Here is a 121,896-nt window from a genome sequence, read left to right on the forward strand (position 1 = left end):
CTTTTATACTGAGGTATCTCTAAACCAACAATAGTCTTTCTTCCATATATATATACATATTTTTTTTTTTTTTTTTTTTTTTAATATTATTTTCTTTTTTTTTTTTTTGCTGTTTTCAATCACACTGTTAAACCTAATTAATCACAGGTATGCACACTAATATGAAATAGAACACAGGCATATGGATTTCTCCTTGAGCATATGTACCAAAAATGTAAAATTACATTAACACACATTATATTTTTTAAACAAATATCACCTAAGAAAATGAAAAAAACCCTGAAATATTTTCTTAGCATAAATAAGGTCACAAACGCCTTCAAATTAATACATAAATAATTAATTAAACAAAATTAATTTCTACTTATGAAACCTTTGACAGTTTCTGTTTAAAGGTCATTGGCCAGGCTATGAGTCAGAAGTAAAAGTTGAAGAAACAACTTCAGAGTTCTGCAAGAAGGAAGGTACTGGTGATCAGATAAAGATAAACTAATGCAAGTAACATTCAGGTGTTATGGATCTTTCTCACTGAGCTCTGTTGTATCAAATCGGGAAGTAGAAACTGTATCATGCCACCCAGACATGGATAGGTGATGTCCATGGCATGGTGTAGGAAACAGTTCCAAGGTTCCTGCTGTCGACTCTCGGCTCAACTTGGCCCGAATGCACGGTGTAAATAACTGAACACATGGCCGTCTATCAGAGTGGGGGCAGGTCTAAATGAACGCCTGACCCTCTTGTTGACGATAAGAGATGTTGGGCCCACATGATCCCAAGTTGTCCTGTGGTTGAACTGGTCAGACATTCATGTAGACTTGCTAAGGCCAGATTCTTTCAGCAAGTCTGTCAAATGGTACATGTGGATGTGTCCTTTTGTACTGAAGCTCCTAGTAATCGCTAACAGAATTTGGCAAAGTGCTTTAATGACTTTATAGTCTTGAACTCCAATGCTGCTTGAGCCTTGTGCTCCTCTGTGCACTTCTGATCCTTTATTTATTTACTTATTTACTTACTTATATATTCATTCATTCATTTGCTCTCTTTTAAATGCAGACTTAGACCATTAAGTGACAACACCTGCAGCAGCAGTGATGGTGTAGTGCTAAAATAAAGGCCTATGGGATGATGTCTAAGTCAGTGAGATGGTAGTTTAAAGGCCTTGACTTTACAACAGCAGGTCTTGATACTCTTCTAGGAAGCTGATGGTTTGCACAGTGCATGTAGGAAAAAACAGTCTTTGCATGCAGGAGACCTGTAGGTCCAGGATCTTGCTGCAATAATCAGGGTAACAAGAATGCTTGTTTTATATAGTCTATCCTATTTCTATAGGTTTGGGCTGAAAGCAGATGGTGCCTTGTAGTCTTTTTCTTCAGGCAGGTTGTGCAGCCAGGCAGCTAGTCAACTGAGATGGTCCAAGGAGAGGGAGTCATCTCTGCAGGCAAGCTCTGTCTCTATCTCTTTTTGCAATCTTCGGTGAAAAAGGTGAAGGCCTATTGACAGATAAGCCTGCCTTATGTTTAGAAATTGTTCTCTGGACTTACTACCCTCCATAGCATAGAACTGACTGTACAGATGTGTTAGTATAAGGGTTGGTATACAATTAAGTAATGTCCCTTAAGAATTGCAGCAAGTTTGTGGAGTGCTGAATGCTTGCTGCAGTTGCTGGAGAATATGTGGTAGTTGCAGTAGTCCTTGAGGTTCAAACTGTGGTTGTTGATTTTGAATGACCTTGTCATCTGGGCTGGTAATCTATTCATCATATGTTAGGAATAGTCTAAACTTGTAGTCAAGACAGGGCCTACAAACGCATGACACGGTTTGTCACAATGCAAGGACATGACCAAAAAAAAACTCAAAGTAGTTATATGAGCAATAATGAAAGAGATGATTGGCAACAGGTGCCAATACTCTGGTGTCAACATGCTGGTGAATGTCAGAATCTTTGTGAAAACTGGGTAAGTGGGTCTTTTAAGAACGGTTGGTGAATGAGGCCCAATATTCCCTTAAATGCAGATGCAGAACATTAATTGTGCCTTTTTTGTGAAGCCACCCCCCCCCCCTCCTTAGACCTAAAGCTTCTTCAACGAACATCAGTATTCTACTATTGGCAACTGTACAAGTACAGCAAAAATGACCTTGAATGAAGGAATGAGGAAAACAGGCACATTCGGGTTTGCTGGTGTTTGTTGGAGATCTCTGAGTCAGTGTTCTCTGTGCCTAAGAGGCATGTGGCAAGCGTGTCTAAAGTATGGTGTAGGGAGGATGAATGGGGACAGTGTGTGTGTGCGAGAGGGTATCAGTGAGTGCACTGTATATGTCAAGCGCAGTAGCAGCCAAACGTACAGCTGACGCTGTGACGGCACTGAGTGAAAAGTTGATCCGGTGTGTATGGATTTCCACATTTCTCTCCCAACTCGGGTCACAGCTTCTTAACTTCCCAACAGCCCCCTCCCCCCTGCTGCTCCTTGGTCTCAGTGCTGCTTAGTCATTTGTATCATATGTTCGCCATGAATACCACAGCTAAGGTCATCATTATTCACATTTTTTTTCACAGACCCATTCACAAGTTACTCCAAGTGAGTCAAGTTCAGTAGAACTTTAGTTATAGTTCATTTTAATCCTTAACTGCAGGAGCTTCATTGAGCAAAACTAAACTCCTACCATGAACCTGTCAGACGCAACACAACTTTATATAATAAGCTTTGCATTAAAGACTACCTCACAGTATGAAGGACATAACTGAACTGCTGCACCCGGTAAATGCAGTGTTTAAGGAAATAGGAAAAACTGTTAATTGGTTGGCTTATGGAAATAATGGGAATGCATGCCTAGCGTAATAGCCAACCCAGCAGTGAACCATTTTAACCCGATTCGTTACTATTAGTGCTTATTACATTAGGCTCAATGCTTTTTTTTTTTCATTAGTCTGAGGGTGGTGGAGTGTGGTGACTTTAATCTGAGGTTTACATTTACATTTATGGCATTTAGCTGACGCTCTTATCCAGAGCAACTTATAAGGTTACTCGTATTACAGAGGTGGGTCAATGTAGTGTTAGGAGTCTTGCCCAAGGACTCTTATTGGTGTAGCATTGTCAACCAGACTGGGAATCAAACCCCAGTCTCCAACATGATGTTATAGCTCAGCGGCAGGTAGTGGTGTTGTCTGTTGCGCCATGCCACACCAGGTTTGGATGTGTCAACATGTACTAGCAGAAGCAAAATGATATTAACCAATATTATTATAATGTGTTCCTTCCCACTTAGACCACCACCACTAATGTACTGCCAGAATTTCATCCCTCTCCATCAGTATGGTGGTACGCTGGAAGTGTTGTGGGCAAGTAGTCCACCATGACTGGCTATAGAGTACCCAAGTAGGTCTCTCTGGGGGGAAAACCTTGAGTTTTTCAAACCACTCAAATGCATGTACTACCCATAATTGTTTTCATTTGATAATACATCATGTTAAGGAATTCAAATACGTTCTGATTTCCAATTCACACTGTAACTAACTAAACCTTTTGACAGATTGGGCTAAACCAGCTCAATTATTTGAAGCCACATTAGTCTACACTGTTCTTTGAGCTGCAGGGAAAAGACATGTAGGTTGTAGCAGAGTCACACATGTAGGTTGGAAATTAAAGGTTTTATTATTTTATCATGGCTGACATTCCACTTTTCATTAAATATATAATTGTGTTTTGTTTTTTCAGCCTAAACATTCACGAGTTAAGTCATAAGTCTGTCTGAATGAGTCTAGATTTAAATTCTATTCTGAGTCCTCATCCTCATCTCTGCATTATCCTATTGTGACCATGTTGGAAATGAAAGGAAGCTTAGCTTGGTGGCATCCCATATTTCTTATGAATCGTCATACATAACACTAAAATATACAATATATACAATCCCACAGTCTTTGCTCTCAATGCACTGTGTAAACAGTTCTGGTTGCCTCTCCACAGGATGAGTGGGCTCTCTTTCCTCTGTAATCGTTAGTCCATATGCTATGCTCTGTGTGGCCAGGACAGGTGCCACACACATCTTCCTAAAACAGACACTCTCTGTTTCGCATTTCACACTGGAACCAACAGTTGCTGTGGTCACACCAAGTGCAGGGGTTCATGCTCATGTCACACCTCCACAAATCCACAGTTGTACTGTACCTCATCAGAAATGTGTGAGCCCTCCCCTGACCAAAATCTCCCCAATTGTTTTTAAAACATGGAGGATGCCCTCTGAGGTGACTTTGAGAGGGTTTTTTTTTGCACCTAACATGTTTGGTACAGATCAGTAAATCCTTTCTTTGGTTTAGCCAGATCTAAACACTCCACCTTTGCCCAGACATGCAGCAGGCCACTCTGAACAATGGTCTACAGAAAAATGGCAAATTTCAGTCCACTTCCACGTGAAGTGTGGTTCACTGCTGGAGGAAACACAATTGTGTTCACTAACCAAGGGAGTTCAACATCATAGCCTATTTTTCTCAGCTTATCATCCCATCGCCCCATACTATCATAATGCATAAGTTGCCTGCTTATAGCAGATAAGCATTCGCAAATTTTATTAAAACATGACCTAGAAGGTGTTTACCTTGATATAACTGAATAAAGAAAGTTTACATTTTAGAGGTACGTGGAAGCAACATACGATAAACCTCAATTAGGCCTACTGTTGTCTCATCACTAAAAAGGAACCCTGGTATGATGAAAACAGAGCTCCACAATGGCACAGTTCCAAATCCCAAGTCATGGCTCATTATATTTACGCTCCCAAAGTTTACACACACCCAGTCTACCAATAAAAGCACTGCTTGCACTAATAAAAGCTGGCAAAGCAGTAAATTGGATCCCCCAGAATCAGGAGGTTATGGTGTTGTTGACACTGTAGAGCAGTACATCACCTCCAGACTATGCTAGCCATGGGGAAATGTGTTCCTACATAAACCAGGCATCATGCCAGTTTCCACAGAAGAGGAGCTCAAACTCAACTCACACCACAGTGTGAAGTGATAGCCAGTGAAGTAAATGGGGATCCACGCTAGGCTAAAAGCTAACGCTACCTGGCCAGCTTTTATCTGTTCTCCCCAACGTCTGCTCCCTCGAAAACAAACAGGCCTATCTCAGCTGACTGAAAGTGGAAGCAAAATAACAGGGTTGGAAGTAGGCCTTTAAAAACGTATCTGAGCAGTTTTGGGGGTTTTTTTGCCCCCACCAAAGTCACACACTTCAATCACTGAATAAATGCATTCTTTGCATTTATCTAATGGGCCAGTACAATGTTACAAAAACCCAAACTCTGGTGCGTAATTTAGTAAACACACTAGGTGTGAAAACAGAAGACAGAGTAGCCAGTATTTCACTGAATCAGGGGTAAGCTCAGGCAGAGCGCTCATGCTCATGAAGTGTCCACCGCACAACCTGTGAATGTGATCACTATTTTGTTGAAATATTTCACACACTTTGCTCAAGTGCATGTTTGCATTCCTCACTCGCTTCAAACTTGCCTTGACAATGCTTTTGTATGCTGGTCCTTTCATCTCCTCTGTTCCCTGCCTCCCAGCTCCCCACCCTTGCCTTGAAGAGAACCGGGCAGATTACTTGCTAAATGGATAGTGAGGGCCAAGGGCCAAAGCCAGGGACCCCTAACTCTCTCAGTTTAGTCTTGAGAAGGAAAGCCATGCTGAAAACAGGAGGGAAGTAAAAGCTAGACATGAGACACTCCTTTTTACTCTTCTGTCAAACGTGTTGAATGCGGCTGTTGTTGTTGAGTTAGGTCCTATTAGCTGGGTATTACCACTCAACGTTTCCTTGTCCTTAAGCTGTTTGGGTAGAAACAGAAACCCTGTCAGGTTACACAGCCAAACACCCCCCCCCCCCCCCCCCCTTTGTTTCGGAGCTGTCAAATCCGAAATGGAGAGTTATTGCAAGCTGTAACCCAATCTGGTAACAGGTGTGGCATTGCCAGTTTTGAAGTAAGAACAATATGTGTTAAGTGGTGTAAAGCAAACAGTTGCCAGTCCTTTTAAATTATCGTTTTTTTAACAAAGAAATCATTTGCACCCATTCAGGGATATTTTACACATCCTAACTTCACACCAGTGTACATGAATTTATTAGGGTATTTACCAACGCATAAATCAACATATCTGTAGTCCAGCTGGATAATAGGGACAGATGATACTGTCTTTTATGAAGCAGTGGTTAAAACCAGGTAACGCATTATTATGAGACGGCATCATGGATCACTTTGTTGTTCATGTCTAGCTGGTATTATTGGCATCACCATAGTGAGGTATTTTGTAGCCCTTTGTAGTCGTCCACTCACACAAGTGTCCTGAAGACAATGTCACTGGTATGCAGGCGGGATGGGAAGACACAGTGCAACATGCATTCTTTTCCTCAAGTGTTACTTCCAGCTCAAGCATGTGAGTCCTTTACCAGTGTAGACCACAATGCTGTTAATTATGCATGAATGCGAATCTATGCAATACAGACAAATAGATAGGATGTAACAGTACGGATGTAACATGTACAATGTATTCAATGCATCACAGGGTATCATGTTATATTGTATTGTGTTGTATTGTATTATATATATATATATATATATATATATAGTACTGTAACAAGTGTGGAAGCTTATGGCTAGCTTGTAGCTAGTGTTAGAGGATTCAAAACTATACGTTCATCATGTTAAATGCTCTGTTAAAGTGAAAAATGAAACAAATTAACATTAGGCCTCATTTAAATACCTTTTTTTGCAATAATATTCATAATAATATCAACAAATGTTTAAAACTGAGACAATTCTGTGTTGTTTCAAACTGAATTGACTTTTCTGAATCATTACACCCCAAGATACAGACAGACAGATGTGCACAATGATGTGCCCCACTACCAAAAGAAATATAGGGCTTTTAAAAAATGAGATAATCAAGAAATTACAAGTCTCAGAAATGACTCTTTAAAAAAACACCCTGAGTTGCCATGTTTCTACAACCCAACCCTAATTGTTTGGCGAGAAATAAGAAATATATTAGACATCCAGCACTCTGGACAGCGCTAGCTTGGCATAATGTGTGATGGACTCCACGAAGAGGTTACACAGTGCCAGAATGCCAACCATTCCTGTCAAATTCCTGATTAAATCTTGATGAGCCTTAACCATGCCTGTTACAGCTGCTCCACCAAGCAGCAAATGGTTATGACAATACAAGTATCATTGCTGTAAGTGAGCAGAGCATCAGTGTTTTGTCAGTTGCAGTGTACTGTTGATTTTAAGCATCCTAATGATATATAGTGTCCTTTGACCCATTGAGACTATTTGACCTCTGACACTGGAATCTAAAGTGCTGGCTGTAGCTGTGGAGAGACTGTGGTCTGTTGAAAACGAGAACCAATGTCATCCATACCATCCACTCTCTGTGTTTTTAACAGTTTTTATTGTCATTAAATGTTTGCAGCAAATGAGTGACTATGTGCAATAGTTCCTGAGTGAAACCAGAATTGTTTTCATTGTCAGTCATTTACAATTAAAACATGAGCACTTGCAAAATATTTTATTAGTGTGTGCATGCATTACACTTTAGACTTAGCCACCCTAGCCTTACTTAACCACATTACATGTACCACTACTAGGTATAGGTACTGATTATGTATATGAGGTACATCTTTTTCGATTAGTATATAGCAATAAACTTAAAAGACTGGTAGAAGTCAATTATGTATTATTATTATTATTATTATTATTATTATTGTTATTATTATTATTATTGTTTTGTTGATTATTATTATTATTATTATTATAATTAATGGACTAATCGATTAATGGACATGTGTGTGTTTTTATTATTTAAAAAATAAACATACACAGGAAGAAATATTTTATTTATTTATTTATTTATTTATTGGATTGTGCATTTGGTCTTTTTCTAGTAAGAAGCTGAAAAAGATCGACCGATTCACATGTTCCTTTCTTTTTTCCCACCCGTATTACGGCAAGCCCCGCCCACTTTCCCTCAGATTGGTGCCTCCTAGGAGTTCATACCTGGGCGAACTGCTCGTGAATATGAATCACCAACCAATCCGAGCGCAGGCTGCCGCGATACGACATGCTCCCAACCAATCCTCGCAGAGGTCGGCGTGACGTGCCCGAATACGGGTGTAATAACAAAACCCGGCGCGCGCCGTTCCGCCTTCTTCTCACTCACGCCGTGCTGCCTGACAGGAGAGGACATAAAACTCGCACTGAGACTTTTTACCCGCAGCGCAACTACCTGTTCTTTTCGTCGCCAGCGAACGAACTCCTTCGTCTCCAATGAAGCGCTGTTTCGCCGTGCTGAGTTGTCGTACGTGGTGATTTAGGCTCGTTTTGTCGCCATGAGCTGCTTGGATGTGATGTATCAAGTGTACGCTCCACCTCAGCCCTACTTCACCGCCACTTACAGCCCCTATCACCACCAGGTAGGCTCCCAACTTACCACTTACCACTTTCTCCTGCACCGCGAACAGAGTTTCTCTCACAGCTCTGAATTCAGATCCACTCCGAAAACTAAGACTCAGGCTTCTTCCAGTTCCAGTGTTTGCTTTGGGGATTTGGTTCGTATGACGGCCAGCGCAAACATACCGATGATCACATCCCTTAGAGGCTATTTACTATTATTTATCATCATAAGCAGGGCTGCGCGTTACACGAGCCGATTACACTGCAGACTACACGGCGAAGTTCAGAAGCCACTCGGTCCAGTACGGTCCAAAAGTCATTATTACAGACAGTAATGACAATTAATACATAATAATAATAATAATAATAATAATAATAATAATAATAGTTTATAATTATTGTATTATTCTAATGGTCAGGCTGCACCATCTGAATACCCAGTTCTTTAGCCATGCTAAGTGTTGAAGCAAGTCTGACAGTGTTGAATCAATTTTACAGATAATAAAACACTAGATTACATCACCTTGGAGGTCATTTATAATTATTTACTTGCTACATTACGCAGAGCCGTACGAGGTACACGAGCTGACTACTACCTACTACCGCCTGTAGCACAGAACACCCACTGCCCAAGTAACTCTAAGTACTGTAGTTTACTCTAAAAGTGTTTCAATATTTCTTAAATAAGATCATACTCCAGATGACATGGCCTTGGAGGTCATTTATGTTTATTTATAATCATATGCAGAGCTGCAGGTTACATGAGCTGACTTATCCTGCAGGCTGTGTGCTGAGCTGAAGTCACTCTAATAGTGCTGACTAAATTCTTACTTATTGAGAATAATATCTTTTTATATTATAATATTACATTACATTGGAGGTCTTTATTTGTTTTTACAATATTATCCAGAGCTGTAAGGTACACACTTGCTCTATAATACACTATAGACTATACAGCAGAGTTCACTCTTAGAGTGTTAACACACTACCTCACCTGGAAGCTTAGATTATTCACAATCTAATCACAAGTAAACTAGTGCTGTACACAGAGAAATACCTAGTAAACCCTTACAGTTAAAACAATGAACGTATATGAATATTGTAAACGTGTTAGTATTAATAGTAATAAGTGTAATAATGGCTACATCGCCTTGCTGGTTAATTACACACTTTATAAGCAGTCTACACTGGTCGTCTTATCATACACCTGCCCTGTTGAATTCGCTCTGAATGTCAAATCAAGTGTAATATGCTACTCAAATGTACTGCATCACCTAGGCGGTTATTTATGATCTATATTTATGAACGATAAATGATGCTCACACTGTACACAGCAACATCTCTAGTGTTAAGACCCTCAGTCTCTGACTAATTTTCAGTGTTAAATGAAATGAATACCAGATGATGTAACCATGATTGTTATTATAAACACTGTGAGATATTTATAGGTGCATGCAGAGCTACAAGCTACATGAGCTGGCTGATATACTCATAAAACAATCTGCAGTGTTGAATGAACACTAGGGTTAGCTTGTGCCCATGTAACACTAAAGTTTATTTAATAATGAAGGAAACACTGGCTTCTTCTCTCTGCTGTTTTTTTTTTATTATTTATTTAGTATCTTTATTAATCTTTCTCTACTATTATTTTTTCAAAATTCAAATCAGTATTTAATTTAAGTTCAGTATTAATAAGCATTTCAGTCAACTGCACACAAACTGAGCTCGTGGGCTTAGTAAATCTGTCGGTGCTGAATAAATCCGTTTGGGAATTGTGAGGAGCTGTTGGAGCTGAAATGAGGGTGAAAACAGAGAATGATAAGTGAGGCTGGGGTGAGTTGTCTCCTGATCTGGGTCACCGCTGTTAAGCCCTCTTTAAAGTTCTGGCACTTTCGTTAAACCTCTCACAGTAAACACACACACACACACACAGGGCTGAGGTTGAATGTCTCAAACTGTGCCAAAGTCTCTCAAAAAATTCCGTAGCATAAATGTCCTCAGTTTCATCTGTCTGGATAAGTCAGGCAGTTTGAATCAGTTGGCACATATGTTCTGTATATGTGCTTATTTATATTTTATTTTCTTACAGAACATACAGCTGCTTCAAAGGGATCTTTAAGTTATACCACAGAAAAAAAAAACACGTTTGGGTCCATAAAGAGCTCTGCTTGGTGGAACAGAGATGTGTGAGTGTGAAGGACCTTTACATTAAAGGACTCACACTCTGTTTTACAAGCCTAGATCGCTTTATACTGTTCTTCTATGGCACCTATATTTTACTGGGCAAATTCCATGACAAATTGACCAATAGAAATGATCCACAACTACTTAAAATAATTTTTTTACATTCACTTACATTTAAAACACATTTATTTTATTTTCCTGACCGTCAATACTATGGAAAGACTAGATTTGGTTTTAACGGCATTTAAAAATAATAATAATAATTAATAAAAAAAAATAAACCAGCTGATTTTTACACTGTGTAGAATTTCACAATAAATGTATGAATAAAAATATGTAAATGACTTCATAAATTTATATTCCCCCCCCCCCCCCCCCTCTCTCTCTCTCTCTCTCTCTCTCTCTCTCTCTCAGAAACTCGCCTCTTTCTACTCGAAGATGCAGGAAGCGCAGGAAGCGGCGACCGGCGGGAGCGGCTCGTTCTCCAGCACGCACGCGCCGCCGGTAAAAGAAGAGGAGCCGCGTGACCCCGCGCCCGAGGCCGAGTACCTGAGCGCACGCTGCGTGCTCTTTACCTACTTCCGGGGGGACATCAGTTCTGTGGTGGACGAGCACTTCAGCCGCGCTCTCAGCCAGGCCGCGGGACACGCCCACACTTCCTCCGGCGGTGGCAAGCCCGCGCGGGGCTCCAGCTCCTGGAAAGGTGCGTTTATTGTTGTTAACTGAGTTATTATCGAGTTATTATTTTTTATTAATATTGAGGCCTGTGAGGTGAGCGGCTTCCCGTACAGTCCAGAGCTCGAGTTGTACAGCACTGAAACCAGTCACAAAGGATTAGAGGAAAGACGTGACCCAGTAATTGGGAGCTGCTAATGATTTATTCTATGTTTATTATCATCTAAGAATTTGTCATTTAAATTATTAGTTCAGTAGCCCCTACATGCAGATCTATGGATTTGGGCAGTTCTCTCGACACTGAAGGGCCATATGATTCTTAAAGCTCACTGTTTCCCTTCTCTGCTCCTTTACTCAGTGTGTGCTTCAGTGTTCAGTATTAGCGTGTTTCATCACATGGCAAAGATGCTTCTAGTGCAACACACTGTCCTAATGCCGTAATCAGCTTTTCACACGTCTACTGATAGAGAGATAATAAACTGGGCTTTTTTTTTCAACATCGTAGCTGTGCATTGGTTACAGAGTTCAGTTACAGACAATACCTGACAATGCAGGGGGATTCTGGTGGCTGTGCACCTCGGCCAAAAGACACGACACACAGCCTCTGCTACAAAAGCTTTTTTCTGCAACACTTACAAATGTTGAACCTACAGAAAAAAATACAATAGCCATTGTGGCCTGTTCAACGGATTGGACACCCCCCCCCCCTGGCAGAAACTACAGCTTCCAAATACTTATAGCTAGCTAGAAGTCTATCTGATCTTGTTTTAGGAAGTTTCACCCACTGCAAAAGTCTCGAACTGTCTTGCTGCACGGTATGTTTAAAATATAGCCATAGATTTTCAGTGAAGTCAGGGATCTGAAGGGGCTGTTCCAAAAGCTTCAGCTTGTGTTTTTTGAAGTAGTTCATGATAGGTTTTGGGCACATTTTGGGTCACTCTCCTCTTGTAGCAGCCTACTCTATTCAGCTTCAGTTTCTGGACTGACTGCATTACATTTTCCTTCTGGAATTTACTAATATTGAGAAGAATCCATTCATCTACCCATTCAGTCTTTCTTGCGCCACACAAACCCAAAGCAGTCTTAAAGCTTGGCAAGGGGTTCTTTTCATGAAACGCTGCTTCCTTTTTCTCCAACATACCTATGGTGATTGTGGTCAAAGAGTGTAATTTTACTTCAGTAGTCCACAGCATAATACTATATAAAGTGAAGCTCACCGATCTTGTCAAGTTAACATATCAGGGATGAAGAGGTTTGTTCCGACAGTGACAATATGCAAACCTGTCTTCCCTCTTTTTTTCAGACGGTTCGTTCCCGATGAGTCAGCGAAGTTTCCCTCCCTCGTTCTGGAACAGCGCGTATCAGCCTTCGGTCACAGCGTCTCTGAGCAGCGCTCTGGGAGCGTCCCACACGGAGCTTCCCTTTGCAACTGACCCTTACTCCCCAACCTCACTGCACAGCCACCTCCACCAGACCACGCCGGAGCCATGGCACCCAACACACCACCACCACCACCACCACCACCCTTACTCGCTCAGTGGAGCCATCAGCACCCAAGGCTCTGCCTACAGCCGGCCCTCCGTGCACGACATGTACGGGACACACTTCGACCCCCGATACGGTTCTCTGCTGGTTCCTTCGGTGCGACCGCACAGGCTGCCTGCTGCCACGGTGCCCGCCCCCGGACCCTCACCGTGTGACATCAGCAAAAGTGAGCCAGCCAGCTCTGCCTGGACTGGAGCCTTCACCGGGACAGGCTCTGATATGAGCCAGGGTCTCAGTCTGAATGTGGAGACAGGTAAGAAAAATCCTCCAGTCATCATCATTATCATCCAGTCCCTTAAAATAAAGTTTCTGATATAGGTCTTGACCTGGATTTTATTTGGAATAGAACCTTTATATAATCCTATTTAAGCAAACTTCAGGTTCTTTAAGCATCAGGTTAACAAGGTGCTTCACATTAGTGCTTTGAATTGACAAAAACGGTTTATCCTTATTACTACCATGGTTAGGCTCCCTCCACTTTTACATATGGTTTTGTCTTTGTCTCAATATGCCAAGGACGCAGGTTGGGCATAATGTCATAGCTTAGCTTTCTCTATATCTGTAGTTATAAAACCATTATAGAACCAAGCGTAGTCCTTCTATGAGTGCTTTTCGGGACCTTTATGTTTAAGAGTGTGTCTGTGTAGTACTTTGCAATAACCCAAAGCCACTTAGAAGGGTTGAGAACACATGATGAAACATACAAGATTAAGGACGCTAAGTGAACTGGAAAATATATATAGGTTAGGATGGATTGCTTTTAAATTCTCAAGCAATTCAGATTTCAACGTGACCAAAGGTCCCCTTTCTTATAGCAATGTTTCAAATTCAACACCTTTCCCTTTGAAATACGAGAGTGAGCAAAGTACTTTTATGAGGTTCCTTTTCACAGAGACGTCACCTGAAGTCACTAATGTTTTTGAAGCTGTTGTTTTGTGTAAGATTTTCCCCTGATCCTTTAAAAGCCAAGGCCAGTGTGTTGTGTTATATCATGATGTATGTTGCTGACTTATTAATTGGGTTTCCAACCTCTGCCTTTGTGGCTAATGCTTTTCACCCTTTTCTTGCTTTCGCGGCTTCCCACGCCTAAGAATTTGCTATTTATTTCCCCCACCTCTCTTCGTCTCTCCCTCACTTTTCTTACCCTGCTTCTTCTGTTGTCTTTCTGTCTCTCTATCTCTCTTATTCTCTTAGGTCTGCAGAGCCAGGATAAGAGCAAGGACTTATACTGGTTTTAGCGCCCTGCTGAACCTCCAGCCTCAGCTGACTTCTTGTCTTTCTCTGCCTTTGTAGGCGACAGCAGGGCCCTTTTTCTGTAACAGATTCTGATTCTCACTTGCAGCTCGGCGCTACACGCTCTGCGGCGGAGGCATCCTGAGCTGAAATCACGCCAAAGTGGATGAACTACCCCCCCCCCCTTCCCCAGGCTCAGGCACCACGAGAGGCCCATACTGAGACACTCAAAGCTAACAGAGACTCCGGGTGAGAGATGGACAAAAAAACAGCCAGAAATACATGGTGGTGTGACCACGCGGCAGCTGTTCTCTTGCTGGCTCGCTCGCCCGCTTGTTCTTTCTATCTCGCCGGCCTCAAAAGCTCTCAGCCCCTTCCCAAATGGACACATGGTCCAAAAGAAATAAAAAAGAACAAGCAACTCTTTTTGATTTGGGACAGGGGTGGGGGGAGAGGCACGAGAGCTTAAACGTCAGAAGTGACCGGACGCCCTTTACATGGGGGACCATAGCCAGTGCCAGAGAAGAGGCTGCTGTGTTATTGTGACTTTCTTTTTTTATTAGAAATGAGAGACTCTGATGAGAGAGCAGCATTCCCTGTCATGACAGAAGAGAGCAGGGGCTATTTGAAGCCACTTGACTCTATCTATATTGCTCTCAACAGCTGTCATCGACAACTGTTTTGGAACTCCGCACGCACACTCACAATGGCAGTGTCACTGTGCAGTGTTTCGACCAAGCAGGGGCTCAGGATTTCATAAAAGGAGCTTTTTGTCATTTCTGGACCCCCACCCACACAGGGAACAACTGGTTTGGCTTTTTTGATTTAAGGATGAATGGCGTGAAGGGGGGGGGGTGAAAGGAAGTGCCCATGGAAGGACAGACACAGACGCACGCACACACACACATCACCTCTGTTCTAACTATCTAAGTTGCTGTATACACTAAATTTGTGTGAATATGATTAGTGCAAGGATCCAGCTCATTCAGTATGAGTAGCTGTGAACACACTGCCATCAAAGTCACATTCTTGTAATGTGGGCTCTCTTTGACTTTCAGCTATCAATGGCTGTGTGCGACAGGTCCTAATGGTGTATTGTGGATATAGTAATATATTGCATTGTAAAGTATTTCACCTTAATAGTGCATTGAGGAGCCTTCAGTGTTATCTGTATTATATGTGCTATGTTTTATTCATCTTCACCGAAAGGAACAGTGTAATTAAAGCTGCAACTACATGCGACTGTGCGACCATCTTTCAGTATTCCTCATTAGCACTAGCGAATGCTGTCCTTTAACATGTGAATTCAGTGATTCATGTTCATAGTGATCTTGTCATGCAAGCTTTTTTCTACCCAGCACTGCTACCTAAAGGCCCTGCATCTAAGACCAGCAGTATCGACAAAGCGACTCCAACCTTCAGATCTCTGAAAGGAATATGACACCAACGGAATAGTTTCCTTTCAGCCTCACCAATTTATTGTTGGGGTTTTTGTGTTTGCTTTTGTTGCATACATAATCTCGCACAATAAATGCGGTATATATTGTAAAGACTAGATATTCAGATATTTTTCAAGGTCAAGACAACTGGCAGTGTAGAATGTAAGGCAATATAGGAGCCCTTTAAAGGTCAGATGTGTGAAAGCAGCATGAAAAGAGAAAAACTGTAAAAAGAGAAATGCTGTACAGAAATGCAAAAAAAAACATCTCTAAAAAAGCAACTTTACAAGAAATGGAAAAAAACCCCTCTCAACTTTCAGTGGAAGTTAATGTAAACTTTTATAGTTCAAGTCATTTTTGAGTCAACTGAATTGATGTATTTAACTTGGAATTTGGACACAATGTTAAAAACAACGGCCAGATTCATTTAAAAAAGAAAAGAAAAGAGAAGCGACAATATGCTATAATATTATAAGAATTATAAGAAAGAGAATGTGGTAACGCTGCCATGTGTTTTGTTTCTCAGCTGATCTTTTTGGTTGTATTTGTGGTTTAGTCCTGGACAGCTGTAGATTAATATCAGTTTCTGACTAAGGTGATGAAAGATATGCCAGGGTGGATGGAGCTCGTCTTAACTGGAGTGACTTTCAGAGTGTTCACTTAGGTTAGCTACGAAGGGCATATCACATGGGAAGGGAAGTTTAAAAGAAAAAAGGCAATAAAATCATAATGCAAAGTGGCTCTCCAGCTACATGATAATGCCAAAGCCAAATTTAGCATGACTGAATTTCATTCGAGAACTACAAGCTGCGTTTGTTGTGTGGTTAGGATTGATGGGAAGTTTGTCTCAGATACGTAAGCTACTCTCAGTTAAGGCAGTACCCACTGAATGGGAGAACGTGAACAATAAAGATTTTACATTTGAGTGGGTCATATTTTTGCTATAGAAAATAATGTTTTGTGCTCATTTTGAGAAATCTAACTATAGCTTATGTTTTATGACCAATGACATTACTCCGCTGACTACGTACATCTAAGCTGCAACAAACAGATATACAAATACTGGCACAACTGCACATCCATAACTCACAAAAAGATCTAATCAACACACCTAACCAGTTCACTTCTGTCAACACAATGCAAACAGTTCTGATACATATTAATCTCCCTCTTATTCATAATTCATCTATGGTAACCTTTTTTCATAACCTATGAGGTGAAATATATATGGTTGTACATTAGATCTTAATATCTAAATGATAATCAATATAGTGTATATATGGTGCACAGCAAGGGTTCTCAGGGAGTCTAAATGAAAGGACATCTGCTGCCAATGCTAATTGGTGCCAGATACCATAGGACACTTTCAAAGGTGTTGTGGAATTCATGCCTCAAATGGTCAGATCTGTTGTGGTGGCACAAGGGGAAGCCTACTCAGTATTTGGCAGGTGGTGCTAATGTTATGGCAGATTGTGTAAATAGAGCACAATTTCTATTTATTCCTGTAGAGAATTTGTTGTTGATCAGAATTTGTTATTTTCATGCCAGGGTGCCTGAACAGTGGTGTCCATATTTTTTCATACAACTGTAGAATTTATGTGATATAATCAAATGTAGTTTAATCTGTAAACATTTAGGGTAATGCTAGTTTGATGCTAGTGGGTGAAGAGACCCTGGACCCTGGATACCCTGTGTTGTATTTTTATTCAGATTGTCATTTTTTTAGGCCACTGGGCTTTGTGGTATTTATGTTCTAACTTGTACTTTTAGCCAAGCTGTTCTTGTGTTCATGTGACTATGTATGATCTATGTATGAAAGTTGTGAGAATGCAGTTGCAGATCATCTGAGACTGAAATATTTGTGCTGGACAAATTTCTCATTCACACAGACCAAATGATCAAACACCAAATGATCTATTGTAGATTGACTACAGTTTATTCATTTTTAAGTCTCACTTCAGACCACCAGGACACCCCAGATCATTTCATTAATTTTTTTATTCATTATTGTTATTTTACAATTTTAAAATTTATTTGTATGGGTTTGCCACTATCAGAGAAATGCTTGACCTTAGCGTTTAGGAGTGGCGGTGAGGCCCAGGCCGTCATTCAGCCCTCAGTAAAAACGAGGCACTGCAAAAGAATGTTAATCGGCATGTGTCTTCATGCTTTCTACCAATCAAGAAATTAAGCTAAACACCCATGGGAGAGTTAAATTTGTATGGCAGATTATACACACGGACACACTGCACCATGTGCTTTACAATCATGTCCACCATGTCCTGGGTAGAATGTTATGATGGTTATATCAATCACATCTATCTCAGTGAGTTTCTTTAGATTAGTGTATTTCTTAGGCATTGTCATTTGAAAGGCTATTATGTACCTAAAGTTTTACCCACTCTCGAAACAAGAGTCAAGAGTCTTTAGCTGAGCTTTAGCTTTAGTTGAGATGTAATTGTAATCACATGGCAGAAAGGAACTGCGTTTTTGTTCAGCCAGTGAATTAATTACAGAGCTCTTTTGCACCCTAAGCTGTGCAAACACAGACAGAGCTTTTGAAAGCACTGCCACGCACAACTCTGGGCATGAAGCCACACACTGATCAGTGGTAATCAAAGGCCCTGACCTCATGCCAGTCCTGCTTGTAAGATGGGGCTTGAGGACTGCTGTATTGAAATCATGAAGTGAATACTGTTCACACTATATAGGACCACCCTGCAGGAAGGCCTTGTGCTTTATCCATTCTGTTTACAGATATGCCCCCATGACTTCCAATTTAGCGTGCTATCACTTACTTGTCATCGTCTTAAAGCAGTTCTCCACACAAGTGGATGAGGGGTAATGGTCTTTGAGGCAGCATGAATTGGTGCTGGCCCTGGGAGCAGTTGGGGCAGATACTGGAGTGTACAGAGGTGAGTAGTAACTAGTTTACTCACTTACATGTACTTGGGGCAAAAAGTTATAAGGTAATACCTTTACTTATTCTCAAGTACAGCCATGCAGAAGGTAATCTACGCTGAACTCATTGTAGAATTATGTCTTTTTTAATGTTTAAATGCATTCTTTTCTTTTGCTTCAGCGTCTGGACCACTTTGCTGTTCACTCCGGTCTCAATGAACTTTAGAGTTTTCATTCAGAAAAAGATTTCAAAAAGGGAATAAAAGCATTAAACAAATGTCAGTTCTAATGCTGATAGATCACATAGGTCAGACTCCAGTCCTGGTGGTCCTCAGCTCTGCAGAGTTCAGCATTCCGTCTTATTAAACACACCTGCTTCAACTCGTCAGCTAATTAGCAAGTCCCAGATTCAGAGTGTTAGAAAAGGGAAAAGGCTTATCCCTGCAGAACTTTGACCCATAAGAAACCAGAGAGGGGTACTTAAATAACTGCATTTTGTTTCTGTACTTAAGTATTTATTTGAAAAATGTCTTAATTTGCTCAGGTATCATGAAATGCATACACTATTACCCAAATACATTACAAAGAGTTGGGATTCTGCAGATTTAAATGATTTATAATGCGCTAATGTAAGGATCAGAACTGTTGCTTAGTTAGTCACACCACCGCATGCCAGATTATCGCATCCCAAACCACCCAAAAAAAAAAAATCACATTTTATTTTATCTATACTTAATTATGGCAACTTTATAATTCAATTCAATATATTTGAATACAACAAACATAAAGGAGGGTATTGTACGTTATTAAAGCATTCAATCTAGTAAAAGGACAGTATCGGGTTACAATGTGCTGGTCATTTATCAATATACAGTTACGTTGAGTGTGCTCATCTGCTGGTCTTGATTTTAAAGAAAAGTAAAAGCAAAAAAATGTTGAATGTGTTATGCAGTATAATAACAATTAAGATAAACACTTTATTAGTTCCAGTCTGTTCAATCTGTTGTTCAATACCAGTTCCTTAATTTCACTTTCCATAGATTTCTGACATTTAGCCTTTTACTACATCCCTGGAAGAAGCCCAGTTTGACACCCTGGTGCGAGATGCTGAATGCACTAAGAAGTAGTTCTGACCACAGTTCTAATATGTAGTTAAGTTGTTTTCGAAATGCTACTGTGACTTCTTTCTGAACCGTTGTTTAAATTCTGTAACATTCAGAGGTTTGTAGACTAGCCAAAACCCATATTCCCATAACCCAGAAATACAGCGGAATTTAGTACATCCACTATCTATGAACATACGGGCTCCCAAAAAGCCAGCATATATTGGTCTGCTGGTTTGATAAGGTCAGCACTTCACTGACTGTTTGCCACTGCTGGTCCATCCTCGGAGCACCCTGATAACTGCCATGCATACAAGATGTAATTAGTTTTTAATCTGCTCTAATAATTTTAAATGCACTTTTATTTAAGAAACTAAACTAAGACAAGTATTCAGAACAACTATGAAAGAAAGAACAATGACTAGGTCTATGGACTAGGAAATGATTTACTAAACTAATTTATGAAGGATAACAAAAGTCAGAATTTGGACTCTTGACGGAAAACGAGCAATGGAAAGTGCCATTTTGTCTAATACTCGGCTTAACCACCAGCAGACTGTCCAGAAATTGTTGAGCAAAATGCTGCCCGCTTTGCCGTTTGTGGGCCAACAGTGGTCTGCTATCCTACTGCTATCAGGCCTGAAATATGTGAGACTCTATTCTACTTTTTTGTGCAATCAAGGTCTAAAATAACAATGTGGTGTGTCAAGGTAGTTTAGACACTACCAACAGTGTCTAAACTACTTTGACCTGTTAAATGTTAATGGCTAAATTGTAACGAGAGTAGATTCATTTCCCCACAAACATACACGGTAACAGACGTGAAAGCATTAGCATTAAAATGATCAGCTTGAGTACATAACTACTTACTGCCCAACTCTTACAATACCTTTACCTGAATATGGGTGTAGGCTACTCTATCCAGCTCTAGGAGTTTGTGTGATACTGTCTCATGCTAGTAGGCTGTGGCATGTAAACATCGCTAATGCCTGAGCTGTGGAACGGCTCTATATGACATTCAGTCTATCCACAAGTGTCACATGGCTGGCGATTCTCACACCATCACCACTGGCATTTTTCACATTAGTCAACATAGGCAGCATGGATGTGGATTTGGATCTCCAACAACAGTGTTGGGCAGGGTGGCCTGACCATTCAACGCTAGTTAGCATTTCCTTTTGTCGTTCTTCTTATATCTAACACTGAAGCTGGAACATAAACAATAATAGAAAAAATGCTTGCTATTCCTTTCTGCTGGAGTTTAGCAGTGGTTAAGGTAGATAGCGCTATTGTGAAGGTCAGCGTGCCAGTGACGCACTCAAAAGCCTGAGGAATTGTGCTGATCCTCCACCTAAGACAAGCACATTTATTAAACCTTTAACACACAGGCCTTCCGAAAAGCCTGGAGCTGTGTGTCCCCGACAGCGGACTGAACAAACAGCTGCTCTACACACTGTCTCTGTGTTCAGACAGTCACATCAGCTCAGCACACTCTCATGCATTGTTGTTTTACTGCACGCAGATGGTTAGGAGTCACCTTAACCATGAAGCAGTTCTCATTACCTCACCAGCTTTACATGCAGTGTAATGATTTAAGACTAGGTTAAATTTTTTTTACAGTATATTTTGAGAACTCTAAAGTAAGCTGTGTTTAATGGTCTATATTTTACAGGCTTGTAGGAACTAGTTCCATTCACTCAATTCTATCTACTTAACATTTTATGGATTTATGATAACACGTATCCGCTTATATACTGTATATACATACTATATATAAAGAAAGGGATCTACATTTACTCTGTTCCACTTGAGCTTTTTATTTAAGTCCATAATGACCCCATAAAGAGAACTTCTGTTCCTATTCTGATAGATGCTAGATGTACTAAGAACATTCACTACAGGTCTATGCCTCACTCAGTATTTGTATTAATTCCATTAAATAAAAGATAACTGTACATGAAAGCATAAGCAGTTTTGTAGCATTTATAACCCAGTATCATACCACATCACGCCTCATACCTGATCCCATACACCGGCCCGGCCCCTGCAGCCATACCACCCAGAATCGTAGATTTCTGTAAATTTCCAGGATTTCGTCCCCCATGGCAATAAATTCTGAGGAAGAGTTGTAAATGCCAGGACATGGAGAATCTCTACGCTGTGCACAGTAAATTAAGATGATGTTTCTTTAGACAGTCCAATGTTTAGTGTAGTAAATGAAGCAGAGAACTTTGGCAGGATGGCAAAACTTTTAGCCGTCCTGTCTGTATCTTATAATCTTATAAAAGACTGTGTGAATTTAAAATCAAGACAATTATTGTGAATATCTACTATGGACCATCATTTGTTAAATGTAATTTCAGACTTTTATTGACGCATCTGGTCCCAATACTAGTTTCTAGGTGTTAACTGTTAAACTGTTGGGTATCATGTTACACTGGGCTGTATTATTTACATGTCAAATGGAGCTGAACACGTCTTACAAAAGAGATGAATCCTGAGGTCTTGCACTGGGAATTCCTAACATAGCTCCAGCACTTCGCTACAGGTCTGACTGTAGTTTGTCTGTGGTTTCACACACACTAAACACTGTAGCTTGGTCTAAGACCAAGGAGACGATAAATGCAGATCATTATACCTATTGTTTTTACTTTCAATCATTTTAAAGATGAATCTGGGCAGCTCTTCCAATAGGCTCCCCTACCTCAGCTATGGGCTTTTGAGAGGGAAGAAAAAAAGTGGTGGTTTGGTGGGAATATGATATCTTTGAGCTTGTCTGGCCGCAGGTAAGAATTTGAATGGGTTTTATTGCCAAAATGTTGACATTTATGTCTTTAAGCAGAACGAGGTGCCGCATGGAAAGCTTGAAGTCAGGCCGGTCTTTGAGTGGCATTTCACCTGCAGAGAAATTCAGAAAAGTGTTCTGTTTCTTCCAGAGCCGTACGGCTGTGTTTACGTTTCCCATCATTTCCTTCTCGGGCTGCTGCCATATGTAAACCTCCAACAGCCATCCTGTCCACTACAGTGCTGCGTGCAGGCCACTAGAGTGTAAATGAATGTGAGTATGCACGTAAACACAGGACGTTTTCTTGGATTGGAGAGTACTGTTGAAATACAAGCATTAACAAATCCACTGACAGCTAAATGAACAAATCACAGAATGTATCTCTTTTGCCACTCCTGCAATTACTGACTGAAACATGGACTTACGTGGGGGGTGTGGGGTTCGGAAAAAACAGCTGTTGTGCTTGTCAGCCAAGTATTCAGTGCCTCTCTGCTAGCTGCATAAAACTGTTCAAACCACTCAGTAGTGTGACTTAAACTACTGTGACTTTATTTATGACCCTTCAGGGAAATCCCTTGCGCTGTCACATTTAACGTCTTCCAGTGTTAAACTGCATGTCTTTATTGAATGCAATTCTTCTTAATTTGCACAGAGAAGCACAGCTGAACAAGCCTAAAATCTGTTTTTTGTCCGTGGAGAGGGTTTTACTGACATTCTGATTAATTCAAGGTGCTGTGCTAGATGAGATGTAACTGTGGCGTGTGATTGTCAGCTCTGCACATGGATGGTATGAGCCACTTTTCACATACATCACGCAGAAGTATAAATGGCTCGTTTATTCAGCGCTGGCCAGGGAATGCCATAAAGGCTAATGTATGATGTGAAGTTAAACCGAGGCAGCATTTGAAGTGGATTGCCACACATTGAGTCTGCAGATTAAAGGAATTCGCCGTCCCCGGGCATTAAGAAATGCTAAATTATACTCATATGAGCTGCAGTGCACTCTCACTCACACAATACTTCCACATTCAACAACTGCAGTGCTGTGCTGGTGGAATTTTGCATGGGTTCACTTTTAGAAGCCTCCCTGTGTTCAGAAATGGCCCTTTAACAAGGCTAGACTTATTGACAATGAAGACGGTTTGTGATTCTTGATCATTTAAATAAAAATTCTTACAAACTCATTACTGTAGTTTTGAGGTACAGGCATAAACTAGCTGGCTAGCCACCAAGCAAGCTGTGCTTATTGCTTATCTAACTAGCTATCTACCACATAACCTACTGTCTTTATAGCTCATCTAGATAGCTAGCTACCCATAACTCACTGTGCTTATAGCTCATCTAGATAGCTAGCTACCACATAACTAGCAAGAAAACAGATACAAAGTAGTAGTATTGTAATTTAAGAAAACTGGGGGCTTGGCCCACCCAGCAAAAAAAAAATTTTTAACAAATAATTTAAAAGACGACTTTGCATGATGTCTGAGCAACATTGATATTAGGTTAAAATGTAAAAGGTGAAAGGTGAAAAGCCGGTCATTCAGGTTGTTGAGAAGACGGCTAAAAAATGATACCCCTCTACGTCTAAATTCAATGGTCGTCGGTCGTTTTATGCGCCTTTTTCTTAACCTAGACGTATAATATATTGACGTTTTTTTAGACGTCTTCACAACAACCTGAATGCCGTGCTTTTCACCTTTCACATTTTAACCTAACATCAATGTTGCTAAGACATTGACGTCTATATATTTGGGTTTGTGCATGTTGTTTCCATCAATTGTTTTTATAGCTACATTAGGGTTATATGTGGTCCAAAAAAAGATGTCCACTTTGGGCTAAATTTGGACCAAAGCAGAGACACTAAACAAAGTTTTCAACATCTCCGTTTGGGCTAAATAAAGTCCATGGCAGGCCGAGCAGATTTAGCCCATAAAACAACATCTATATGACGTCTGGTGCTGGGTGGGGAGGGCCCTAAACAACTGTTTAAATTGTTTATAGCAAGAAATGTTCCACTCTTAAAATAAAAGTGCTACAACGGGTTCTTGGGGGAGCGATGCCAATGAAGAACCACTTTTGGCTCCTGGAGAACTGTATAATAGGAATGTAAATGAAATGTGAGTGTAAAAAAACTACAATAAATTCGTAAAGAACTATTACACTGACAAATCTCTTTTATGGTTCTTTATGGAATTAAAACCTGCAAAAAAATCTATAATCTAAACTATAATCTAAAATCTAATATGACTAAAAAAGGATCTCCTCTCCTACTTGAAATCATGTGCTTGTATTCAGTATATGATCTCTATTCAGTAAACTCATCATCATCGTCTTCTGTGGACAAAATCTCATAACATAATCCTTACTACCGTTTCAGTGTTGGGTTTGCAATCTAATAAGGCTACCTGAATTTAAAGAAATGAAGAAATGTCTCATTAATCAGACCCATCTAATCACACCTGCTTAGAGCACTCTTGAGCAGTTGTTTTCAGTGCCTTGCTAGCACACGTCTGATTTACGAGACAGAAAAGCCTGCTGTGACCTTCTCAGGCAAGCTATGCGGTTTGCCCCCTGCTGCTCTAGGAGCCCTCGAAGGACACGGAAAGCTTGGCCTCTGGATAGGCAAAGTGTGCCAACATTGCAGTGTCAAGTCTGATCTGTAGGATAAATTGTTCCCGCGGATTGTGATCACTATTTTTAATTTGATGGACATAGTGCTTCAACTGCCGCCAGATTCTTGAGAGTGTGTGGTTTGTGGCTGGGCGGTATATCTTCCTGCTAAAAGAGGTAAACCTTGCCTGACAGCAGTGGCTCCTCACACATAAATATCCTTATCCCAGTGTGTTTACATCAGTTGGGGTGTTGCAAAACAGCATCAGTTTTGTAGTGCTGATACTAAATCAGAACTTTATGTTCTTGTGTGCCAAAGGGATATTTTAACCACCACTTTATATAAATGCTGGTGCAGACAGAAAATAGGGTTAAATGCAGCTGAATGACATTCCCCATGTATCAGACTTTGTTGATCAACCCTTAAAAAGGGCTATCCTTCTTCTAGTACAGATAATGATTCTACATAGCGCCACGTCAATTCAAAGAGCCATTGGAATGCCTAAGTGGCTCTTTCCCTGTTTAAATGGTTCTTCATATATAAAGAAAAAGGGGTTCCACTATTGTTCAAAGCCAAAGAACCCCTTTTTTACTGAAACTATGGACCAGTAAGCGCACCTTGCTGGTGTACATTTGTAGACTGTCAATGCCTAAATTGTATTTTAGATGACAGAAGTATAATTGGGAGGGTTTTTGGCGTAATATACACACAATACCTGAAGTGGTCAACAGCATTGATGTCTCCAATAATAAATAGGGTAAAGAATGCACTGACAAAGGAAAGAAATGTTCATCTTATTAGCCTGACGGGTATATAGTGTATATTCATCTTTGCCTCAATTAGAGTCCGATCTGGTGGTTTTAGAGCTGTTTGGATATTATTATCTTATTCAGATCTGAATAAGTGCTCAAAGCGGGCCGTTAGCCACCGTTACACAGTACCAGCACTTCTACATTTTACTTTTTGGCAGTTGGCAAAAAGGTTCTTAAAGGTTCAAAGCACCAAAAGAGGTTCCTCCACAGTTTTGAACTGAAGAACCTCCAAAGGTTCCTCAAAGATCTTATACTTTTAACAATGCGCCATTAGTTTTTTCCCACTTCAAGTGCTGATCTAAAAAACTTTCATATGTGGTTCCACATTGAATATAAGTTTGATTTCTAACCATGTGTAATAAGAATAGAATTTGTGTGTTTTTTCCCACTGCACATGCTCAGTGTTTCAGCATTTGTATTGTTACTTTCAGGCTAAATCTCAAACGTATTTCTACTCCTTACGTAGTTTACTAAAGAAGTCATGAAACTATGGGCTTACGTGGCAAAACATATATGTCTAACAAAGAGTCATTTGGTCATCAGTCCATGTGTACAGATCTCTAGTAGACATATAGTGGGTGTGGAAGCCTAGTTCACTGACTTACAAAGTGCTCTAGGTAGGAAGGACCATTTGGGATTCAGCCTTATATTGATGTCCATGATGCACATGGTTCATTCACATGACATTACTGATTTGGATGTGAGCATGCGGGCTGTTTCAGATCACAAGTTAAGTTCACTTTAAGAGGTATAGAGAGAGGTATAGATCATCTACACCACTCAAATGTGAATCATCAAGTGAAGAAGATCATATCTGAGCAATCTGAGGCCTGTATAGTGAACATATCCAATGATCAACTCTAGTCTGTTATTATACACCTATCTAGTGGACTTAGAAGATGTGTGGACTTGACAAAGTGACCAGAAACACTTTCTTGGCAACATAAAACCTTCAAATGGCGTTTCCTACCACAATTATGCTGAAGACACTCAATGCATCAATGCATTCTCTCTCTTTAACCTTCACATACTCAAGTATTTATTCACATCTTGGCATGTTACCCAGGATGGCAGTCCATCAATTAAATCTTAGCAATGATACATCCCTGCAAATATATGTTCTCTCTATAACCTTGTCATCTCCTTTTAGAACTTCCTGTTTAGCCTGTCTGACAGTCTCGGCGGAGTGTGGGATGAACAACATCCAGAGAATTCAACCTTCTCTCTAGGGCGGCTACTCAAGTGCTTGTTCAGTGGTCTTGTCGTCTCAAGACTATTAGAACTTACTCGTGGCTGAAGTAAAGTGTAAAGTGCTGGTACCGGAGTACTGGCCCACTTCGAGCACTGCTTTCAAGTGTTCTCAGACACATATGGTTCAAGAAATTGTTTATTTAGTTGGATGAGTTCAATTAGATTTGTAAAATTGCCTAAATGCTGCAGGAGCCACTGGATTATACCAAGACTCTCCTCCAAATACATTGTTTAGTGTGAAGTTGGAATGTGTGCAGGGAAGCTCAAGCGCTGGATCTCACACAATGCCAGGATTAAGTATCAGCCATTCGGTGTGTCAACACTTCCCTCTCTTCAAACGCCAGAGCACTTTTTCATGTCCTCTGACCTCTGGACTTGCAGTGATAATAGCAAACAAACATTGTCTTACCTGGATAGGTAACCCGAGACCCTCCTGCTTCCTGCAGTGGAGCTCCTAAGAGCCCAGCTTCAGCCACCCCTGCCATTAGGCCTCTGCCCCAGGGTGCTGAGCTTTATGGGATAGAAAGGTGGGGGGGAGTAGGGAAACTTATGGGGCCCTAATGGAACTCAACTGCATTAACCTGAAAGGTGCAGCTGCAGGGAAAAAAGGGAGAGCTGACAAAAAGGGGTGAAAAAGAGATGTAAGGGGGGGAGAGGTGAGTGCTGAGGTGTGAAGGTGAGCGGAGGGAGTGGACGTGAACTTCGTTATAAAGTCAGGTCCATATGTATTTGGACAGTGATCATTTTGTAATTTTGCCTCTGTATACTACCTCGTGGATCAATTAAGATGTGACTGAAGTGTAGACTGAAGTGTAATTCAAGGGGTTTACAGCTATATTTAACATAGTCTCTCTGTTTTCACAGGCTCAAAAGTAATAGAACAATGGAGTGATATGAATGTATAACATTTAAAAACATTTAAAACATCTGAAAAGCCTGTGCAGTCCTGGAACAATTTTCTTTGGGTAGATTAAACAGAGTATGGAGAAGGAAAGGAAAGGTTAATGATCTGTCAAACATGATGGAGGCACTGTTCTGGCATAGGCATGTAGGGCTGCTAATGGAACTTGGTTTAATAAGGGTATGATTGTAATGGTATTAAGTAGCTGATAAATTATGACACATATAAAGATATACTTTCTGCTGAGATTCACTCAAATTGTCAAAACTGGTGGGACTTCTGTAGAAACTGGTGGTGCTATTCTTTGGCAATAGAAGTTGGTAAAGTTTGTCCACCGGCGGACCAGAGGCTTTTTAAGTGGTTAATATTCACTCATAAGACTCTTTGTAATTAAAGTATGTATATATATATATATATATATATATATATATATATATAGAGAGAGAGAGAGAGAGAGATAGATAGATAGATAGATAGATGAACTTAAAAGATTATGAACTTGTGACAAGACATACATTAACATTTCTGTTTCTGTAACTGTTACACAGTTTCTTTAGAAAATACCTCAGAAATAACACATCTGAACTGAATTTTCCCAAACTTTTCCCCAATTTGGAACAATTTGTGAATTCAGCATATGCATATCTGATGAATACAGCACAGTGTTTCTGGTTGCCATAGCGACCCTACATCTTAAACTGTTATATCAGTTTCACAGTCTTTTTACAGTTTCACTTGGCTTTTCTCATGCTTGACGCAAGAAGAAGCAGCAAGTGACCCAGTGCCCCCCCCCTAACCCCCCACCCCCGTAGATGGTGCCTATGACACTCTATATTTATTAAACCATATAATATCCTATTTCAATTTCATTTCACTGATTGCACATTGTTTTTTTAGGATTTGCATTCAGCAAACCAACTGTGACTCTTGGATTATTTATGCTGGAAGGTTGGTGCATTAAACCTGGATTAAGCCATGGTTTTCAATGGCAAAAATGCCATCAAATCTGCCCTTGTGTTAGGGAGAGTGGTCGTGTGGGTGAAATCAGAAGCAGTGTTTATTTGAGGCATCTGGAAAAAAGGGTCTATCAACAGTAATTAACTCTGATGTCCAGATGTCCTTTCCAGATGTCTGTAATCTTGTACAAACTGTGAAAAAATTTTAATCTCAATATAGTTTGACTGCTTACAGCATTCTATGCCAAACTCATTTTACAGGCTGCAATAGGAACAAAGGTAATCCAAACCTGTAGTGCAGTGGATACTAGGCCCCTTGACATCTTTTTTTTAATAGTTTGACCTACAGAATTTAACAACCACGGCTTGCTTAAAGGGAAGACTCTAAATGTCAAGTGATACTTTGAACCAATCAGAATTAGGACAGTTTTATTAACAGCAATTTACCACAACCCTTTACTATACTCAATACCGCTCGACCCTTGGGTGCCACTGGCACATCACAATGACACTATAATCTATATTATAAAAGAGGCTGCCAATATTCCCTCTCCATCCAGCTGCAGAAGCTGAAAGACCTCTTTGAAAGTTCAGGTGGCTAAAAGCTCTTCACACAAAACTGAACACAGCCTGTGCTGCTAGTACATGACAACCTTCTTCTAAACTCTTCCCAAACTGCAAGTGGCTTCTCTCACCAACCACTAGGTTCCAGAACTAGCATAAATTCCATGCTCATCTAAAGTGGTCTAAAATGGTGCTGGTCTGGCTTGCTGGAGTATGCTGGATGCTGTATTGCTTCAGAGTATGCTGGATTTTCAGGTCGTATAAAAAGGCAGCTGGCCTTTTTTAGATTATGTAAGAAACTAAAACAAATGTCAAAATTCTGGTTTAATTATGTCAGAGAGGGTTTATATGATTTAGCTCAAACGTTATTAATTAATACTATTAGTACTAAAGCATTTCACAGAAACACACCTGCACACCCAATTAGCAGTCTAGCACTGTGGATTTCATGGTGATTTCATTATCTGCAAATGTTTCTTTAAATTCAAGTGGAGTCTTTTGAAGCTAAGAGAATATTTACTGCTGGAAGGTCTAATTTACACTGGACAGTGAAATTCTTTCCCTTTTTTTTGGGCTTTTACAAATTAAGTTCTTTCAAAGATTCCATGAGTGAATTCAATCATTATTTTTAAATGTACCTGTAATTGAATGAATTACTTTTTCACTGTAAAGGATTACAGTTACTGTGTCCTGATTACTGTTATCTGTTACTACTTCCTACTCCCACACCACGGTTACCATTAGTTATGCATAACTTTACCACCATAATCTTATATTTCACACAGACTCAAAGTCTGAACTCTTTACAGCGTAAAAACGTAAAAAAAAAAAAAAAAAAAGGTGATTAGGCAGAGAGAAAAAAGCTTTTGCTTTTTTTTTTTAATTCATCAGCTCACATAACAGCACCAACGTCATTGAGATAACAATATTGTAAATAGTAAATAAGCTTATGGGGACCAAAAGACCCAAGTGAAACAACTGACAAGCAATAAGTGCATCTGTATCAACTAATGTAAAGGACTTCTGCTGAAATGGGGACTGGCACTGACAGCACAGATGGTGCTGGAATTGAACACACAGTAGTAGAAAAACATTGGCGGACACGTTGCTCTTCGTCACACCCGTACTGCTGGCGAGGGCCAAGATGTGGCAGGGTAAGCGGCGCTCAGTAACAGGTGGACATAGCGCCTGTCAGTCGGTAAGAGATTGATGCACCATGTTACTGCGCTGCTGGGTGTTGTCTTACGTCGCACACACAGCTGCACCACACTCTGAGGAGACGCCTTGTTTTTCACAACAACAGATCACATAGCCAATCCTTTCTAACACTGAATTCAAGCTCATTTCAACCTAAATGCTAGCTCTGGATTTGTGACATTGGGCTGTTGTGTTCTGCAGGCATTTTCCCCTTAAAAACAAGAAGGTCATCCAGACTTACCATTCCAGGTCCACTGGATAAGAGATTTTAGCCTGTGTCTGATGAAGCTTGATTTCTGCTGAAGCTCGCAGGTGGTCGGGTCAGAATATGGTACCAACAGCATGAATCCATGGACTTAACCTGCCACGAGTGTTGTTGTGCATCCCTTTATGACCTCAAAATACCCATATTCTAATGGCTACGTCCAGCATCATAATGCACCATGTCACAAAGCTAAAGACATCTCAAACTGGTTTCATGACCACAAATAGTGGTCCACAATGTAGTGTTCTTCAGTGGTCTTCACGACCACTGGATCTAAGCCCAGTAGAATAGGGATGTGATAGAACGTGAGTGATTAAGTCATTAAGTGATGCAGTCATGTCAACATGGACCACAACAATGTTTCCAATATCTAGTGGAATCCATACCACAAAGAATTGAGGTTGTTTTGAGATCAAAGAAGCCTAACCCAGTATTACTAAAAAAAAGTGCTCAGTGAGGGTTTATTAACCCTCAAAACTAACAACTTTGCTAAGGTTTATCTCTCTACCTTTTTCTTGAAGGGAAATGACCTTCTGTAGGCTAAGAGAATATGTGTAAACAAAACAGAAAAGCCTTCTAATGATTTTATGGTGTGAATTGAAAGGAGAGAAAGAAAGAGGGAAAATCATATTTGTTAAAATATTTGGACAATTTATTTACTTCAGCGTCATACAAGCAGTTTGCCACATTCCAAAAAAAATAATCTTTCAGTTCAAACAGCGTGTCTGTTGGTTAATCAGTGAAAGCATGTCATCTTTTGTTGAATTTTGTAGTGCAACAAAGATCCGTGATTCAGCGCGACAAAGTCTAGGAAAAATATAAAAATAATTGATGAAATGCCATCCGCTGTATGTTGAATTAAAATTCCATGGCGAATGAAGAGGCTCAGAGAGTCCAAGCAGGACCTCAGAGGCCTCATTCCCACAAAAGGAACGGGAAACACAGACGTTTATCCAGCAGAAAACCTCTTAATTGCAGCAGCAGCATCCTGCACACTTAATCCTGGAGGTGCTCTAAGAAGATGGTTCGTCTCTTAGTTTGTCTGGTTAAGGGCATCTTTAAAAAGTGTGGAGGACCAGCTTCTGGACCAGAATTTAGGCAATTTCAAAACACTGAGCTTTGCTTTTTATATTAAGTCTGCTTTTAGAGACACTCTAAAGTAACAAAAGCTTTGTGAAAATGTTTAAGGAGGCCACACATATTTCTACTAGATCCTGATTCTCTGATACTTCACTCTGGGAGAATCTACAAGATTTTCAGATACAATAAAAGGATCTGAAAATAAAATCAGTTGAAATTAGGGTTGGGTGGTGTCCACTTGTTTCATACCGTTATACTGGCTCAAAATAAAACCACGGTGTATGGTCTTACTGTGGGTGGCCTTATGTTTATGTGGCGTCCGTACAGTCTCATCCTGCCTTATTTTTAAAACTGAAAAATGAGCAAATACAGCATTTAGTTTGCTTGTAAAGTGACACGGTGAACACTGCACAGTTTTAAATCATTCAATAAATGTTAAACAGTCCATCTGACCACTGCAAATGTTAAACTGCTCTGAATCAGGACAGAGACGCTGGTTGGAATTAGCTTAGTTAGCAGCATAACAGTCTGCTCACCACAGAACAAACTCAAGTCTGGCTGACAGAAAGTCCACTCACAGACGTTTAAATGAGAATGACTCGAGTGAGTGGTCAGTATCAGACAGCTCAGTACAGCTGCCTTTGACTAACTGCTGAGATACCGACACAAGTGCTGATGATAAAACTTGTGTCTGAGAGAGTGAAGTTGAACGACTGGTGTTGGAAGTAACAGAAAGGCAAGATTAGAGACCAGTTCTGCTGTGTTTGGATGGCCGCTGGCTACCTAGGCCACAGCACAGCTCAGGCCATATTCCAGCTAACCAGGGCTCAAATAACACACGCTTATAGGAAAAAGCAAGGTTTGAACTAAACTCATGACTAAGGTGGGCTTGTTTTTTTCCCCACCTGCTTCCTGAGCATGACATTACTAATCAGTGAGCACCCACAGCGCCGCCACCCTGTGGCTCTCTGAAATGCAAACTGGGGTAGAAGCTTATTTGGCCGTGAACTAGATAGACACAAAACAGAAATTTGACACATGAGACACATCATTTTTAAATACCATCCTCTTCTTGAAATACTGTCAACATTTTTAAATTCCACGGTATCTGTTTTACACGTTAAAAAATGTATAGTTCTTGTAGTCTAAAATGTATATACTGTACATGTATCCATTTATCCATTTACACAAAAGTCTTAGGCAACTATTATATTTTTTAACCTATGTAAATTACTAATATGAATTTGCCTAAAACACTTTATAACTCAAAATAAACATATAAATACAATAGTCAGAATGTGATGCTCACCAGTAGTTATTGATAGGTTGGTTAGAAGAACTGTGAACTCTATGGGTTCTGTTCGACCAGCAGCTCACCTGAATCACTTTAATAAATTACATAAACTAGGTGATGAATGGAGCTGGAAATACTGGCCTTGGTCTGAGGTAAAGCTCAGAGTAAGTAGCTCACAGTAAACTGACACACAGCAAATCACAATGTGGTGTTTATTTGTACATGTTTAGTGGTTTTTTTTTTCAATTAAATTACACATTAAGCATTGCATATTAATTAATATATAAGTAATATATCATCCTGTTTTTTGGGGTTTTTTTGGCTAGTTATTTCAGTCCCCAACAAACATGCCTCTCCCTGTCACACATGAGCTCAGAGAGTAGGAAAACATATTTAATCCATTATTACAAATCTATAGTAAAACTTACATAACTGGCTGAAGGTTGAAAACAGGTAGAGGGCTATCCTTGTGGGACTCATAAATAATACTTCCAGTGAGCCTTTATGATCAACTAGAACTACTAACAGAGAGAGGAACATATTTTACAAGATATCCACAAAATATTATTTTAAAGTGCCAATCACAGAGCAAAAATCAATCACATGTGTAGAACGGTTATTTACAGAGCCATTAAAGAATGGAACTCACTGCCTGTTACACTGCTCAAAACTGATAGTAAAAAAAGTTAATAAAATAAAAATCTTAAAATAATAAAAAGACAGTGCTTTACAGATATGGAGAGTAAATATTATTAAAGCTTACTGCTATTTGTATTCTTCTTTATGTGGCTATATATATATATCTTATATGTATGTAGGTATGTGTATATATGTAAGTATATGTTTGTCTTGCTTTGTTTTTTTATTGTTAATTGTTGTGTTTTTTTAATGTTTGTCGGATCCAAATAAAACAACAATAAACAATAAATACTTATTATTAGATTATTTTATTATGTTATTTTACTTACAATATTGATTGCAAAAATACACTGACCTGAAGACTAATTTATAAATCCACCTGCATTAGTGTATCAGAACAGCTGTAATCTGTTAACCTGGGAGCAAATACAGGTACGGAGGTCTAACAAAGGCTTTGCAATGATCTTCTTCAGGGAAGTTTCATTCACTGTTTTTATTTTTTATTTTTTTGTCTATATAAACATATCCATTACAGTGATAGCTTATCCAAGACATACTGGCCTATATATTCATACACAATGTCTCCTTCTATGCTGATGGATGTTGGATGTGCTAAAAGGTTCCACTACACTGCAGGATATATATTTTTAAGCTGTTACTTTAGTACTTCTACTCAAGTTGTATGGGATTTCTTTGCTAAATGTGCAGAACTGGTGGTCTCCTGGATCAGGGTTGATTGAAAACCACTGTTCAAAACTACAAAACCCTGTGAAGAATCTAAAATCTTTTTGATTCAATTATGCTTAACATATCCACATTAGTTTCTGTGCATAATGGGGGGAAAACGTTGTGATGGGCTAAAAAGAATTTGTTCACCAAAAATGTAAAAAAAATTATATTTTGGCCAAAAAACTTTTGTCAAAATCAAACGCATTGGCCCTGAGTTTCAGCACCACCTGGTGGACAAAACTCTATGTGGCTTTTTAAAAACTGAAGTATGTAGTGAGACCCAACTGTTGTGTAATAGTAAGATCCAGGGAGCAAAGAAGATTATAGCTAATTGTTAAAATGGCTAAGTCTAAATGCTTCTCCAAGTCTGGCTAAGTTCATTCCCAATGTTGGATTCCCAACAAAGAAGACGTAAAAAGCTTAAAAAAGTAGAAAAAAGAAGTAGTCAGAATGAGACATGCTGCACACATTGTATCATAAACATGCTACATGCATGCTAACAGTCTAAACCAACACCAGCTACTCAAACCACACACTACTACTGGCATAGTACTACCATACTTGACAAAGCTTGTTGGTTTGTGTGGGGTATTTGGCTGAGGTTGGAAATCAGGTTCAGAAACAAGGTAAGTTACTTGCACTGTTAGCTTGCATGTAGCAACATTTAAAAGAAAAAGCAAACAGGACAATCAATTTGAAACAATTTTGTATACCATAGAGTGTGAATTTCTAAACACAGTTCATTTTTCTCATAGAGAAATATAATACGCATGATGCTGACTACAGAATAGTAGTATGCCGTGTAGTCTCTACTTGTTAGATAGCTAAATTGCTTAGTAGCTCTGGTGCGAAACTACTTGGCTGATCAATTTGGGGGAAAGGAGGGAAAACTGCGTACATCTGATTTTTAACCAGTCCATCACTTTCAGCTTACCTAAAAACTATGGCCGGTGATAATGTCTTTTGCTGGCTTGAACAGCGCTGCATACAAAAGGGCCATGTATCAAAAAGCATCCCACAGAAGGCTGTACCGCACTGTCTGAGCTGTTTGACCTTGCTGTTCCTCTGAATTCTTGTAATCTGTATTTCAATACTTACATTGACAACATGTTTTCGAAAAACAAAATAGTCGGCCATGGTTTTAAAAGGTTTGTCAATTGCTAACCTTCATGTTAAAAGGGACTACCAAGGTCTACAAAACATTCTCCCTTTGTATTCTAGAGATGAACTTTTGAGTGCTATGCCAATAATCCTGCTTTTAATTAAAGAAAAATGTATCTGAAGGGCCAACACTTAAAAAAAAAAAAAACATTTCTATTAATAGTGGAACGTGGAAAGCAGAGACTAAAGATGCTCGCCTGTGTAAGTCTACCTGATGACGTTCTTTCACTTGTTTTCGCGTTGTTTTGTGTACAGTACTGTGAAAGAACATACAGTGCCCTGCACAAAAATATTGGCACCTTTGGTAAAGATGAATAAAAAAGGCTATGAAAAAATATTACATTTGAATCTTTCAGCAGGATGGTGATCAAAAGAATAACTCCTAATAAACAATTGGAGGTTTATTCAAATAACTGATGAACTGACCGCAGAATCATGCTTTTGTAGTGGCCATGCCAGTGCCTTGACCAAATTGTCTGATTTTAAGTGGCATGATTACATGAGTGAAACCAGTGGAATCTCTGAAATTGATGATTCTGGTCATTTTAAAGCCAGTTGCTTGTTACTAATGGAATAATTCAGAGGAAGATCTGAAAATAAAGCTAATTGTTGCTACAAAGCATGAGAAGACCATAAAAATATGAAAGTGCTAACAACCTTGTTATTTTTAATGATCAAAATGTCATTAAGAAATGGCAGTTATGGTAAAGTCAAGTCAAGTAAGTTTTAGGAGGGCACAAAAACTTGATATATATTCTGGCCAGAAAAGTAAGATCTCACATGACAGTAAAGCCCCATATGACAGCAAAAACTTGCAAGAGGTTTTAGCCCGATGGTTGTCAGAGCTCTGGGATCCCAGGGGACCCATTTGAGAGCATGGGATGTGCATGATAGACTCATCTGAAAGAAAACATATGAAAAAAAGTATGAAAACAGCATCTTAATAAGGCATTTTGGAAATTGTTGTGGAGTAATGCAGTAAAAATGGAACGATTCGGCCATAGGTATGTTTGGTGGTAAAAACATTACAGTATTTGATGCCAACTGTGGTTGGATCCTCTTGTGCTTTTCTATGTGCTTCTTTGTTTATATCTTGGTTTCCAATCTCCAATTTAGCCACGCCTTGTTTACGTTCCTCCCCTGGTTCTTGTCTGTAGCTTCGGCTTCTCGTTATCTCCCTCAGGTGTAGTCTGTCCAGTCTCTGTAAATCACCTCCAGTGTTTGGCTTGTTCTTTGTCTTGCATTTGTAAGGGTCCTGTCTTGTACTTATCAGGTCTCTGGTTTGTTTCTGATCTTGTACCAGTCTAGCCCTTTAGCAAACACGGCCCCACCAGTTGACTTTGCTGTGGCTGTAGCTGTGCCTCTGGTTAGTATGGTCCCACCGGTGGGATTGGAATAGTGGGTGTAGAACGTTCAGCTTTAGTTCCACTGGTTTATCGGAGCTGCTTCCTTCAGCACACAGCGCATCTCTACAGCACTGCTGAAGCACAGCAACACCCGAGGTAATCAGTGCAAATCTGCCCATCACACACTGGCTCGTTTTAAACTCTGTGAATCTAAAATGTTAGTCAAACTCTGTGTGTTCAAGATACTCGTTAGTACGACTCTGTACACAAGCACGCCTGCCTTAATGAGGCTGGAGTTACTCTCTAGCTTCTCACTGGAATTTTATGACACACCTCAAATGATGCAGACTCCATGGGCGCCAGAATGTAACCACAGCACTGTTTTGAGGTGGAATATCAGCTTCATGGTGCGAGAAGGCAAATGTGGCATTGTGTAGTTTACATCTTTTTAAAATGATACTTCAGATCCAGTGAATACATGAACTGCAGTCACGAAGTGGCACTGCTTTATAAAAACAGGCTAAAAACAGCTATAATAAAATAATACCATAGTATTCATGATCTGATCTCATCACTGCCTGCTGGTTTTCTAGAACTCTCCACTTTGCTCATGCCAAAGGAACTAACTCTGCAGACCGTCACAGCCTGAAGTCACTTGCAAAAGGGCTACATCTGTTTTTCTTGGTCATTATTTTTAGTATTTGCAGCTTAATGTTTGAGTTGCAGCTGACATGGTTGCTCATCTTTCTCAGTTATTTAGTTATTATGAAATTAAAACGTGTGACTAACCTTAAACCTGTAACATCTAGAAATGTCTAATTTTTAATTTTGACCTTATGACCTTTAAAATATGAAGACCTGCCTTAATTAGTTTGAGTTATGCTACATTATGCAAGCTTACAGTGTATTACAGTGTAACAAGATGCAGATTAATTACAAAATGCCTATACAGTGTAAACACCAGTTACCAACTTAAACGTTAAAGATAAAAATATGATTGTTTCACCAAAAGTAGGCCACAGCAGTGGGACAAATGTAAAAACTTTGATGTGGCTTTGAATTATTTGTGATTTAGTTCTTGAACACAAGGGGTTTGATAACCCTGTGTTACTGCATTATGTGTTCAAGAGATTTTCACAATATAGAGAGGTTTTGTCTGTCAGCAGCACACTTGGAGTACAATATCAAGTAGTCATGGTATAGTTTAACAGTTACATTCCACAGAAGAATCCCTGAAGTCAACAGAAATTTGCTCATAAATGGCTATTGTGAGACAGGTGGATGGGAACTGAATTCTTGATCAGAAAAGCCTTTCAAAGATCACATAAAAACTGCACTGCTAAGCCCCATGAAATCACCTTGAATTAAACACAATAGGCACTGTTACTAAACTGCTGTTCAGAAAATGCTTTAGCTTTTTTGACCTCGCAAATGGAGCCTTGAGATTAAGGCAGTAAAAGTGTGAAGTGTTCTTGTCATTGAAGGGAGAAGTTTTAACGTGAACCCTTAATGAAATATTGATTTGGACTTGGAAGAAACACAGTTAAATTTATAAAAGCCTTTTTGTCTCCATGAGACAGGTATTTATGACCTTACACTTCAATGTACATTTCACCTAGACTAAAGTAAGCTGTTTTATGGGACTGCTTTTGTAAAACAAGGGCCACTCACCATCCACTTCATTAGAAACAATGTACCTCTACCTACAGACCGTAGATAAAGTTGTTGCCATGTACATTTTCTTCCATGCATCATTGGTCAGCTTCTGACCACAGGACTGTTGATCAGATAGTGGTGTACCACCCATTCATATCCAGCCAAGAGTGGATGAAGGGCTAAAGGGATTGCACACCATTAGGAAAATAAATAAATGGACCTATTTTTCAGTAAAGAAAATCAAACAAATAAATGGTCATATTTTCACAGTAACAACTACATACATTATACACTCAAATAAAACATAGCAAGCAAGTGTAGTCTGATGTGTCTGAAGCAGGTTTTCATTTGAAGAAAAAAAAACAGACCACCTGATTTCCACTAATTAAATCAGTTGGTTCAAAAAGCTGATCAGATGATATCCTGCTTGTTTTGGACCACATCAGATGTCTGGACTGGAGTGTCAGTCCATTATAGGGTACCACACACACCTATTATTATTTAGTTGTAGGCAAATGATGGGAGCCTGTATAACCACACTGTAAAAATCTACGTGCGTACATTTGGTCACGACCCTCTAGAGGGAGCCATGGTTTAAGAGCAATTCCTTGAGACTTCAGGTTGAAGAGTGATTTCCTGCTCCTAACGGTCTACCTTCCGACAGATTTAACCTCTAACACAAATCCAACACTGCACTAATGATCTTGATCTTGATCTTGAGTTGAACTCTTCAGAGCCCTAATTTAACAGAATGCTGACCTGAAAGAAATTTCTCTGCCACTTCCAACTGCTCGAAAGCCAATGCTGACAAAATTCAATATCATAATATTTTCAAAATGGATTTAATTTGAATAGATTTTAAACCTGAATTTCACACAATGCAGTTCACTGTCCGGTAAGTAAAGAGCACACAATATAATAAAATCCATGAAAAACAACCTGCTTGATATCAGGAACACCACTACAGACCTCATATCATGGATGCCATGCTCTTATCTTATCTTATCTCTATCAAATTCTTCACTACAAATTAAAGCAATATCTCAGTCTGTCAGTGTCACAATACACCAGTACAGACATTGTTTTTTATATTGTTGGTTCAAGCAAATCACATGTAATAGTGCTGTGCCATTCAACACAGGGTTTTATATGGCAAAACCCTTTGTTTTAGGGTTAATCCTTAGTTTCAGCGGTTAGAGCGCCGGGCTATTGATAACAGGGTTGTGGGTTTGATTCCCAGGCTCGGCAAGCTGCCACTGTTGGGCCCTTGAGCAAGGCCCTTTACCCTCTCTGCTCCCCGGGCGCTGGAGTTGGCTGCCCACCGCTCTGGGTGTGTGTGTGTACTCCCTGCCCCTAGTTCACTAGTGTGTGTGTGTGTGTGTGTGTGTGTGTGTGTGTGTGTGTGTGTGTGTGTGTGTGTGTGTGTGTGTGTGTTCACTACCACAGATGGGTTAAATGCGGAGGACACATTTCGCTGTACGTAGTAAATACGTGAACCTTTACCTTTTTTTACCTTTAGAAGAAGCAGCACATGGAATATTGTGCTTCTTTCTTGGAGCAGTGGACAAAGTTCACCTTGGTCAATCTACCATTGAGACGCATGTTGCTAAATCATTTTATGAGTCTTTTATTACTATTCCTTGATATCAGTGTGGAGGCAAATTACTGGGTGCAAGGCAGGAATACCCCTGGACAGAATTCTCACACACACTCACCCCAAGATGGCAATTTAGCATGTGTTTTTTTGGGGAGGTGGGAGGAAACATACACAGACATGGGGAGAACACACCAAATGCCTCAAAGACTGTGACTGGAGCAACGATTGAAGCCACAATCCCAGGACCCTGGAGCTGTGCAGCACACATGCTGCCTGCTGCCACCCACCAATTAACTTTTAGCACTGATTTTAATGCTAGTATAGGCACAGGCAGTATAGAGCATGTTTACTTTACAATTTGAGACTAATAAACATGGAAGCCACCAGTGTGGGAATATTGTAAGAACAAAAAGAGTGCAAACATTTTTTCATGGTACTGTATCTTTTTATCTACTCGCACTACCTAGGCTAACAGCATTCTCCAGATGCCACATTTTTTGGGGAGATGTGTGTATCTTTCAAGCACCTAAATAAAGTAAAGTTAACCATAAACACCAACATGCCACAAGCACTTGAATACAGCAGTGCAATAAATGAATAATGGTGGAATAGCATCTTAGTTATATACATGCACACACAAATAAATAGCCTGCTAGAGCTGCCCCAGACATGTGGAAGTGTCTAGAAGCAACAACAGCTCAGCTATGAAGTGGTAAGCTCAAAGTACAGGACTACTGATTGTAAATATTATAAATAAAATAAATAAAATAAATAATATAAATAATGTGTCCTACCAGCATTTACATTTTTCAGACACTTACAGTTTTAATCTTGTAGTAAAACAAATGAGGAATTAGTAGTCTTGCCCAACTATCAAGCTTTAAATTGCCTCTAGAAGCAACATAAGCATAACAACTGTCCGTCATGAGTTTATGTATCATGTTTACAACATGAACACACATGAATGCAACCATCTTCTTATCTGTTTTTTTCCCAGTTGCAGTGGGTCCCGAACCTACCCAGAATCACTGGGCACAGGGCAGGATATCCCCCTGGACAGGGCCCCACTCCATTGCAGGGAACCACACACAACCATTCACTCACACCCAGGGGCAATTTAGCATAGCCAGTTCACCTACCATCTGTTTTTGGGAGGCAGGAGGAAACCTGCGGACATGGGGAGGACACACCAAACTCCTCACAGACAGAGACGAAGCTCGATTTCAAAATCCCAGGCCCCTGGAGCTGTGCAACACACTGCAGCGCCACCATGCCATCCCTTAAATGCAACTAGAAATACAAAATACAAAAATAAACAAAACGTTTAATGAAAAGAGTTTTTGTACACTTATTTCCAACTTCATAATTAAATCGTTGCAGGTTTGGTGAGGAAGATCTCGCACTGAGCCCTGACTCTAGCCCCATCCAACATCTTTGGGATACATTTTTATGCTGCCTGTTAGTGTTAGTTAGGTCTTATTGGACTGACATTAGTAGCTGACCTCACCAAGCACCTGACGATACCAAGGCTACCATCTAGCAGTCACCTAACAACCATGTAAATTGCTATAACAACCAACATCATCATGTAGCAGTCACTTTATATTTTGGATTTTTTTTTTTTTTTTTGCAACTAAAGCAAGTCTGTTTACGATTTACATGCTGGACATGTAATAAGGTATGCAAACTTCATTAAAAACAGAATTAAAATTATGCTATTTTGTTGAAAAAATGGTAAATTTAGGAAGCAGCCCTGCCTGGGATTTTGGGCCCTGTGAAATGATTTTACACTGGGCCCCACAACTTGAATAATTCGCTAAAATACTTACTTACTACATCTTTAAGGGTCCTTAAGGGGCCCTTGTCAATCACTTTCAGAACTTTTCCCCTTAACATAGCGCCCCTGACACATAGCAGACAAATGGGAATGATAGTTAGCATCCAGTGAATGCTAACTGTCCCCATGTAATGATTGCAGTTAGCACCCACTGCTAGCTGACTAGCAAGCCAGCCAGCATCAATGTGCTGCATTTGTCATGGTTGTTGGGACTGAAATTAAAGCTATAACTGACAGTTACTGGTGTGCTTTTCACATACATCATAAATGCATGCGACTTCCACTGACTGTCTGCAGCTGCCATCTGCCGAATGCAGCTGCTGTTGGCCAACTTGCAGCAGCCACTAACGGACTGGCAGCAGCTACTGGCTGACTGGCGGCAGCCACTAAAACTCTGGCAGCAGCTATTGGCTGACTGGCAGTTGCCATTGCTAGAATCCCACAACTGTCTGGTGCCAGCTGCGAATCAGAGATCGCAGAGGAAATGCAATTTTCTAGTTCAGTTTGGTAACAGGTCAGTCTTTTTAATATCAGAGTATTGGCACTAGTGTGACTATGAGCATAAACATGCAAGATGTTCATGTGAGGAGTGATCCAGAAACCAGACTGGTCAGACCTGTAGAGTGAACGCCGGGTGGCGTCTGTGGGCGGGAAAAGGCTTAGAATTTCATTCTTGGAGCGTGAGTGAGTGCGTGCGTGTGTATGTATGTATGTGTGTGTGTGTATGTATGTATGTGTGTGTGTGTATGTATGTGTGTGTGTGTGTGTGTGTGTATGTACGTATGTGTGTGTGTGTGTGTGTGTGTGTTGAGGAGGGGAGGGAGTACTTTTACATGCGGTACCCGTATTGCGATAAACCACGCCTCCTATGGGAGGTCCGCCTCTCAGTAAAGATGTAAAGCAATACAGGCTATCATGTATTTACAACTGTGTCAGCACACTGTAATAAGAATAACTTGGAGCAACTTCACACGAATTTAGTCCTTGAACCCAGCTCCTGTTACTGCCTATTTAACTCAAAGTTTAAATATATGTGTAAAGCTTTCACTGTTATTTACAAAATCTCATGTTCTCATGCTCTTATTCCACGCATCGTTTCTACACTTAATTAACCCGTGAGGCTACACCTAAACTTTAGTGGGTCACTATAGTTCGAGTACTTCCCTAGAAAATATATTAGAGTATTTTCAAAATGATATGATATATCATTTGATATATGATATATGATATATATTTGATATATGATATATATTTCGGAGGGCGGTGTTTTGTTTATATGCATGAACATTGTAAATGTAAATATGTATTTTTACTTATTGCTTAAAAAATATGTTTTATGTATTTGTGCACAACTGCTTTTAAAATGGGTGTTTTTGTAAATTGTTTATGGACAAAAACATAAAAAATAAACTGATATTTCATTGTTTCTCCACTAAAATAAAAATGAAAATGCAAATCCACAGCAAAGCAGGTGGGATCTGAACCAATCGCCGAGCAGAAGGCTGGACAGTGCCAGCCAATCGCAGTGTGAGAGGCGGGACTTGTCGGAATACGGGTGGGAGAAACACAACAACGATGTGTGAATGCGGCTGAAAACTGCAGCAGTACGGCGGACGGTTAAACGATAGCGCCTCTCGAAAACCAAGAGAAATGGTCCCCTGAAACGTGCCCGATGGTTTTTAAAGGTTTTTTTATGGTTTACGGTGTCTTCGAGTTGAGATGTCCGCGAACGGCGTGTTTTATGGCTTGATTTTCGTGTGTTCAACAGTTTTTTACCAGCTCGTACTGACTGAGAAACCCGGTAAGTGAACGAAGCTAGCTAACTAACTCGAGCTAGCGACCAAAATAACTGGGTGTAAAGTTGTGATTTAGTGGTTTTTTTGGGTACAAGTGTGAAGTGAACGCGGAATATTAGCGTATTTATATCAAAACTTTGTCACTTACTTAAAAGCAGACTAACACGGTAAAGACGTTGGAGAGCTTCCCTCTGCTTACATGTGACTCCACAGCGCTTGTTTGGAAATGTGTGGGAAAGCCATTCAGCCAAGTTGGCTAGCTAGTTTCCATTCACCTCAACCTCATCTGCTCCTGAACACTGATTTAAAAGAGCTTATCTTCTGTATTTCATTTGCTAATGGTTGTTTCAAGGACTATGTACCCCTTTAAACAGGGGTTAGCTGTGTTGAATTGTAGAAATGATTTTACTAAGCTGTTGTTATCGTTGTCTGACTAAGGTGTTATTACTTTTGAGAATGAGAGCTACATGCTGTAACGTTAAATTCAACCTGAAAGACCCAGAGTTTGGTTTAGTAGCTAAATGGCGTGGAAAGTTCCTCTTAACAGCACAGGTTATTGGCACACCTAGGCTAAAACCAAAAGCCTGCCCTGCTTAACTGCCTGAGCAAAACTGACCTGGAAAAGTATGTTTGGTCTGGGTGTCTAAACTAGCTAGCTACATTCTCTGGGTCTTTCCTTGAGTTTAGTCTTGGGCGTCTGACTAGTTTTTGGGCATGTAAAGTAACGAATTCTTCCCCTTGCCAGGTGTGACAGGGCTGCCACAACGGCACACCAGCAGCCTTTATTAATTTAGTAAGCTAGATCAGTCACCAGCTCTCTGCCTTTCTGCAGGTTTCACCACCAGCCCTGATCTAACAGACCTCATTCAGCTCATCAAAGACTCCTGAAGGCGGTAATTAGACAGAGTCTGTAGGAAGGTAGATCCTCAGGAGCTGGGTTCGGGATCACTGGTTTAGACGGTTAGGTTATGGGTCTTCCTCTTGCTAGAACACACTCTAGACTGGGGGTTAAAGCATGTAATTCTCATGGCTGAATACCTGAGAACCATGCTGTGGTCAGTCATCACTGTTTGTAGGAGTTGTCTTTTTTTTATTATTATTTTTTATTATTTTTTTAAACTTGGAGGGGTTTACTGCTGACCTTTCCTGATTTTTCAGTTCCCAAAGAATCATGTGCTGTTGAGAAAATATTCACAAGTGATCCCGTTACTCAATTTGGGTCATTGCGGGTCATTCTCACGAAGTCGCCATGGGCAGATCAACAATATTTATATAATTGGTAGCTCAATGAGGACTCTGTGAGAGAACAAAAAGGTCAATTATTTGCTTTAATTTTTCTGTTTTTACACCCATTTCCATTACTACAGTATGCTCACATATCTTTCTCTTAACTTGTTTTTATTAGTCTTAATGTACGTCAGTTTGATCTTTGGGAAAACACTTTGTATTATTTTTACCAGTTGAACCCATTCACTGTAACACTTTCCTTGTAAACTGTGGGTCCAGTTAACGTCACCAAAATAACATTGTTATTAGTCAAGAGATACCTCAGTGATCACCAGTGTGCTGTTTTAGTGAGACTGTATTGCAAAAGATATATTTATAACGTGAAAGTTATTCATATTCTGTAAAATGCTTTGACAGTTATATGCAGATTAAAAAAAAAAGAATAGTGGTATTGTTTTACTAATATTTGCCATATTTGAAGAACAGTCACTTTGTCCAAGCATCTGACTGTGTTGTGAATGTTCACATTTTTGCTCTATGGCTGGAGGGCATTCAGGTGTTCAGACTGACAGTTTAAAACACAGCTCAGCTTCTTCTTTAAATGGGCAGCATGGAGCTTAGGTAGGTGTGCATGATTAGAATTGGGTGTAATCAGAATTGTTGCACATAAAACCCAACACAGACTTTGTTTTGATCGTTTTTGTTGGTCTGTGTTGTCGCTTGACATGCTGTTTTAAAATGCTTTTAATTTGTCAGTTGTTTGGAAAATATTTCAGATTGTCTGAAGAGTCTGTGTGTTTCATGTCAATGGGTATCATCTAGCGATCAGATAAAAAATTTAATAACAATGACATGCTCATTTTTTGCTGATATTAAAATGGACTTAGGAGTCGTTTTTTATCGAAGCTCTTTACTGAGGATGAACATCTAAAAGTAGACCAGGATGCTCAAACTACTCAAACTCTCAACTAGCCCACTGGAAGAAACACACAGATATCACATCACAGTGGGAGCATGTGCTGTTTCGGGATCAGATCACATTAAATCTGTTTTTCACTGCTATCCAACCTAGTATCCACTAGCCACTTTAACAGTTAAAGGTTTGGTTGAAGGTTAAACACACTATTTTCATTAGTCCTATTTTGAAAATGTTCTCATCTAGAGGCCTAAATGTTAAGCATATGTAGCAAATTTAGAGCCACTTCAGCCTGATTCGAGTGCTAGCCCACCTGCCGACAGGTGTGTCTTTCCTGTTTGTACTTTTCCATTGCCTCTCTGTCATGAGCCCACCAGCACACATCTGGGCTCAGTTCAGTCGAGACCACAAAGGCCACTGTGTGTCCACCAGCACTTAGTGCTGACGTAACGATGGCTAATGTGGGTGAGAGCCAGTCGTGTTTTTACAGCCTCATTAACACACAGCCAGCTTAATGTTCTCTCATACCTTTGCTGTGTTCTGTATTAAGTAAAGGTGTCAGAATGTGTAGACAACTCACAAAGACATTGTCTCTGTTGATTTTGAGTGGTTTTCATAATTATTCATTTTTGATGAAGTACGCAGTTTAGCCAAAATCTTCAGACATCGCATGGAGACGTCCATATTATGCTCCGCATATATGTCTGTTAGAAAATGTTCACCACTGTTCGAAGTGTCACTTTCGAAGTGACGTACTCTGATGTACCTATTCATTAGCCAATAGGAGATGGTGTGGGACATCAGTTAGTTACACAGGTTTTAGGCTAAATGGAGGATAAATTATTACAATTACTAGGTTGTTATTAACTTTTGAGTTGTAGTATTTAAACCTTGAAGCTTCTTTTTCTGAATATCATCCAACCAACTGTTCACGCTGGTGATGAGTTTGATTCAGATATCATTCTCAAATGTGGTTGAGTTCAGATTTTATGCTCAGGTTTTGAAGCCACCCAAGCACCTTTTCATATATATTCAGTAGCTAGTAAATAGGACAGGGTTCAGTATGGTTCCTTGAGGAATGTCCAGAAGAGCCCTTTTTTGAACAGTACCCAGTATGCTTTGAGGAAACGCATGTAACGTATCGACTCCTGTTTTTCTCCACTAAACTTTTACGTTGGTTCATGCACAAAACATTACTGGAGTGTATTTTGTATGATTCTAGTGCTGATAATGTGTAGCTGCATTTAACCATTTTTCCTCACTACTTTTATTTTTTCATTCTGTATTTAGCTTACCCCTATTAGCAGATTTTGAACAGGCACATTTAAGTCACTTGTTTTTTCCTGCGAGGTTCGGCCGCGAGGTTACTAAAGTGGAATTTATATGGAAACAGATTTTATTTATATATGAATAAAATCTTGCCAGCTCTGTTAACAGGTGCAGTCCTTAGGAATGCAGAGTCTCGTTTGGTCTGTCGCTGATTGCGGTCAAGTTCAATAGGGTTTGAACAGAAACCTGATGGGTTATATTTGGCTTTAGGCGGTTGACCAGTTGAAGCTCTGGTAGTGTTTGGTGCTCTCACAGATGTCTTTTGCCCAGCTGTGTGAGGCAGTGGCTTAACCATACCGGATCCGAAGAGTAAAATGTGACGCTCACACACGTACACATTCATTCTCACACACTGTAACCCTGTAACTGTAAGCCTGTCCTACATCCTCTGCTCGTCCTGATAGCCTGTTGTCCCCAGCAGCAGCTGACCATTCAAAACACTATGCCATCCTGGACAAATACTTGGGAGTAATCGCATTCCACTTCACTCCATTGTGCCTGTGTCCTGTGCTCCTTATTGATAAGACCAAGACCAAATATCCTCAAGGAACCTCAAGGAACTGTGATTGAGAGATATTTTAAATGTAGTTTAAATGTAATATATATATATATATATATATATATATATATATATATATATATATATATATATATAAAGTCTTCTATGCTGTTATTTGGTGGTTATTTAAACTTTAAAGAGGTTATTCTCCATTACATCTAGTTCACTAGTGAAGCACCAGTGAGTCATGTCATTATCAGCAAATAAATGTTTTAAATAAATGATCAGTAAGCAGTCAGTGTTTCTCCAGATTTGACTAAGGCTTTCACTCGTGGGCTGAGTTTATGAGGGTAAATCTAATATTGATTGTTACAATCAGTTTGGCTCTGTTTTGGTCATGCTGTTTTTTTCCCCTCTTTCTCTCAAAATCTATATTCCAAACTCGCATTCTTCATCTATCCAAAGACACATACATATTCTAGGACCCCTTTAAAGACTTTGAAGTACACATCAGGACCATCTGTCATGGAGGTGATGTACTTATGTTGATTACATGTGGTTTATGTTTTGCCATGACATTTGAAAGGTCATGCATTATTCAGTCAACTGTTTCGCTTGTGAATCCTAGTTAGAACAGGTTCTTCTTCCTGTCCGTTTCTGCAGCAACATGCTGTCAGGTGTCAGGTGTCATAGAATAGAATGTATATGGTTTGAAACCAGGCATGCCCTTCTGTGGGAATTGTGATTTTGATGCTTTTCACAAATATTCTGAAGATGTATTGCATATAGTGGTAAGGAGTAACTTCATTTTTGTTCTCCACAGATGATGGTTGTGGCGAGTCTACATTGGGTCCAGACAGTGGTCATCTGTCTTCTAAGAACTATCCAAGCGCATACCCCAACAACTCGTGGTGTGAGTTGAAGATACGTGTCAGCAGCAGTCTCAGGATCATCCTCAAGTTTGAAGATCTTTCCATTGGTGGAGAGGACTGCGAGATGGACTATTTGAAGGTCCATGGGACAAAGTTCGGTGAGCAGTCAATGTTGCTTCTGTGAAGTTTTATTCATTTGCATTTTAAAAGCATTGTTGTAATTTGGAAGTAACTTAGAAATCTCGCTTTTCAAATATGCTGGTATGTCCATTCCAGAGCTGCTGCACCTAATCAACATTATTGACGATGATCGGTTTGTTGACTTGACGTTCACACCTGTTTTCATAATGTGAATGAGGGAAATACTGATGGCCATCAGAGTACAGTTTTGCAAATGCTTCACTTTAAGGTTTTATGGTTTGCTGTGCAATGTGTAAAAGCAAAACCTCAGCATTGTGAATAACTGCTAAGTGGTAGTAAAGGGTTATAACTAAAACTTTGTTTTAGTGTAAGAAATACAATAATAAGATAAGATAATCCTTTAGCAGTCCCACAACAGGGATATTCTCAGTGTCACGGCAGCAAAGGGATAGCAAGACACTCAGATGCAAAAATGTAGAAAATGACCACATTATACACAATATAAATAATAGAAGTTAAAAAGTAAAAACAATATTAGTTACAGATAATTGCAAATTGATCCCTAAAGGTCAATTTGTTAATTGAGCTATATGATATGATATGTAGAATGCACAGCTCATTCTACATACCGTTTATCAGAGCTGCTAATGCTGACGGAGTCCTTTTAGGAAATGTTTTCAGGGACTTCCTGACTGAATGGACACTGTGCATTTGATCTCTAAAAACAAAGCTTGTGGAAAAAGAATTGATTTTATTTATTTTATTTTTTAACGTCTTCTTTACAACTTTTAAAGCAGTGTTTTCAGGAACAATCATGTAGATGTCTTACTGTATGATTTATTAATCGATTAAAATAATGGTCAAAGCACAGAAGCTTTACTTTTAGCGCATATTTTAAACTGTTGTCGACACAAGGCTTGGTGATTTTTGTCATTTGAGCTCAGCATCTTGGGGCAGAATGTAGACAAGCCCTTCCTCACATATTAGAAACAGCTGTTTTTGTTTAAGAAATACAACCACATTAGGAACACTGCATTTCTGTTTTGTTGTTGTTGTTGGTTTTATTTATTATAACACATTGCTTTTTTGATCCCTTTCTCTGCTTGTTGAACCATCCCATTGTTGCTTCCCAGATGACTCTGATGAGATTAGCACATGTTTAGACTTTGTGCTTCTATTTTGAGAATAGGGTGAGGATTTCACCAGGTGTGGTGGAAGTGACTTTGTGTAATGAAATAAATAAAAGCTTGTTAATTTATCAGGTGTTGAAGAGCTTGTGATATTCTGTTGTAAAATCTTGTGCGGTCCTGTTCTCATAAAATGGCTGTAAGCACATGGCTGAGTTTTATGGGCTTAGCTATCAGAAAGCTTTGGGCACGTGTTAAGATGAACAGTATGACATAAAACAAATGTATAGCATTGTCACAATATACGACCATGTATCGCAGTGCTATTAATTTGTTTGAGGTTTGTGAGCAAGTCTGAGCAGACAGAAGGCACCAACGAAACAGTAGAACATAAAAGCAGCAGCTAGAGTAGTCTTGCCATACAGTACAGTAGCCAACCTACTGCCACAATCATAGCATATCGATGGCAAAATACTAAGAGTTTTAAGAGTCCTCCATTCTCCATCTTTTTTTTTTTTTAAAGCAGCATTATGCAAGACTGGGTGTTTCTGGGCTCAACCTATAGTCAGAAAATGTCATTTCAAAAGGACACGCTTTACACATGCCTTTCTGAACAAGCTGGGCAATACAGAACAAACATTGAAAGTGAAGGATACATGTGGACTGACACGGTAGAGTAATATTACAGGATTTTACACTATTATGACTTATGGTTATGCAGTTCTCATGAGCATTGTCCTGCCCGCTTCACCAGATTTACATAGTGCTGTTGCCAGTGTGCTGAGCCCACTATGGTGGCAATAATGGAGATGCTAGTCTCTGTTTGATGCTCCGGTCAGTGGAGCATCAAAATTATTTTGAAGCTGTTACTTTAAGGTCTAAAATGCTACATAATGCTGTTTTATCACACATTTTACTGAATTACAGCCTGTATATTTTCTCTTTGATTTTCTGTGATTCAAATTCTGGCACCTGGAACAACTAACTGGTTGCTAGTGCTCACCCCTGTCAGATATACAAATGCATATTTGTCTTTGGGTAAGCTGATCCGCATGAACTGATTTTAAATCTTTTTTCTATTATAATTTAGACACACTATCTATAACAGTTATGTAATAAATCACTATAACTATAACAAACAGTAAGTGCTGCCTACATCTATTTCTCTCTCTCTCTCTCCCTCCCTCCCCTTATCTTAATCAGAGCAACAGACTGATAAGAGTGCAGCAAACGCATTCATGACCAGTGTACTGCAGAAGCTGGTGTCAGCGGAAATTGGGAAAACTCATGGCGAAAGATTGCTCACGGTCATTCCAGCAGCATGTGTGTGCGCTGTTTTATAAAGGATATTGTCTTACTCACATAATTGGGGCACACTACTCAAATAGGTGTCAAGTGAATGTAAATTGTTTAGCTGTATCTTCACACTGTTGATATACTGAGTGGTGTTATGGGGGTTTCTTTTGGTAAATCTCTGAAATTGGCTGCAAAGAAGTGTTGTCTTAATACTGGAATTTCACTTTAATATTGCACTCAGTATTCAGTCTCGCTTTTGAGATCATGGTGTCTCCACTGGAGTCTCCAGTAGTTCCTGTCTCCAGTCTCGTATAGAGTTTTAAAATGTGAGTTGCATGAGTACCAAATGCAACTGTAATGTAACAGTCATACATAGCATATATAAGATGGTTTACAAACAGTACAATTTTAATTACCACTGGTCAAATTGCATGTATAAATAATGGCGTGGCTTGTGTGGTTCTAAAGCTGGGAGGTTTTCAGAGAGCGAGAGGGAGGAAGAGAGCCTTGTTGAATAGTGATGAGTAATCTTCAGCTGGAGGCTACAGCCTGTCAGAGCAATGACTAGGAAAATATCCCCTTACCAACATGTCAGGTAGTGCTGCTCCACACCATTCAGCTGTGGCCTGTCACTGACACTCGAATGGACAGCCCTTGCCCCCCCGCACACCGCCCTATTGTCTCACCCTGCCAATTGTTTCCATTTGGGCTCCTGCTCATGACAAAGGAGGGCCCATTTTTCCTGGCCTGTCTGAAAGGCTGAGAGGAAGAGACGGTTCAGATGTCGGTATGCAGTGTGCCGGGGCATTATCGAGGCTGACAACAGTGCGGTAGTTGAGAGCCATTAAGAACTGCATGGTCACACAGGGTTTATGAAGTGCCAGTCTTTCTCACAAATGACTCCCTGATGTTGACTACTATTTGTGTGCTTACATTTTGGGTTTGAGTGATTTGGATTGAAGTAATTGGTGTCAGAATTTGGAATAGCATCTTCAGTGCTTACAGCTGCTTTTGTGTAGCCTGGGTTCTTAAGGCTACTACTGAACAATCATTGGTGTGTCTAGAGATGGACTAGAGATGGTCAATTTATTTAAAGCTTACAGAAGGCAACATGAACACCCTCAACGCATCATTGGCATAGCAACACTGAAGATGATGGGTTCGTTGTGTTCCAGCAACACATACTTTACACAGACATCAATAGTTTTAAATCATTAATGTTTAGGTGTATGTGATTTAGTAATTTGGAAGCTCATTACTATATTTAATCTCCTGATTGGGTTCTATAGTGGAAATTAGTCAAGGTTTTCTCTCAATTAGTATCTTTTGTCACTTTTATATTTTGCCCATTTCTTCTTTTAGCAACATGGCATGCCTTTAGAAATGGTCATGCCTATCTGGCATTTAGGCTACTATATCAAAAGCATTCATCACCCTTCTTTAAACCATCTTTATGCTTACTGACCATAGAGAAACTTTGTTTCTCCATATTGTTGATTACATCGGAGACAATGGCTCATCTTTTTAAATGCACATTTGAGTTAGTCCCGCCATCAGTGGTCAGTATTTGGATGGACATTAACTTGAAAAAAAAGAAGAGAATTTCTATTAAAAATTCTGTATTATCTTATTAAAACGCATACTATGCACTTCAGGACATTAATCTGCAACGAAATATACCTCAATATTAAATTTTTCATAGCAACCCTTTATCTGAAACAGAGTATCAATATTTTAATTAACTACTACTCAGACCTGATTTTATATATATTGCCCGTCATAATGTATATTGTATATAATGAATAAAGTTGACAAGTTGCTCTTGCCCTAGTAAATAAAAAAAACAAAAAAAAACAGCAACACCCTCATCCTGGTGTACCTTTTCCAGCTCTACACTCACTACCATGCCATTATCACTGTTGTGTTAATAATGGTCAACCACTCAAATGATCTCTGATCAGTGGTGATCCCATTGTGATCCCTTTCCACTGTATAATGGCATGTGGGGGAGCTGATCAGTTGCAGCAACAGGTAGTTAACAGTCTAAACTTGTATATATCAAAAAGGTAAACCTATGTTGTAGGTGTTTAGATCAGATGGCTGGTGAGTGTAGCTACAAAGAAGGAGAACCAGAAAAGCAGCACTTTTAAATGAAGGTTTAATGCATTTTATTTTATTGGAATGATGGTCTTATGATGTCTCTCTGTTATTTGTTTTAGTGTACTGGCAGTATTGTGGCAACCTGAAAGCCCACCCCGCGCTGTACTCCAGGGGCAACCAGTCTCTCTACATCGACTCGAGTGAAGTTACTGTGAGCTTCCGCGCCAGTGTCCATTCATCAGGCAGGGGCTTCCAGCTGTCCTACTCCACAGTGGACCACAGAGGTAAGCTGGAGAGGTCTCTTTCTTTCATTGGGTCAGGTATTTTCAGAACACTGGGGAGGCTCAATATTGTGAAAACAATCTTGATTTTTTTAAATTGTTTTTTAATTATTATTATTATTTAATTATTCATTTATTTACAGATTTTTTTCCTGGAAGTTGTAGCAGATATTATTGTCAGGAAATATACATTTACACTGTAAGGATTTACACTTATTGCAATTTATTGCAGCTATATCACCGAAGAATCCTGGTTTCATTTAAAAAATATCCAATTGCTCATTTTGATTTTATGAGAATGTTTTCTTATTTCCAGAGGTCATGTTCCACTGTCAGATGCCTGTGCTAGTTACAGGCAAAAGTACAATAATCAGCATTATTTCTTGAAATAAGCAAATCCATTTCCCAGTAAAATAAGTGAGATGCTTTTATTAGATAAAATTGTCCAAGAAACACAAGGGTTAATTAATTATATATGTTCTTATAAATTGAAAAAAAAAGAGATTTATAGATTTCTATAGCATATCATAGTTTACACCTCCGAGCTAGCATTCACAAAGCAGTCCACTGATCTGAGTATCCGATTCTATGATCACAGTCACAAAAAATGAATTCAAGATCAGTACTACTTTTCCTGAGGCCCTGATTTAGAGTGAATCTCTAGCACACCCAGTCTCAACCCCCCCCCCACCCCCACCCCCCCACCCCCATCTACATGTGTCCTGGTTGACCCCTTTTATCTCCTCACAGCTCAGCGGAGCGTGTTACTCTCACTGTGGTGGCCTAAGCCTCGATTTGCCTTCACTGCTCTGAGTGCATTCAGAGCCTGTGCAAATGTCTTCTCACCTAGCATGTCCCAACACACCACACCAACACACTACTCTTGCTCTTAGCCTGGTGTTCATGCCCCAACATATCCACTGCTATGGTGGGGACTTTTTGCCTGTGTTCGCGTGTGTGCGTTTTATCCCAGTATGGTAAAGGAAGCAGGCTGTTCATCCTGTTGTGGTGTGTGCCCTGTTGTTCCTCCTGCTGTTTGTTGAGTTAGGCCTGGTTTCCGCTGAGGAGACACTTCTCAACTGGTCCTTTGTTGTCCCTCATTGTGTGGCCTCCTCTGCTTTCCTCCTCAGAAATGCTCACATGCTCTGACAAAGGCGGCCCCTTTTCCCATTCAAAATACAGGTAACTGATTTTGCATGTGTATGTTTGTTTTGTGTTTTCTGTGGTTATAGAAACACATTCTGTTTGGCTAATGGCTCAGGTTTACCTTTTTATACTGATTCAGCAATGTAGCTCAATCCTTTTTCATTGGATATATCATGACTGCAAAAATATTTTTTGGTTTTTATAACTAGTTTTACAACACATACATTTAGATGTGTAACATATATGTGCCCAATACATTATTTGCCATATCAGTCTAATTTAAAAATCAGATCGTTAAAACAGATAATCCTCCCCCTTTTTATCTTGCGCACAAACTCATGTAGTCACTAGTGGTGGCCAACCCTAACTTAACTCACATGGAACTGGGTAGTGGACAACCCCAAAGACAAGCACACTGAAGATTAGAGGTTGATAAGAAATAATGACAATAATAATAAAAATAATGCGTTCTTGGGCAAGGCTCCTAACAAGACTTTCACCAACTGCTGTAAGTGGCTGGGAATAAGAGTGATTGCTAAACAATTGTAAAATATTTGTATAAATTTATTTGAACATTTACATTAATCATCATGTGATTTAGTTATGGCTATACAAACCTGATTAACCATTAAATGTGGATAATCAATAATAGGCTGTAACCTATCTTGAAATGACTGCTTAAAAATAGAGCAAAATAAAGAATTCATGTTGAATCTGGCCTTTAAAGCGCCATGTTGAAGCATCCGTTTTGCATTTCTCAGTTGGTTTTTGTAACTTTAGTGTCACTTTGCTTTTATTCTCATTTGGTTAAGACCTTTTGAGCAGTCACTTGGACCCTTAGATCCTGATAACACTGTAGGTCACCCTACCGGTGTGAGCTATAATTAGTGTAAGTGGCTGTTTCATTGTTGTCTCCTCCTGTAGGAAGTACTGTCCGGCCGGATGCGGATCAGCACAGGGCGATGTGGTCGGGGACATTTCTCAGGGATACAGACATGTGAGTGCTGCCTTATTGTTGTAGTCTTTGCATGCTGCTCTTTGTTGGAGCAAAGATAAGACAAGAAGGTGATGAATGGTTGATTTTTAGTTTGTTATATTGATGCATCACTAAAACTTGATTGCAAAATTGGCTTCAAGTTGTTTTTAAAGAACATGAGATTTACAAGATGGTTCACACAGTCATTTGGCAGACAAGATTACTGTATTTCCCAATCTGGCTTGTTTGCTGTGTCTCTGTCTCTGGCAAAATGCAGTGAAGACATTCTGCTCTGAGGAGCTTCCAGACCAGAGACTACAAGCCAAGGAAGGAATGCTCTAACTACCAATCTCATTGTCTGTCAAATGTCTTTTGTGTCTATTCTGTCTAACTGAGAGAGCAAGGATATGCAAACATGCACAATTCCAGGATGCTCTGAAAGCTCTGACTTTATATTAACATCAGAGAAAGTCTTAAGTACTTTTTATGTAACCGGGTGAGTTGCACAATGTATCATTTCATTATCGTTATCACAATGTGCAGTCTCACATAATTCAAATTAAATGAAACACATTTTCATAAAAAAAAAAATGGCACTATCCTTATTTTCTGTGACACAATTACCAGAGGCAGACTATATATACCTAATATAATTTAGTTTACTCCAATCCTGGGTACACGGAGTGCGTTATAATATCACAATAATGTCACAACATGTTGGATCATCGAGTTCTGGAGCAATCTGGGGGGTAAAATCTGTTTTGCAATATAAATCCCTACGTAAAAGCTACAAAATATCACTTGTCAGTTTGTATAGTTTATACATTTATACAGTTTACAAACAACTATTCATGCGAATAGATATACAAATAGTAAGTCTGAATATACTGGTCAGTTATTTATATACTGGTTAGAAAAACACCAGTTCAGTTGCTGACTTCTCTGTAAAGTCACTGTAAGGATTTGTTTAGTTCCACCTGCAACTCACCTGATTTACTTTAACGAAGAATTGTTCCATTGTTCTATATGGGAACTGGAAATACTGGGCTTCCTCCAGAAGAGCTTTATTCTTATGTTGGTAGATTTGTTTTGAACAAATAAAAGCTTATTATCCAGATGAATATCTTTTTCACGTAGCATTGGATATTTTTACATCTAGCTGCTTGCGTATCTAATACATAAGGAACATGTGTATAACTCCAAGTCCTTACGTAGTAACATACACATGTTTGTGCAGGTTTCATTGTTCCCAGATCTCCCAGTGTTAAGTTAACTCCAGCTGAAATTCCTTTATGTAAGTCCACTGGCTTCTTGCAGCAGTTCTGAGTTTGAAGTTGGTCAGGGGTCGGCCAAACCACAATAGCTCATTCAATGGGTCCAGCCATTATGTGTGTGAAGGAGAGTGAGAGAAAGACTGGAATGGGGTCATGTGCTTGGGCTTTGAGGCTTCCATCTAGCAGTTAAGACTTTGGAGTAGATTCTTAAAGCTTAGTATTATGACTTGCACTCTTCCTGTTGGTGGTAACCCACTCTGACCGGCCACTTTTGTGAGTCGCTCCACAATTGCTTTCATGTTGTTTGTATTGATTATGGAGCTCAGAAGACTGTTCATTTGGATTTTTTCCCCCACCAACTCATTTCCTTCCGCTGCACATTTATCATTGATGTCTGGAAGTCGGTCTGCAATTGCTAAAGCTAGAAGACCAGTTTAAAAAATGCAATATAGAAATTTGTATGATAACTAAATCTCTTTCTATAATCATATTGATAATGATGTACTCAACTATTGAATGATTTGTTGATCAATAAAGTAGTGTTTTTTTTTTGTTTTTTAAGGCCAAATAAAAAGGATTTTACCTAAACACATGCAAAGCCATCAGGGATGAATAAGGACTTTTCAGAGTATAAGGACCCTGTTTCAGAGTACCAGTCTCTTGTGCCAACCCTAAAGAATCTGTTACAGTGAGCGCACACAGTCATGTGAAAGTTAGGACACCCTATGAAAGTCGTTTCAATTTGAAATGTATTTTAACACCACTGAGGCATGAATGTAATATAAATAATTAAATAAAACTGAAAGAATGCTATTCATCAGATACAATTTTCTTGTGAAGAAATTTAGGACATGCTATGCCCTAATAGCTCCCATTTCCCCAGTTTGCTAAAATAACTTCTGTTAGACGTTTCCTATAATAAACTGTCTTTGACTGTCATCAACTGGGAGAAAGTTTTTCCCATGCCAAATTCTTTTAGCTGCCCAATGTCTCCTCTTCAGTTTTTGGACAGATGACCTAATTTCTCTCCAGCATCTTTTGATGCTATAAAGAATTGATGGTGGATTCTCTGATTGAGAGCTTACCAGGCCCTGCTGCAGCAAAGCAGTCCCAAATGCTGGCACCAGACATATTTCCAGAAAATGTCACTTTGGATTCATCTGTCCAAAGTGCACTGTTCCTGTAGACCTGGTCTATGTCTGTCTCCTCTGGCAAACTTGAGCGTTTTTTTGTTTGTTTGTTTGTTTTTTGAGGTTTCTTTGGTACACAAAACAAGGGTTTTCTCCTTGAGCACCTCAAATGAAAAACAAATTTGTACTACTCTTTCTCATGGTAGATGCAGTACTACAGCAAGAGTTACCTGTAGATCCCTTGATGATGTATTTTTTGGTCTGCTTTTGAACTGAACTTGCTAGGATGGATCTGGCCATGTTGGCAGTTGTTTTATTTGTAAATAATTTTGCAAACAGGTGAACGCCTGATTTCTAAGTGCCCTGAGATCTTTTTACATCGCTTCCCAGACTCCTATGCAGCTACAACTATCTTCCTGAAGGCCTCATCATGCTCTTTGAATCTCGTCATGCTGATGCTACTGATTTCAACAATCAAGAGCAAACCAAACTAAATGTCTGAGGTTTCAGTAAGACAGGCTCCTCCAAAATCCCCTCTAATGATGTTCTAATCATCTGCAGCTGATGTGGTGCACTGGATTCTAATGCTAGGCATTTTAAGTAGTAGTAAATGTAACTATATTCAGACAGGAACATAGTGTTTTGATTAATTACATTTTACAAGTGATTTTTAAAAGTAATGTGTGTTATGCGTTTAGTAATATTACATCAGTCCCTCAATATTGTTCAAATAAAGATTAAATGTCCATAAATTTAAATATGTTAAAGATAAAGGTTTTCATAGGGTTAACTGTTAACATTACCAAGTTTCATTGCATTTCATTGCATATTTCATGTTTAGTTCTATAGCAAATGCTTTTGTTCAAAGCACCTTAGAGCACAAGGAAGTAGTATTGTAAAGTGTGTCTGTTCAGAAATAACACACCTTGCCTAAATGTTTGTATAACGTATCTGTATATGCATATAAACAGATAGAGAGATATAATTATGAATACTCTGTTTATATCCATATTTATATGTGTATAAATATTAGTTGTTAAAAGGGAACATATCCAAAACTCCCTTTCCTTCTGACTTTCCATCCCTTATCCCTGTATTTCCAAATGCAAAATCCACACCCAAATCCTCAGGTGTTCTGTCTGGCTTGTCTTCCACAGAGTCCTGGAGGAGCTCACCTCTCCAGGGTGTAATCTAAAAAAATCAAGTCCCAGCCTGTGTGTGTGAGAGAGTGAGCGAGTGAGACGGAGACGGGGTGGGGGTTGTGGTGTTATACCACACGGGTCAGCAGGATCTTTATCGACATTTCCATGTGAGAATGGATGTTCCAGTCTGTTTGGTTGTAGCTGCATTTAGCTGGCCTTATCCGACTGCTACAAGTTTTGAGAAGCGGGTGTCGACTGTGGTGGAGACAGAGGCAGTGTGGCTGATTAGCTCAAGTTGGCTTTTGTAATGAGTGGGTGGAGTACAGAGCTGTTGGGTTACATGGAGACCTCTGAGGACGTGTTGTCATCGTGTAATTCACTGTTAGCATCCCAGATGAGCCATGTGCTGTTTTTAACTGTGTAACAAAAATTAATTCATGACTTTTAGTTGGAAATGGCATGTCTGTCGATGTGTATGAGTGGAGGGCTGATACAAGTATAAAATTCAAGTATAAAAATCAGATTTATACAAGTATAAAAATCAGATTTAATCCTGTACCAAATCTAATCTGAAACTTACTTAGTTGAGTATGATAGTCTACTTTTAGAGGCTGTAGTTAAAAAAAAAAAAAAAAAAAAGTAAAGTAAAGGATAAAGCATTCTGGTATTAAAACTGATCAGAATATCTTCTCTTTTTTATGGTCCCGTCTATTGTATTCGTAATTCCATTTTTTTGGATAAGTGCTGGACAGGCACTAGCTAGAGAGACATGGCTGGGGTTTTTTGTTGTTGTTTTGTTGTTTGTTACAAGTATGCTACACAAAAATTCAATGCAGCAGAGTATTTCATACAAAAAACAATGTTTGTATTTTGACTATTTAGTAACTTCATAATTCAAAGGATCTAATGACAATATGTACACAAAAAAATAAGCAGTTTTTGTACATGAGTTTCTTATTTGGTCCGACTACAAAGCAACACACAGCCTCATGAATGATGCCCCTGAACAGGAGTGGATTTGTCCACAGTATCCGTTGAGTAAATTCACACACTGAACCTTCAGCACTTAAGCTACTTCTGTGTTTCATAATACCTTCATTCACTGTCCAAATGAAACTCATTTACACAACAACAGCATGGCTCCTCTTTGTGTAAACACAACTGATCAAAGTCCTGTTAGCCACAGGCTGCTCTGTGTGAAGGAGCTGTAAACACTGGGAGGTGGCATGTAGCTGCACATGGAATTTTTAACAAGGTGAAAAGACTGTAACGCATTACAGAGAATGCTGTGCTCATTCTTAAAGGTTTTCCAAATTGGAAAATGCTTTGAATAGCTAGGATGTGCTTCTGTAGACAATAAAAATGAGCGTGTAATTTCAACTGGGTATTTACTTGTCGGCAAGAATTGTGTTGTAAAGGTCATGTTCTAATACTGAGAGTCCCTTGGTCTTAGGAAGTGGAACCCTGCACATACCCAACCCTCTTTCTAGTCAATTACTCACTTACTTTTAAGTTCTGAAAAATGTGTCGGTGCTTCATGATGCAAAAATAGAGGGGAGTTGATGGGTTTACTGGAGAAGACTGGAAGACTATAAGCTGGTCTGATTAAATCTTGATTTCTGCTAAGACACACAGAGGGTAGGTTCCAAATTGGCAACAACCGCTTGAATACAGAAGCACAACCCGCTTTATGTCAACAGTCCAAGCTGGTGGAGGCGTGGCACGTTTTAGGTTCATTTATACCAATCCGGGATCACTTGAAAGCCACAGACTATTATTGCTGACCACGTGCATCCCTTCATTGCAACAGTTTACTCATTGTGTGAACGCCTTGATCTAAGCAGATCCCCCACAGTTATATCTGTGATTGGTCATGATCATCTCACCACACAGCTAAAACATTTAGTAACTGGTTAAAATCCATTTTAGTCTTCAGTGGCTAATATTGCACTTTGGTTGAGCACATCATTATAGTGGTGTGTGAATTTTTTTTTTTTTTTTTTGAGCTAAATACACATTTTGGGCTGTTTTTAAATCATTAATCACTCAGTGCCTTGATTTTGTTGTCTGTAAGCTTTTAGTATTTTTACTAAGTCACACCCCTGCTACCCTTACAGTGGACCTAATTTATATGACTTATCTTTGAAAACTCTAGGCCCAAGCAGTTGTGCTTCTGTGCTTCTTGCGCTTTAGACTAAAACAGTAGTAATTGACTCTGTAATCGTAATCCAGTACGGAGAAATGACTTTCCTCTGGGCCGCAATTCTTGCGACTGACTGCAAACCTGACCGCCGCAGCATGAACAGTGTAAGATAGGGAATAGTAGGGAGAGATGGAAAGCTACTGACCCAGGCCAGGATGCACAGTGGAGTGTATTTATGACCCAAGCCGGTGGATAAACGATCAGGTTAATGAGGCAAGTCTGAATGCAGAGCAGCTGTTTCTACAGATAAGACACAACGTGTCCTCTGTTACTACATCATGCTGATGACTGGTCCAATAGACTGCACTACAGATGATTCATGCTTACCCTTTACTCAAAAACAGCATTAGGCAGTATGAGCTAATCTGGGGGAGCCTGGAAAAATGACTGGGCATGGATGAAAAAGGCAGATTCACTTGTGCAGTAATCTTTATTCACATTGCAGGTAGGAGTGAATCATCTGGAGTCTTTAAACAGATCTGTACGGCGAATGGTGGAATCAAGGAGAAATATGCAAGCAAACCAGTGTTACTATCTTGAAAGAAATCACTTGTTTTAAAGGGAGGAAAAAAGAGACATTTCTGCTTTTTGTACTGCATTTGTTTATTTACATTCATTCTAATATTTTATGTAGTGTTTTAAAAATTACATGGAATGTTCTTTTGTGCATGAGTCAGTCCAGATCTGTGGTCCGTTCAGTGTCAAATATCGGCCATGTTAAAGAGATAAAAAGACACATATAATGACTGCAAAATCTCAAACGTAACATGGTAATTTCCTGTAATGTCCTCTGCGGTACTAGGCTGATGATTTTTAAATGGTGGAGCGTGCATTATACTGAACACTATCTCTACCAACAACATTGTTGTTGACATGCTTTTGGGGAAGTGTGTCTGTGTCTGTGTCTGTTGCTGTATGTAATGCTGTGGGTTTTTTTGGCTAGGACTAAATGCAGATTTCTAATGCTCCTTGACTAGTGACTACAAGAGACTAGACTAGAAGTGTTGTGCATTCCTCTGGGATACTGCAATTACTGTAATTGTCCCTCTCCAATTAAATTACAATGTGCCTTTCATTCACATGTCAACTGTAACTATGCCACACACACTCAGAAAAGATGAATGGTCTGTGTTCAGTCATGATTTGTTTTGGCATTTACAAAATGCTATTTTAAATTAAATAGAAATGCCCTTGTTGGCACAGTTGATAAGGACATATTACTGTAACTGAGATTGCTCTTGTAACCTTGTTTTGTGGACATGGTTTTTGAGGTGTACACCTCAGCATTATACATTAATTAACCTCAATACATTAACATAAAGCTTATGCACAAAATACATTTACATATACGTCATGGTGATATTGACACCAAAATTGCAAATTTGTGCAACCCTGTTATTTTGGTTTTTAAGGGTTATCTCTTCCCTCCTTTTTTGTTTTAGACATCTGTTTTATGTAAAGCTGCGGTCCATGCTGGAGTCATCCTGAACCAGTTTGGAGGACCAATCATGGTGGAAGAGCACAGGGGGCAGGGACACTACGAGGCTGTCCAAGCTAATGGCATCTTATCAAAAAGGTAAGTTATTCCCTAAATATCCAATCTGTGCCTTCTTGTCAATAATCAGCGTACAAGCTCTGGATTCTAGCCTTACAATGCATTTTGGTGTGTAGCAGATGGGGTATTATTTTGAAGCTTCATGTGTCTGTGGTAGCTCAGAAATAAGTGTGGTGAAAATCCAGAAAGAAGATCCACTTGTGTACATGTGAAGAGAAACTAGTTTAAATGAACAGACATGTCCAAAGATCTACTAGAATCATTCCAAGGAGAAAATATTGACAGAAAAGTGATTCAGTAATGACTACGGCCTAGAGCATGTTTCATAAGTCCTTGTCCTGGGCAAGTCTCCACATGTTTCAGTTTTTTTCTGTTCTTAAAGAGTCATCTGTGTCTACTCTTGATCTTGATTTATCTCAGACATGAGTTCTTTCTTTGAGGTAGAAAACAATTCCAACAGTTATCGCTCACTGTATAGGCCAGTTTCATAGATTCATCAAATACCTTTTTATCTGTAGGATAAAATTCCTCTGTGTTTTTCTGTCAAAAGTAGCAGCGCAGCTTTGTTTGAATAAAGGTCACACGAACAGAACGGACCAGGTGTAAAGTTTTGTTCCTAAATTGGGGGTTTGCCACTATACAAAAATATAATTAAACATATATACCATGCTAAATAATTTTTTTTACCATATTAACTAAAAGTGTGCAGTTGAAACTATAATTAATAATTAAATTAATAAAACTCAACAGTTGTTGTGTTGACGTTTACATGTTCAGAAAAGCATATTGTGACCTCATTCATCATGCTAGTAGATGCTATTAATAATTATAAAAAGTATTATCAAAAAACATTTTCTTTTGAGACTAAAGCAGTTTTTAGTAGGTCACTTTAAATGATATAACTGTTCCCTTAAATAGTCTCTAAATGCCAGTCTAATCGCAGAGTGATTTTAAGGTGGAACAAAAAAAAAGCACACAAGGCCTTTTGCCTGATGTACAAGAGCAGAGATTAATTTTGTACTTATGTTTTACAGTGTAATTCCTCAAACCTGGCTACTAATCTAAGGTTACTCTATACCGTTTATACAGCTGTTTGTACAGGCATGATGCCTGCTTGCAGCACAATCACATCTGCTCCATACTATAAATGTGCCATTATTGTAGGCTATCAGTTAAAGTTGAATTATGTTCATGTTCCAGAAAATTTGTGTATTGCTTTATAATTATAGTAGGCACAGGTCTACTTTTAATTCTTTATTTAAATAAGCTAGCAGGTTTCATTACATTTAATTAAACAGATTAATGAATCTTTAAATGAGTGTTTATTCCAATGAACTTTTAATGTTTGTGATTGTGTTTTGGAGTTGTTCTATTATACACTTGGTATTGGTAAAATCCTAATAAAAATCTATCATAGCATTATCCCTAAATTCAAGGTAGCAGAGTTAAATGGCTGTCTTTGATGCTGATGTGAAGAGACAGCTAGCCCTATTATTGCAAAAAGGTTTGAAGATGTGACATTTAAAAATTGTCTCGGCCAGCACCACAAATGACCTTGCATTGATTTCCCCTCACTGTGCAAGAAGCGCCAACTTCAATCAATTGCCTTACAAGTGTCCTGGCTAGAGACTGTTGTGTGTTCATTTCCCCCCCCCCTACACTTAATTAAAATAGAACGTTCATTTCATAGTATTTAAATAACGATGACCAAAACTCGCTTTACAGGAACACAGAATGCGCATGTGGGGTTTTAGGTCAGTATGTGAGGTGTTGTTGTTTTTTTAGTATCTGAAGGGAATGAATAGTAGAATTATACACAGTAAGGCTTGAATGTCGGTTAGACAGAAGTCATGGTTTTGTTAAGACAAACTTACCTTGACACCTTCACAGCACAGCTAACCTACCCTGCTCTCAGTGAACACTACAAGCATCCATTGGAAAGCATTATTGCTGTGAGAGGATTAACTTAATGATGTAACGTTCTCCAGGGGCCGCTTTAGCCTCATTGGAACATAGGATCAATACGTGTTAACAATCACTTTCGTTGATTTTGAAGGCCTGAAGCTTTGGGTGGCTATCTGCTTTGGTTTTTGATGTAAGGTTGTCAGGAGACCGGAATTGTTACTTTGATACTGATTCCAAGTGTAGTATTACAATGCTTGATAAGTAAAAATATAACCAAAGTCCAGCATTTGAGAAAACAAAGAAAAATACTGTACTGAATTAGCGTCCTGATTTCACGTTCAGCCTCTTTTATTGATGCAAACATTCTTCAAAATTAAAAAAATTCTGAATAGTTCTCTAAGTGACTAAGCTATACATATGGGTAAATTCAACCTGTTAACAAGGAAATGGTGTTGGCTAGTTAAATATTTAAACAAAGTACTGGTAATTAGTAATTTAAGCGTATGTGAATGTATTTGGTGGTTAGGTATTCTGAATCAGAGATATGTTTGGACTTGCCTGTTTACACTAATTTAAAGTATCTTCTAAGTGGACAGCTAAGCACTTCTGTAAGTCACTCTGGACAAGAAGGTTTGCTTAGTGCCATAAAAAGTAAAAGTAGTTTAACTTTGTGATGCCACGCTATGTTGATGTTGCTTAGTGCATGTGTCTGTTGGTGGCCGGTGATCAAAATAGATTGATTCCTGCTGTTTTTATGGAGCATAAAACTGCTTTACTGCACATGCAAACTGGAGCGATAAGAATGATGAAAAAGTCGTCCCAGCCAGGAAGCCTGTGAAAATGACACGTTCTTAAGTAATAACTGAGAAAGATGCAATTTCTCTGTCATGCCCCCTCTAATTAGACCCACACAGCTCTCTCGAGGAGCACAGCTTTGCCCCAGACCTCCATGGAGTTCGGGGGGGAAACAGGCTTTTGGGGGTGGTAGGAGGGCTTTTGGAACAAAGGCCTGAGCTCAGTTTAGCTGTGATTTAGGAAGGAGTATGGGGGGAACAATAGAGGATCTGCTCCTCTTTGGCCCCAGTGGGTGTTCCTCTCACATGACAGCTCCTACATTTATCACTGTAGTTGTGATTATTCAGCTCTGACTGATGTATCTCTCTCTCTCTCTCTCTCTCTCTCTTTCTTTTTCAGCGACTCTTTGTCCGATTCATTCTTCACATTTGTCACAAGTGGTAAGACTCTTACATCACACTTTTTTTTAATTCTGTTTTTTGTGCACTCAGTGTACAGTTAGGAATTTTTGTAACTTTGTCCTTCTGCACCACCACAATGGTTTGAAATTGGACAATCAAGATGTGATTTGAATGTGTAAAGCGTGGACATTCAGCTTTAATTCAATGGGTTTAACAAAAATATTGCATTAGCAGTTCTGCAGTTACAGACATTTTTTACATAGTTCCTCCATTTTTACAGACTCAAAAATAATTGAACAACTGATTGATAAGCTGTGGCCGGTTTCCTCATTGTTTTAAACTCCAGGAGTGGTCACATTAACAATCTGGTAAATTCTTAAAAAGAAAGCGTTTGATGATGGCCTGCATGGCAAAACACATTAGGATTATAATAATATTCACAGTCTCCAGGTTTTCTTTCATTATTAAATTATTTTCTTTTTACCAAGCACCATGATTGAGAGTGGAATTGCACCAGACTCATCTCATTTAAAAAGAAAGAATACCTGGAAAGCCCAGATGATCAATTAATACATGAAATTGGATTTATTTCCTTGGTGAAAAATAATCCTTCACATCTTATCAAGACAGGAATAGAGGTCTAAAAGTCTAGAGACAAGACGCACCTTCCTTAAGTCCACATTTGACAGTTGTGTGTCAATATAGTGGGGAGATTTACTTGTTTATAGAATTTACTTCAAATGTTCAAATATAAAAGTAGTTTGAATATTTTGAGATATTTAGAAGCTTTCTGCTTGATGTCTTCAATAATTACATAGATTCATTCTAATCCACCACCTGCATAACACTCCACTTACCTTAATGAAACTTAGTCAAAGCAGGTATGAGCTGATAACAACAAATAATCCTGGATTACCATTTATTATTATTATTATTATTTTAAATTGCTTTAAGATTATTTTCTGTTATTGTTCTAATGATTAAGTATTCATTTATGGGCAAGGCGATAATTTGTGGTCTCTTGGTTTGCCAGCCATGCCTCTTTGTGCTCCATTTTATTTACATGTCGACTTAAAATAGGGAAGTAGATCAGAATCCATGGTGAACTGACAGGCTTTGTGTCCGTTAAGCTGAGAGAAAGCCTTCTGGTTTAACAGGTTGGTTTGGGAAGCGTGGGAACCTCTTATCGCCTGAATTGATTTATTTCCGCCTGACCGAGTCTGACATAGGAGGCCTTTTCTCCAGTGCAGCTCTACCTGTACCAGCAGGCCTCAGGTGACTCACAGCACACCAGTGTGCCAAGCACCACGACGACCAGCTAAACAGCAGCCTGCTGCCAACATGCAGCTCTAACGGCTACTTCACGCACCTGAACTTCTGCCCTGCTCGTTTGTGCCTTTACTAGGAATAGCTTTAAGCAGCTTGACTTGCTTGTTTTTAATGCACAAAAAACAAGTTAGATAGAAATACAACTTTAAACAAGTTAGCGTTCAGGAGCATCTTTCTAAATGTCCATTGGTCAGTATCGCTGTGTGAAAGCAGAATGACTGAATGACCGACGCACCTCATGGGTGAAGCAGATAGTGACTAGCAATCAATGGGCTTCACTGTGGAATTAGCTTACATCACTACAATGCACTCATGACTGTGACAAAGCCATGAAGTCATCCCCCTACCCAGTACCTCCTTACTGTCAATCTTTCGTAAGCAGCTTGAATCAGGATTTTTTTCCATCTCCTCCCTTAGCATCTCTTTCTTATGCTATGTGGAGTCATTTTCCTGCGCACACAGGTCAGATGCATGATGTGTTTTTCCTGAGGAAGTACGTAAGATTTATTTTGTTAAGAAGAATATCAGATTTCTGTTTTCTTCCTCTTGTTTGTTCCTAGAACATGTGCCTCTGTTTAAGTATACAGATGGTGGGTTTTTTAATAGGCCTGCTCTTCCTGTTGAGTCACAGCTCACCATAAATTAGTTATTGCTCCACATGCATTTTATTATGTCAGACAAACTCTAGGCACAAGCAGAAAACCAACTTGCCCTTTTGATGTTCTGTTATTTTTTTTCCCCCTCTTCATCAATTTCATGAAGCCCACTGCTTTCTTCAAGAATGAAAGCTGATGCCAATTTGACTGTTTTTACACAGGCCACATTAGAGGAGAGCACAGACTATTTGAAACTACTTACTGAGCCTTTTAAAAGGGGAAAAAAATAACCTCCCACTCACACTCTCTTCTCGTCTTTCTTTCTCCTTCCACAGACTGTAACAGACAGACCATTCTTCAGCCACTTTCTATTAGCTCCTCGTGGGAGAAAAACAGTTTAGAGGGAACTCCGGTTGATCGGACCCCTAAAGACACCAACACAGTCTCTCCTACAGGCATGTGGACCGCTGACTCTAATGGGAAACAGTGGCTGCAGCTGGACCTGGGAGAGAAGAAAAGAATTACAGGTTAGAGTTACTAAAAGTACAGCAAAGCATCTTGTGTCTTGTTGTCCTTCAGAGAAATGGAATTGCATATATATATATATATATATATATATATATATATATATATATATATATATAAAATATTATTATTATTATTATTCATTTTAACTTTCAACCTATTTAATATTTGCTGTAATATTATATATAACATATTTTACATTTCTTTATTAGAATCGTATTGATAATCCTACATAACAAATTCTGATTGTGATTATTAGCTATTGTTCTAACATCAGATATCAGATTTAATAATGAAAAAAAGCAATGCTTTAAATACAGTGAGCACTCACATTGTATGTCTGTGGGTCAGCAGGCTGTGTTGGGTTTCCTAATTCTTTTCTGCAGTAGAGAATTATGTGCATGTGGCTTGTACTAATCTCTACCACTTTACTGAATGAACTAAATGAAATCCTGTTCAGCTGCCCAATATAGCTGAACTTAAAGACATTTAGATTTAGATTTGGACATTAAGATTATGGCAAAACCTGTGTGCACTGTAATGGATTGTCAACTCGATTGCGAGTATTAAATCTCCTCAATCCTAAAGATTTGTATTTGGATCATGAAACAACCCTCGTTTTCAATAAAGTAAATTTCAAGCCGTAATTCAAGTGGAGCCAAGTTGAGACTGTATGTGGATTGAGTGTGATGTAGCCCTGACCACCTAAACTATCCTTTAGCAGCGAACATAATGTTTTTGTATTCTGGTAGAAGTCTTCTTTCAAGCTGCGTGCAATATGGGCCAATCACATAAATGCCATTAGCATTTGGTGAAGTTTAGCACTGTAACATTTTAGGAACATTATAAACATATATATAAACATTATAACATGTTGGTTACATTACACTAGTCAATGAAATATACAGAAGGAAGCAAATCACTCTAATAATAGACACTGCAGGCACATTTTCTTTTTTTTTTTTTCATATTCCTTCTTTGTTTGCTTCTATTACTTCAGAATCATTTATTAAACAAGTATTGAATTTTAATATTACATTAGCACATAATAAACATCACATAACGTAAGGGCATGTATTTTTTGGGAGTTACTAAGTGTTTTAAAAATGTTAACTCACAGGTGTTCTTTTGGGTGGGACTAATTCTGTTATTTTAATTGTCCTGCCTAACTTGAATACAACAGAGGAAATTAAAATGACCATTTTATTATTTTTCTGTCAATAGTATGTAACAAACATTTTAGAAACATTTTAACACATTAACAAAATAATCAGACAGCCCCTTAAACCAAGATTAATCAAGGGTTAGTGGGAATGCTTAGTTTTTAAGAATAAAAACTAAGCATTTACATTACACTATACATTTAAATATATCTATACAGCCCTAATAGTTAATAGCCCTAACAGTGAGCTTGACTGCTTTAAAGTGCACCCTTGCTGTCACAAGCACAGAGTTGTGTCTCTTCATAGAAAAGCACTGCCAATTGATTGGAATGCTCTGAAGCAGCTGCACATGGGCCTCACAGCAATGTTGCACCATCTGATGTAAAGCACAATGGATAGGTAGAGGTTGTTAGTGCAGCAAATGAAGAACAAACTCCCTATTAATACCCTTGATTTCCGTTTGTTAGCAGGTGTCTACAAACATTTGGACATATAGTGTACACACATCTATCAGAGAATAAACAAGGGGTGATTATCCAAAGGACCTTTCATGTGACCATCGAATAAGTCCCCAGTGTTACAAACCCAGAGCACATGAGAAGCCCTTAGCCTCCTCTGCTTTACGCCCATTTGATGGTTGCATCCTTTTACTCGTTCCTGGTATTGCGTAAAAAGAATTGAAAGGCCTTCTATCTGGTTTTCTTGCAAACATACAGGCCTTTTCACAAAGGCACATTTAAATATAGGAGCCGGCCGGACGCTGCGTTTATTTTGAGCATGGTGTGTGTAGTCAGCACAGCCAGGCCAATTTCATGCTGCTTAAGGAGGCGCTGTACATTCAGAGTCAGAGAATGAACACTTTGTCTCTTGTACGGAAGCATCGCTTTTATATGGGGTGGCTCTGACTGGAGTTAGCTTCTCAGAAAGAGGAAGCTGTGTTATCTTAGCAGTGGGAGCATAATATGGTGTAACTGAAGAATACTGCTCTTCATTCAGAGAAGGTCAGGAGCCTCTGCTCGTCAAGCCATACAACCTTGGTTTGGTCATTATAGTTAGTTGTGTTAACAAGTGAAAGAATTAGATCACTTGCATGTAAAGTTAAACACAGGCAGCTTAACAAACCTCTCCTTTTATATCAGTACAAAATTCAAGTACAGGCAAAATGGAGTGTCGACCTGGTGTTAGCCTATGTAAATAAAGAGCTGAAAGTCCTGAAGACCAGGGCATTGAATTGAGTGGCAAAGTTCAGTTTTTAAACATTTTCACTCATAATACTATACAGCTGGTGTTATATTTAATGATGCAGTACTCCACAGGTAGCCATGTGACTATGAGTCACAGCTTGGGTTCTTGGAGGTTCTTAGAAATTAAAATGAAATATTTTTTGGTTTGAATTTACCATTCAATTAATAGATTCAGTTAGATCATAGGTTCACTGCATGATGAGAGATCATTCTTAAGACACAGGCTTCAGTCTAAGAGATGTAGCTACATTCAGAGTATCTCGTAAAGACCAATGCTCCTATTGTTTTCATTAAATCTCCACCTCTCATGGGTAAAATCTGGGTAATGGGTAATGACTGGTCTTTGGCTTGGCATACTTCTTCCTGGCCTTAAACCAGCACAATATTTACCACAGAAATCCAGCTTGCAGATAATGGAAGCTGATTGAGATTTTAAGTAACTTTAATATTCGTGAGAATTTTGTGTATCCATTGGGCCTTCTGCATACATTTATTTTGTGACCTAAATGTTTTTTTGTTTTTTTTAACTGAATCACTTTCATTTTAAAATTGAAAGAAGCCTGGTGGAAAAATGTCTAGCCATTCTGGAAGATAGACTAGTTAAGAAATTAGTTATTTGTACCTCCTTACCTCCTAATGACATTTTTGTTTTTTATTTGCAGGGATTTTAACCAAGGGTTCAACAACTTCTGACTACTTTGTGAGAAGCTACAAAATTCTGTATAAAGAGAAGAGTCGCTGGCGGAATTACACCCACTATAACAGCTCTGAAGAAACAGTAAGACCTGGTTGATTTGAACATTCAAATAAACTAAATTTTTTTCTTGCACTGGAATATAGTTAGCTATTTTATTTTATGTATACAGTACAGGCCAAAAGTTTGGACACACCTTCTCATTCAATGCGTTTTCTGTATTTTCATGACTATTTACATTGTAGATTCTCACTGAAGGCATCAAAACTATGAATGAACACATGTGGAGTTATGTACTTAACAAAAAACTACTAAATAACTGAAAACATGTTTTATATTCTAGTGTCTTCAAAAGAACCACCCTTTGCTTTGATTACTGCTTTGCACACTCTTGGCATTCTCTCAATGAGCTTCAAGAGGTAGTCACCTGAAATGGTTTTCCAACAGTCTTGAAGGAGTTCCCAGAGGTGTTTAGCACTTGTTGGCCCCTTTGCCTTCACTCTGCGGTCCAGCTCACCCCAAACTCGATTGGGTTCAGGTCCGGTGACTGTGGAGGCCAAGTCATCTGCCGCATGCTCCATCACTCTCCTTCTTGGTCAAATAGCCCTTACACAGCCTGGAGGTGTGTTTGGGGTCATTGTCCTGTTGAAAAATAAATGATGGTAAATGATGGTAAAACTAAACGCAAACCAGATGGGATGGCATGTCGCTGCAGGATGCTGTGGTAGCCATGCTGGTTCAGTGTGCCTTTAATTTTGAATAAATCCCCAACAGTGTCACCAGCAAAACACCCCCACACCATCACAGCTCGTCCTCCATGCTTCACAGTGGGAACCAGGCATGTAAAAACCATCCGTTCACCTTTTCTGCGTCTCACAACGACACGGCGGTTGGAACCAAAGATCTCAAATTTGGACTCATCAGACCAAAGCACAGATTTCCACTGGTCTAATGTCCATTTCTTGTGTTTTTTGGCCCAAACAAATCTCTTCTGCTTGTTGCCCCTCCTTAGCAGTGGTTTCCTAGCAGCTATTTGACCATGAAGGCCTGATTTGCGCAGTCTCCTCTTAACAGTTGTTCTAAAGATGGGTCTGCTGCTAGAACTCTGTGTGGCATTCAACTGGTCTGTGATCTGAGCTGCTGTTAACTTGCGATTTCTGAGGCTGGTGGCTCGGATGAACTTGTCCTGAGAAGCAGAGGTGTCTCTTGGTCTTCCTTTCCTGGGTCGGTCCTCGTGTGTGCCAGTTTCGCTGTAACACTTGATGGTTTTTGTGACTCCACTTGGGGACACATTTAAAGTTTTTGCAGTTTTCCGGACTGACTGACCTTAATTTCTTAAAGTAATGATGGCCACTCATTTTTCTTTAGTTAGCTGATTGGTTCTTGCCATAATATGAATTTTAACAGTTGTCCAATAGGGCTGTCTGCTGTGTAGTAACCTGACTTCTGCACAACACAACTGATGGTCCCAACCCCTTTGATAAAGCAAGAAATTCCACTAATTAACCTTGATAAGGCACACCTGAAAACCATTTCAGATGACTACCTCTTGAAGCTCATTGAGAAAATGCCAAGAGTGTGCAAAGCAGTAATCAGAGCAAAGGGTGGTTCTTTTGAAGACACTAGAATATAAAACATGTTTTCAGTTATTTAGTAGTTTTTTGTTAAGTACATAACTCCACATGTGTTTATTCATAGTTTTGATGCCTTCAGTGAGAATCTACAATGTAAATAGTCAAGAAAATACAGAAAATGCATTGAATAAGGTGTGTCCAAACTTTTGGCCTTTAGTGTGTGTGTGTGTGTGTGTGTGTGTGTGTGTGTGTGTGTGTGTGTGTGTGTGTGTGTGTGTGTGTGTGTGTGTGTGTGTATATCTCTCTTAAATATTAAAATAAAATAATTTTATGATAATTGTGTTTTTCTTGTAGATATTTGAAGGCAAGGTGGATAATCTCCACCAGACTCGCAATACCTTCCATCCAGCCATTACAGCACGCTACCTTCGTTTCATCCCACTACAGTGGCACCAGGGGATCAGCCTGACAGTGGACCTGCTGGGATGCCCATATGTCAGAACTACTCCAGGTGTGTTATTGGTTATCTATGGATAAGATAAATCCTGCAGTAGTTTGCTGATTCTTAATAAGCTAGTGAGCTTTAAAGCACAACACTGACAAGACTATCCTCAAAACCCTAATACTCTCTTTATTATAGTGAGTGCATCATCTCAGGTCACACAAGAGGCCCTTCCCACCGGACCAAAGCCTCCAGTAGAGGAAATGGACTTCACCGAGCCTGTGCCTTCCCAGGCCGATCTAGGTATAAATTTTGTCATAGTTCAGCGTAGTTGTTGTTGTTAAAACGGACAATTCTGGGTCAGAAATATAATATTTTACAACCTTCTCAGCCACTGTAAAATGATCAGCATACACCCCTCTAAAGTTAAGCTTTTAATTCCAATGAGTATATCTTAATCTTTGACCATTATGTTACTTGGCAGCTGTTTGCCTGAGGGTGGGTTATTGTGATTACTATTAATAATGAAACTAAATAAAGTAATTAGTCTATTGAACATTATTGTTTTGTGGTTCCTGAGTGTAACCCACTGCCTCCTGTGGATTGTTTTAATGTGAGACCCATGTGGTTTAACATGGTCACTGATGCTCTGTCTCCCACCCCTCTTTGCACAGTTAAGCTGGCCATCATCCTGGTGCCCACTGTGGTGTTTGTGGCTCTGCTGCTACTGGTGATCTGCCTCTACAAGGTGCTTCATAAGTAAGTTATGCAGTTGTATCATTTCAGTTTGTCTTAGTTCAACAAAGGAAAGCAGGAGCTCAGATATTTACTACTTAAGCACACGGAGAGCTCATCTCCACTCCCTTTCTGTTGCTAATTATGCAGGTTTTGTTTAACTCTGCACAAAAGTTTTTAAGAGTGTGTGCACGAATGTGGAGCCATTTTCAGCATCTAATAAAAGACCTACTTGCTGTGGTTGATGTTTATGACTAATCAGCAGAGACTGGTATAAGCCTCCGGTGTCTAGGATTGTACTCACCTATTGTTCAAGGTGTAGAATACAAATAACAGTACAAATTACAAAGATGGGAAGCAACGTAAGAATGTAATGTAACGTAATGTAACAATAGTTACAGTAACAAACTTGCAACAAACGTGCTAATAGTGTCCTCTTTCTCCCTGGCTCTCTCACTCTTCTTTACATTTACTTTTTATTGTGTTTTTCAGTTGTAGACATTCCTGGCTAATTATTTAGCACTACAAGCAGATATGGTAGTTTAAAAGTCTTCCAGATTAGAGCCATGCAGATGTTTTATTGTTTTAAGCTATAGTGGAATTAGTAGTATTTGTGTTTTAAGAGAAATGTGTTTGATTTGTAATGGGATTGTTTTTTTGTTTTGTTTTTCTATTTTAAATTGTGGTCTTTAATTAAATTCAAACATTTCTTTGTCTGTCTGTCTCTCTCCCACAGAAAGAAAACCAAAGAGAACACATACAACTCTGCAGATCCACAACAAACAGGTTAGTAATACAAGCAGAAAACCAAATAGTTCACACTGCTTCAGTCAAAGCCGTACACCCTTAAAAACTCTTAAAAGCCCAGGAAATGCAGGAACTGGCAATGCAGTGCCACAACAGCTGTGCTGAAGCTAGGTACAAACAGAGAGTGCAATAAATACACAAAGCAGACTACTGCCAGCAGCTGTAATGTGAAAATCCTCTGTGTAGAAAACTCATTTGCCAGTTGTCAATTCCTGTTTGCAGTTTTAGGAGGTGTCTGTGTTTTGACTGCAGTTGTTTTATGAGCAAATGCTCAACTCGGTCTTGAAAATATATAAATCGTGTGTTTTGAGGATGGTAAGAGTAAGATGCTTAGTTTGTTCTGCTGAATTAAAAATACTCATTCAGAGTGGTTCGATGTGAAATTGGTGATGAAGGGAACCAGGGGCCACAACACAAAAACAGTCGCATATGTAAAAGTAATCACATTATTTACTTTCAAAAACCACCAGTGAATCTTCACAAGCCTTGTGTAATCTCTTAATAGATTATCACAGAATAGTCCAAAACCTTACTTTTAAGCGAAGGTCTGAGGTGTCAGGGCAGCATATTAATCACCATTTGATGTAATGACTTTCTGTGAGTTTAGAAGCATTACAATATTCAAATGTCTGGTTCCCATCACCACTGTAAACAATTTTGACCCTTAAGATTATCTAGAACAAACCATGAGGATATTCCTCTACCTACCATCTCATCTTATCCATACACAATCGCACAGGTCTATGATTTAAGGCTTAGCAGTTGTGCTGTACGCGTCCATCCTTTCATTAAGACTGACTGGTTAGTGTTTCACACATTACAGGTTGCTGGAAGCAGGTAAAACATCCTTCTGCCAGGCACCAGTCTACAGAGTTCACCTTCAGCTACAGCTCGGAGAAAGATCCCCTGCCAAAAATGGACCTCGTCACCAGCGACATGGCAGGTAGGGTGCCCAGTCCTCAGTGATACTGCTCCCGTTTGTTCTCTGAAGCTTTTTAGCCACTTTTGTATTCAGAAGTGATGACTATAATTGCAGCACTTTGGATTTGTGATCTGAGCAGCATAGTGCTCAAATTGGTAAATTAAATTGCAGCACAATGTTTCTGATTAAATGCCTGGTTTGGGTTTGCCTGGAGAGAGCCAGGTAGTTCAATGGTTGCCATGCTGAGGTGGATGTAATGGGCCATGCGTCCTGTCAAGGTGATGAAGGTTTATGTGCACTAATTACTAATTGTGCAAACCGCATGAATCATACACATTTCTTACACACCAAAACATCATACACTTGCGTCAGAGCTTGTTTAGTCATCTCAAATGGACTGAATGACACAAGCATTATATCTGCAAGAACATTTTTGGTGCACTTTAAGGCCTTTAAAAAAAGGGGGAAAAAACGCTCCTGCAAATGCTGACTACTTCCTTGTACGTCTGTAGAAATATGAATATATTTGTTTTTATAGTTTTTATTTCTGTATTTTATATCTAGACATACAGAAATAAAATGCACAGTAATATGCAAATGACATCTGTAAAAAATTTTAATTTAAAAAGGGAAGGAAGTTGTAAGTGTTTCTCTTATATTAGAATAAATACAAATAACATTAGAAAAGTAGTGGATTCACACCTCTGTGTTTCCTAACACATCTCCAAAGCTCTCTTCATGAGTCTAATATTATTTATGGTTATCAACAACACCTGGTTTGGTAAATCAGTGCTTAATGATGTTAAATCAGATGGAATTGAAAACAGGAGATATCTGCAACCAAATTTTGTTTTTCAAACTCTCAAGCTCTCAAGATATTAACTAATTTCCTCAAAATGAGAAATTCTTAGTTTGTACTTTTTCTTAATTGTTACTTATAGTTGTAATGTAATTGTCCTGTTACTGTAGCAATGGATGTTTTACACCCAGATCTGGGAGTAAGAATGATCATTTTAAAGCGTTTTTACATTTGATATTTGTGCTCTGTATATGCTATTTTTGTAGACAGTATGTCATACATAAACTATATAGGCTTGACTATTAGATGTAACTTCATATGGTTTGAAGGACATGTTATTTAGGCAGTTAATGTAGTTTATACAGTGAAGATTGTCAGAGTACTGCCTTCTGTTACTTTTACATTAGTTATCAGATGCTCTCTCTCTCTAACCCCAGCATTAGCCTGTAGCCTGTTTTTTTGTTGTTGTTTTTTTGTTTTGTAAGTAGTAAGTGCTCAACTTATGTTTTAAAATTGTAACATGACACAAACTCACATAGATGTAGTGTTGGAATTGTAGTCAACAATTGTAGTCAAAATAATGCAGACCAATCTCTTAACACTTTACATCAAGGGTTTAACTCAGTTTCTTTTAATAGACCTTTGTACTGAATAATAAGTAATTAGTCAAGTGTGGGTCACAATATGTAACGAATCTGAAGTGACATAACTAGAGTGTGCCACTTCTGTGCTATTTTACACTATTCCTGATAACACATGATCTGAAGTGTTCTATAGTTTTTGCATTGGGAGCATAAAATGACCATTGTTGTTACTTAGCAATAGTTTACTTGTATTTTTTAATGGAGTTTTCATGATCCGCATTGCAGTGTAGGACTGTCTTGTTTGAAGCATGTAATCAGCTGTAGACGTTAGATATTGTCACTAGCCTGCAGGCTTGAGGACTTTTTATTCCTAGCTATAGTCTTTAGCCATTCCTGTCATTTCTCTTGTTTACTTTTTGACTGTTGACATTACTGTATACTGTAGTCAATAACCTCTGCACAAGTGACTGGCAAGCCTTTACCAGTCTCATTTCTTTTTATATAGATTTTATAACAATACAGTGCCGTTTGTTCATAGTTGTGGTCAGGGGTTAGATAACTTGCAGCACATTGAGTCAAACATACTGTCAGAATATCTAATAAAGCTGCTGGATGTTGCAAAGGACATTTTATGTCCTTATCATGCAGCACTTCTTGGCTATGATAAAGCTGTGTATGAACTAAATACAATGCCATTCATAATGTTTGGGAAAAAGATCATTTTTTTTTTTTTCTTTAAAATGCCCCTGTGTTCCATAGCTGCTCTACAATTTCAAATCGGAAGCAAATCAGATGTGATTAAAAAGACTTTAATTTAAGGGTATATGCATACATTTAGGTTTTGCCATGTTGTTCCCCCACATTTCAGGGCACCATAATGTTTGGGAGATAGCAGTGATATGTACATTACAGCAGTTATGTTAGTACTTTGTTAGTACATATTTTATGTATGCAAAGACTGCGTGAAATCTAAGATTCATACTTTCACTTTTTTTTTACTTTGAAAAAGACCTGCTTTCGTAGTATGTTTGGGATCATTAGCTTGCTGTGGGATGAATCTCTGCCCAATGAGTTTGATTAATGACTTTTACTGTTTGTTTAAATCCGTCTAATCTCTTCCTCTGCAGATTACCAGCAGCCACTCATGCTGGGAGTGGGCACCGTGTCCAGGAAGGGCTCCACCTTCAGACCAATGGACACAGACGCCAAAGAAGAGATCAACGAGACCACCACTCATTATGACTACCTGCACACGGCCAACCAGTATGCCCTACCGCTTACCAATCAGGAGCCCGAGTATGCCACGCCAATCATCGAGCGACATGCCTTCCGTAAGGACTGCTTCCTACCTGATCCCAGCTACAGTGTACCGGGTGTGGTCCTTAGCAAAAGCCCATCGTTTAAAGCCAAGGACAGCAGTAACTACAGAAAGGTGGTTGGGGGAATTGCTGGGGGCTATCAAACACCCCAGGTCAAACTGGACCGAGCAAACCACTCAGAGGGTGTTTACGACAGCCCTAAGATCAGAAAGCCTCTGGGGGTTCAGAACGGGATCTGTTCAGAGTACCAAAGGCCCCAGACGAAGACCAAAGCTCAGGAAAGCTACTCGACCCCACGAGACTGTGTCCGACTGGACTCTACTGCCCCCTGCAGGCTGGACCCGGAGGGCAGCAGCCTGAGTGGAACCTGAGCGGACCAAAACACACTGTGATGTTTACCTGTTTCATGTGAACTCTGATAACTTATTTCTACATCTGAGAGCAGCACATTTCCTGTTTATCTGTATATATGCAGCAGGAAGGAGTGGCTGTCTCAGTGACCGTGAAAGTGTGCATCTCATATGCAGTGTTCTGTTAACTGATGTGTAAATTGGATTTGTTGTCTTATTGAGGTTTATTGTTATTCAGAGGGGCAAGGTGTGTTCTAATCTAATGCCTTGTCAGGAGCAGAGAAGGATGTTTTAATGTGCACAGAAAAATGAGCAGAGAATAAGGCAGACATGTCTGCCACTTGTACTCTGAGATGAAGTGTTGGAGACAGTTTCTATGCATCTATAATGTGATCCATCATCTCTGTTTTCTGAGCTGCTGTTAATGTGCTGAATTTAGGATCATTAGACGTTGGGCTGGGTATTTAAATTCAACACAATTTCTGGTTCCAACGGAATTCCTTTAATACTACTGAGTGTCAGTATCTTTCAGTGCTGATTTAGAGAATCAGTCTGATCACCATCTTTAAGCCTAGTAGCATGCTTGGTCCAAAATCAGGACTGCTAATTGGCTGTCTAAATCACATTCTGCATGCACATTCATTGCACTCTCTTCCAGGACCTCATTTTCTAAAAATATTTTTTTCATTTTTCTAAAGATACCCAGCCCTAGTCAGAGGACAGGAATATCTCTTGCCTTGCTTTCTATTGGACATGCACAATGCTGGGCTTAAGTTATTGGGTAATTTTGTATTCTGCAGGTAAACAGAGAATGCTGGGTGAGACTGGATGATCGTAGGGTTTAACCTGCGGCAGATTTAGGTGTCTCTGAGAATCTCTGCTTCAGTTGATTGATAGGATGATCCAGTGCTCTACAACAGTCACACTCCTCTCTAGAGCCTTTTTACACTGATCTTGGAGGAGGTCGGCCTCAGGCTGCCCGCTTAAAAATACTTTTAAGTATTTTTCTTAATAGTAGTTTCTTAATGGTTTCAGACTTGGTTGTACAGTCAAAAGCTTTCTATTGATCTATAACCTTTACATAATGTTGAGGGTCTTTATGAATGTCTATATTTTCACGTTTTTCCAAAAAAGGCTCTTTATGGCGTCCCGCACAAGAACCTTTTTTGCACCCTCATTTTTTCATAGTTTACCCACCAGCCACAAGGTCTGGTTCATTCCATTTCTGTAAAATTAGGAGCGGTGTCCATCCCAAACTTGAAGGCCTCTTACATAAAAATGTTTGGTCAAAGACACAACAATTTGTGCAGCATTTTGTGTGACTGTGCTATCTGTGTGCAAACAAAAATGCAGCAAGTCTCAGATGTGTCTGATTAGTGGTGGTCCTTCTTTGCCCAGTAAGAAACAAAAACAAAACAGCTGGTTTCAGGTCACTAAAATAGGACCTTTTCTAGCTGTGGCCTTTTTCATGCAGGCAGGGTCTGTGGTGCTTCCTGATTATTGACTGCTGAATATCATGCCTGTATCTCATGAGTGTAAGCACACAAAGAAGCAATAGGAGAAAGCTGGAAACAGAAGAGTTTTCAAATCATCTGCACGATTTAATGGTTGAGAAAAGTCATTCGATGGTTTGTTTTGAAATGGGTCATTGTAGAGAAACTGGTTGAATGGAAGCCTGTCATCATGGGGTCACCACAAATGCATACATTTTTATTTACGGTCCAGTGAACCTATACAAGTCTTAAAATGTCGTAATCTGATATTCGTAAAATGGTATTAAATCTGAGAGGGGGGAAAAAAGGTTTTCTTTGGAGCTAGTTTGCCCATCCTGCATGTCTCTCCTTTAGGTTGGAGTTTAAAAATAGATGCCGGATAGGGACTTTTTAGGGGCTTTTTAAAAGTGTAAAACTCATCAGATGGAAAGTTTCTCTAGAACAGAGCTTTTCACACCAAACTCGCAATGAATGACTTTGTTTACATAACCAACTGAAATGTGCAGAAATGTATAACAATCAGTTTAGTTGCCCTTCTAAGGGTTGAATTCTGCCGTTGAGGTAGAGGTAGAATTTTAATAGAGATGTTTGTCAGCAGTACTGGCATTTCCTGTTCTTTTTTTTTTCCTGTTGTTTTTGTTTTGGTCTTTTTGTGTTTGAGCTGGTCTGGTTGAGACAGATCCTGTAACGGAACTGTAATGGAGCAGATGCTTCTATCTCAATGCTACATTGGACACGTTCTGTTCAAAAGGACTTTTAGGGGTGCGTTTTAAAGACTGAGCCGTGTTCAGTGGTACTGTCTGAATCTCTCTAGCTTGTCTCTGTGTACATAGTTTTGTACAGTTTTGAAGTGTATATTGTGAAAAAGACAAACACGTTGTGCTCCATTGGTTATTTAAAGCACCTAAGCTGGGTGCGGCTGCTGAATTAAAGACAGGTCATGGGTCTTGACTGGCATGTTTTCGTTTTTATGAGATGTTTTGAGTGATGGACTGCAAGATGTCCTGCATTGCTGAGTGAATTCTTCTCCGCAGGCCGGTGTGTGTGAAGCGTTGGCCTCCGGGACTCCCACTATTGGCTTTCCGCTGGCTGCCTGTAAGCTGAGCGCTCAGTGCGGCCCCAGCAGTTGACCTGCCTGTGTCAAGGCCCCTTGGCAGTGTGAAAATGTGAGTCTCAGCAGCAGCCGCTGACCGTGAGAGCGACAGGGGTTCACCGGCAGCTCCTGCATTCCGCACGCGCTGCAGCACACGAGTGTCACTGATCCACGCACACAGGATGGATGTCCTGTAAAAGTCAGCACATTGAGAACAGGACACACTGATGTCACTTGGCAATTAAAATTGGCCAATGTTATAGTTTTGGGAATTTAGGAGTATTTGTGGACGTCTTCCTGTTAGGCAACAATATTTGAGACTGTTTTACTGTTTTACTTTATGATTTACAAAACAATTCTGACATGAAGAGAAATTTGCCTTTCTGAAGATTTTACTGTTGTCATTTATAAATGTGACCATGATCTACTTAAAGGGAAATCTACTTGAAGGTGAGTTAGAGTGGATTTGATGTGAAATGGTTGGATGTAGAGAAACGTCCCAGCACAGATTTCTTTACAGTGCAGGTGATGGGAACAAGAGACCACAATGGCAACAACTCGAATATAGCCATTCTATTTACTCCAAACCAAGATGTGTCTAGTGATTTTTAGATGTCATGCTGCTGATGGTAAAACTGCGCTAAATGCTAAAGAACTACAATTTGGGACCATTTTGTTGAGCAATTTCATGAATTATAAATAATGATTACAAATAATACGCTGTAAGATGAAATTACCTCAAACAAAATATTTGGTATCAGGCAGTTGTTTTGCATTTCATTAACGCCTCCCGGCAATATAGCTTTTATAGACAATAAACACTTCAGATGTCTGGTTATAGTCACCACCATTGGGAACAATTCTGATGTTTTCAGCCTTGGTGAAAATTCAAGTAGTTTGAGCAGGTGTGAACACAGTAATCTCTGCCGTTGCTTCATGTTAAGATGCCCCGAAACATGCACTAGTCCAGAACACATGACTTTCTAGCTCCTGCCCCAGACAGGTCTGACCAATAAGCAGAGAGAATGTTCTCCCATGGTTTGGAGTGAATTATTTTGGAGTGTTTGAGCTTCTCCCTGTGTGAAATCAAACCATAACCAAACCAAGGGGAAAACGTACCAAAAAAGTTCACAAACTCTTTAGCTGATTCAGACCAGATCAAACTACTAACTACTTACTAAGTTTCTCTAGAACAGAGCATTTTACATCAAATCACTCTGACTGACTGACTGACTGTTTACATCATAACCATTTAATTCTGGAACATGGAAATCCCCTTTATCTAAACTGTTGGATAGTTCAGGTTAAATTATACTGGCTGATTATTTCATATTTGTTCCTCTTAAAAACTGTATCAATCCATCCCTTCCTGATGACAGAGAGGAAAACTTCTCCCCCTTACTTGTGGTGGAAGCAGGATGTCACGAGGCTCCACCGCAGTGTGTGTGTGTGTGTGTGTGTGTGTGTGTGTGTGTGTGTGTGTTTCTTTCATGGAATGTGACAGTAGAGTGTCAGTCATGAACAGCAGCTGATGCCCAGTGCCACCACTGTTTGAGCCTGCTGTTCAGCCTACCGTGTCACGTCTTACACTCAGCTTAGTGGACCTCCATGGACACTTACACATTATTAAATCTGGTCTCACATTAAAGGACTGTTCAGTTGAGAATGCAGTATAATGATGTAAAGTGAATATGAAAGCACAGTATCAGGGAGTATCACTGAAGTTTATTCAGCATATTTGCAATACTCTTAATTCCAGCTCCAGCAATAAACATTTGCAGCCAGATTCAAGCAAAGCTTAGCCTTAAACCATTTCCAGCTGACACTTCAGTTTAGAATAGGTCTAATCAGTGTCCCAGGGACTGGCACTTTATGTTCAGACAATGATTAGAACGTTATTCCTGTAGTACAGTTTGCTGTTGAGCATTGTGATACTACACTCAACGTCTGTCAAAATTATAATCCTAGTAACACCACAGCCCAGGGTAGTGGTAGGAGCAGATAAAATCTAATTGGATCTAATTGGCCCACCTACTGGTGCATGGTGATGTCAACAAAATCAGAAGACACTTTAAAGGCAGCAGAAGTCATGTTCGTAGACGATGATAATTTTGTCTTTTAAATGATATGATGTGATGCGTGATATTTAACATATGACAAAAAGGTACAAAATAAAGGCCCGGTTTAGATTAAAGGTGGGCTTTCAGAGCTGGAACACTAGTCTAGTTTGAACCCAACGTGTGCCTAAACACGCTGGTACTGAATTTTAGTCCAAGACTAAGCTTGATCCACGTCTTGAGAGCTGCTTTTTAAATGTTAAATGTATGTTGTCTAAATATGGGATGCAAAAGAAGAAGCTCATTGTTAGCACACCGTCAATTACTATAGGTCATGTCCATGTACTTATCTAAAACACACATTATTGAAGTCAATGGACAGGTGCTGAAGCGAACTACTGGGAAATGTATTTATGTTGAAATGACTGTCCATGGTAATCAGCTGCATGCTAGGCACTCAGCAGATACCGATTAGGCTCAGATTAACAGTAATAACCATTGCTGAGGCAGACTTTGTGGTGCGAGTGGGTGTGTGTAGGTGTGTGTGGATGTGTGGGCTTTGTCTGGACGCTTGACGCCTGGGTGTGGACTACAGTTTCCATGCAGCTTCCCTGCTCGCTCTGCCCCCATCTGTGAACTCACGCCACCATGTGAACACATCTCCTGCATCAAAGTGACATGAAAAAGCACACAGGAGCCTCTCCCAGGCCTTCCCACTCAGCCTGAAATTCCATACAAGTCTACTCATGCACACCATAAACAGCAGGGGTCCTCTGCTCGCCCTGATGTCTGCTCTGTGTGCGTCTGCAGAATATATCGCAATCGATCTGTTGCTGTTGCTGCATGCGTTAATCTCTAGCTGCTAAATCTGTACAGACTCAAAACACACTTTAAACAGAAGCTGCAAAAGCACCTGCCAACTGGTCACGACGTACAAGGACAATTGTGCGCGGCAGTCAGTGGGCTGTATGCTACTGATAGAGGTGACGTGGGAAATAACCTCAAGTATTTCTTTAATCTGCTGTAGAAATCCAGAGGTGGGGGAAAAACACCCTTTTAACCTTTAACCCTCAAAACAATTACATGAGAAATGTAATTAAAAGTATTTGAAAAGAATTACTTTTTACACTTAATTTAAAGGTTTCACCTTCAATGGTTTTTCTTACTGTAAATGTTTTTGTTTCTTTTTTTTATTAAAACATTCAATCAAAAACATAATTATGCAAATTCATCTTTGTGTGATGGCCGGTTCCACCCATTAGGCACCACACTACCCTTGCGGCCAGCACTGCTAAAACTGAGGAGTGTGTGTGTGTGGCAAAAGTTTGGGCACCCTGCATGCTCGGTACCTAGTAACCCTCCTTTTAACCAGTATTCCAGTCTGTAAACACTTTTTTTCACCAGTTATTTTTTCCAAAATGCTTTAAAAAAAAACTATTTCTGCTTTTATACTGACTGCCTGTTATTGCCACAAGTCAAGTCCTTATCAATCAATCAATCACAGTTCCTAAGCATTTGTGACTGTCCAGAAACTTCACCTTCTGAGACCTAATCCCAGTTTTTCTAAGAGGACACTGGGTTAGTCTCAGGTCAGTGGCCATATCTTTTGTTTGTGAAACACTGGTTGACAAATTCATCCACTGTAGGTCCATGTGATGGGTGCATGGACTTCAAGCTGTTGGCCCCAAATGATGCTGTTGCAGTCCATCAGCCTCAGGGTTGGACATGTTGTGCATTCAGAGATGCTTTTCTGCCCGTTACAATCGTACAGAGTGCTTATCCGAGTTGTCTAATGGTTGATGTGAACACTACTTGAAGTTGCTGTCCTGTATCTGCATGTTTGTACGTGTTGCACTGCTGCCACGCAATTGGCTATTTAGAGAATTCCATGCATGAGTAGGTGTACAGGTGTTCCACATTTATAAAGACCATGGAGAAGAGCTTTAGACTTTAGAAATGCAGTGTATTCAGCCATTACATACTCCAAACCACAAGTTAGGAGGACTAGTTGTTGGAGCACTTCAGCAGGACAGCACCCCCAGGTGTTGGAACAGCGCAGTTACAGATGTCACAATAAGCTTAAGTACCTCATGCCTGCTACCTGCGCTAAAACGGACCACCACACACAAACCAAGCCTTCAGCCTCCAAATGGGCAAATAAATTTAAGTTTATTCAAATATCGTTATACAGTAACTACAGATATAAGACATTTATACCAAATCTCTTTAGATTGCAGAAATACAGATCATGTGACACTAGAGGGGAAAGAAAACAATAAGAGAAAAGACAAACAACCACACAAACCATATGAAAATCAGGTAGGGTAAAAACTATGAGAGCATTTGTTCCTTTAGGCTTCTCTCTGCATGCTGGTGTTTCTTAAGCATGCACTTTGCTCTCTAGTGGCCCCCACCTACACCACCCAATACATCAGTAACTGCAAAAAAAAAAATAAAAAAATAAATCCACCCCACACAGACCCACCACATGTGCTGACGTGACAAGGCTATGAGCTGACCGTCTGAAACACTGTCCTCTTCTCAAATGGCCTTAAACTGTGGAGAAGCTTCAAGTTCAGAAATTACAGTGTCAACCTACAGGAACTGGGTTAGGTTTGCTAAAGACACACACACACACACAGGATACGTGTACAGGTGAAGTTACACTTCAGCAAAAGGTCTCGGAGCAGCGAGCAGGTCAAATACTGGTACAGAGTTGTTTATTATAATTATTATTATTATTATTATTGCTATTTAGCTAAAATTCCTTCTATGAAAAATTCTACCTAAATATGCAGCAGTCAGTGGGGTATTCATCTAGGATAAGAACTGATATACAGATAGAGATGTAAAGACGTACTCTTAGGTTTATAGTCTTTCCGATAGGAACTCTCATAGACGTCACTGCAGAGTAAGCAATCGGGTATTGGAAGGTTTAGTTTTACACAGCGTTAGCGAGGAGAGAGCAACACACGTAACTCAAGAAACCTCTTCTTGTGATATCTTGAACATACATATTGCACTTTTTCCAGATCAAGCACCAGAAAAGAAAAGACAGAAGTTACTGTTAATATAGGAAACATGTTCAAAAAATAAATTAATTAAAGCTGGTTTAATGTGTAATAAATTCATGCCAGGCATCCACAATTGTCTCAACTCAGAAGTGAACAATTTATTTGGAATTAAGAGCTAAGGGCTAAATTGAGCTGGTCATACCATAACTTTCCTCTTCACTACTTTTGTTCATTCATTATACAGTTCATATAATATTGAAAGTATAATGTAATGTATTACAAGTGGTGGTGCCCTACCCAATCCCGACCTAACAAGGAGGAAAACCAGGAAAAAAGTGAAAGATAGAAGGGAAGGGGAAAAAAAAGAAAGAAAAAAAAAACTACCAGCTACTCCAGACATCAAACAAGTAAGACATAAGACAGCAGCAATTATGAAACAGATGAAAAAATAAATGCCACATTAAACATTTAATATGTTCACGGCTTATTTCAGTTCATTTGCGCCATCACTGGTCTATGCTGTTAATACATCTCTGCCACCTAGTGCATATATTTTAAACTGCAGTAGCTAATGTTAATATTATTGGTTTTAAGGGTGGTTTTGAGAATGAGAATTCAGACACTCGTTTGGAAAAAGCAACAAGTACTCAAAAAAAAAAAAAAAAAAGCTGTTCCGGACAGCCCTACTAATCTCAGTCAACTGCATCAGTCAACAGATTATTGACACCTACACACCTCTCAATCACTGAAGCATCTGCCCACTGACCACTTTTAATGGTTTTGAGACAACAAGAATTTTTCTGTGCTCTTCTACGTACATGGACGTTATAACATGGTATATGATAACTGAATGTATGCTACAGATGAAGCAGATTGGTAATAGTTGGAAATATCCAAGCATCACTTTTTTCGGTTATCCAGCTAATATAGATATCCTACTTTGCCAAACTTTGTCTAACTATTGTGGTTTGCTGATAGGACCTCTCACATACCATTTCCCCTTCACAGGGAACTAAGGGGAAGTACGTGTACAAACTAAGGACTAAGGTTTTTCACTGCCCTTCACTTACCACAACAGAAATATCCACCTAGCTATCATTGTCATCATCATCATCATCATCATCATCATGTTGCACTGTGGCCTTGGAAGCATTAACTGTCCCAACACCATACTTCATACTTTCTGATTTGAAATACTTATCCTAGCAGAGGTCATCATATTATTTATCGTTAAAGTTTGCTAGAAAATATATCATTTAAACCAAGAAAGCACACAAACCAATCTATCTGTACTGTGAACAGTGTGAAAGAAGCGCCACTGCAAGAATAGGATGAAACACTGACAGGGATGTCTCTTTCGGACTCAAACATTCCATCAACCCATTACAAGAGGCAGGGTAATAGGCTTTCATAGGCTTCAAAGAGGACACACCAGGCTTTATGTGAGTGTATGTATATATATATTATATATATATATATATATATATATATATATATATATATGAAAAAAGACGTTGGACATTAGCGATATGCTGCAGGCTGACATCAACTTGTTGCTAAGTCCATCTAGTTATAAATGTGTTCAGATAAGAGTGAAGGGATTCTAGACCACCACAGCAGTCCGTTCTAACCAAAACATCCAACCCATCTATTTAGGGCTGCTAAAAGTTTCATAATAAAGGGTAATGGATCTCAGGATCTGTGTACTGATATTGCAGAAACCTGTGATTCCACCAAAAAAGGGAGCTTCTTTCAAATTTTAGGGTGGTTAGACAGATTCAAATATGTGCTGTGAACATCCTGACCAATTACAGACAGGTGTTTTGAGGAATTACAAACATAAATAATTTTGGTCAAAACAAGGCAGGCTGATCGTTTATGTTATAGGGGTTTGATAATGTATTTGTAGTATATTGTGAGATATATATATATATAAAATCACAAGAACTTGCATCATTGCTCTCCAGGGATTTTTGTTTTTGGACCGATGCCATAGAAGAACCACTCTTGGTTCCATAAACCAAGATATGAACCCTACATCAATTGAAGGTTCTTTAGACCTTGTAAATAACCTTCACACTCACGCATCTCTATTAAAAACATTGGTTTGTTCAAACAAAGGTTGTTCTTCTTTGGCATCACGCAAATAACCATCTGAAGCACTTTTTTTTTTTTTTTTTTTAAAGAGTGTACTGTGCAGCCCTGCATCTCTTGCACCATATCAGAACTAGATCAGATTTTCTCCGCTTTCAGATTAATCTCTGTATTCATTTCTTAACAAACCACAGACTGTGACGTGAAGTGTTCCTGTGCCCCTCTGTGATCACCAAGTAAGAACCAGTCCCCCATTTCCTCTCTGTGTCTTCATGCAATCTCCAGTGGACTCTGAAATGGTCTCTTCTCCATATGGTACAAAAAAAAAAAACATCTTGTATGTTACATATCATACACTGACAGAGTCTCTATTTCTCTCGCTTTCACCCTTGGCCTGCGGTCATATCTCTTTAGGAGGAGCTCTCTGGAGACTCGGCCGACTTTGAAGGCGTCTCCTCTGAAGGACTCTCACTGGAGATTCCGGTGTCTCCGTTCTCACCTCCATCAGCCATCAAGTGCTTTTCCACGGCTGAACAGGAGAAGAGAGTAGATCAAGTTAATCAAAACGTGTTTACAGTTTCCAAACCTAGATTTAGCCTCAGCTAGACCAAATAGAATTTTCACAATTGATTCCATAGACTGTGGCTCCGTTCAGCCTCATTAACCAGTAACGATTTCTTAAAGGTTTACATTCACATATGTAAGTGACCTCTTTCTGTCTAATGCGGACAAATCTCTCCCTGAAACAGCATACGTGTCCACATTGATCCGTATATTCACATCACATTTATCACCAATAACACAAAACGCCATATTTGTGAGTTTCTTTCCCCAAATATATCAAGCACAGTGGCAGATGTTCCTATCCTGCATTGTTGTTTTGCTGTGCTGCCTGTGCTGGTTGATGACAACAGCACTCGGTACATACAGGCAAAAAGACTTATGAAATCTGATATGACTGTTCACATTCAAGTTGCGTGCCCAAAAATTGGATAGGTATCTGATCTAGAACTACATATGAAAGTGACTCAAATCACAGCCCTGAAAAAATAATCTGAAAAGAGAAATGTACGGGCCAGTTTTCAAGACCTGAATTACACATAAGCTTATCCTGAAATGAATTTCCAGTGGTGAGTTTCCATCAGCCCTGCAATTTAGTGCTTAACTAAGCTTAATCATTGTGGCGTAAGCCGGTCCAGTGAGTTCCAGCTGTTTATTTTATGACAACCGTATCTGACCATTGAACTAAAACCTATTGGAGACGGACAGTCAGTTAGACACTAAATCACCTGCATATAGAGTTAGACTGAATCACGGCGATTGTTTTGGAAGCACTTGCCTTGCAGCGTGGCGGACTCCGCAGGGCCGTTTCCATGACTGGAGGCCGAACCGTCCTCCAGCTCATCAAGGTAGAGGCGGTAGCGATGGCCACTGTCATCCTCATACTCCACATTTTCATCATCCGAGTCCACCTCTGGAGCCACGTACACCACTTCAAACTCGATTTCCCCTCTCTGGGACAGAGCAGAAACAATTCTGGAATGAGTGTGCATGCGAGTGACATGCAGCGACACCTGACTGTTCAGTGAACCAAATCAATCGCCCTCACGGTCAAACACGCGCCCACACAGTGCTAAGGAGCACTATGCCTGAAGGGCTTTGAGCACAGAGCGCACTCATGTGCTACTCAACATCTCGGACTGTGAGAAGGTGGGTGTGATTTGTAATTTGTCAAATAATGATAACCAAAAGTTGCAACTACTATTCTACTTACTAGTGTTGTAAGAAAAACATAACAGATCTTCAAAATAGCACCTTTATAGAAGAATGATCAACTACAATTTGTTGTTGTTGTTTTAAAAAAACAAAAAAACAAAACAAAAAAAAAAAACACTAAGCCCAAAGCAGTCCATCTGCCTAACAGGACAATTCAATAGCTTTTCCATTGAACAGGCTGGACTTGGGGCTAAACTGTGGTAAGTCCTGCTTTATAATACAACTTTTTCCAATAAAACCAAATCAAAAACAAACTTTTTTTATTATTATTTTAAACTTCCAGTCAAACATTAGGCCATACCTCTCACTCCGAGATTTACAAGAAGATTACTTACAAGAAAATGTCACATTATATTTTAAAAGAACAGCAACTCTCACAAATTGAAGATGGCCTGCTCATGCAGCATCTCTCAGCATGTTGCTAAGTTCAGTAAAGTCTGCTTTTTACAGTAAATTAAGGCTAATCACACTCTTCTCTCCTTTCATCTGGAAATGTGTACTGAGAGAGGATGTAACCTGCTGAGAAAGGATGGTGACTGCCTCCTTGTGTTTGGCATCTCTCAGGTTAATGTTGTTGACTGCCAAGATGGCGTCTCCGACGTGCAGCCCCCCACAGCGCTCTGCAGGCTGGGCAGGGTGGATCTCGGAGATCAGGATGGGAACACCATGCTCTTTACCCCCCTGAAGCAACAAAAATAGCGTATCAGAGTCTCACACCACAAACACAGACAAGGCTCATGCACAAAACTGACTGTCTTATATACAGGCCCATAAGCATGTGGACAGTGACCATGTTTGTTTTCTCTAGACTAACTCAGTAACGTCAAGTTCCTTCAAGGGCGAAAAAAACACTGTAAAAATAAATACTGTATTACTGTTTGTATTACCGTCTTTCTAATTTCAAAAGCTCTAAAGTATTTGGACATTAATTATCATAAATACAAGGATTATTGTTAATACGTGGTTGCAAATGATTTGCAGTCAATGACTGTCTGAAATCTAGAACCCATGGTCCAAATGCAAATATGAGGGGCTATGTAAAAAATAGAGTTTAAATAGTTTTAAATACTACAGAGGTAGTATAGAAAGGCAAAATAATAATGATAATAAAAAAAGTGTCACTGTTCAAATACTTGTGGACCTGACTATATTTGCGCCAACTATAAAACACCATCCTGAGCTTAAGCCAGCTTTGACTCATGTTGCTATATTTTTAGACTAGTACTTTGTACTGGGTCACAGAGATACTCAAATATAAGACATATTCCTGACAATTCCACAAAAATCTAGTGTTTTGAATGATCAACTGTTGTACAAAAATCCTAGGATGAAACATTTTAACAAGATTAGGCCTACATAAACAAAGCAGAAGCCTCAAACCTGTGTTTGCTCCGAGTGGTCATAAAAGCCACTTGTCAGTTGTACAAGGCTCACTTCCTATTAAAAAATGTACTAAAGAGGATAATACCGCTTGTGGAAATACTTAACATGCACTCACTGTGATTGAGATTCCAAGACCCTCATGATCCTCCTTTGACAGAACCACTTTACGTATGGGGCCAACTCCCTGAGTCTTCTTCAGAGAGTCTGGATCCTGGTGAGAGAAGAACAGAGATTGACAGTATTCTATAATGAGACAAATAATGGTGAAAAAAGTTCAAATGTGTCAAAGTTATAGAATAGTCAAGTAGAGCTGGGTGATATGGAAATATTTTATATCACAATATTAAAAAGACATTTTACAGTATTTAATGTTTATTGCAATATTTGGTCACATAGACAAAATGCACCAACAACATAACATTTTTAAAAACTCTTAATTAATTATTAACTCTACTATCCAAATACTAATCCATACTGAGGGCCGTGATTTTTACTCAAAATATGCTTCACTTCACACACATTACACGCTTTCTTATGAAATGTGCAGTTAATCAGTGTTCTTTAAGCACTGACAATATTTATGATACACTCAAAAGCATATTGTGTACCACGATAACAAAATTATCACAATATGATAAAATATTGTCATATTGTCCAGCTCTATGGTCAAGTTTAGGGAAGTACTCAGAAGGTGCAAGACACTTTCTTAGCTGTTAACGCAGCAGACAGCTAGATATTTCTCTAAGTCTAAAGTGGCCAGTATTGCAATGGTGGCTCTAGGTTCCAAAAGGTTTAGTCAGGGCATGACCTGAACTTTTTTGTCCACTTGAACCATCTAAAATTCCATGTAAAAAAAACTTGATTTTAATATGCAGGACCAGCGCATTGTGTTACAATTGGTGAAGGCAGACATGACATGGTGTTGACTGATGCTCTTCATAATTTACCACTATCAGTATCACTATCAGAAGCCACAGAGAATGAAATCTGCATAGTCAAAGTGACCCCAGCACATTTCACAACACTCTTTCCACAGTCTATGTACAGTCTTTTATAGTCCACATGTAGGGTTTTGCACACAGATTCCTAACATCAGACTAAACTACAATGTCATTGACGCTTCACTAAACTTGAACACTTTTTATCAGTCCGAGTTTAGGTCTGGGAACCAGTGATATAACTGATAACCTTACATGTCCTGCTGGGGATGGCAAGGGCTTCTTTGGATCATTGCGGCCTCTGCAGGCCCGGATGACGGTCTTGTGGCGGTGTAGATGGATCTCAGCCTCCAGCTGGTTCCACAGCTTATCGTGAGCTGGTCCCTTCATGTCTCGGCCTAAGAGCTGAATCTGCTGAACTCTGAAAAACACAGTTGGAAACTCAGTGCTCTGCATTATTCTCAAGGACATTGAAATCTGGTATTCAGTTCCTACAAACTGCCCATAATATTCATCACAGTATCGCTGTCTTTCAGTTACCTCCCAGCCAGCTCCTTGTCCAGGTACTTAGCCGCAAGTCTGGCGCCGTACACCTCTGCCTGTAGTACCGCAATGTGCCTGCGGAGGGCCTCGTTCTCTTTTTTGAGCATCCTCACCTCTGCCTCGAGTTTCACCTCCTTCACCTTCTCTTTCTTACTGGCCTCCAGTTCCTTCTCCTGTTGTGCATGCACACACAGACACAGGAGTTAAAAGCGTTTAAAAAGAGTGAAACCGTACCTCTGTAGCAAAGGAGCTAAAAAGCATGGCAGTATGGTAACACACACGCGCACACACACGCACACACACACACACACACACACACACACACACACAGGTATGCAAATGTCTTTTAATTGAGTAAACACTGCCTCTGCAGCTAATCAAATATTAAGCACTATCATTTCAGCAAATCCTAACGCACAGTTAATCGGTCTTCTCCAAATCATCAATGTGGCCTATGCAAACGTTTGGACACTAAGCTTTGCTCAAAGCTTGTGATTTTAGCTAATCAGGCCTGAGGCATGTCACTAATTGTGATTAGTAACATTCTCTGACTCTTCAAACACTCTATAAAAGGACTGTAAGGCAACAGCCATTGGTGTTGGTGGTTCAGGGGAACCGTGGAGGTCAGGAGGAGATCTGGATAATCAAGAAGGCTCAAAATAATTGCCTGCAGGAAAGTTTAGCTGAATCACGAGTGTTGGAGCACTGTTTCACTGTACAGTGTTGCTTGCACAAACAAGCTTCATGAAGTAAAAAAAAGGAATCCTTACCTGCAACCTAATTATATAACTGTATATAAATAAATAACTTTGTTTTCACCTTTAAAAAAAAAAAAAGTTGCAAGATTTGGCATAAATAGCATATCCCTACCTTTTTTGTGTCCTACACTAACAGAGCACTTTATTAGGAACACCCATAGACCTAGTCATTAATGCAATTAGCCATTTTTGCCAATTTGGCAGCAGTGCAATGTGTAATCCATCAGAATGGGGGGGGGGGGTTAGTGATTCTAAGGCATGATGGCTTTTTTGAGGGTTTCAGAGGTCAACAGAGAAAGGCCAGATGGTTTAAGCTGACAGAAAGGCTACAGTTCCACTCCTGACAGCCAAGAACAGAAAGCTGAAACTGAAACTCAGCAAAACTGGACAGGTCAGGCCCGGAGATTTATCAGCCGAGGCATGCGAATTGAACAGGTTGGAATGTGCCGACCAACAACATGAATCTATGAACACAACCTGCCTTGTATCAACAGTCCACACTGGTGGAGGTGGTGTGATGATTTGAGCCTGTTAATGCCACAGTCTGTTTGAGTACTTGCTGATCATGTGCATCCCCTCACAGCCACAGTTTACCCATTTTCTAACAGATACGCCCAGCATGTTAATGCACCATGTCGTCAAAGCTAAAGTAGTCTGGCTTCATGAACATGACAAGGAGTTCAGCGTTTTTTTTTGGTCTTCAGTCACCAGATTCTCTCAACAAACCACTTTGGTGTGTGGCAGAATGGGAGATTCACAGCATGCAGGTGCCCCTATAAAATCTTCACAATCACACCAACATGGACCAGAATCTCAAAAGAAACGTTGTGGAATTCATGCAATGAAAAAATTAAGCTGTTTTGAGAGCAATGGGAGTGGTAGTACAGTGGTAGTACAGTGTTCCTAATGAAGTGCTTATACACCCCACTATCTAGACCAAACCCAGTCTAGACAAAGACTAACAAAGGCTCGCTTTAGTCAAAAGCATTGGCCTTCGCGATTGCAGAGTTTTGAAAATACCATCTATTATGACTGCACAAAGTAGACTAAAGCCAGACGTACACTACACAGCATATGCCTGAACTACACTACAAGATTATCAGACTGTTTTTCAGCTTGATTTTGCACTACAAGTGTGTCTCAGTATTAGGCTGCCCTCATACAGTTATCTTCCCAGATTAACCTGAAGTGGGGGGGGTTACCCCTTAGATCCGCTCATTGTCATGGCCTCAAGCCTCACCTATTAAGTGTTCAAATGTTTAGTCAACATTTACAAATACTGATTCTCTCATATGATTGTCAAAATGATTTGCAGTCAATGACTGCCTGAAATCTAGAACCAATGGTCCAAATGCAGATATGAGGGGTTATGTAAAAAATAGAGTTTAAATACACTGAGGTAGTATAGAAAGGCAAAAAAAAAAAAGGGTCACTGTTCAAATACTTGTGGACGTGACTATATTTGTGCCAACTATAAAATACCATCCTGAGCTTAAGCCAGCTTTGACTCAGGACCCAAAACAATTCCTTCACACCATTAAACCACTAAACTTGTGTAGTGTACGCCAGGAAGCAGGCAGAGGCCAACACTTCCACTGAACCCAGGCCAGCAGTTCAATAAGGGTCCATTACATCTATGAGCACAACACAAACATTTAAAAAACAAACATGACTGTTCACCAGTGAAGCACATCAGCTGTACACAAGCACATTAGTACACAAGCATAAAGCCAGCTTCTATAACAGACACTGAGAGGAAAGGTAGTAAAGACAGAACATGAGAGGACTAGAGCTGTCATGATTGTTTCTTATTTTCTTCCTTTAGTTTAATGGTATAATTTACCTTCTCGATTAATCAACAGTGATAACTTGGAATTTTGCATCTCTATGTTACTACATGTAACTACAATCCAGTCTGGTTTTATTGTTTGTCATTTGTTTAGCTCTATTATTCATCAATGTAATTGGTGTATTACTTGATTACTAATATAATCAATAAGACAGCCCTAGAGAGGACATGGGTGGTAAGAAGGTGTAACACAGAGCTGCGAAGCACTTACCATCTCTTCCACCGAGGGAACAGGCTTAGGGCCAAGGAGAGAAACAGAAGGTCAAAAGTTAGAAAGGTGGTGTTAAAGGGTCAGGCAGGTAAAAGAAGCATTACAAGTCATCGTTCAGGCTAACTCCGCCGATTCAGGTCGGCATGAGAGTACAGTTAAAACAAGAGGCTCAAACCAAACAAAGTGTATTAGCAGAAAGCTCATTCACTTTCTCTAGGATTAATGTACAATCCAATAATATAAAAAAAACACCTACATAACAGTCATGCAGAAATGTCATGCTCTCTTAAAAGAACGGTTTCTACAATCCCACCCCCCCCCAAAACCCAAACATGGTTGATCCACCAAGACATGCCTAGTGTTACTTGTTAGTTACAGATTCGTAGCTTCAGAGCAACAATAAAGTAAAAATTGCTCATCTCTGCAGAGCTGTGGCCCAGAATGAGCGGAGTTTGACATGTCTGGGATAAAGGGGTGGACTGTGTTTTACTGTAAAACTACCAGTTTAAAACAAATCAAATGAGGCATTAACACATGAAAAAAAAGCAGGTAGCTCAACAGGACAGTGGGTGGCAGAGGGAGTGTGTGGAGCGCACCATCCTGTCTTTGATAGAGCCGGAGTCGACGGCCTGGCCAGCTTTGGCGTGAAGCTGCAGCTGGAGGGTATGAAGCTGGAGCAGCTGCTCATGGACCTCCTTCTCCACCACGGTTTTCTCCGCCTGCACATCAGTCAGCTCTGACTTCAGATCCACCAGCTGAGCCTGCAACACACACACATTAGAGCACATAACAGCATTAGAGAGGATGTACATCTTAGTATTATGTTTAGTATGTTTATATGCTCACCAATTATTCATTATTAGCCTAACTAAGGCTACACTGACGAATGTACACTGGCTCAAGTATGAATTACTGCCAAAATCTGAGGTTGTTTGGTTGTTCCCATTGTCTTTTTAACATGGCCTCTACTTGACATTCAGATCATGCTGCTGATAATGATGCATGCGCAAAACAACAATGCTCCACGTAGCACATTGATCCAACACACACCGCTGTCCTCCGTCTTTCCATACACACATACTGTATGAAGAGACTCGATCTGTGTGAATCCTTTTTGCCCCTCCCTTTCTATTTTTCCAAAACATTTTTGAGATTTTTCAGTCGCTTGTCCTGCTTAACAAAAACTATATAATGTAGTCATGGTTACAGGCATTTGATGACACTGAACTATTCAAGTGCGAGCTGGCTTCAAGTAAATAAATTCCTATCCGGCTGTTCAGACGGAGGTTGAGCTGCCACATAGATGGATTTCAGGACCACGTCTGAAAGTGCTGCTAATCAGCACTGAAAATGTTCCAATCACTGTGTTGCTTTCGACCCTGCCAGGCAAGCAACAAACCCATGTCATGTATAAAAGGAAAAGATCTGAGCCACTTTCATTTGCAGTGTGATCGTTTTGCAGGAGTGCTAGTCTAACAATGGCATGATCACAGAAATTGAAATTGAAAATGGAGTTAGCTGGATTAACACATGGTGCTATCTGATATGGCTGCAGGACTATGCTGATCTAGATATAAACAGCATTGAAACTTTTACACAACTTACACGACAGCTCTAAACATCTTCAGTCGGGCTCTGTGAGCATGTGAATTGCGAACATGATTCTTTTACAATAATGATTGTAAAAGAATTACACCGGATACACAGATACAGCGAGATGTACACACCAGATGAACATGCATGATAAGAAAAATAGATTTTTATTAAAATTTATGTTTTCCTGAATATTTTTAACAGCTGATTCGATTTTTTTCAGAACGATGCTTTTTCAAAAAATCTAATCCAAGTTATGAACAGCTGTACTTATTCTCTCTCAAACTATTATTAGGACTTTGCATATTAGAACTTATGAGAGAGAGTCTAATAAGATCTTGTGCAAGAGTTTCACAACGCTTTTGAGTTAAGGTCAGTCGCACAGCTAACACAATGCTGCCTAACCAAAACATGACATCCCTAATTCCAGTCCTGACCCAAAACAGACCAGAATAAAATTAACAGATTTCAAGACATACCAACATCAGAAAAGACTATAATGAGTTTGTAGATACATATTTAAACTTATATTTACAGCTGCTAGACTGCAAGCGTGCGCACACACACACACTTCAAAGCTCTACTTTTACACTAAATGATATTTTACTGCACACCTACTTTACCCTTATTTTAGTGACATGATTTGAGGTCAAGGAGTCTCCTCCTGCACTTTACTCCAGTGTAGTAACTTGCTCGTCTTAGTTACTCAGGCATTTATGACTGGGGGAGGATGCAGCACTAATGGCTTTCCTCAGAGAATGGTTCAGCCCTCCCACATCCCGCAGCGTCTGTCTCCCAGAGGCACATCAGACAACAACAGTCCTCCAAGAGAGAAACCTCAAATTTAATTAACCTCAAAAACAATCCAAACGCTACCTCAGGAATTCTTAAATCTGGCACCTAATACACCAAAGTGCCATAAACAAAGGTTTTTAAGTTTATTCCAGTATTAAAGGGATGTAAAAAACAGGCGACGGTTCAGCAGGAAACTCCTGAATGATTTACATTCACAGCGACCTTCATTTTCATAATGCAGAATGGCTTGCTTACTCTTCAGGTAAACTGGGCCCAACTCAAATTAGATAAACTTTAGATTTAATAAACATGTAAATGTGTTCAAAAGCAATCTTATACAGTATTGCCAACTCTAGCCAGACACTAATGACATTTATAGACAGAAGAATGAACTTTTTAATTTGAATGGAACTACAAAACGATCTGAAACAACCAGTAAAACTACCTGGCAAAGAGTACACTTCTATATTATACACAAATAATATAATACTGATTATCTAAATAAACCACCCAAGAACTGATTTCACTAAAACTGAAAAGCAATGACAGTGTATTCTCTTATAGATCATATACTGCCAAATATGAAATAACCCAGAAATATATGTGAAAATCCATGAAGAACTTGCTGAGTACTAACATACCAAGAGAAAAAAGTATACCCTGATTTGAAGTTGTTTACAGTCTAATGTTCTATTCAAAGGTAAAGGTGCACATATCTGTCACTGTACCATGTACAGCAAAATGTACCCTCTGCATTTGACCCATTTATGGTAGTGAACACATACACACTAGTAAACCAGGGGCAGTGAGCACACACACACGGACAGGTAGTGGGCAGCCAACTCCAGCGCCAAGGGAGCAGAGAGGGTGAAGGGCCTTCCTCAAGGGCCCAACAGTGGCAGCTTGCCAAGCCCGGGTATCAAACCCACAACCCTGTCATCAATAGCCTGGAGCTCTAACCGCTAAGCCACCATTGCCCTAGTAATCACATCACATCAATCAGATTTTGAGAATTAAGTCATGTGGAACATCTAGAAAAATAATTAAAAGCCACCCTAGTTTCAATTGAGCTCCATTAGACCCAGGTAAGCCCCACTGTAGACCCTATTAGGCCATGTGAGGTAACTCAGCAGCATGAAATAACTAACTGTCTGACTCTAATCATAGTGTTATAATAATGCACAGGCTAATCTTGTGTTTAGTAAGGAAGTAGCCTAAATAGGCTAGTTAATTAGCTGCTGGCACTTCCTGGGTCTTTTGCTTCACAGTCATTTCGTGGTTAGCTATTAGCCTGGGTGGCTGCCTGGTTGGCTCTGAACTATGCGACACTCTCAACATGGAACGAGAAGGCAGAGGGGGAGAAACAATAGTGTGGATGATTAGACTGAGAATACTGGAGGACCGCCCATTACCAGCATAGCCCGGCCTTTCTGTCTTAGTGCCCCGACGCAAGACAACGGCTTCCAACCGCAATGAGAGAACTTGAGCCATTCCACCATTACACACCATCTACAATCTGCTTCCCCATTTGAGCTATCCCACCTCTTTTTTCCTGTAGAAATCAGTAAGTCTGTCACTGTAATCTTCACTCACACACAAAATGTCAGCGCTACACTCAGACTAATATCACTAACAATAACACAAATACACACATATTGTAAAATATGCATAATAAGCAAATCTGCTACCTAGTAACTGTGGGTTCATTAAGACAGTGTTTAACCAAGTTTCAGTCCACTATTAAAAAAATAAATAAAAATAGTGTAATCATGCAATCATGCCAGCCCTGCACAATAGCATGCATTAAGCTAAGGAAGCTTTTAAGAGATTTGTAAAGTGGTGGACACACGATGAGGATTAGTTCAGATGCTCTCCTGAGAATGCTGAAGCGGCAGGCTCACAAGACGACAACTGGTCAGAGCCAGACACACCTGAACACAGAGGTAGAGCCGTCCCTGAGTATATGTCTGTCCTAAAGGGCATCAGGTTTGGTTTTTCTAGATTTCGTTCAGAGTCTAGGTGAGGGGTCAGCAATCTTCTCCACAAAGGGCTGGTGTGGCAGACAGTTTCCACTCCTAACAAGCAGGAACAAACCCGGTTCTACTCGTTCCTCTTGGAGTGAAAACCTGCAGCCATACTGGCCCTGTGGACAAGACAGGTGAACCCTGATCTAGGTGGGAGGACTCAGGAAATTCTACATAGCACAGAGAGTATCTAAGGACAGCACTGCAAACTTAACCATGATCCGTGAAGGTGTTCAGGCTAATAACACACTCTTCCAACAACAGACTTGTGGGCTTGACCTGAATTCCTCGATACGTTTAAAAACACCAATCTGAGACTCAATGAGATTATTTTGTATTTTCACAACATGATGAAACTTTTCATTTGTTTGAGGATAATTTTACACAATAAAAGCCTCAACAACAGTAGCCAATGCTTATTATACTTATTATAGATAATTACTAAATGATATAGTGTCCAGCCAACTTCACAGTACAAGGTTACTGGAAGATGTGGTGCTGGACGATGGCATTAGAAATACCACGCTGTCATTACATAATATGAAGTGTAGGATATTTACACTCACTGGTTTTCTTGCCAGACACTTTGCCTAGCCTCTGTTTATTTTTAATCAGCCAAAAAAACAGTAATTACCAGCTAATGACAACCCAGCCACAGGCCGAACATAGTAGAGTTGACTCTAAAAAGTATTTTATATAGTGTAGCCATTTTACACTACAATGTATTTATCCTCAGCCTGTCATTTACACAGAGGACACAATAACCTGAACGGGAGTTTAGTAGCTAAGCAGGTTCTACTGGTAGATTTCTTTTGTTTTAAAAGAACAAGCCTTAAGGGAGCATTGGCTGGTACACTTCAACACCCCCTGATGTGCTAGATTCACTACTCACATTTAAGAGGAGCAGCAGATTTTAAATGTCAGGATTGCAGACCCACTTACACAACACTGTCTAAATGGGGATGGCAGGCCAACACATCATATAAACTGGGATGTGACTTTTCTGTTGTATAGATAGTTTTAGAGATATATTTCAAATACAATGAGCACTTGATCCATGATATAATGTCCATAAATGACCCTACTAATGTCTATGTTTTTCTGTTCAGTGCACTTTACTCATGGTGTCCTTTCACGCTTACATTGAATTGCAATAAATGACAGTTTTACATATACCCGCCCGGAGAGAGCATGGCCAGTTGTGCTCTCTCAGACTCCGGCTGCTGATGACAAAGCGGCATGGCTCGGGAATCGAACAAGCGACTCCTGGGGCACAGTGGCAGCACATTAGACCAAAATAATTATTTAATGAACATTATAAATCTTGTGTGAGCCTTGTGCTTCCCATAACTGGTGTGACTCCCTTGAGCAGCAATAAGTTCAAACAAGCATTCTTAGTTTGGTGATCGATCTTGCAACAGGATGAAGGAATCGTGGTCCATTGCTGCTTTAAATTATATTAATATTGAGTTAAGGTCTGGACTTCGACTTGACTATTCCAAAATCTTGAACTTCTTTGTACACTTACTTGTGTGTTTAGGGTCAATGGCTTTCTGAATAATCCTTGAGGTCTTGGACAGACACCCTGACATTCTCCTGGTACAATCCATAATTCACAAGTCCTTTAATAATAGCAAGTCCTCCGGGTCTCAAGGAAGCAAAACAGCACCAAACCATATCAACTAATCCCACCACGTTTGGGATTAGGTTCTTCTGTGGCACTGCCAAACACCCCTTCCCAATTAAACCAAAAGGTTATATTTTCAATAAGCTTCTTGATTACCCATGTGGTCTTGAGCAAACTTTAGACAGGCAGCAATGGCTTTCTCCTTGTTATCCTGCCATGCACACTTTACCCCTCAACCTGGCGAGCTTTGATCAACTTTCTTTTTTTAAAGTTCTCAGGAGGATCCTTACGAGGTATGGTACACTTCCATAAATCTGTGAGCTGAAGTCCAGACTTTGAGTGGAGGCCCAAATTGACAAATTGGAGGGTCTGTAGAATTCACCCCCCTCCTCTTGACAGAAACACCAGAGTACTGTTTAAATTAAGTAATTCTCATACAGGTCACATCCCTATGCATTCATATCCACTGATTCTTTTAGACTAGTCACTGACCAGGTGTTGTCTAAACTGAACAGTTATTTTCCACTTGTGTTCTTGAAACCTGTCTAAGGTTTTTATCATCATCATCATCATCATCGGCTGATGTAGCTAGATGGAAAAAAACAACCCCCACACACTTTCATCTCTGTGTGCACTTTCCTTTAATTTGCACAGGTTGGCTTTTAGTTTTTATTTTTAACAAAGGGCTCTGGAGTTCTGTGTCAGAATCGTCATGACTCAACTCTTGGTTTGCATTAAACCAGGAACTTAAACTCCCTTAGAGTACAACTAGGATGACTAGAGTTAAAGCATTAAAAAATAATGATACTTTTAATTACAAATTATGGTTTCCAATCATTGCGAAAACAAGATAAACACATATTTTGCCGCATTCCAATTTGTATTCACTCTCTAATTCCATTCTTTTGTTAGACATCCAGCTCACCCCTGTACTTTAAAGCAGCACACTTCCTTATATCATTTGTTTTTCGGTTAAACTGTATTTAAAGTTCATGAACTTTAAAAAGATAGAAAGGCAAATATAATATAAATATATCTAAAAATATTGATTATGTTCCAAAGATGAGTACTCATGACAAAAACTTGTCATCTATTCAAATAATGAAGCATAAAAAAGTACTTTTATTGAGCTCTGAAAGGTACATAAACCAATACATCTCTGTCATCAACCGCCAATGAAAGAACGTCTTTAGAGATTTGAGGGATTCACGGTCGTTGGTTAGACACACACATTGATAACAGAATCTTACACTGAAATCAGACAAACGTTTAGATTTGCCTGATATTTTAAGATTATATTTTTTTCTTTCCTCTGTAATGTTATCCAGGGACACCAGCATTTCCATCCAGATCAATTTCAGAAATGTGTACCGTTACGGGCAGATCGTGTCAGATCTCGGAATCTTCCTACAATTCCTATACTGACATATCTCCTTTATGGTGTGTGTAAACATAAGCTGGAATTTTTAACTGGCTTACAGTGTATTGTCCTTGAAGCTGCAGCAGACTGGCATCTCCAATCCTGTAGTCCACTTACACCACACCAGAGTTACATCATAACCTACAGATGATCCACAGGACTGACGTTACTGGCCTACAGGTCGGAGATGGTTCTTTAATGTGAGTCCTAAATAAGAAACTACACCAGCAGTGATAAGAAAGGTAACTAAAGCCTAATATCAAGTGTGTCAAAGGGCCTTGGCTGCTGAATTATAAATGCCTGCATGAACATCCAGGAAGAATCACAGTGCTAAACTTAGAGCAGTATTGATTAGGTGGATGGAAAAGAAAAGCTCTATCCAGTTTCTAGAAGAAGACATCCATGTGTCTTCAGTTTGTGGTTTGTACAGCGAGGAAAATGTTTTAAAATACAGCAGGTCTGGGGAAGTGTGGAGGCCAAGCTGAGACTGGGAAGATCAAGAACACTGAGAACTATTAGAGCTACAACAGTGAAAGTGAGAGACTTCTATATGCCACAGAAAGTGTTTATGAGCGGTGATTTATGCTAGAGGGGGTGTTACAGGGTCCTGCCACTGCATGGTGCCTAAACCTTTGCATAGGCCACCCTGATTATTGAGTTTTTAATTTTTTTTTTTATTATTATTATTTTTTAATAAGGCAGCAGTGAGTTAAGATCTATAATAATTGACTTAATTACCTACAGAGACTTTTATTACTTCTCGATTTATTTATTTTTTTGTAAAATGTGTCATTTGGCCTCGGGTGCCCAAACTTTGGCCTCAGACCCGTGTGGTGCCCAACACTGAGGTTCACGGGACACCAGATCTGATCGCCTGGGTGAATATTACGGGTGAACTCGTGGTGTAGGCTCAGGTGTAAGGTGTACTTTTGAGGTTTGTTTACCTCCAGTTTGTGGTTGAGCTGGAAGACTGTCTGAGCTTTGTGGCAGAGCTGCGCGAAGCACGAGCTGAGGCTGGTCATCTTCTGGCGGCCTTCATACGTGATGTCGGCCTGGTCCGGGTCGATCTCGCCCAGCAGCAGGTCCACGTCCACGAACGCCTTGTCGAACTCCTTCTCCAAGACCTCCAGCCAGCGGAACATGGACATGCCCGAGGCCGGAGCTCCGAGCGCGGCTCCCTGCGCGGCGCTCGCCGACATCTCCGCCCTACAGACCGGCTACGAAAGAGTGGCTACCCGATCACGACGACAGCAAACAAGACCTTTAATTTTGCGATCCCGCGTACCTCGGTCGATGTAACCCGATACTCTGTGTTCCTTTAAGCGCTGTTTAGCACAGTCAGATAAACCTAGTGAAGTACTTTCAGCGGAAGAGTAAATAATGGTGATCCTTCTCCTCTTCTCATCTGAGCAGGATGTCCGTCATCGGCAGGGCTCGATTACACCGGTCTGCCACACGATTGGGCCTGCAGAGGAGAAACAAAGCAAAAGAACACCGATATGATCGATCGATCTAAAACACACACACACACACACACACACATTGGCTGCTCAGATGGTAAAATAGGTGCTTCAGCTCTGTGGTCTCAGAATCTCTGCCCCCATGCAGTATAGAGGCTTGGTGGTAAGGACGATTCCAAAGAGCCTGGAGAAACAGGGGCCCTCCTTAAAGATTGTACTTTTTGACTTACTGATGAATTCTTAATTGGGACACTGCATTCATTAAATAATGATTAAAGACCTGTTTAAGATACAGTGCCATATAGCTCAGTGTTTTACAATTTAGGCTTCAAGGCATTCAGCCCAAATGAAAAACTCACTTCTCACTCCTTGTGCTATAGTTTGGGCACTGGTGCTTACAATTCTTATTTGGGGGATTTTTGCCCATTTGTTCCTCGCTAAAAAGGCTACTAGTTCTATGCTATCCTTGGGCTGTCTTGCATGCACTGCTGTTGTGAGGTCTGTCCACAGATTGTTATGATGTTTAGGTTGGGGGACTGTAAGGGCCATGGCCTCTTTGGATTGTGAGGTGCCTTTAGGATCATTACCCTGCTGGAGCCATGCTCTGTTCATCTTCAGCCTTTTACAAACAGTATGATGGTTAATTCTACAATTATTATAACAATTAATGTATTAATTAAATCCCTTCTTCCCTCCACCAGTGAAATGTCCACTGTGCCACTGGCTGCAGCACAAGCCTAAATCATGATCAGCCCACCCCCCTGCTTAACAGTTGGAGAGGTGTCATTTTCATTCAAATCTGCATGTTTTTTTCTGCATGCCCCCTCCCCAAACCCCATGTCCTTGTTAGCTGTAAAGGGTCAACTTACTGTGACCTGATGTTCAAACTAGTCTGGCCTTGTGCGCTGATAAGAATAAAAGAGTTTGTTTTGAGGTGGTGGTGGTGGTGGGGGGGAGGCCTGCTCACCCATATAAATGACATGCACCAAATGGCTAAATGTTCATAAATACCTGTTAATGCAACATTGAAGTTAAGGTATTGATAAAGAGTCTGTTTCCAGGTCCCAGTTGTGCAGTAACAACCTTGACACTTCTGGGAGGGTTTTCCACTGAGTGTTTGTGGCACAGTGCTAATTAGGACCAGCGTCATGGGCATGGATTAAGCCTATAAGCCTAGGCCCATAAAATCTTCTCTCCATCCATCTCCAAAAAAAACAAGTTCTCAAGAACAGGAACGAAGAGACAAAGTATCTGCTAAAAGTATCTGAGCAGAGGAAACTGCATTTGGTAAGCATAATGGGCTGTAAACAGGTTATCACCAAGGTTCTCACATCTGCGGACAGACAGGACAATCCAAGACTGCTCTGCCAGTTCCTTGTCAGTGTTTTCTAACCCAGATAAAGATCTAGGCCATTGTTCCACATAAAGCGGAGAAGGCCCACGCTCAGCGGAGCTCCATTCGCTGAGCTATTTAAGCCACAGATGTTCAAAATGCTGCTTCAGCACCAAGGCAGCCCCAGTAATGTTCACACCATGTGGACACTTCACCTTCTCCTGTACACTCTGTTATTCCCTCTCTGCTCTCTCTGCAGCCAAGTGTGTCCAGAAAAATGCGTTTGTGAACAAACGGGATCCGTGCAGTGTTTCAGGGTACAGGCCTTGCCCTCAGGCATCCCAAGAGATGTGAGGAAACTCAACTTGGGATACAACCACATTAAGGAGATCAAGGTAACTGTTTTTTATTCAGCTCTATCTCATTTGCATGTCTTGAGCAGCTTTTCCTTTTTCCTTTTCCTCCTCTTCTCTGTTTCCTTCTCCTTGACAACCTTCCTTTGCAGTGTGGCCTCATGATGTGGTCCCTTTAAACCTCTTTTTGACATTTTGTGAATGACACGTGTTTCTGAGAATGATGCACATCTGTTAGATTGAGTTCAGTTTTAACTCTCTATCATATATAGCTATCTTTTTTTTGTTGTTATGACAAATTGCATACATAGGCAATACTGTGTGAGAGTAGGGTGCTGTTATGTGAGAGAACACTGCCATTACTGCTTAGATTTTTATTTCTAATTCAGTTTCTAATTCATAATAGGATTATGTATGTGTTTTTATTTATAGAGGAAATCTGCCATTGGTATTCCACTCATCACTGTAACATAGCAGACAGCATACAGTACGTCTTATTTAAAAATTAACATTTAAATATTAGATTGAAAAAATCTAATAATGTCCCACAATGTTGTCATTTTGAAAGAGAATTGATTTTGGTTTGGATTTTGATAATCTGCCTGTTTATGGTTTAAAAAAATCTGGGCCTCCTAACCTAATTAAACTAATTAAAGTTTAAGCTTGGAGAAAGTTTAGGAATTGAAAAATTAAGTTATATTTGAATTATAATGAGTTCAATTTCTCTAATTCTAAACTATATATGGTACATAATGCTTTCACAGCAGTTAAAGAATCAAATGTGTTAATTAATGAATAAGAAGTATCAAGATTAATAACTAAATAATAAGGCAATAGCTTAAGGGGTTAAGGGAGGGATTTCCACACTATGTGCTATATTTTGCATATGCATTCTCTTCCTTGTCTAGCACACCTGATCCGTGCGAACTCATTAGCTGATGAATGTCTAATAAACCTGTGCTGGGGTTAGAGTAAGGAGGACACATAAATGTGCAGATAATGAATCCCGAGCACTGACTTTAGAAATTCTTGGGTTAAGGGGTTAAAAGGGGTTATACTAGGGTTTACAAAAATATATATTCTATTCCTTTGCTTTTTTTTTGTAGAATAGAGATTTGTCCAGTTTGCTGGGCCTTGAAGAGGTCATCCTGTCCTCATGTGGAGTGGAGCAGCTGGAGGGTAATGCTTTTAGGGCCCAGAAAGTTTTAAAGACTTTGGACCTCCAGAAGAATAAACTGAGGAACGTCCCCCGCGGTCTGCCGTCCAGCCTAGAGAGCCTCCACCTGGGTCACAACAGGATTCACACACTGCAGGAGTCTGCCTTACAGGGCCTGAAGAAGCTCCGCGTGCTGAACCTTGAGAATAACCTTATCACCACATTGCGCTCCAGCATCTTCTCAGCACTCACTATGCTGGAGGGTCTTTATATGGAGGGTAATCAAATCGAGGCCGTGCAGGGTGCCCTCAGGTTGCCAATGCTAAATCGCTTAAGCTTAGCAAACAACAAAATCCCTTCACTGCCTTCAGCTTTCTTCTCATCACTGCAGCTTCTTAAAACACTGGACCTTTCCTCTAACTTCTTGACCAAGGTGCCACATGACCTCCCACAACCTCTGCTTCATCTCAGCCTGGACAGGAACCACTTAAGAACGCTAAAAAGTCGTGATATGGCTCAGTTGCGTGACCTGGTAACACTAACTGCCTGCCACAACAGACTGGTGTCAGTGGATGGAGGCCTCCGCCTGCCCAATCTGACTGTGCTGGAGCTGGCAGGAAATCAGCTGCGGGTGCTGCCCGGCCGGCTATCTTCCAAACTGGAGAAGCTTGATTGTGGGCAAAATCACATTCAAGAAGTGACCCATCAGCAGCTTTCTGGAATGAGGCAACTGCGACATCTTTTTCTGGAGAACAACACCATCCGACACTTTGAGAGCAACGCTCTGAGACACTGCGCTCACCTCACCAACCTGGCTTTAGAGCAGAACCTTCTCTCCACGTTTCCAAACAGGTACAATTTACACATGGGTTTTCACTAGTATTAATGTAATCTGTTTATTAATTCTTCTGCATATCTGTCCCCCAACCCACCCCAGGCTTCCTGAGACGCTGATTCGCTTAGATTTGAAGGGGAACCGCATTATCGTGATTGACGAGCACGAGCTGAAGTCTCTGAAGCGGCTCCAGGTGTTGAATCTGCGCAACAACAGGCTCTCTACGCTGCCTGCTCTGCGCCTGTTACCCAATCTGAAGATGCTGTATGTGGACGGAAATCCCTGGAACTGCAGCTGTGAGCTGTTCAAGGTCAAGAGGTCACTGCTAGCGAGAGATATAGATATTAGCTCGGATTTCTGCAGTGAGACTGTCCAGACCTCAGTGGACATTTGGCAAGCGTACGTAATGACACAGGAGAAGTGTGAAGAGACTGGAGAGTCATTACCGGAGAGCCAGCTTGAACACACAGACAATGAGGACTACTATGATTATGATCTTTAATAAGGCAACACCTTTAGTCACATGTTTTATTTGCCATTTATTGTTTATGCATTTACATTTTTGTTTGTTGAAGGCCTTAAATGCATCTGCTCCCTTTTAGGTCTTTAGCATTCTATAGAGAGATGTGATGAGGATTGTGATTGTGATTAGAGACAGCACATGTTGTTCTGATTTACACACAGTAATCCATGTGTCATCCATTTCTACAAACCGACTGTTTAAGGCTAATAAACACATAAATGTGATGTTACTCTACTGTACGTGTGTGTTTATGTGTGTTTATGTGCAATTAGAAAACCCATATTTTTTTAGAAATTAAAAAATAAGGAAAATGTCATATGAAATTACAAATGTATTAAAGTGCTAGTATTATCCAGATATGGACATAGGATGTGTTCGAGAACTCCATACGCAGTAGATGTGTAAATGCGTAGGGGGAAAAAAACACACACTTCTAACAGTGCAGTTTCTCAAAAGCATTGTAATGTTAAAATCATCTTATTTGATGTTTGAGTGTTTAGGCAGTGCTATGCTCTCTTTATGAGCATGATCTTTTGGAAAAAACCCAGCCGTCACCATTTGATCTGGGCTGATCTAAAGTTTGAAGGAAACCTGGCTTGTCTAGCTGCCGTGCTGAGGCTATGGAACAGCCATTGGACATTAGATCCGTGCTCTCTGTCTCTGTCTCTGTCGTATTTCCCCTACTTTGCACCTGTAGTTTATTCATTTAGTCATTGTTAGTCATTGTGTATTGGTATATAACTTGATGTGAATCAGTTCATGGACCTGTCTTCACATTTAGCAAGATTGTCCACAGGGGGGTGCTGTAATTACTTAAATAGCTTGCAATGGCACTGTGAGTCTATAGCCCTGTTCAGATTGGATTTTCAGTTTATCAGGAGAACGACTATAATATAAATTGTACAAGTCTACTCAGTTATATAACTCCGGGGCAATATAGTCACACCAGGACGAGCACGTTTAGTACCCTAATGTTTGCATCACGTGGCCACATGATCACAACAATTGGCCCAAATGAAAGATGGAGAAACACTGAGGCTGTATCTGATATATATATAACAAGTCTCAGCACAGGAACTGCATTCTGTGGGGTTATGGAGCTTTATCCAGTACCTTTGGTACGAGTTTGACTTCAGAACTGATCATCCAGCATCAGCACCTGTCCTCACTAATGCTCTTATGGCTAAATGCAGTCAGTGCAAGCAATCCTCACAGCAATGTTCCAGCGTAGAGGGTAAAGCCGTTCACGGAGTGGCTGCTATTGCAGCAAAAGGAAGAGAAACCATGTCATACAAATGATTTCAGAAGAAACATTGATGAGCTTCACACTTTTGGACATATTAGTGTAGTGTAGTAGTGCCTCTTGGTCTGCATTAAAGTCTTTAAAAAATGTAAAAAAAAAATACATAGGATTATGTATGTGTTTTTATTTATAGAGGAAATCTGCCATTGGTATTCCACTCATCACTGTAACATAGCAGACAGCATACAGTACGTCTTATTTAAAAATTAACATTTAAATATTAGATTGAAAAAATCTAATAATGTCCCACAATGTTGTCATTTTGAAAGAAAATTGATTTTGTTTTGGATTTTGATAATCTGCCTGTTTATGGTTTTAAAAAATCTGGGCCTCCTAACCTAATTAAACTAATTAAAGTTAGTTTGCAGCAAAAGGAAGAGAAACCATGTCATACAAATGATTTCAGAAGAAACATTGATGAGCTTCACACTTTTGGACATATTAGTGTAGTGTAGTAGTGCCTCTTGGTCTGCATTAAAGTCTTTAAAAAATGTAAAAAAAATATAAAAATAATAATAAAATAAAAATTATATAATATATATATATACCCAAATGAACATTTGTTGCCAATAAAAAAATAAAAAGTATTTTTTTATCTAAATAAAATTACTATTAGCATTTTCCTAAGCTATGGCTATACAATAAACATCCGCCTTGGTCACGGTCTTCCTAGCTGAGTGAACCCTCTCGCTGTGCTGCTCCACGATCTTTGGACGCGTCGTCCAATCAGAGAGCTCCATGTAACACAGCGGGTTCAAAGTGGAAAGGCTGAGAAATGGCAGCCGGCAGCCTGCGGTGTTGGCGCTTAGTGGAGTGGCTTTTATGACCGAGCGGACTGTAAAACCCCTTAGCATGCAGTATCGCCTGAGCTCCTGACAGACGCGCTTTTTAAAGACACTTTTAATCATGGCGTTGTTGTATGAGTTGGTATGGCGGCTCTTGCACTGCCTTCTCCAGCTCCAGCGAGCGGCCGCCGCTTGGTTTCGAGGCCGCGTTTGGAGGCGAGGCGGACGGCTGTGGAGGAGAGCCGGAGCCGCGCTGCTTCTGCCTGGAGCCCTGGGCTTTAGCAACCAGAAAAAGACGACGAAACCCCGCCGATATCGCTGGGTAGCGGACGGCAAGACTTTGGAAAAGCTGCCCCTTCATGTGGGCTTGCTGGTGGTCGAAGAGGAGCAGCAGTACACGGACATAGCCAACCTGGTGGTGTGGTGCATGGCGGTGGGAATCTCCTATGTCAGTGTGTATGATAATGAAGGTAAGAGCCCGCCGCACTGTAGTAAGTTGTATGTAAGAAACGGCTGAACTCTGGCAAAGGGAAGTCTGTGACCCAACCTCAGGAAATCACATGCACCAGAGTCAGCAGACCTGCTGAGCTTGGGGCTTCTCTGCTTCCCTTTAGTGAACACCTAGAGATTTGGGAGATTTTGAGCCTGCAGTGAAAACTCAATAGCAGAATCCACATCAACTGCCTGAGCCTGTTAGCACTGTTGTGGGAGCTCGGTTCAGTCTGTACAACTCGTTTGGCTGGTATGAGAACTTGCCCCCCCAAGAAAATAGATGGTGATACATGAGACATAGATGGTGATGATCTGGTCCACTCCTCATATACCATGGCTTCAGGTGATGTTTAGTGGGGGTGCACGGATATGGGAACTGTGGGTCGAAGCCCATATGCAGTATTCTATTTATCTACAGATCTGTAGAAGCTGGAGGATTAGCAGAGAAGTATCGCAATTATTTCTGTAGTTATGAATGCAGCCACATGAATAAAATGCAGACATTTACTGGAGGCAATAACTAATAAGCTCAAATATCAGATGCCTCTAAGCACCTGTTTGATGTCTGTATTATGAGAGATCTGTCTGCTAAGGAGTGCTGATCTAAGGTAAGAGAATCTGGTTTTGATTGGACCAATGGAAACTTTGCCCCGTATTGTAAACATTAACCAGACAGAGAGCATAATTTCCAGAAACAAATCTAAATAAAGTAGTTTAAAGCTTCCAGCAAATGAAACGCATCGTATTTCACTGTCTGGTCCTGTACACCATAAAAAAAATAATAAAATAATAATAAATAATAAAAAAAAAATAATCATGGATCTTCAAATGTGCCACTAAGTTATAACTGAAAAGCAACATTGCAGGATCTCAGCATGCGTGCCCCAGTTGTGCAAGAGAGAGAACAGAGAGAAGTGGACCTGATTTGTTTGCCATTGCTTCTCAAAAAAATGACAACTGTTAGCGGTTAACGTATGTAACGCTCAGTAGAAGTTGAAGTATAAAGACTTTGGATCATTTCTATTGGTCCATTCATCAAAGTCCAAAACCTTCTGGGAAGGCTTTGCTCTAGATGTTGGAAAGTTGCTGGGATGATTTGATTGCATTAAACCACAACAGCATTAGGGAGGTTGGGTACTGATGTTGGATGATCATTGCTGGACCACAAACACAACTCCAGCGCATCCCAGAGGTACTGGATTGACAGTGTAAAGTTTGAAATCAGTATTTTTAGGAATGTGTTGCACTCCAACTCCATGTCATCTAATCTGTAGGAGGATGTAAACAATTCAGTAATGTTACAGGTGTCCCAAACAATAAACAGATAAGATAATAAGGTTGAGAATGTGAAATATCTTATAATTCATCTACATCTCTGTAGTTTCCTCAGAGTTAGCCCTTTTTACTCTATCTTTAAATGTTCTGCTTCTCCCCTATTTTCCTGTTCCCAGTTATTTCAGCTTGGCACCTTGGCCTAGTTAAGTCCCTCCTTCTTCCACACCAGGGATATTTCTCAATGAACCGAGTGCTTGGGGCGGTAAAGACTGCATTGCAGGCTGGATTACCTTTAACCCGGATTAAGCAACTCTTAAAGCTCAGTACTGATACAGTACAGTAGTGTGATGCATCAGTCAGAGGGAAGTTTTATTTTCATGAGCGAGACCTGATTTGGACTTGTAGGTTTGTGACTCATGAGAGGTTAAAATTAAACCGAGAACCCTGCTGAGTTCTATGTCTAAGTTTGTCTCAAGTGTGAGATCTTGCAGATGTCTGTTCTGCGTTATCTCACAGATGGTAAAACTGACAGCTGCCTTGCCAAGCTTTAGTGTGTCCAAAAGTGTGTTTCTTCTAAACCAAGGGTATTAATAAGAATAAGAAATTAATTATTAATAAGAAGTTTATGCCTCTTTATTGTTCATGTTAAGAAAATTGATTTTGCATTCGGCCGCAAGAGCTTCAGACAGGTCTAGTACTGATGTTCGATCATTCCAACTCAACCCAAAGGTAGTTGACGGAGCTCCATCATTCCAGCAAATGCTTTACTTTCTCCAGAGCATCCCATTTATTTGGCAGTCCTACAAATCTTGTGTGTGCAGTTGAACACCTGTGTCAGGTGTATTTAAGGTGCTCCCTGAAGAAACTTAATTCCATTGTTTTTCCCATCCTTTTGTTATCTGTGTGAATTGTTTGAAGGTATGGTACTGTTGAGAGTCTTTGCAGCACAGACTAACCTCTCCTGTTTGTTTGCAGGTGTCTTCAGGAGGAATAACTCTAGACTAATGGAGGAGATTCTGAAACAGCAACAGGAGCTCTTGGGCTCAGAAAGCTGCAAATACTCACTGGAGTTCCTAAACAATGGTGCAGATCAGCATGGTGAGTCTCGACACCCATCCCTGGGATAATGGGTGTATACAGTCAGGTTATGCCAGAAATGCTAACTTGAATGGCCTGTTCTGAGGCTTTTCACCTTGTATATGATTGCTGTTCACCACTGTTTTCCAAACCTGGTCTAGGAGTGGTCCAAACCTGAATATTTTTGGTAACTTGTGCTCACATAGCCGGCTAAGTATTCAAAGCTACGCTAAATTGCAGAACAATTAGCAAACACGATGTCCCACACCTTTTGGATATAAGCAGGTATACATGGTTACACGTTGCAGATAAATAACTGCAGTCACTACTGAGCCAATATAAGCAATAATGTAAGTGAAGGATCAGAGATTGCACTGATTTTCCTCCCAAAGTTGGACCGCTAATGACCTAACCCATATGTACTCATTGTGTGCTTTTTGGGGCGGTGGGGGGGTTAGAACGACACTGGTAAGGGCGAACCAACACGTGCCCCCTCATCACCAGGCAACCAGTGTGCCTGAAGGGAAGTGCCGCATACCCGGCTCCATCGCACCAGCTGCAGATGCTATGTGGGGAGAGGGCGCCATCTATCTATCCTGGAGAGACCAAGGCCAATTGTGCACTCTTGGGGCCTCAGCTGCTGATGGCTAGCTGTTTTTGTGTTGTTGTTTTTTTTTTGTGTTTCCACAGAGAACTCTGCTCCAAAAAGACATGTATAAGGGAGAATACGTTTAAGGTTAAAATAATCTTTTTGAAAGTTTTTTTGTTTCTTAAACATCTACATAATGTAAAATGAAATAATGTATGTAATAATAGTGTTTTTCCTCGTGCTCCTACTTCTCATTTACACACATGGATCACTAAAGAACTATCCATTGAAACACTCGTCGGTCACAATTACCACCTAATTCGAACCATATATTGTATGTATGAATCTTCATGTACACTTAGAATATGAAGGCCCTGCTTAAGTTAAGCTTTTCTCACTCACTGTTGCATCGTCATTTGTGTGTATGCGTGTGTCTAGCCCTGCTGTGTCAAACGGTGGTGAAGGTGTTGTCTCCGGATGATGGAAAGCTCCGTATTGTACAGGCCGCGCAGCAGCTGTGTAAGGCTGTGGAGAAGAAAGAGAGGACATCCAAAGACATCAACGTCACTGTGCTGGATTCTTTACTGCGAGGTGAGTGGCCACCCACCTGCTGACCGGCAGTATATTTAAAAAGGGACAGGATTGGTGTGACTATAGGTCACAAAATATTCATTACCATTACAGTTCTTACTCCTGTAACTGAGATTGTTTGGCATGAGTTAGTTGTTTGTATGTTGTTAGTTGTTTGAATTTAGTTTTTAGAAAACTATCTTTTAGGAATGATTTTTAACATGTTCCTAATTATGTACAACTTGTACAACTACAAATAGTGGTTTCATTATAGTTACAGAATAATGCATCTTAAAAGTGAGTCCTTTGCATCTTAAAAGAGGGGGTCCTTTAGTGGTGTCCTGTGTCTATTTATTTATGAGTTTTGCTTCTAGTATTGTCATGTAAGGGCATATGCATTCTGCATGAACAATATCTGATTAGATAGTAATGTCAGATGTGTTGTTATATGCTGTAGTTCAGTTTAACCAATCAGTCCTGGAGAGATTAAAACTGTTTTCAATCTGTCCAGTATCAGTCTGAAAAAGAAATGCTCCAAAAATAAAGTGCTTTAAATATTTCTTTAAGTGTTAAAGGATGTGTTTGATTCCATAAAGAACCATGTTTGTAATGGTGATGTGAGTGTGAAGGACCAATTTAAAGCGTTCTAGGCTCACATTTGCATTTCTCTACTACAAACATGGTTCTTTATGGAACAAAACATGGTTCTGCTATGGCATCACTTAAAGAAGCGCCTTTAGCTTTTAATACTTTAATACTGTAGATGCCAGGAACCAAACAGCTGGTGTAAGTCCATATATTTTTGTATTATGGTATATTCATGTACCTCAGCAATAGAAGAAGATTATGGAGAAAATTATGGGACCGAACAGCTATGAAGAGACTGCACACTGGTTGGATGTGCTGTAATAACTACATGACCACTTTACCAGTTAGTAAATGAGTAATTGTGATTGTATATAATCAAAGAGATTAGGTATTTTAATCACAGTGATGAAATGAGTGGTTCACCCCTTATTGAAAACGTGAGAGAAGAAATACGAAAGAAAAGTGAAACGAGAAGAAGCCGAGATTCATCCTTCTTTAATGCAGTGGTTTGAAGTTCACATAAGAAAATAACCGATGAACGTCTTGTGTGGGCAGTGTGCATGTGTTGTTATTTTGTTATGCTAATGACCAGGTCCGAGAGGGTAAATCTGTCCTAATGACTTCTTATTGTTGCTTTCAGTATTCATTAAATATGAGGAGGGTTTGAAAATGAGGTTAGTTGTCACTTGTTGAAACAAGTTCTCTTCGTCTTTTTTAACAGGACTATAGTGGTAGTTTTGTGCATGTGCACGCTGTGAGACACTACTCTTTATGCCGTCTTGGTGCAGCTGTTCCTTGCTAGCTGCTCTCTGGCCCTGCAGCTGTCCAGTGGCCATTATAAAAGGCGCTCAGTAATCATTTAAGGAACCACAGAATTTATGGTGTGAACTGATAAGCCCATCATAGCCTCACTCTTCCGCTCACACACAACATGTATCTTTTATTTCCCACTTTAGAGTCAAAGAACATCCCTGACCCAGACCTGGTGCTGAAGTTTGGTCCAGTGGAGAGCACACTGGGCTTTCTGCCTTGGCACATTAGACTAACAGAGTTCATGTGAGTATGAGGAGTGTGTGTGTCTCTGTGTGTGTGTGTTCTTGATTGGAGATCAATTTACAAATGTGTAATGTTGTGCTAAAGCAAAAGGGCTTCTTTATAGTATTGGAAGCTTAAGGTATTGTCCCTTAATTCACAAAGTTAGCTGTATAGAACCATTCAATAATTGCTCCCACATGGTGCAGTCATATAAGCGTCAACCCAATCATCAGCAGATTGCTGGTACTATCCCCAGTGATGCCACAGCCATCCATGGCCAGGTGTCCCAGAGCACACAACTGTTCTTGCTCTCTTTGGTTGGGTAACATAACTGCCAGTTTGTGTTCTCCAAGCTGTCAGCTGTCCACTGATGTTGAGTTTGCAGCAATTTGAAAATATGCTGTGGACCTTGCTAGACTTCACCATACTAGCTCTGGTAGCATTATGTGATGAGGGCCTAAATACTGAGTGAGAATTTGGAATGACTGGTGGGGAAAAAAGAAGGAATATAAAGAAGTTTTTCTCATATTTGAAGATCATTGTAACAAGGCCAAGAACTATTTAAGCATCTAAATGGTTCTTTAAATTGTCAAGATTCTTTACTTAAAACCATTTAAGGAGTGTTTTAATCCCTTTAGTAGCCCAGATCTGCTTTCCACTCCTTGTTCCTATCATTTCTAAGTCAGTTTTGTTCTCAAAGTAGTTGTTTGGGAATAAGATGTGGAATGTAATACTTCTAGGACTCAGAGTTGATATATTTGTATTGTGATCATGTATTTGAAATGTTAGAGTTGACCGATCAGGATTGATTGGCATCAGTGTTGAGCTGGTATCAGCAGAAAATACTGGATAGGGTAGTAGTGTTTGAGTATGATAGACTACTTTTAAATGCTTATATTAAGTTGATAAATCTGATCAATATTGGCCATTATCAAAACAAAGTGTGTCAGTAATAATAATCAGAAGAAGTTACGGCTAAATTGCTGTAGAAGAGTGTATTGTTTTACATGGAGATTAAACTTAAACATAAATAATAACTTGAAATAAAATAAGAATAACACATGATACCTTTGGGACATTTCGAGCTCGTACACAGTTAATTGCCTTTAACTGGATGAATGGCATCCAATGTCGGCTCTTGTAGTGTGATTATCTGTGAAGATTAACTGCTAAACCTGTGTGTGCTGCATCACGCATTTCAAGTCTCCACAGACTGACTGTTTAAAATGCCAGTGACTAGCTGAGAGTAGCTCAGTTGAATACTGACTTACTGGCTTTCTGTGTGATTACCAGAATAAACCTTTATCAGTAGTTTCTCATCTTAAAGAACATGTCTACATCTACAGGGGTTTGTATCAAGTTTAAGTAATCTTTTTTTAAAAATTGATTATGTATTATGATGCTGCATGACACTTGAATCAAAAAACGGAAAGTGTCTTGCAATGCTAGAAACCTTGAAGTCTGTGGAATTTGGTCCAATTTTCTGTCTCTATTTATAGATAAGATGTGAAAGACAAGTGTGGAATGATTTAGGCATGCGATTTTAACCATGCTAATTAACATCTATTATGTTGAGCACTATTAGACTTGTAGCTCCGGTGGAAAACTGAAGATGCAAACCAACCATCCATCAAACCCCAAGCTTTTCAATTGTGTTATAAACTTTCCATTTAAATGAACATTTGGTGCAGTATACAAACTATTATGCATATAAATTCTACACATCTGTACAGCTATGCAAATAATCATAGTCATGTTATGTAGCAGTACTGTGTTGCAATTAATCTGAAATTTGGAAGCTCAGTTCCATTATAGATTAATGTTTATAGACTAATGTGTGGTGTGAGGTGCCCACTGTGGTTTAGGAGCGCTTGGGGGGGAGGGTTGTTAATTTTAGATTTTTACTTCAAAAATCTCCCAAAAATCTGTTTTTGATGCTATTTGGTGGGATTGCTGGAAATGATTTCCCAAGATATGGGAAAAGATTTCCCAAGATATGCACTAATGCCAGCTAAATACATCCCTCAGCTTGCTTGTGAGTATGGTCTTTCCATGACTGTCCACTAGATGGTGGTAAATGCCCTCTTTACAATCCATTCATTTGTATTGTGTCTTCCCCTCAAGTACTTCGTCATGGACCGGTGGCTTCATGACCCCATTCATCAACCTCCATTTATAGGTTATGTTGTCTGATGGGGTGTGTTTGTGTCTCCTACAGCTCTTTGCCTTCCCACAAAGATGTCTCTTATGAGGACTTACTCGGTGCCCTGCGGTGCTACGCATCCTGCGAGCAGAGACTGGGGAAGTGAGCCAACCTCCACAGCGGAGGACAGAACTGAAGGAACACTGCAGAGAAGGGAAGAGAAAAGGAGGAATGGGTGATCCCTTTCTCTTTCTGTTTACAGTACAAGCAGCAGAGCAGCAGCATCCAGACTGTGCATCTTCCCACATAAACACACAAGCGCACACACATACACGACTCGCTCCTTTGTCTGTGGCACCAAGGCTCTGTGTGATTGTGTGAATGCAAGTGTGTGTCTGTCTGTGTGTGTGTGTGTGTGTGAATGAGAGGGGGAGAGTGTGAGCGAGCAGTACCTGTCTGTGTGTTTGTCTTTGTCTAATAGTAGTGAGTGTGAGCCTCCTCTGCTGCTGGGTGCATTGTACACCCTGCCAAGGTGACTGAGCATGGAGCTCCAGCTCTGCGCCACACGCTCCAGACTCGTAGCGGCTCCAGTAGCCGCAGGACTGTGGTTAGTGCGGTTAGCGACATGGTGTAAATCTACTGTCTCTACTGTCCTCTGCTGTAGGACTGAAGCAGTTTGGCTGCAGTCTGGGATCCTCTGAACATTTAATGATGGATTTACAACCCTTCCATCTCCCCCAGAACGTTTTTCCAATGTCTCGAGGACTCATTAAGGACTTCCCTAATGAATCTACTGCATTTAGTCGTGCTTCAAATCTGACTGGCCGCTCTCTGAAAATGCGAGGTGTGACCTCCATGCATGAGAACATGTGAACAGTTTTAAATTGTGCTGGGTGTGTGTGCGTGCGTGCGTGTGTGTGTGTTCAGTCTGCAAATGATTGTACAAAAAAACTTGACAGTGATCTACAGTCGGATTCTCTGGATTGTCAGCAAAGTTCTGTATGTTCATGATTATTTGCAATTATTTTTTATAATCGATCATATTTTTTGCTTTTTTTTTTTTTTTTTGCTTTTTTTTTTTTTAAACTACGGTTTTGTCCTCAGTATTTATTGCTCCGTCCAGTAGTACAGTTATCACTTTCGCAAGGAGTGCAGCTGTTGTGCTTTCTGTTTCGTTTGAGGACATGTTCATCTCTTACACAGATATGCAGCAGATTCGTGGTAAGAAACACTAGACCTTTACACCGTACTTCTAACAGGGGCTGGCTGATCCAAGCCTGTTCTAATCTCACTAGTCTTAACCGGAGCAGTCTGTCAGTCGTGACCTCGCCACATAGGAGGATTGGTGCAGTAGTGTTCAGTGTGAATGCCCAATAAATGTTACTGAAACCCAAACCAGAAATGGAGTCTCCCCTCAGTTGTGCTCCAGTCACTCAACACTCTGTTCTCTGTTGAAGATAAACATGATTCGTTCCATCAGTCAGCTTTTTGATTGTTTTTAAGCGAGTGATATGCACTCAGTCTTTGTTCGCTTATCAAATGTGGGAACGAGGGCCCCAAAAATTAAAAAAAATGTTCTTTCTTCCCTAAAACTGATTCTAATTTTGCAGGATTTCAGCCAATACTAATCCCTGTTAACAAACAAAGCCTTCTATAGTACATACATATACCTGTACAGTGCATCTGGGTATAGGTCAGGAGGTGAAGGCCAAAATGATCAAACTAAAACTATACAAATAAAGTAAATGTGTTCCAAACCAATTTTTTTATGTGTTTTAAACTATTGCCCTATATTCTATCTGAAACAATAGAAAAATAAGCATTAGAAGAATTACTTTTGTAATCAGAAAAAATAAGCAATTATGGAAAGTCTATAACTCTTCTCTCATTTAGTGAGGGGTAGGATGAGGGTAACTTTCAAGTCAAAGATTCTCATAGACCAGCTTTGGTCCACAGCAGCAGGCCTACTCTTGATTCTAGCTTTATAGATTTGCATTGTTACGATAAACCATTAACAGAGACAGACGTTCAGCTGCCAAATCCTGGTTTCTGGATCTCAAACCAATCCGTAGAGAGTCTCCTCAGCCCAGGTTGTGCTGTGAAATGTGCAGTACAAAAAAAAAAAGTTTGTGCTCTATAAAGTGACTGTAAACATTAAATCAGCAGTGGTCTTTGCGGGCAGTGATTATGATATTCTTTTATGCTATAAAGTCTATTTACTTTTTACAGTTTGAGTTTGTTCAGAATAATGAGTAAGCAGTGTGTATGGTTATTAGAACAGCTTGCAAAGAAGAGGATTTTTTTTTTTTAAATT

General features: G+C 39.8%; 5 protein-coding genes across 6 annotated transcripts; 4 read left to right on the forward strand and 1 right to left on the reverse strand.

Annotated features, from left to right (window-relative positions):
- Window positions 1-8,378: 8,378 nt before the first annotated feature.
- vgll2a (vestigial-like family member 2a) lies at window positions 8,379-14,229 on the forward strand. The gene is made up of 4 exons (XM_072656555.1): window positions 8,379-8,462; window positions 11,041-11,329; window positions 12,605-13,099; window positions 14,189-14,229. The coding sequence occupies exons 1-4, from the start codon at window positions 8,379-8,381 to the stop codon at window positions 14,227-14,229; spliced, it is 909 nt and encodes a 302-aa protein (XP_072512656.1).
- A 29,576-nt stretch (window positions 14,230-43,805) lies between these two features.
- On the forward strand, window positions 43,806-81,828 carry dcbld1 (discoidin, CUB and LCCL domain containing 1). The gene is made up of 15 exons (XM_072686184.1): window positions 43,806-44,004; window positions 48,794-49,000; window positions 53,626-53,790; window positions 54,918-54,969; window positions 55,858-55,930; window positions 63,101-63,234; window positions 66,313-66,353; window positions 68,575-68,766; window positions 71,834-71,949; window positions 73,794-73,950; window positions 74,080-74,184; window positions 74,556-74,640; window positions 75,353-75,402; window positions 76,247-76,366; window positions 78,856-81,828. The coding sequence occupies exons 1-15, from the start codon at window positions 43,923-43,925 to the stop codon at window positions 79,416-79,418; spliced, it is 2,142 nt and encodes a 713-aa protein (XP_072542285.1). The 5' UTR covers window positions 43,806-43,922; the 3' UTR covers window positions 79,419-81,828.
- A 4,362-nt stretch (window positions 81,829-86,190) lies between these two features.
- On the reverse strand, window positions 86,191-105,535 carry gopc (golgi-associated PDZ and coiled-coil motif containing). 2 transcript variants are annotated; one of them, XM_072686215.1, is made up of 9 exons: window positions 105,010-105,535; window positions 97,203-97,367; window positions 96,607-96,630; window positions 93,786-93,961; window positions 93,501-93,666; window positions 92,423-92,518; window positions 91,441-91,605; window positions 90,488-90,662; window positions 86,191-89,677 (listed from the first exon to the last, which is right to left on the reverse strand). In XM_072686215.1, exons 1-9 carry the CDS (start codon window positions 105,262-105,264, stop codon window positions 89,559-89,561), a joined length of 1,341 nt encoding a protein of 446 aa, XP_072542316.1. In that variant the 5' UTR covers window positions 105,265-105,535; the 3' UTR covers window positions 86,191-89,558. The 2 variants fall into 2 exon arrangements, with proteins under 2 accessions (XP_072542316.1, XP_072542325.1); XM_072686224.1 differs by lacking the exon at window positions 96,607-96,630.
- On the forward strand, window positions 105,034-109,919 carry LOC140561194 (nephrocan-like). Its single transcript, XM_072686200.1, has 3 exons — window positions 105,034-107,253; window positions 108,318-109,219; window positions 109,305-109,919. Exons 1-3 carry the CDS (start codon window positions 107,008-107,010, stop codon window positions 109,702-109,704), a joined length of 1,548 nt encoding a protein of 515 aa, XP_072542301.1. The 5' UTR covers window positions 105,034-107,007; the 3' UTR covers window positions 109,705-109,919.
- Window positions 109,920-111,803: 1,884 nt separating this feature from the next.
- On the forward strand, window positions 111,804-121,363 carry nus1 (NUS1 dehydrodolichyl diphosphate synthase subunit). The gene is made up of 5 exons (XM_072656566.1): window positions 111,804-112,283; window positions 114,556-114,678; window positions 115,685-115,837; window positions 117,361-117,460; window positions 119,658-121,363. The coding sequence occupies exons 1-5, from the start codon at window positions 111,935-111,937 to the stop codon at window positions 119,746-119,748; spliced, it is 816 nt and encodes a 271-aa protein (XP_072512667.1). The 5' UTR covers window positions 111,804-111,934; the 3' UTR covers window positions 119,749-121,363.
- Window positions 121,364-121,896: the final 533 nt, after the last annotated feature.

The sequence above is a fragment of the Salminus brasiliensis genome, chromosome 1 (genome assembly GCF_030463535.1).
Source record: "Salminus brasiliensis chromosome 1, fSalBra1.hap2, whole genome shotgun sequence".
NCBI lineage: Eukaryota > Metazoa > Chordata > Actinopteri > Characiformes > Bryconidae > Salminus > Salminus brasiliensis.

Bases quoted from the DNA above. Each gene is read 5' to 3' on its own strand.
- vgll2a (XM_072656555.1), top strand. From the start codon at position 8,379: ATGAGCTGCTTGGATGTGATGTATCAAGTGTACGCTCCACCTCAGCCC. The intron at 8,463-11,040 runs GTAGGCTCCCAA...TCTCTCTCTCAG, and splicing joins ACAGCCCCTATCACCACCAG to AAACTCGCCTCTTTCTACTC. The intron at 11,330-12,604 runs GTGCGTTTATTG...TCTTTTTTTCAG, and splicing joins GGGCTCCAGCTCCTGGAAAG to ACGGTTCGTTCCCGATGAGT.
- dcbld1 (XM_072686184.1), top strand. From the start codon at position 43,923: ATGTCCGCGAACGGCGTGTTTTATGGCTTGATTTTCGTGTGTTCAACA. The intron at 68,767-71,833 runs GTTAGAGTTACT...TTTTATTTGCAG, and splicing joins AGAGAAGAAAAGAATTACAG to GGATTTTAACCAAGGGTTCA. The intron at 76,367-78,855 runs GTAGGGTGCCCA...CTTCCTCTGCAG, and splicing joins CGTCACCAGCGACATGGCAG to ATTACCAGCAGCCACTCATG.
- gopc (XM_072686215.1), bottom strand. From the start codon at position 105,264: ATGTCGGCGAGCGCCGCGCAGGGAGCCGCGCTCGGAGCTCCGGCCTCG. The intron at 93,667-93,785 runs GTAACTGAAAGA...TGTGTTTTTCAG, and splicing joins GACAAGGAGCTGGCTGGGAG to AGTTCAGCAGATTCAGCTCT. The intron at 92,519-93,500 runs GTAAGGTTATCA...TTCTCTCACCAG, and splicing joins TGCCATCCCCAGCAGGACAT to GATCCAGACTCTCTGAAGAA.
- LOC140561194 (XM_072686200.1), top strand. From the start codon at position 107,008: ATGTTCAAAATGCTGCTTCAGCACCAAGGCAGCCCCAGTAATGTTCAC. The intron at 107,254-108,317 runs GTAACTGTTTTT...TTTTTTTTGTAG, and splicing joins ACCACATTAAGGAGATCAAG to AATAGAGATTTGTCCAGTTT. The intron at 109,220-109,304 runs GTACAATTTACA...AACCCACCCCAG, and splicing joins CTCTCCACGTTTCCAAACAG to GCTTCCTGAGACGCTGATTC.
- nus1 (XM_072656566.1), top strand. From the start codon at position 111,935: ATGGCGTTGTTGTATGAGTTGGTATGGCGGCTCTTGCACTGCCTTCTC. The intron at 114,679-115,684 runs GTGAGTCTCGAC...GCGTGTGTCTAG, and splicing joins CAATGGTGCAGATCAGCATG to CCCTGCTGTGTCAAACGGTG. The intron at 117,461-119,657 runs GTGAGTATGAGG...TGTCTCCTACAG, and splicing joins ATTAGACTAACAGAGTTCAT to CTCTTTGCCTTCCCACAAAG.